At 32.1% G+C, this 144,179-nt stretch overlaps 6 protein-coding genes, 2 long non-coding RNA genes and 1 pseudogene across 10 annotated transcripts; 2 read left to right on the top strand and 7 right to left on the bottom strand.

Moving 5' to 3' along the window:
* Positions 1–21,948: 21,948 nt before the first annotated feature.
* On the bottom strand, positions 21,949–22,897 carry LOC105796136 (uncharacterized). The gene is made up of 2 exons (XM_012625745.2): positions 22,336–22,897; positions 21,949–22,234 (listed from the first exon to the last, which is right to left on the bottom strand). The coding sequence occupies exons 1-2, from the start codon at positions 22,746–22,748 to the stop codon at positions 22,147–22,149; spliced, it is 501 nt and encodes a 166-aa protein (XP_012481199.2). The 5' UTR covers positions 22,749–22,897; the 3' UTR covers positions 21,949–22,146.
* Positions 22,898–25,197: 2,300 nt separating this feature from the next.
* LOC105797349 (protein MIZU-KUSSEI 1) lies at positions 25,198–26,380 on the bottom strand. Its single transcript, XM_012627335.2, has one exon. The coding sequence runs from the start codon at positions 26,183–26,185 to the stop codon at positions 25,499–25,501; it is 687 nt and encodes a 228-aa protein (XP_012482789.1). The 5' UTR covers positions 26,186–26,380; the 3' UTR covers positions 25,198–25,498.
* Positions 26,381–36,078: 9,698 nt separating this feature from the next.
* Positions 36,079–43,103, top strand: LOC128039762 (uncharacterized). Of its 2 annotated transcripts, XR_008194319.1 has the most exons (4): positions 36,079–36,352; positions 37,927–39,601; positions 39,703–39,763; positions 42,640–43,103. It is a non-coding gene; the product is annotated as an uncharacterized LOC128039762 (long non-coding RNA). The 2 variants fall into 2 exon arrangements; XR_008194318.1 differs by having other exon boundaries at positions 37,927–39,763.
* Positions 43,104–81,265: 38,162 nt separating this feature from the next.
* LOC105797348 (uncharacterized) lies at positions 81,266–82,658 on the bottom strand. Its single transcript, XM_012627334.2, has one exon. It carries the CDS (start codon positions 82,444–82,446, stop codon positions 81,403–81,405), a length of 1,044 nt encoding a protein of 347 aa, XP_012482788.1. The 5' UTR covers positions 82,447–82,658; the 3' UTR covers positions 81,266–81,402.
* A 1,724-nt stretch (positions 82,659–84,382) lies between these two features.
* LOC128039674 (uncharacterized) lies at positions 84,383–84,916 on the bottom strand. Its single transcript, XR_008194129.1, has 2 exons — positions 84,872–84,916; positions 84,383–84,615 (listed from the first exon to the last, which is right to left on the bottom strand). It is a non-coding gene; the product is annotated as an uncharacterized LOC128039674 (long non-coding RNA).
* Positions 84,917–85,243: 327 nt separating this feature from the next.
* Positions 85,244–86,693, bottom strand: LOC128039918 (zinc finger BED domain-containing protein RICESLEEPER 1-like). Its single transcript, XM_052628851.1, has 3 exons — positions 85,933–86,693; positions 85,726–85,834; positions 85,244–85,564 (listed from the first exon to the last, which is right to left on the bottom strand). Exons 1-3 carry the CDS (start codon positions 86,691–86,693, stop codon positions 85,244–85,246), a joined length of 1,191 nt encoding a protein of 396 aa, XP_052484811.1.
* A 7,852-nt stretch (positions 86,694–94,545) lies between these two features.
* On the top strand, positions 94,546–95,184 carry LOC128039917 (secreted RxLR effector protein 161-like). The gene has a single exon (XM_052628850.1). The coding sequence runs from the start codon at positions 94,546–94,548 to the stop codon at positions 95,182–95,184; it is 639 nt and encodes a 212-aa protein (XP_052484810.1).
* Positions 95,185–99,945: 4,761 nt separating this feature from the next.
* Positions 99,946–103,373, bottom strand: LOC105797346 (serine carboxypeptidase 1). Of its 2 annotated transcripts, none has more exons than XM_012627333.2 (8): positions 102,904–103,373; positions 101,746–101,853; positions 101,386–101,660; positions 101,034–101,315; positions 100,794–100,900; positions 100,569–100,649; positions 100,358–100,463; positions 99,946–100,280 (listed from the first exon to the last, which is right to left on the bottom strand). In XM_012627333.2, the coding sequence occupies exons 1-8, from the start codon at positions 103,277–103,279 to the stop codon at positions 100,128–100,130; spliced, it is 1,488 nt and encodes a 495-aa protein (XP_012482787.1). In that variant the 5' UTR covers positions 103,280–103,373; the 3' UTR covers positions 99,946–100,127. The 2 variants fall into 2 exon arrangements, with proteins under 2 accessions (XP_012482787.1, XP_012482786.1); XM_012627332.2 differs by having other exon boundaries at positions 100,569–100,652; positions 102,904–103,366.
* Positions 103,374–103,511: 138 nt separating this feature from the next.
* Positions 103,512–132,844, bottom strand: LOC105795732 (serine carboxypeptidase 1-like; annotated as a pseudogene).
* Between the last annotated feature and the right edge of the window lie 11,335 nt (positions 132,845–144,179).

Genomic DNA, 144,179 nt, shown 5'->3' with positions numbered 1-144,179 from the left:
TACTAGGAATTAGATTATATTTTGGTCCATGTATTAAAAGTGGACAAATTAGTTCTTGGATATTAGATCAAAGAGAAATTGATCATTTTGTTAAAACTTTTATTCATTTCTATGGTTAAAAATTGGTCCTTGTACGTCAGCCTAAGATACATATGGCATACCACGTGTCATTGTCTAGTAATTTTGTCAGTCACTCCAGTTTTTAACAATAGAAAGAGATGAAATCTTAACTGAAATGATCACTTTGCTCTTTGATCTGATGTACAATAACTAATTTGCTCATTTTTTATTAGAGGGAACAAAATACAATCTAACTCTTAATACAACTATTTTTATCTAGGTTTTATTAACAGAAATAATTGGCATTGTGCTCAACTGCCTGTATTTGTTTAGTTTTGAATAATATAAGGACACAACTGCCTCATTTATTTTGAGAGGGACTAAATTGTATACCTTACAATTTATGAAAAAAATAGTTAACACCATCTTGAAATGTCCTTTTTTGCTAACTTTTAAATGCTTTAAAAACAATTTATTTTGAGAGAACTAGATATTTACTGGTATTGGCTGAGAATGAAATTGAATTTAGCCCATTGTATAGCATAGTCCACAGCCCAAAACACCATTGGAGCTGAAGGCAACAACCTGCTAACCAAGGTTCCAATTGATATAATCTTGCTAGGCCTTTTTAGTAGAAGCCAGGCCAGGATAAAGAGTGGGTCCTCCTAAATCCATACAACTCATGGAAACCACAGTTCAAGCTCTCAACTTTACTGTATCTGTAGTGTTGTGGGCTCTAAAAGCTCCATCGTGGCACCAGAGAAAACTGGTGATCCTTCCTTAAATCATGCCGAAACTGCTATTCAACTTGTTAATGATGGAGGTAATGAATAAAACTGCAGATTCTTTCTGCGTGTGCGTCTGAATCTTGCCATCTCACTAATGATTTTGAGCATGTGCTGGCTGCTCTGCTTCTTCATTTGTTTCTAAAATGATTTGATTCAGAATCTTCATCATCACTATTTTTTATTTAATTAGACCAAAAACAAATTTTCAATTTTAAATTTAAAAACTGCTCTTCAGCTCGGTACGCTGTTTTATTGGGTTATCATCTGTGGAGACCAATATGATCAACACATTACTTGTTTCAGCCATTAAAAGACATTAATCAAATGGCTGAGCACATCAAGAAAATATCAAATATATATATATATATATGATTATCTTGTCATATTGGTTAAATAAAGCATGTAACCACCAACAAGTGGATGGAAAAATGACGGATTTCTTCTCTAAATATTTGAATTAAGTTTAAATGATGAAATAGTTATTGTTAAAAATACTTTATTTAAATATATTAAAATTAATTTTAGGCCATAAAACTGAGAAGAACCATCTGTAATTATACCTAAAAATAAAAATAAAGCATGTACCTAATAATTATTTCTTTGGTCTTGTAAATTTTTTTATAATTTGTTTAGATGAATTGTTAAATGTAATGGTAAGATATATTACACTCTTAAGAAAAAAAACATATTTAAATATTAAAAATAATATTATTAAAATAGGCAAACACGAATCTTAAACAATAAACTATAAAATTTACCCAAAACATAAAAATAAAAAAAACTATATTCGAACCCTAGAGGGCAAAGGGAACTGATTTATTCGTATATTTACCTTGGCATAGATTCCTACCACCAGCTTTTGCGCTTACTATTTGTCCTTGTCATCATTTTTAGGATTCTTCAAGTAAATTTCTATATTTAATCCAATTCTGAAACTGCTCCCACGTCTTTCCCGTTGTTCACCAGTATGCAACAAGCAAATCTATAAAATTTCAATCACCCTGTTTATATACGAATAGAAAGAATAAATTAATACTAAAATTATATTTATATGGTCAACGAGTGTTAACTTGATTCGTATCACTATTATTGTTTGTGCAAAAAGACGTAAGTTTAAACGCGTTTATTCTCTTAGTTAAAAGTTGAAATGAAATTATAAAATTTATATTTTTTTGAATCAGAAATTTATATAACAATTGAATAGAGTAATAAAGTATAAATTTCATTAATTTATTATAAATCTGATTTTTAAGTAAATCTTTTGACCAAATTAATGTTAAACAAGTCAGTAATATCATTTCAATCAAATACCAAGTTTCTAATTTATGTGCACAAAAGCAAGAGGGTAGGGTGTGCCTATCCCTTATCTCAGAGCCTATTATAAGTTTGAAGTTTCCACTTGCCAGAACTTCACTCAACATTTGATAAAAGCAAAGTACTTCTAGTTTTAGACTCTACTCTCCTAAGTGTAAAATTAAAAATATAAAATAAGAATTATCTCTATGAGAATAAATATAATGATAAGAAACTAATCTAAAAAATTATTCAATATCCTACCCGTAGTTTGAGTTTAACTCGCACTAATCACATTACTATCGAAACTTTCACTACACCAGAATAGGCTTTTAGCGGCACTTTTAGCTGCATTTGGAACAAAAGCGCCACAAAAAATCGAGCATTAACGGTGATTTAGCCAAAGCGCCGCTAAAGGTAGAGCATCAGCGGCGATTTCCCAGAAGCACCGCTAAAAATAGGAATTAGCGGCGTTTTATATAAAGCGCCACAAAAAACCTAAGACCAACGACGTTGTTTTTGCGATTTTTTAAACCTTTAGCGGCGTTTTTATCTAAGCGCCGCTAATGCTCGGATATTTAGCGGCGTTTTTATCTGAGCGCCGCTAATTCTCTGGCCTTTAGTGGCGATTTTATCTAAGCGCCGCTAATGCTCAGATCTTTAGCGGCGTTTTTATCTGAGCGCCACTAATTCTCTGGCCTTTAGCTGTGTTTGTATCTAAGCGCCGCTAATGCATTTGCCTTTAGCGACGTTTTTGCCGAAGCGCCACTAATAGTAACAAAAATCTTATAAGTCGAAATAATTAATATTTTGTTCTATTTATTATATAGTGGTACAATTTACATTTAAATTATAATTAACAAATAATAATGATTAATACAAAAAGTTTTTATTAAAGAGAAGTCGTATATATATATAACAGCTAACTATTTATTACTAATTTTCAATCACAGTTGATTTAAACTACTTTACGAGAGAAAATATATTAAATTATGAATAAAATAAAATATAATAAAACTTAAATTTTTGTATTGTAAAGAATAAATTAAAAATAGAATTAACTTTTATAAGAGTAATAAATTTTGGTAGTACTGTTCGACTAAATAAATCAAAGGAACACTACACCAAAACAGGCTTTTAGCGGCGCTTTTTTAAGCCTTTAGCGGCGCTTATTAGCGCCGCAAATATTTTTGGCGGCGCTTTTAGAAGCGCCAGGAAAAACGCCGCTAAAGAAGGCGTCGCTAACTTTAGCGGCGTTTTTTATTAAAAACGCTGCTAAAGACGAGGAAAAAACGCCGCTAAAGACGAGGACCTTTAGCGGCGCTTTTCTCACAAACGCCGCTAAAGAGCAGGACCTTTAGCGGCACTTTTCTCACAAACGCCGCTAAAGAGCAGGACCTTTAGCGGCGCTTTCTCCACAAACGCCGCTAAAGAACCTAATCCTTAGCGGCGCTTTTCCACAAACGCCGCTAAAGAATCTGGTCTTTAGCGGCGCTTTCTCTACAAACGTCGCAAAAGACCCCTATCTTTAGCGGCGCTTTCTCCACAAACGCCGCAAAAGACCCTTATCTTTAGCGGCGCTTTCTACACAAACGCCGCTAAAGACCCTTCTCTTTAGTGGTATTTTTGTCGAAAACGCCGCTAAAGGCCGAGACCTTTAGTGGCGTTTTTTTTAAAAACGCCACTAATTTTGGCAGATTTGTAAAATAAATTTTTTTATATTTTCAGCCCTCCTGTAAAAACAAATCAGAAGAAATCATATCTAAACCAGCCCAAAGTAATAAATCTATATATTAAACAAATAATATAATAAATAACATTAAATAAAGAATAATTCGCATTATTCTTACAAAAATGTTAAAAGTTAAAATGATAATTAAAAGTCAAAATTGAAATATATTTACACGATAGTCTAAGACGGTAATTTATTGCGATTCTTTGAAACATCTTCATCATACTCTGAAGCTGCTGCTGGAGTTCATCGAACTTTTTACGCTGCTCTGCTTCCCTCGCTGCAGCCTCTACTTCCCTCGCTTTAGTCTCTGCTTCCCTCGTTGCAGCCTCTGCTTCTCTCGCTGCCGCATCTGCTTTAAGCTGCTGCTGGAGTTCTTCATACTTTTGTTGAACCTCGGCTTCTCTCGCTGCTGCATCCGCTTTAAGTTGTAGCTGGAGTTCTTCATATCTTTTTTGAACCTCAACTTCTCTCGATGTTGCCTCCGCTTTAAGTTGTGTAATTTGCTCAGTTGTTGTCGCTTGCATCTGAGCCATCTGGTCTCTTAACCTCTGAACTTCAGCTTCAACTCGACTCCCCAAAGGCATATATTGTTGCGAGCTAGATCCAAAATATTGGGATGGGTTAACAAAAGATCCTTGAAATCGAACCCGACCATACCTTTCAGGACCCAAAACTTCAGTGATAATTCGGTTATCAATGTCAATATGAACAGAACTATCACTGGAAGCAATCGCTTCGTACTCCGCCTTTTTATCCTTTAATTTTTCCTAAAAAATAAATCACATAGTTAGGGCAATATATATTAAAAAAACCCAATGCAACATAACTTAACAATATTTGCATTACAATAAATGAAATAAACCATTAGAAAATAAACACTATAAATAATTAAAACAAGTGAAATTGTATTAAGCAAACGTACCATAATTTCTGCAGCTTCAGGAGTCATAGGGTTTCCATCTTTCTTCCTATGTGTAATGTCAAAAAGTTGAAGACGTCCAACTTTTTGACCGGACGACAGTTCCTACAATACAATAGTAAAAATATTAATTGATAGAAAGCAATAAATATCTGTCAATATTAAAAAATTCAAAATACCTCTGCATGAGCTACACACGCAAAACTTTTCGACCTAGCTGTGTGAGTGAATTTTTGTTTCTGCCTACTATTTTTTCCAACTCGTTCACGATCCTACATTATGAAATTATTAGTACGTTAATTAGTAAATACTATATACACTAAAATAATTACAAAATTTTATAAGTTACACATACCTCTCCTTTCTTCGAAGTCCAAAATCTAACGACCTCTTCCCACTGGTACCTCAGCATTCCCGGTGGGACATTTTGTAATCTTTCGTCGAGTGTTGTTTTTGTCTTAAAATAGTCTTTCTTTAAAGTGCTCTTATGGTCTCTCCATCTATTTCCCAATGCCTTCTTTACATAAGCATCGGAGACCTCTAGAGCAAATCTCGCCTACAAAAAACACAACTTAAGAAAGTAAATGTAAACGAAACTTAAACCCAAGTATTATAAATGACATACACATTTTGTTACCTTAATGTTATCGAGAGCTTGGTTCTTGTTACTCTCGGGCACTTTATGCCATGACTCGAAGTTAATTGGCAACATATTTGCATTTCGTGCTAGAATGCCCATGTATCCTGCTAAAAGGTGAGCTTCTGATCCAACAGGCTGACCAAAGCTATTACTGGATACTTGGACACGCCGATTGGATCTAGCTCGTATAAATCACTCAAGATCTGCGTCGTCCGCGAACTCTCCGCGTCCCACCGGTTTCAAATTGAAAAATAAAAGTATTGTAATATACGAAATTTAAAAAAAATAAACAAGAAGTCAACACACATGTAAATTAAATGTTAAATTACTTTGAACTTCTATAGGTTCCTCAGGTGTAACCGGAACATTCGAAGATCCAATAGCAGTCTGTTATTCAGTGCTGTTTGTTTCCGCCGAGTTTGGAGTACCTTGAACAATGCGGTGCTCTCGCACTTTTCTTCTAGGCATTTTCTCTGCAATACAAATAAATTAGTTGAAAACTTAGTATACAATTACAACAATTGGGTCACATATAAAATAGTTGAAATATCTTCATCCGTAAATATAATTAGATAATCGTAAAAGCTTACTACATTTTATAATTCGTAAATATCTTCATCCGTATCCTGGCGGACCCATTGAAATTGTGTACTAGTACTAGGGATGTTTTCGTTTAAGTTCTGTTCTGGAAATGGCAAAGTTTGTGTTCTGTCGTCAATGCCATCTCTACTTCCACTGCCCATGTCAAACAAGTCTCTAGGGATGTTACGGAGTACAACGTACCAACCCTCATCAGTTGGATCTTTTGAGTAAAAAACTTGTTTGACTTGAGAAGAAAATACATACGGCTCATCAATCAATTGTTGTCCTGTGTGAATCAATCGAGCGAAGTTTACCATTAGGAAACCAAATTTATCTTGCTTAATTCCACGTGCAGTATTAACATCGGCCCAATCACCTCGAAATAAGACAACTTTCCATTTGCCGTAGTAATCCAACTCAATTATGTCGGTAAGAAGTCCAAAATATTCCACATTTCCCTCCACAGGATTATTGTCCCTAGCACTAGCATAACTTGTAATTGAGGAATTAACAACTATTCCACAATTTTGCGTTCTCGTCAATCTCTCACGATATTTTGTATGAAATCAAATCCGTTGATGAGAACGCACTATATCTTTTAACCACCCGATTTGGACCTTGGGAAAGCCATTTAACTTCATCGGTGACGTTCTTCCCACTCCAAACCTATTGAATGGAAAGTAAACTGAGTAATTAAAAATGTTTTGAGTAAATATTATTATTTGTCAGTGAAAGCTCCAATTACATACCGTTTGGCTTAACCATTCATGAAAAGATTCTGTAAACAACTTATTGATATCTCGATGTTGTGTTCTTCGGGAGCGCGAACGAGATCTCAATATTTGTTTGTACTCACTATGTGTAAAATATGTTCAGTTTGTTAGACTCTAAACAATTTTAAGTTGATAGAAAACGGGTTAAATTTCTAGAACTTACTTGCGTAAAGGTTCCATTGATTCGTGGTGAAACAGAACATATCGATGTGCTTGTACCCACGATAAATCATCTAATTCTGCAATTGCAACTTTACCGATTGGTTCTCCAAAACTTTGGAACAAATAATTATCGGCCAAGTTATGATCCGTGAGTCCAGCATTTCTATTTGGTCTGTTCAACCTTATTTCAACATCTTCCAAATATCTTGAACAGAAGGTCATACATTCCTCTGCCAAGTAGCCTTCAGCAATCGATCCTTCTGGATAACGCTTGTTGCGGCAATAAGACTTTAATTTGGATAGGAACCTAAACACGATATACAACATTATCAAAAGTTGTAACTAAAGGCATATAGGTGAATGAAGGAAAATTTTAAAAATTGTAATTAACACCTTTCTATGGGATACATCCATCGATAGAAAACAGGTCCGCCAAAAATTGCTTCATGCGGGAGATGGATTATCAAGTGAACCATAATAGTGAAGAAGGAAGGTGGGAAGATATTCTCCATGTTGCATAAAGTTAAAGCGGCTCGATCCTGTACCTTCTGAAGTTCTTGAACATCCAAAACTTTGCCACAAATGGCTTTCATTATATTAGATAGTTCAATTATACAAGACGTCACCTTCTTCAAATACAACATCGTGAGCAACTGGCAAGTAAATCTTGCATCAAGATGTGATAGTCATGTGATTTTAGCGAATATAGTCTTGATCTTTAACACTAACACATCGAGATATATTTGATGCATACGCATCTGGAACCTTTATATCCTTCAACACCATGCGTAACACTTCTTTCTCTCGCTTCGACATTGAGAAAATAGAAGGCGACAACCGATATTTACCATTCGAAGTGGATTCGGATGAAGATCGGGTTGAATTCCATCCGAACTAAATCAAGTCGACTCAAGATTGTCTTTTGATTTTCCGTCTACATTCAAAATTGTACAGACAATGTTCTCGCAGACATTTTTCTCAATATGCATAACATCAAGATTGTGTCGTAAAAGGTGGTGCTCCCAATAAGGCAACTCAAAAAAAATACTTCTTTTTTTCCACAAGTCCGCCTCTTTAGGATCATCCTCTTCATCGGAGTTATCATCAGCTTCATCATTTGATATTCTATTTCTTTGCGTGTTTGCCGGTTGATTCATCTTTCCATAACTGAAATTCATATCTTCCAACATTAACAAGATTTCAGATCCACTTGTTTGCGAAGGAGCTTCTCTGAACTCTTCAGTACCGTCAAATGCCGAACTTTGAAATCTAAATCTATGATTTTCTGATAACCACCGACGATGCCCCATGTAAGAGAACTTCTTCCCATTGTATAACCATTGCGAACATGTTTGTGCAGCACAACAAGGGCACGCATAGCGACCCTTGGTACTCCAACCGGATAAATTGGCATAAGCGGGGAAGTCATTAATGGTCCACATCAAAGCTGCACGTAAATTAAAGTTCTCCTTTCTCAGCACATCGTATGTCTCGACACCAGCCCATAATTGTTTTAACTCTTCAATAAGTGGTTGTAAATAAATGTCGATATCATTCCCGAGCCCTTTCTCTCCAGGGATAATCATAGATAAGATAAGGGAAGATTGCTTCATGCAAATCCACGGAGGCAGATTGTAAGGAACAAGCACTACTGGCCAAGTACTGTATGCAGTACTCATGATCTTGTAAGGATTAAATCCATCAGATGCTAGGCCAAGCCTCACACTCCTGGGATCGCTTGCAAAGCTTGGAAATTTATTGTCAAATGATTTCCAAGCTAAAGAATCTGCCGGATGCCTTAATAATCCATCATCGGTTCTTCCTTCATGGTGCCACGTCATTGACTCCGCTGTCTTCGACGACATGAAAAGCCTTTGAAGCCTTAGTATCAGCGAAAAATACCTTAAAATCTTGACCGGCTTCTTTCTTGGCTGTATATCATTTTTATCGCCGTTCCCATCTTTTGTGTTTCTATTTATCCAACGGGATTCGCCGCATACATGACAGCACTGTTGGTTTCTCTGATCGCCCCAATACAACATGCAATCATTCGGGCAACTATGGATTTTGTTGTACCCAAGACCTAAGTCTTTTATCATTTTCTTCATATCTTTGCATGACTGAGGGATTTTTGCAAACGGAAACATTTCTCTCAAAAACTCTAATAGCATTGTCAATGAGTTCCCGGTCCACCCTCCCAAACATTTTAACCGGAAAAGACGAATGTAGAAAGACATTTTTGAAAATTTCGATCCCTCATATAGTTCTTCGTTCATCTCATTAAGTAGCGCGTAGAACTTCGCCGCTTCTGCATTCGGCTCTTCATGAGGTACACTTGTTCCCGGTTCGGTAAAAGCATTTGCACCAACATTGCAATCATCAGATGCCATAAAGTCAGCTGGGAATGACGGCTGAAAACCATGATTGTGCATATTAAATGCATCTCACAACATACCTTCCATATCATCCCCTCCAACAGACTGATGGTAAGTAGTACCAGGATAAGATACATCAATCATTGAAGAGGAGGTACTAGGCGGGCATTCTCCATGAAAATGCCATTTTTTATAACCCCGAACAAACCCATCAACAATTAGATGCTCGTATACAACTTCGCGATAATGCCAGTTTATGTTGACACACTTCTTACACGGGCAAAGAATCATGTTCTCTTGGCTTGCATATTGAAATGCAAAATTGAAAAAAGTCTCAACTCCGTTTTGATAACCGTTGCTTACCCTTGACAAATTCATCCAAGATCGGTCCATATCTTAATTCTTGAAGTCTGACGTTGACAATAAATTGCACGGGTAAGTTATGTAAGTTGTGTATTATGTAAGTTATTATTATGTAAGTTATGTAAGTAATGTATTATGTAAGTTGTGTATAATGTTAGTTATCAAAGTTATATTATGTAAGTTATTTAAGTTATGTAAGTTGTGTATTATGTAAGTTATGTAGGTTATGTATAATGTAAGTTATTATGTTATTATGTAAGTTATGCAAGTTTATATATAAGTTTATATTATGTAAGTATTACACTTTTATGTATCTTATTTATAATTATTTTTAAAATTATAAAATTTATTGACAATAAAATTGACATATAGGTTATATATCCATACCATATATGGGGTGATATATTAAAATATAGGTTTTAATATTTAAAAATAACATTTACAATTATTTTAAAATTATAAAATTTATTGACAATAAAATTGAAATATAGGTTATATATCCATACCATATATATAAATAAAATTGAAATATAGGTTATATATCCATACCATATATATAAATTTTAAATATATATATATAAAATTTTGTAAGTAATGTAATAATTTTAAGTAATGTAATATATTTAAGTAATATATTTTAGTAAGTAATGTAAGTAATGTAATATATACTTTAATTTTAGTAAGTAATGTATTTAAGTAATATATTTAAGTAAATTTTAGTAATTAATATATTTACGTAATGTAAGTTATAAATTTTAAAATATATATATTAATAATTCATTGACATTCATTGACAATTCAACGACACCAATCAATTAATCGATCAACTTATTGAATAATCATAGATTATTAAACATTAACATTCAATCAATTAATCACATCTAACGTTGATAATTTATTCATTGACATAAAATCGAAAATCGATAATTTATTCACATTAAACCGAATAAACTAATCGCCATAATTTATTCAATTACTCAAATATAAAAGTGATTTAAGAATCATAATCAATTTTAATAATTTGCGAAATTTTTTTCTTGGGTAAATGATACGTACAAAATAACAAGAATAATTTAAAACTAGCATAACTTGTAATAAGCTGTAAAGTTACACGCAAATTGAGCTAGCAACATATAAAGCAAAGATGATCATTAAAACCGATACCCACAGCTTTAAAACCAAAAATCTTAATTAAAACTCCGTTTTAAAACTAAAAAAAATAACTAAACGATAAAGCTAAAATATAACCAAATCCAAAATTTAAACATTTGGAGGTGTTTTTTTTTAAGAAAACTATCTAGGGAAACATAGAAATAAATACCTCAAATTTCCTCAACTTCGAAGCAAACTTCTGCAAAAAAAAACACACACACACACACACAAGTAAATTAGTACCAACAAAACAGAAAAAAATAACAGAAGGAAACAAAAGAATATTTAACTACATTAAGATTCAAATCTAAAATTTGAATTTTAATTATCACAACAATCAGAACAATACATAAAGACCAATGCAGAACATGACTCTATATTTCTTCAGAATTACAGTATGAAATATTTTCATATCAAATTCACTTCATTATTCATACCAAATATTAATATCAAATATTTAACAACTTTGATTCAGATGAAATATCTAAAATCAAATTCACATCAAAGAACATTTAACAGTAGCCTAAATTTAGGATCTAACCAACCATTCTTTTACAAATTATGAACAGTTGATGATAGCTAAGTCATTGCCTACACTAATCTCTATCAAAATTTCAAAAAGCAAAGATTGAGTCTCATAACCCACAAGATAAAATTTGTTACATTTAACTAAATATAAACAAGATCTATTATTAAATAATATATTTTGCTATCGCAAAACTAGACAAATAAACAGAACAGGTATTTGCAAAACAGAAAACAGAAAATATCGCTAAACAGACTAGAAAACAAACTAGAAAACAAAACCCAAGAATTAATACAAGATATTATTCTTCAAATATATGGTTTCTTTTAAAAAAGGCATACACATTCCATTATCTCCACAATCGTGGATCACTCAAAATCCAAGTAAAATAAACATAGAAATTTAATCTGCAGCAGCATTCTAACACTTGTTGAGTTGAATACATAGAAATTTGGGTTTCAATAAACAAAATAATAACTTCATTATTATTTTGAGATTCAATTTAGCTAGATTTTCCTTTTCATCACGCACTTAAAAAGCCACTAACAAACCCATCATTTTGCAACATATGCTAAGAAACAGTTCTCAATAAACATGAAATGATGATATTTTCTGCTGCAGATTAGCTAGAGGAATGGTCAAAGACATTCAAACGAATAAAAATAATGGAAACCAAATTGGAAATTTGAGTATACCAAAATAGTTAGATACCAAAATAAGAATTATACCAAAATAATTAGATACCAAAATAAGAAAACAGTATACTTTAGAAGTTAAACCCTAATTAAACTAATAAACCGTGAAATAGAATCCCACAAATGGAGTACAAACCCTAACATGCATAACTTTTTCTACAAAATTATCGACCTAACATGCAAAAAGAAAAAAAAGAAGATTAACCATAGATTAAAAAAATCCCCAAATTGACTGAAAGAAAACCCTAAATGTAGATCGATTATTGAGGGAAAAAGGGTTACCTTTAAAACAAAAATTCCAGACTTTGATAACAGTGTAGATCGATTCAACTATTGCTTTGTTTCTTTTGATTTCTGAGTTCTCCTCTGATTTTTTTCTTTGTATTTTGGTCTTTCTATTTTTTTTCTTTTCCTTTCGATTCTCTACTCTGCCTTACTCTGTGTTTTTTTCTTTTCCTTCTTTCTCAGATACTAAATCGATAGACTGAAACTGATGTTTAACAACGTGTAAAGAAACGGCGCCGTTTTTGACAAAGTATACAGATTTGCTGCGTTTTAAGGAAACGACGCCGCTATTGCTTCCATAATTTCCAAAATTAAATTCTGAAACAACATCGTTTTAAGAACCTTAAATATATTACCTTACTGAATAGAAACGGTGCCGTTTTAAGAAATTTTAATCCATAGTTCTGGCGTATTCCCAAAAAACGCCACTAAAATTTCAAGTCCTGAAGAGAAACGGTGACGTTTTGAAAAACATTAATACATAATTGCAGCGTTTTTAGCATAAACGCCACTAATAGATTACACTCCTCTTCTGAAACGGTGCCGTTCTGAGAAATTATAATACATATTTACGGCGTTTTCCCAAAAAACGCCACAAATTAAATTAAATTTCTAAATGGGAACGACGTCGTTTTGAAAAAAATGGGTACATAGTTGCGGCGTTTCTATGAAAACGCCACTAATGTTTTTTTTCCTTATAATGTGGTCCTGCGTAATTGCCCCGTTTTAAGAACCTTAAATATATATTTGCGGCGTTTTTAGCAAAAACGCCACTAAAAATTACCTTACTGAATAGAAACAGTGCCATTTTAAGAAACTTTAATCCATAGTTCTGGCGTTTTCCCGAAAAACGCCACTAAAATTTCAAGTCCTGAAGAGAAACGGTGACGTTTTGAAAAACATTAAAACATAATTGCGGCGTTTTTAGCATAAACGCCACTAATAGATTACACTCCTCTTCTGAAACGGTGCCGTTCTGAGAAATTATAATACATATTTACGGCGTTTTCCCAAAAAACGCCAAAAATTAAATTAAATTTCTAAATGGGAACGACGTCGTTTTGAAAAAAATGGGTACATAGTTGCGGCGTTTCTATGCAAACGCCACTAATGTTTTTTTTTCCTTATAATGTGGTCCTGCGTAATTGCCAAAATTAAATTCTGAAACAGCACCGTTTTAAGAACCTTCAATGTATAGTTGCGGCGTTTTTATTAAAAATGCCACTAAAAATTAACTTACTGAAAAGAAACGGTGCCGTTTTAAGAAACTTTAATTCATATTTCCGGAAAAACGCCACTAAAATGTCAAGTCCTGAAGTGAAACGGTGACGTTTTGAAAAATCCTTGCGGCGTTTTTAGCATAAACGCCACTGATAGATTACAGTACTCTTCTGAAACGGGGCCGTTTTGATAAATTATAATACATATTTATGGCGTTTTCCCATAAAATGCCACAAATTAAATTAAATTTCTAAATGGATACGACGCCGTTTTGAAAAAAATGGGTACATAGTTGCGGCGTTTCTACCCAAACGCTGCTAATGTTTTTTATTTCTTATAATGTGGTCCTATATATCCAAAATAAATAATTATACCTAAATATTCGTATATATATATCAATCTATTACTTTTATAACTTATTTGTTAGTTCTATTTAAACTAATATTTAAATATATCAAATGGTTTAGATTAAATTTTTAAATATAAAAGTATTAATTAATTGTATAAAATTTTATCATTTAATAAATCTTAAGTCCCCAATCAATAATTAACCTTAAATCCTAATTTAACCATTCAATACATGTAAATTACAAAAGCTAATTAATCTAAACCTAAAACCCTAAATTGATCCTGAATCTCTAAACCCTAAATCATATAATTCTTAACCACTAACGTCTAACCCCTAACCCCTAACCCATAAACCTTAAATCCCAACCCTTAAACCATAATCCCTAGTCCTTAATCCCTAAATCTATACTCCATAAACCTTAAAATATTAACTCCTAAAATGGCCTTAAATATTAAATTAATACCCTAAACCCTAAACAAAGTCATAAATATCTCTTTTGTAATTATATAAGAAAATATTTAAAATATAAATTAAAAAACTAATTAATCTAAACCTAAAACCCTAACCCAACCCCTGAATTCGGCCTAAAACCTAAATCATATTCTTAACCCCTAACATCTATCCCTAAACCCCAAACCTTAAAATCCCAACCCTTAAACCATAATCCCTAAACCTTAAAATAATAACTCCTAACCCGGTCTTAAATCTTAAATTAACCATATACCCTAAACCAAAAACCTTAAACAAATTTATTATTATCCCTTTTACAATTATATAAAAACATATTTAAAATATAAATTAAAAAACTAATTAATCTAAACCCAAAACTCTAACTTGACCCCTGAATCCCTAAACCCTAAATCCTTAACTATTAACGCTTTACGTCTAACTCCTAACCCCTAAACATTAACCTTAAAATAATAACTCCTAAACCGCCTTAAATCTTAAATTAATAATCATATATATACCTAAATTAAACCAAAACCCTAAACTACAGTGATAATTAATTCAATATTTTAATATTAATACTATCTCTTTTATGATTATATAAGAAATTATTTAATATATAAATTAAAAAACAATTAGTAATCATGTACCCAAAAAACTTTAAAATTATTTTAAATAATAGTATTTTAATTTTTCATTTATTTTATTTCAAATTATTTCCACATGTTATTATTTTTTTTGAAGATTTTAAATATTCAATTACAACTAAATTGAATTTTATTTAATTAATATAAATAAACTAGTTAAGATAAAATGTCCTTAGCGGCGCTTTTCCATAAAACGCTGCTAAATACCCCAGCATTAGCGGCGCTTTTCCAGAAAACGCCGCTAAAGACCCAGCATTAGCGGCGCTTTTTCACAAAACGCCGCTAAAGGCCAAAGCATTAGCGGCGCTTTTACAAAAACGCCGCTAAAGCCCATAGAATTAGCGGCGTTTATTCAAAAACGCCGCTAAAGACCCGAAAGGTAGGAAAACGTCGTCGTTTTGCTTTGGTTTTTTGCGGCGTTTTTCTTAAAACCGCCGCTAATGCTCCTATTTTAGCGGCGTTTTGTTAAAAACGCCGCGAATGCTCGATTTTTTTCCGGCGTTTTTTTTAAAACGCCACTAAAAGTGCCGCTAAAAGCCTGTTTTGGTGTAGTGGAATTAATATAAAACACCAATTTATACAAAATATATTTTAACAAATAATTATTGTTTAATCGATTTTGACTATATTTTATGATTATATATATTAAAGATTTAGGAAATTTTTTTTATGGACGGTATTTTAAGGAGTACGGGGTATAGATTTAAGGTTTGGGATTTAAGGTTAATTTAGGGGTTAGAGGCTTAGGGGTTTGAGATTTAGGGTTTCAACGGTCATGTTAGGGTTTAATTTAGATTAATATTAGTTTTGATTATTTTTATGGTAAATATATATGTTCTTATATATTTGTAAAATAGATCCGAATAAATTTAATATATTGAATATTATAATAGGTAGATCATGATCACTTTATGCATGTCGATTGATTGGTTAATTTATAATTTGAGACTTGTTAAATGATACAATTAATTATCTTGTATATTTAAAACATTTAACCCTAACCATTTGATTTTTTGATATATATGGCTATAGCAATACCGGATGCAAAAATATCGATACTTAAGTTCAAAATGATAAAAACTTATATTTAGATCCATACGAAAATTTTTGTCATAAAGATAATATTGCTAGCATATTTCAACTTTGTACAACATTTTTAACTACATATAACTTGTTGTTTAATAGATTTTCACTATATTTTGTGATTATTAAAAATATTAATTTAGGGAATTTTTGGGTTTGGTCGGGGTTTAAACGGTCATGATAGGGTTTCTTAAGAGGTTAATATTAGATTGATTAATTTTTACGGTAAATATATATATGTTCTTATATATTTGTAAAATAAATCCAGATCAATAAATTTAATATATTGAAGTTTAGTATAGTTTATATTATAATTAATAGATAAATATATATATATATAATAGGTGTGTGGTACTTGATGATCATTTTATGGATGCATGTTAATTTATAATTTGAAGATTGTTAAATGATACAATTAACTAATAATAGTTGTATATTTAAAACATTTAACCCAAATTAACGGCCATTTGATATTTTTGATATATATGGATATATATATATATATATAGTTATTAATTATTTAATTTGTATATATAGGACCAAAATAATATTGGTATAAATAAATAAATAAACAAATAAATAAGTAGGTAATTATGTATTTGTTAAATAAATAGGTAATTAATTATTTAAATGTAAGACACAAAAAAAAGAAGAGAAATTTAACGGCGTTTCTATATAAAAACGCTGCAAAAGGTAGCCTTTACCGGTGTTTTAGTCAAAAACACCACAAATATTACAATATACGACGTCGTTACGTGTTAGGGAATCAGTTTATATTGTGGCGTTTTATAGGGAAGCGCTGCTAATATTCTTGAAACTCTGTCAGAACGGCGTCGTTTCAGTTGAATGATGTACTTTATTACTGGCGTTTTTCGGGAAAACGCCGCAAATATGTTTACAATTTTGTGAAAACGTCACCGTTTCTTTGTGTAATTGAAAATTTAGTGGTGTTTTTTCCCCTAGCGCCGCAAAAGGGCATGCAAATGTGACTAAAAATTAATTTAAACAGCGCCGTTTCTTTAAAGGCCATTTAACCCGTGTCCTCATCCTTTACGAATTTATTATCGGAAAAAAATGCATTTTCTATACCAAATTTTATAAAAAAATTGTTTTTTTATATAAAGAGACAAAATTTGTTGTACCAAGTTTATTATAACAAATTTCATCTATTTGTTAAGAGGACATTTGAAGCTTCATACGAAAATTTGTCATAAAGATAATATTGCTACCTTATTTCAACTTTATACAACATTTTTAACTATATATATATAACTTGTTGTTTAATATATTTTCACTATATTTTTTATTATTAAAGAATATTTAGGGAATATTTTGGTCGATGCATGGTATTTTAAGGAGTACGGGCCGGTATATATGAATTTAAGGTTTGGTATTTATGGTTTAGGAGTTAGGGGCTGGGTTATGCTTTAGGGGTTACAGACGTGAATTTAGGGGTTAGAGATAGGGTTAATTAGGGTTTAGGGGGATTTAAGGGTTAGAGAGGTTTTAGGGGTTTGGCCGGGGTTTAGGGTTTCTTAAGAGGTTAATATTAGATTGATTAATTTTGGAGGTAAATATATATGTTCTTATATATTTGTAAAATATAGATCCAGAATAAATTTAATATTAAGATAAGTTTTGAGTATAATAGGTAGATGATCACTTTATGCATGTAGCTACATAAATTGATTGGTTAATATGAAGATTACAAGGTTAATTTATAATTTGAGACTTGTTAAATGATACAATATAACTAATAATAGTTATATATTTAAAACATTTAACCCAAATTAACGGCCATTTGATATATTTTTTGATATATATGGATATATATATAGTTATTAATTATTTAATTTGTATATATAGGACCAAAATAATATTGGTATAAATAAATAAACAAATAAATAAGTAAGTAAGTAAGTAATTATTTGTTAAATAAATTGGTAATTAATTATTTAAATGTAAGACAAAAAAATGAGAGTTTTAGCGGCGTTTCTATATAAAAACGCCGCAAAAGGTATCCTTTACCGGCGTTTTAGTCAAAAACGCCACAAATATTGCAATATACGACGTCGTTACGTGTTAGGGAATCAGTAGCGGCATTTTTCCATAAAGCGCCGCAAAACTTACATAACTTTACTTAAACGGCGCCGTTTCTTCAGAGGACAAATTAACTTAGATCTGTGTCGTCCTCCAATTACAGCAAGAGGGAAATTGCAGAGAAATTAGGAGAGAAATTTTCTAAGTGTCGAAAGGGGAGAAAAATTTTCACGAAAAATACAAAGGAAAGAAAGGTGGTCGGAGTCGATCTTGAAACAAGGTGGGCATAGCTGCGAGATTTGTCGATTGAATAGGTAAGCCGTTTCTGTTCTTTTTCGATTAATTTTTTTAGGTTTTAGGTCAGTCTAAGTTATTTGGGGTTTTAGGGTTTCGATTAAACAACATCAGAAATATGGTGAATCATTAGATAAAAGCGAAAAAAAATTTAGGGTTTCTTTCCGTGTTGCCTTGATGCGTTGTTGTTGCTTCTTCATCTCCTTCCTTAAACCCCTATCCGACCCGATTTGTGGATTTCTGGTGTCAATCGTCAAAGTCTTTTACAAATTAGAAAGTGAGGTGAGAATCTTGATTTGTGGTATCAATGTAGTAATCCGTTTTAGATTTCTTATATCTGCATTAAGTTGTTTCGATTGGTGGTTGATAAATAACTGGTGTATAGCAGTGTTAATACGAAATTGTGGATTTTGTGAGTTCCTTTGTTACTGGAGAGTTTAAACAATAACCTTGGAACAACCTCCGATTTATTCACTGCAATTGATTGAATCGTACAATTGCTGGTGAAATTATGATACGTTTACTTAATACGATTTGACTTGTTTTAGTTATTTATAATGTTTATTTTTTAATGGTTTAATTTATTGCTTGTAATGCGACTATTGTTATATTGCATTTGTTTTTTTTTAATATATACTGCGTTCCTAACTATGTGATTTATTTATTAGGAAAAACTAAAGTATAAAAAGACGGAGTACGAAGCGATTGCTTCTAGTGATAGTTCTGTTCATCTTGAAGACATTGATAATCGGATTATTACTGAAGTTTTGGGTCCTGAAAGGTATGGTCGGGTTCAATTTCAAGGATCTTTTATCAGCCCAACCCAATATTTTGGATCTAGCTCGCACCAATACATGGCTTCGGGGAGTCAATCTCAAGCTGAAGTTCAGAGGTTAAAAGACCAAATGGCTCAGATGCAAGCGACCACATTTGAGGTTCAAAGGAAATATGAAGAACTTCAGCAACAACTTAAAACAGAGGCGGCAGCGAAGGAAGCAGAGGCCGCAGTGAGAGAAGCAGAGGCTGCAGCGAGAGAAGCAGCAAGAGAAGTAGAGGTTCAAAAGAAATATGAATAACTACAACTACGACTTCAAGCAGATGCGGCATCGAGAGAAGTAGAGCAGAGCAAAAAGTACAACGAACTTCAATAGCAGCTTCAGATTATGATGAAGATGTTTCAGCAGTCGCAACTTCCGCCGTCATAGTGTATATTGCATAAATATTTTTATCATTTTAACTTTTAACGTTTTTGTAAAGAAAAGTATGAATTCACTTTTATTTGTTGATATTAATATTATTTTAGTCATTTAATTTGAAATATTATATAAATTTATTGTTTTTGGTTAGTTTAGATCTGGTTGCTTTTGATTTGTTGTTGCAGGAGGGCTGAAAAAAACATAAATTTTTATTTTAAAAAAATCCCAAAATTAGTGGCGTTTTTTAAAAAAGCGCCGCTAAAAGTCATATCATATAGTGGCGTTTATGAAATAAGCGCCGCTAAAGAACACTACATTTAGCAGCGTTTGTAGATGAAGCGCCGCTAAAGAACATTACTTTTAGTGGCGTTTTTTACCAAGCGCCGCTATAGAACATTTACTTTTAGCGGCGTTTTTTTCCTAAACGCCGCTAAAGATCATGTTCTTTAGTGGCGTTTTTTCCAAAGCGCCGCTAAAGAACATGATCATTAGCGGCGTTTTTTCCTAAGCGCCGCTAAAGAACATGATCATTAGCGGCGTTTTTTTCCTAAGCGCTGCTAAAGAAGGCGTTTTTTTCTGTAAGCTCCACAAAAGTTAGCGACGTTATCCTTAGTGGCGTTTTTTGTGGCACTTCCTCAAGCGCCGCAAATGCCGTTAGTGGCGTTAAAAAACGCCACTAAAGGCCTAAAAAAACGCCGCTAAAAACCTGTTCTGGTGTAGTGTTTATCCTCCTCTTATAATTCACAAAAATTATTCAATATCAAGTTTATCCAATTCTTTTTCTAATTTATTTGTACAAAAGCAAAGAATACTTTTAGTTTCGTGCTTCACTTTTCCTACAATTAATATTATATAATCTTAAAAATGAAAGTTGTTAAGCACCAATCATTTCATTACTTTTGAATACACATATTCATATTTAATATCAAGTTTGGAAAAATTCGATGGATTTCTTTTTGTTTCCTTTATAAAATTTTAATTATTTGTTTATTAAATAATTTGTTTTAAATTAAAGAAAATTAGAGAAAATTTTGAATTTGGTTAAATGCATAATAATATTTACAATCTTTATTCAATTCTTTTAACCGACTCAATAATCCCAAAATCAAGCATTTATTCCAAATATAAGTTAAAATTTCAAAACTAAGCATTTAAAACCATGGAAAATTTACAAATTAGATAGAATTTATACAGCTTATCAAGGAAACGTATGAAATCTTATTATAATAATTTTCTAGCACTATGCCCAATTTTAAAAGAATAAAATTAATGAAAATATTAATAAAACATGAGCAGCTAAACAAGTGCAATGTTAAGATATATTGTATTTTTAGCGAGATAATTTAGTTTAAGATTACGTTTGTTTCAACTTAAAAACTTTTACGAAACATATTTCTAGCCTTTTTCGATATTTGTTTCATGTAAAATAGAATGGTCAACGTAAAATTATCCCTTTATTCCAATAAAATGTCTTACCAAAATTTTTTTCCATAAGACATTTTCCAAAATGATAAGACTCTGTTGATTGTAACACCTCATACCCGACTTGAATATTAGGTCAAAGCACCGGGATGTTACATTCTCTACTACATTCTTCACTTATCAAATATTTTTTTATAAACTTCATAACTTTTTTCAATTTAGTCCCTTTTGTCATAAAAGTTCAATATTAAATAATTAATCATATTAAATCAATTTTCTTTCTTGTTACACTTGAATCACATAATTTATCTTAATATTTTGTTTCACATATCAAATTTCTATGTATTTCACTTCTATTATTTCATCCATATTTTTTCAAATTTAACAATTTAGTCATTGCCATCATAAAATTCCATATTTCTCACAATTTTACTTTTACAATACTTTATGCATATTTCATCATCTCATAACACATTTATTAAACTTTTATCATAATTTCCTTTTTCACATATTAAATTGTTTAGCACTTAAGCTTTTGTATATTTTTAAATTTGGTCCCTATTGCCATATAATTGATTTTTCATCATATACGCACTTTAATCAAATAATTCATTATAATGTTTTATTTTGCATAAAAAATTTCAGGTATATCACTTCTCTTGTTTCAATTATAAATTTTACAAAGTTTATAATTTAATCCTTAACATGATGATGAAGATTCATTTTACTATAATTTCACCGTAACATCATTTTGTAATCAATTCAAGATTTCATTTAAACTCTTTATCATAAATCTCAAATGTATGTTTATTTTATTGAAAATAGCTTTTATGAAATATTTTCAGAAAATCTACTAAATAACAGAAAATGTTTTACACAAATTCATCTAAACACCATAAAATATTAACTTTTTTAGAAAAATAATTCTTTTTTCATAAATAGAAAATTAAACAAACGAAATATTATAAGAAGAGGCAGCCAAATACCTAAAAAAGATGACTCTCCAATCCAAAAGCACAGTCAGAACATACACGTAAAAACAAGCACCCTTGGAACACCCGTAAGCACCAAAACACCGCAGCATTAGACTCCATAAAAATTAAAAATCACCGAAGTTCTGCTCGAAGAAACTCCATTGCATTTGTTTTCTATGGATTGCACTTGCTTTTTCCATGGCAACAATTTCACTGCAAATCAAAGTTAAAATAAAAATAAATACCCATGCATCTTAATTAATCAAATGATAATAACTTGGATGAGATCATAAGAAAGATTTGCAGAAACACACCCAAGGAAGCGAGTAAGATTAGCAGCTTGAACCAAATGTCCACCCTCACGAGCTATTAAGATTCCCAACATGAGACCCAGCTTGATTCGAGTCAAGCCTGATTGCTTGGCAATCATCTCAGCTTCTTGTTTCAGCTCATCGTATTGCCTCTCAATCTCTCCAAACCTTGTTATTAAATTTCTCTGCTCAACTCTTAAGCATTCTTGATCTTCCCTTACCTTTCCCATCTCTACTTTTAGTCGTTTGGCTTCCACCCTCGCTTTCAAATGCTTCCACATTTCTGGTTTCGATGCCACATGATCAATTCTTCTCGGTGCCATGGGGATTACAACAGTTGTAGGCTTGTAGTAGCTCAAGTTCTGAACTGAAGAAAATTGAGTTATGATCTTCCAAACTAAATATGCCGCTAACATGGTTTAAATAAGGAAATTCAGTGAGCAGCTTCGCAGGTAATGGCTAGCAGGTTCGCAGGCCTTGGCTAGCAATGAGGGGGAAAGAGAAAATGTGGAAATATGAATATTTTAAATATAGATAAACCGAAAATGCTCTTGAGATATTTTTAATAGCCTTAACCTATGATTTTTATCCAAAAAGGTATTGATTTTATGACTAAAAGTACAATTATTTTAATTTTCAAGCTTTTATATTAATTTTTTATTATGCAATTCAAATTTTCAAAAAGTAATTAAGTGTGTTATAAATATAAGAAATTTTCAAGAATTTTCAAAATTTAAAAGAGTATTTATATTAATTTCTTGAAATTTTCAAAAAATTCAAAATATTATTTTGATTTACTTTCAAAAACTATTATGTTATTTTCTATTTAATAATTTATTCTCATCAAATTAGCAGCATTAAATGCAAATTAGTTTATAAACTAAAATTATTTTTATTTTAACATTAAAATGAAGAGAGTAAAAAAGACTATAAAAATAGTATAAAGGATTATGTAATCAATGTATAATATATTAAAGGCCTTTTTAGTAATTAGCCATAAATATATCTTTATAGTGTGAGTGAGTCAGTGGTCAGCATCGACTTGGGCTCCGAGGTTGGTATCGCACCGTCGTTCAACTGTAATCGCACGATTGAAGATATTCCAAGAAATGATTAAAAAAGGCTTTGATTCGATAAGGTCAAATTCTATTGGAAATCCTTGTATTATAAGTTTTTGGTGGATTTAGTCCTTTTACTATAGTTTGATATTTTTTTTTCCCTTATGAAACGTATATTTCCGTTCGTATTCAACTTTTTCCTGTTAGTTCTGTCAAGTAGTTTTATGTGACTCTTTGACATATGATGAAATGGAATATGTAATTTGAGATTCTTTTTACAAAACTTTATATTTCCTTTTTTAGATCTTAAAAAGATGTAAAATGAGAAAAAAATTTCTACCTTTGGCTTTGCCCTGTTGCCTGAAATAAAAGGGGAAAATTTTTGGTTGCAATGCTCCATTCTCATTCTCTATCAAACTCTAAACTAAATCCTCTCTAGTCTGCACTTGCCAACAATATAACCATTTCAAGACTTCAAGCATAGAGAAGGAGGAAAAGGTGTAGACTTGTGGGTAAGTTCCAAAATGGCAATGCCGTTAGTCCAGCAACCACCACCAGTGACTGAAACGCAGCAGCCATACAACTCTAGCACTAGCCATGCTTCTTTTGGTCCAGTTATAGCCGTACTTTTGGTGATCTTAATCTTAGGCATAGTGGCAGGCACCATGGCACGGCTGTGCATTGGGAGGAAATTCATTGGGGAGGGTGAGTATGAGAGTGAAGGTTGGATTGAAAGAAAATGCTCTTCTTGCGTTGACGGCCGGATATATTCTCCGCAACCAATGGCTAATTCTTCGGTTCCAACATCAAACCCCCACCACCTATAACGTTGAGTCTTGGATATGACATCTTTTTTTGTTTAGTATTAGCAGCAACTTTAGTTTGAGAAGAGGGAGAATCAAGTTTCAAAGGCATTAATGCTTTGTTTTTGAATTGAAATGTTTTGTCAATCTTGACTTGGTTTTAGCAGTAAGAATTGTCACTCTCATTCCACCACTTCTTAGCAAGGAATATAAAACTAGACGGTTCAAACAGTTAGATGATCTGAAACATATTGAAAAAAAATCCAAAATTTTGGTTAAAAATCAAGGCCAAACTTGAATAAAAATCCCAAAAATTCGACTTTATTGATTTTTAACTTTATTTTTTTTTTCGTTAGTTCTATTCGGTTCAACAACAATATGATTCAATGTCTATTGTTTATCTTTTTTTTTGAAAACTTTCACTAAATTCAATAAAATATAGGAACAAAAGATCACAAATGAGTTCAAAAGAAATTAAACCCCATATATCCGATTTTATTCTCTTCCTTTATTTTCATTAAATTTTGTAACTAATAATTATAAATTAATTAGTATTTATAATTATATCATATGCTTTTATAATCTATAGATTATAGAATATATATAGATTATACATAGTAAAAGGAAAACAATACATCATCTAAAAACAAATGATTTTATCACCAAGGACCATATTTTCCTAATATTTGCTTTTTCTACAAAAAAATACAAACTAAAACTAGTACCTGATCCCACAATACTTCAATGTGTGTCCCACAACAACACAATTATTTATTGTGAATGCAATCTCGACAAATTTTATATCAACATGTCACCTACTTAATTCAATTAGGCTGTACATTACTTTTTTGTTTTTCATCTCTAACATTTATTAGTAATTAGGTTATACATTAATTATTCATTTGAGATAAATTAGAGACTGCATTACCCTTTATTGCACTAATAGTGACCCATTAAACTATATCTTCTGAACTTGTGTGATGTTCCAGTAACTTTATCCCGAAGAAGATGAAGCTAGACATGTTCTTTTATTATTGGATTTGATTCCCCTATCATTGTGTAGCTATTGAATTAACTACAAGTTTTTTCTCAGTGATGTCATTGTCTATTTTTTGAGACAGGATACCTAGTTTGTCGGGATTCAAAAGTTAACCTCAAGGCAGAAACAGGAGATGATATTGCCTTTCAACAACATGAAAGTAACAGACCAACTAATGCAGTATGATGAGCTAGCTTGACTCACAATACGTAAACATGTAATGATCTTACATTAAATGAAAATTGTTAAGTAAATTTTGAAGCTTTCTAATAAGATCTTAGAAAGAAAATACTTAGTTCAGGACCAGGTGCACCATCTGGGTTAATCATGTGTAGAGCTTCCGAGTCCTTTGAACCCACCACCCTCTCAAACCTTGCTCTCATGTAGGTTAATTCTCCATCGCTACTTTCCTTGTGATTTAGGGTTGGAAGGACGCCTGCACCGGTTGACACCCCTCGCAAAAGCTGCGTAACATGAAGCTCGTCGTCACACAAATGTTTCTTCCTGATAGAGTAACCCATCTTTCTTCCATTACAGTACACTGCCCATACAAACTCCTCCAACAGTTTCTTTTTATGAGTCTTGGTCTCACTCTCTAGTGCTATCCTGACCATGTCAGATTCCATTTCCTTTTGCAGTACGCTGGTGAGCATCGGTAGCTCGATCACAATCATTGGCACACAATTGGGATCAGCTTGTATTGCTAAGAAAACTCGGCCTTTACGATACCCAAAAATTGTACATGTTGCAGCAGTATGGTTCAACAAAGGCTTCCGGCGGGGTTTTCCCATCTTGCAACCTGAGGTTAGCATAGGGAAAAGCTTAAACATACGCAGGAGACCGCCACCATTACTGGAACTTTTGTGCTTCTCTCCGGGAGTAGGGTGGAGTAAAGACAGTATTGTTGGATTGTCCATTGGGAAATATAGACTAGACTGAAGTGGTGGTGGCATTATTGGACTTTATTAGAGTATCCAATTCAAGAAGCTTGAGGAATACTATTTTGGGGGGCTATGGAGATTGGGAAATAAAAGGAGGGAGAGAGGCAGGTGGTTAATTAGTCACTTTGAGGTGAGAAAGGGAAAAGAGGAGAGACTAGAAACTTCTCAATATTTTCAAAATAATGTCGCATAATAATTTGCAAGTAAGAAGTGAAAGGTTATTGAACTCAATAATATATTCAATAATTACAAGGTTGTTTCTTTGTGTAGTAATTTATGATGAGCATTTTAGCATTGTTGTTGAGTAAAGTTAAATATTGTACCTATTTTTACAGATATTTTAGTATATTAATAAGTAATAAATTAATTTAATTAGTAATATTTAATCGCTTTATTATTTATTTTAGTAAACAACTTTTATTTTATATTTGACTATGGTAATGCATAGGTAATAAATAATTTATTTTCTCATATTATTATACTAGTAATCAAACCGATCCAATAGGAAAAAGTTAAAGAAAATATAGTTTTTTCTTCTAAAAGTTGGTTTTATGTGAAATAATTTTATTATTTCTACATATTTAAATTTAGGTTAAAATATGTGATAGGTCCTATACTCTTCACAAATTTGAGATTTAGTACTTATATTTGTATTTCTAGAAATTTAGTCTTTTACTTTTCAAAATTCAAAATTTAGTTCCAATTGTTGACACTGTTAAATTATTTTTGTTAAATTTATTAGTGTGATAGTTTGAAATAATTTTTTTACTTAGTAACAATGTAACTAAAAAATACGTTGTAATGAGCTTGAATTTAACAAAATAATTTTAATAATTAGACTTGAATTTTAAAATTTGAAAAATAGAGACTAAATTCTTAGAAATAAACGTACATAGACTAAATTCCAAATTTACAAAAAGTATAAAACTTGTAGCATATTTTATCTTAATTTATTATTATTATTTTAAACGTTTTTTTTCTCATTTCAAATGATCTTTAGGATAATTTTTATTTTGAAAGTAATGCCAAATAATATAAATTTTCGAAATTATATTTCTTCACCACACACATTTTTTACAGCCTAAACTTTTTCTAAACCAAGCTTTTTCCTCACTGCAATGCCATTTTAGCTTAAATCTGTGGCTATTCATGCTTGAACAATTATGCCTAAACAAATAATTGGGTCTAAAGTGGCATATCTATTTCAAACAAACATCCGTTTATCCTCTAGAGAAGTCGTCAGATTAGGACGTAGTAGTAAGTTATGTCAGAAGATTTCAAAGCCTTTTACAGTATTGTCTGATGATCTAAGTAAAGCCATAATGGAGAGTGAGAATTGGATTGGCAGGGTGGTAGCTGATTCATTTGGGTTGCCAGACAATGTGAACGACATCCATTATGGTGTTGCTTGTGGAAATGGAATTATTTTCATTTTTCAACAACCAACATTTCTAATAAATGATGAAAGAGACATTAATGACAAACTGGAATCACATACCAATAGCGAGGTGGTGGCAAATGAATCTACCATTTTATCAAAGAGAAGCTGTTTCTGGGCAAGATAACAGAGTAAATGAGACTGAAGGGCCTGGTACGCATATCTTAAATCAGATTGACGACGGACAAACTCGGCCCATATTAATAGGTAGGCATAATTGAATAGTAAGCTATAAACTATTGTTTTTGTTTGAGTTAGATATTTATGTTGTAAATACATTAAATGGATGTCTATAACCTTTAAACATTTATGAAAGTAATGAGTTAAAACCCCCATTCATTATTAAATATGCTTAATGTACTTGTTAATGAAGTAGTTAAATAAGCTTCATTTATTTATGTTGCATTGAATGTCAATGGCTTATATATAGAACTCTTTTATAAATAAAAAGAAGATAGGAGAAAATTATTTGTTTACTTTAAGTGTTCTTTTATTTGATTGTTTTATAACACGTTATCGACGAGCTTCTACGAGTTTATAGTGAAGTTCACGTCATTTCGACTTTATATAATTTACCCGTATAACTCCCATTAAACTATATATGGTATACGTATTTTCATATTTCTTTTATATTATTTTCTAGATGAAATATTTGCTTTGGGTAACATTTACACATTTATTTTTACAACTCAAATCTAATAATGATAATTATATATACATGGTTTTTTTATTAAAAGAAATTTCAATTAATGTAATTTGTGTTAAGTTATTATTATGACTATTCCTCTCTATGCCAATATTTGGCATACATATTATTATTTAGCAAATTTGGTATATATAATTGAATTATTTTACGATTGAGAATGCTTATTATTTTACTAATATTTTTTTTTTATATTTTGATTCATGTGATTATAATGTCAAATCTTGCCAAACTTGAATTTACAGCCTTAGACATCTTAGGCAAGAATTATTTGTCATGGGTGTTAGATGCTGAAATTACACCTAGATGCTAAAGGTCTAGGAAATACTATATTAGCAGATAAAGAAGCATCTAATCAAGATAAGGCAAAAGCAATGATTTTCATCCGTCATCATCTACATGTAGGATTAAAAGTGGAATATCTCATTGTGAAAGACCCTCTTGAGTTGTGGAAAAATTTGAAAGAACGATTTGACCATCAGAAAACGGTGATACTCCCTAAAGCTCGCTATGATTGGATGCACTTACGGTTGCAAGATTTTAAGATTGCAAGTGAATACAATTAAGAACTTTTTAAAATTAGTTCTCAACTAAAATTATGTGGAGAAAACATAACTGGTGAGGACTTGTTTGAGAAAACATTTTTAACCTTTCATGCTACTAATGTGCTCCTACAACAGCAATACCGTGAAAAAGTTTTTAAAAGGTATTCTGAATTGATTTCATGCTTTTTTGTGGCTGAACAAAATAATGAGTTGTTGATGAAAAATCATGGAATTCGTCCCACTGGTTCTGCACCATCCCTTGAAGTGAATGTAGCAGTACACAATAATTATAAAAATAGAAAATATAGAGGTCGTGGCTGTGGTTGTGGACGTAGTGGGGGACGTGGTCGAGGACATACTAGTAATCGTTATCATGGTGTTCATAACAATAATACTTCTAATCACCACAAAAAGAATAACAATGAAGACAAGAAAGAAGTGGTCAAAATAATCCTTCAAAGATTGTTGAGAATATATGCTACTGATGTGGTATGAAGAAGCATTAGTCACGTACTTGTTGCACGTTTGAGCATTTAGTGAAACTTTATCAAGCATCCATTAAAAAGAATGGAAAGCATATGAAGATAAATTTTATATCCCAAAATAATGAAATGGAGGCAAAAGATGAAGATATTCACTATACTATTAAAACTGACCATGCCTACGAGGGTGATAAATTTAATGACCTTAATAATATAACTCACCTAGATGTGGCAGATTTCTCATATTATATTTTGTTTTTTTTTATGAAGAATATGAATATTTAACAAAATTTCGATGGACCTAAAATCAATGGAGACATGCGTCTTGCAGATAGTGCTACAACAAATGCAATACTCAAAAATAAAAAAAATATTTTTCTCATTTGACAATAAGTAATGCCCATGTTAATACAATATCGAGTAGTTCAAAACTTATTGAAGGCTCCGGAAGAGCTATTATATTATTACCTAAAGGTACAAAATTTGTCATTGATGATGCTTTATATTCCACTAAGTATCAAAGAAATTTATTGAGTTTTAAAGATATTCGTCTTAATGGATATCATATTGAGACTATGAATGAGAAAAATATTGAATATCTATATATTAAAAATGTTGAATGTGGAAAGAAATATGTTTTGGAAAGGCTACCTGCTTTTTCATCAGGTTTATATTATACACATATTAATGCAATTGAGTCACATGTTACTACAAACTAGAAGTTTGTAGAACCACATACTTTTACTATTTGGCATGATCGATTAGGCAATCTCAAATCTATTATGATGTGAAGAATCATCAAGAATTCAATTAGACACCCATTAAAGAACCAAAAGATACTTGAATTCAAGGATTTATCTTATGTTGTTTGTTCTCAAGGAAAATTGATTATTAGATCATCACCAGCTAAAGTTGGGATTGAATCTCCCGCATTTCTAGAACTTATTCAATGCGATATATGTAGGCACATTCATCTACCATGTGGACCATTAAGATATTTTATGGTATTGATAGATGCATCTAGTAGGTGGTCACATGCGTGTTTATTATCGACTAGCAACCTGGCATTTGTGAGACTACTTGCTCAAATAATTCGATTAAGAGCACAATTTCCAGATTATGCAATCAAAATTATTCGTCTTGATAATGCTAGTGAGTTTACATCCCAAGCTTTTAATGATTATTGTATGTTAATTGGGATAAAAGTTGAACATCCTGTAGCTCATGTTCACACACAAAACGGTTTATCTGGATTGTTTATCAAACGCCTCCAATTAATAGCTCAACCATTGCTTATGAGAACAAAACTCCCTGTTACAGCTTAGGGATATGCTATTTTGCATGCAGCAGCACTTGTGCGCTTAAAGCCAACAAGTTATAATAAGTACTCCCCATTACAATTGGCTTTTGGTCAGGAGCCAAATATTTCTCATCTTAAAACTTTTGGATGTGTAGTATATGTTCCAATTGCTCCACCACAACGCACAAAGATGGGTCATCAAAGGAGGTTGGGAATATATGTTGGTTATGAATCTCCTTCTATAATTAAATATGTTGAACCATTAACTGAAGATTTATTTACTGCATGATTTATTGATTGTCATTTTGATGAAACAACATTCCCAACATTAGGGGGAGAGAAAATACAACTGGTAAAAGAAATTACATGGAATGGATCATCATTATCTTAATTAGATCCTTACACAAGTCAATGTGAACAAGAAGTTCAAAGGATTATACGTTTGCAAAACATAGCCAATCAACTGTCAGTTAAGAGAATTACAAAATCTTACATACCAGCTGAAAATGGTCCAATACGAATTTGTATCCCAATAGGGCAAATTGTTAGTGCAAAAGAAAGTAATCCATGCCTGAAGCGTGGAAGGCCAATCGGTTCCAAAGATAAAAATCCTCATAAAAGGAAATGAGCAATTCTTCAAAATGGTAATATTGTGGAGGCAAGTGCCCAAGAAGAGGCCAAATATATAACTAATCAAAAAACCCCAGAAGATGTTCAGGTGCCTAAAAATGGTGATAACAAAGAGATCTCAATAAGTTATGCTACTTCAAGAAAAAGATGGAACCGAAAAAATATAGTTGTCGACAACAAATTTTCTTATAATGTTGCTATTGAAATAGCAAAAGAAAATGAGGATCCTGAGCCTAAATCTATTAATGATGTAGAAATAGAAAAGATTGGTCAAAATGGAAAGACACAATTTAAGCAGAACTAAATTCACTTTCTAAACGTGAAGTTTTTAGACCTATAGTCAAAACACCTAAGTATGTAAAACCAATAGGATATAAATGGATATTTGTGCAAAAATGAAATGAGAAAATGACATATAAAACATGACTTGTAGCACAAGGATTTTCACAAAGGCCCGACATTGATTATGAAGAGACATATTATTCTGTGGTGGATGCAATCATGTTTAGATACCTTATTAGTCGGACAGTATGTGGAAAGCTTGACATGCAACTAATGGAACATGTTACAGCCTATTTGTATGGTATATTTGATAGTGAAATTTATATGAAAATCCCAGAAAGATTCAAAATCCCTGGAGGATATAGAGTTTCCTAGGAAAATTGCTCAATCAGATTAAAATTTTTTTATATGGATTAAAATAATTTGGATGTATGTGGTACAATCGTCTTAGTGAATATTTGTTAAAAGAAGGTTATAAAAATGATCCAATCTGCCCATGTATTTTTATAAAAAGGTATGGATCAAAATTTATGATAATTGCTATTTATGTTGATGATCTAAATATTATTGGAACTCCTGAGGAGCTTCAAAATGCAGTAAATTATTTAAAGAAAGAATTTGAGATGAAATATCTTGAAAAAATAAAGTTTTGTCTTGACCTGCAAGTCGAGCATTTAAAAGATGGAATTCATGTCCATCAGTCAACTTATATGAGAAAAGATCTTAAAGAAATTTTATATGGATAAAGCACATCCATTGAGTACCCCGATGGTTGTACGATCGTTAAATGTGAATAAAGATCAATTTCGCCCTTGCGAGAATGATGAAGAGTTTCTTGATCCTGAAGTACCATATCTAAGTGTCATAGAAGCATTGATGTATCTTGCAAACAACACAAGACCTGATATAGCTTTTGCTGTAAACTTCTTAGCAAGAATTAAGTTCTTCTCCAACACGTAGACATTGGAATAAAATTAAACATGTATTTAGATATCTCAGAGGGACCATTGATATGGGATTATTTTATTCAAATGATTCAAAATCTCTATTATTTGGTTATGCTGATGCTGAATATTTATTAGATCCACATAAAGGTCGATCTCAAACGGGATATTTATTTACATGTGGAGGTACTACCATATCATGGTGTTCGACAAAGCAGGCATTAGTTGCTGCCTCTTTAAATCATGCTGAAATAATTGCAATGCATAAGGCAGGTCAAGAGTGTGTTTGGCTAAAGTTATTAACCCAACATATCTAGAAGATATGTAATTTGCCTTTACAGGAAAATATGCCAACTATCTTATACGAAGATAATACAGCATGTATAGCTCAATTAAAGGGTGATTATTGTTGGAACGCCGGCACCCCTACGGCGCAGCGGAAAAATAAAACATTCGGTGATCCTAACCATGGATCTATGTGTGAGGAATGAATCAGGGTGAAATAAAGGTTTCGAAATTACCGAATCTTTATTATGAGTAGATAGCAACGCCTCAGCAATGAGTAATCTGATCTACTATCGAACCAAGCCGCAATCTATCGTGACTCCGGCCTCTACGTAATCCACCCAGTTGACAATGAACGGAAGGAATCCCCAAAACTATTTTGGAAAAGACTTTTTTTGACGGCTGCTAGACCCCAAGCAAAGAAAAAATAGGATTTTTATATCTATTTTTAGGGTTTCTAGAAATTAAATAAATATAACAATGTTTTAAACCGAAAATTATAATTACATTAATTATAATAATGATTTCGGTAAACTATATATTTATTTGAATTTATATACTAACCAAATTCATGTTCTCATTATGCGTACAACAACCTTGTACATAATGTGTTTGATATTTGATTACCCAATTAAATTAATTCTATAATTAATTTAATTCAAGCGACAACCAAATACAATACCAACTATGTTTTATTCCGTTCATTTCAACTATAGGGTGTGACCCTGTAGGTTCTTGTAACATTAGCAGTAATACTAGAACGATTCCAATGTTACAAACAATGAGTGGCACCTAGCAATGCATCATTGCTACCTTAGTCACAAAAAATCATGATTCGACATAACCTTTTTATGATTAACCTTTCATGCAATAATCCTTAAGTCCTTTACCTCTAGATTGGACACAAGTCATGGAATAGTCACACTTGCATAGTCCATTCCATGTTCCTTGATATCTTAAGTAGACTATGATATACAAATAAATATGACATCTCATATCAACTTATTTGAGCATGGCCATGCATTTCTAGTCTCACTCAATCAAGTGGCTTAAGATATTACTCCCATTATGTAGGAGAGACTTATCCTATATCGATCAACCATATCCCACTACATAGATCGTGGTATATCCAACATCAGCCTTTATAGAACAACCAGTTACGATATAAGTTTGACTGTATCAAAATATACAACTCACGATGTTGGGATTATGATGATCTCAAGTCTGAGGATCATATACATATTAATCACTATGAGTAATGTTGTGACAATTACATAATAATCCAAGAAACATACTCATAACGGGTCAGTCCAATATGTTGTTCTCTAACACACATATTCATGCATCAATTTTGACATTCCATATCAATGAAAACTCTTTATCATCAATCAACTACATGTTAGTCTTAATGCATTATTGTAGTCCTATCCAACAATAATACTTGACTAAGGACCTTTTAAGAATAATCATATTATTCTCAGAACATTATTATAAAATAGTTTATTTATACACACAGAAAAGAAACTGAAATAATAATGGTAACGCCTTATATTAACAAACATGATAAATCAAGTATGTTATTACAACCATCTCATGATTGATCTTTGGGCATACTCTAACAATTATATCAAAGGTGACAGAACGAAACATATTTCACCAAAATTATTTTCCACTCATGATCTTAAGAAGAAAGGTGATATAGAAGTTCAAATTCGTTTTAGTGATAATTTAACAGATCTTCTTACCAAGGCATTGCCAACTTCAACGTTTGAAAGAATACTACACAAGATTGGAATGCGTCAATTGAAAGATGTAATGCAATATTGCCATTAGGGGGAATCAAAAACACATTGCACTATTTTCCTTTAACCAAAGTTTTGTTCTACTGGGTTTTCCTAATAGGGGTTTTTAACGAGATAGGAGATTGTGTACTCTTTTTCCTTTATTAGGTGTTTATCCCATAGGATTTTTCCTAATAAAGGTTTTAATGAGACACATTTTTATTTAAAAGACATCTAAGGGGGAGTGTTGTAAATACATTAAATGGATGTATATAGCCTTTAAACATTTATGAAAGTAATGAGTTAAAACCCTCATTCATTATTAAAGATGCTTAATGTACGTGTTAATGAAGTAATTAAATAAACTTCATTTATTTATGTTGCATTGAATGTTAATGACTTATATATAGAACTATTTTGTAAATGAAAAGAAGATACGGAAAATTCTCTATTTGCTTTAAGTGTTCTTTTATTTGATTGTTTTATAACAATTTAAACTATTTTTTATATAATCTGTTACTAAAACTTAATAAAAAATAGTTAGAACCAATGAGATATTACCACATCAGCACATCATTAATTTATAATTAAAATTTATATTATATTAATATTAAATAAAATAATTAGATTAATATTTTTTTAAAAATTTGCCTCCCCACTGATAATTTCGGCGGTGGAATCCTTCCTTTGACACTTCAAGGGCGGTGCCCTCGACGGTAGAATCACATCTGTAATTGTCTATCAAAAAGCCCCCAATTGCATCGATAATTTTGCTTGCGTAGCTTCAGACGGGTACATTTCACTGAAGAAGCATAAATGAGCAAATTTACAACATATTAACCAAAAAAAAAAAACATTGAGACGGAAATGAGTGAGCAAGTAAAACAAATAGGCATATGTTTTCTCTAGAACTTTAAACTGAGAAGCGGTCTTCATTTTTTATTTGACTTTTGTTTCTCCTTCCTAAGGCTTCTTCTTCTCGCCCTCAGAACCACATTCGTCTTTGCCACTGATATCACCACCAGTCTTCAGTTTTCAAGGTGAGAATAAAAATACCAAGAAATTAAACAAAACAGAAACAAAATTTCACTTGTGACTGAGATCATAAAGGAGCTTCAACAGTTAGAAAATCAAAGAAGAGGAAGTACCTAAATTGAAAATAAGAAATTAGTTTCACAAGCAAGATGTTACAAATTTGGCTTAATATTACCTTGAGCAATTTTTGTTTTTATTTTCTTTTGTTTTATGGATGTGGAAAATATGAGAAATATGTTAACCCTATCGTAAACTAATATACTGTTTCACAATGAATGGAGATTAAAGGTTCATATTTGCATTTGGGTAATTTGAATAAAAAATTTTATTAATGGGTTATTTTGTAATTAATTAATAATTTTGAATCAATTTAAAAAAATGAAACGAAGTGCATTAAATGCGACGGCGGGACTTCTTTTTCAAGCAACCCATATTGTAGTAGAACAGGTGTGCGAGTTAATTTTTTAATTGAGGGAAAATATAAAATAAAATTATATAATACATCTACATGTACTGACCCTCCAAATTTCCTCATCCTAATCCCTACTGCTTCACCTTCTTCCTTTCTTGCTTCAAGATTGAGAACTCGAGTAGTCTCCCATTCCCTCTCTTTTTCATTCATTTTTACATGTTTGGTTGCTGGGAAAATTTGAATGAAACAATTACCGTAAATAATCATTCTGCTACATCTATTTTAACACCTGTCACTTGCTTCCACTGTTGCAGCAAGATTGAGAACCCAAGCCCAACTCAGGTAAGAAATATCCCTTTCCCTTTCATTTTCTGCTTGAAAAACTAAAATTTTTTGTTTCTTCTTCTTCGTCGTCGTCTACTGTGAGCTCTATCCTTTCCTTTCTTCTCTTGTTGTGTAAGTATGTTCTAATTCATTCTATTTTCTATTTCTTTGTTCATAATTTCATATGGATCTTGCAAATATATTTTTGTTGGTTTTCATCATTTCGATGTTTGTTTCTTTCTTTGCCTTGACATTTTATGCCATTATGTCACAACTAAGAAATGATGAATTTGTCAATCTGGTGTAGCTAGTCAACTTTGAATAGTTTGATCTTGAGTCTCAAACACAATTGAGAGTTATAGCCCCTCTGGAACCAAATGATGTACCTAGAGTGTTTCATAAATTTTTCTTTGAGTCAAAAGGCATAGTGTGTATCTATATATGATGTGGCTTTTTGCTTTTGGGATTATTTTTGTATTTAATATTATCTGCAATAAACTTGGGTGGTACCATATGATCTTATCATCAAGTTATGCAAGTTCCAATTGCATTTTCATTTTCATTTCCTAACATGTAATGTTGATCATATTAAATTTAGAATCTTCAGTTCACTTCCATTTTCATTCAATGAACACCAATTTGCTATTGAAATTAAGCTAGTCTTACAGGCCAATTGCGGACAATTGAACACAATTCCAGTTTATAACATTGACAACAATTGAACACAAAACAACTTGATACCTAAGCAATCAATTAAAGCAATTACAAAATTGCAAATTGTAGCCAAATAAAAGGATCAATTGTAAGTTTAGCATACCCTTCATTTCACGATAAACATTACTGTATTTAAATACCAAAATAAAATTGAAAGAAATAAAATAAGGCACAAAATAAGAAATTATTTTATTTGATAACTATTAAATACCAAAATTTTAAAAATTACTTTATCAACATGATAAATTTTATAATGATAAATTTTAAAAAAATAATAAAAGTGTTTTTAAACAACTTTTTAAAAATAAAAATATTGTGTTCAAATTGTAAAAGATAATGCCCCATTGGTTAATAAATAGGGAAATAAAACAAACAAAAACATCAACAGAATTAACTAAACATATAGATATGGTGCCCCACTGGTCTAATCTAAGTGATTTCTCGAGCAATGTAAAAACTGAATAATAAACAAACAAAACAAATAAAGAACAAAATCGAAAACAAAAAATTTCCTCTTCTTCCTTCCAAGAAACCGTTCATCAATAGAGAGAAATTGGAGGCATGAAAGCAGCTAACAATCAACAGATATCCTCTTAGATCTGAATCAATCGGGGTCCAAAGAACATCAATCCTTCAAATACCGATCTATAATCTTGCTCCAGAGTTGAGGGAACAATACAATTATTATTCTAGGGTATGTATTGATAACTTGTTGAGACCAAATGTTGAGCAATTATGGTTTGTATTCTAAGATATACATGATAAGCTACAAAAGTAACATATTTTAATCCCATTCTTAATGCATTTTTGGATGATTAATTATGCAAATTAGTGAATTAGATGCTCCTAATCCTTTAAATTTATGTTTCTATACTTAGGAGAGCATTTGGGAGCGAAAGGAGACAAAATTGAGCCAAAGTCAGACAAATAGAGTTATTTTTAGGAGCCACACAACCTGGGCATTTCCATACGGCCTGGGCACAAGCTCGTGTGTCAGCCCATGTCAATTTCGCACCCTGCTTCCCAAATACGCGGAAAAACTCAATTTTTAGGCTTTCTGAGAATTCTAAAGTCTATAAATACCCATTAGAAGAAGACTTAAAGGAGCAATCAGAGTAGATCGAAGAAAACACTCAAAGAACACCATCGGAATCAACACAAAAGTGGATCTCCATAAAGATCGAAGATCTCATTTTAATTTCTTTTGAAGTTTTATTGAGTTTCTTTATGTTTTATGGTTATTCTGACTTTGAGATGTTTCTATTCAAGATTACGAACCAATTCCCTAAATACCTAGGGAGGATGAAACCTATGATGAATCCTTTTATTTAATTTATGTTTTTACGTGATAAATACTTGATCCTTGTTCTCAATTATGTATACTTATTTCTTGTTTTAATATTTCTGTGATATTAATTCATGCTTAATGTGCTTAATTCAGTGGAGCAAAAGTCCCCGTTTAAGAGTAGGTCTAGCATAATTGAGTGGAGTTGCATGCAATCCTAGAAATAAGACGATATAAATCTACTAGATTAGAGTCAAATATAATAGGGGAATTCATAGATCGAGTTAATGCGACAATAGGGGTTTTAATTAGAAAGAGATTTCAATTAATCAACCTAGAGTCAGTTGTTCTTACTCTCGAAAAAGATATTAACATAATTTAGGGATCTCTACGGATTAAGACACAAGTGAATAAATCGTTTAATTCAGATTCATAATAATAGGTGAAGTCTGGGTGGATTTTTTCCTAGGTATTATCTATCTCATTAGTTATCTTTGATTATTTTCCTATTTTATTCTTTGTTGATTTCTTAGTTAAATTAGTTTTGTAATTTTAGATTAAAACACATTACTCCAAATTCTTGGCTAAATAATAAGAAGACGATAATTATTAGTACTTTTAGTGCTCGTGGATACGATATTCTCTACTCACCATAGCTATACTATTATTCGATAGGTGCGGATAGAACTATTAGATATCCTAGGGGTGTTACTGAGGATGTTCTTGTTAAAATAGATAAATTCATATTCCCTGTTGACTTTGTTGTTTTAGACAGGGATGAGGAAAGTGAGATACCTTTAATTTTAGGACGACCCTTTTTAGCAACTGCTAGAACTATAATTGATGTTGGTACGAGTGAATTAGTACTTCGTGTAGGTAACGAAATGATTTCTCTCCAAGCACGTGATTCTGTGAGAGTCTCTAGTAATCAAGATGATTTTAAATGTTCTGTTAACATAAGTAACCATGTGGCTCAACCTTCTTTGTAGGAAATCCCACGAGAGATAATAAAGGAGCCACGTTTCAATTAATGCGACAGAAACATAACGACTTTTGAAGAACGAATATTACAAATCGATGAACTAGATGAATGGCGAAAACATGTTAAGGAGAAACCGAGAGAGCACGATGAAAAGCCAAAGCGACGCCATGATGAGCACGTAATGAGAACAAACCAATTTACGGTTGGAAACAAAGTACTGCTAGAAAAAACGGATCCAAAAATCTCCTATTCGGAGCTCGAGTCAAATGGATTAACTCTATGTGCGGTACTAAATGTCTTTACCTACAGTACAGTCGATGTAACTCATTATGAATTTGGCATATTTAAGCTAAACAGTACTCGACTTAAACTTTATTTTGATAATAGAATTGATAATGAGAGAGAGGAGCTTCTGCTTCACGAACCACTGCGATCGCGCATGCATAAGGTAAGTCGAGCTTAGACTTTAAATAAGCATTTCTCGGGAGGCAACCTAAGTGTTAACACTCTACTAATTGTTTTATTTTATTTCATGTTATTTTTAAAACTAATTAATTTAAAAAATTTAATAAAAAAATGTTTTTTTGACCTGTGTGTCCCAAGCCATGTGCATAAAAGGGGTTCGACAGTGAGTTACACGGCCTGGCAACATGGCCATGTGACCCACACGGTCTGGACACACGGTTGTATCCTTGGCCGTGTGGATACTAGGACTGTAATTTTCAAAAATTTCGACGGTTACACAGCCAAAAATGGTCTGCACGACCTGGAGACATGGTCATGTGGCCCACACGGGCGTGTCCTAAGCCGTGTGAACCTTGGGGCTAATTTTTTCAATTTTAAATCAAGTTAGGAAGTTACACAAGCAAGAGAGACGGCTGTGTTTGAGACACTGTCGGGCCACACGGGCATGTGGGATTCCACAGGGGCGTGGGAGAAGTGAAGGAAATTACATACGACTTGGACACACAGCTTGGGCACACAGGCGTGTCCGAGGCCGTGTGAAAATTGGGGTTAATTTTTAATTACACACGGACTACAAACACCTCACACGGCTGTGTGGCCCAAACCTTAAAATTTCTTTCTCAATTTGTCTTTTTCTTCTTCCACAAACAAGCCACCCCCTTTTCCCCCATCCCCCAACTCCTTTCCCTTCTCCCCATAGTCAACTAACCCCGCCCCCACCATCACACCACACCCTCCGATTCACCCTCCTTCTTTCCTTCTCCCTTCCCTTCTATCGCATCTCACCTTACCCCTTTCCCTCCCCTTTTACCCTTGTTCTTTATTTTATTTTTTATTTATTTATCTAATTATTTATTTGTTTATTATTAATTATTATTATTTTTTATATTATTTTATTTTTTAGTTATAATTATTTATTGTTATTATTATTTAATTTTCTTATTATTCTTCGTTTCATTATCATCGTTAATTATTATTTATTTTATCGTTATTATTATTACTAGTATGAGTTTTAGTATTATTAGTATTATTATTCTTATTAGGATCCTTGATTTTATTTTTTCTTTTAGTTTTATTTTTATGTTTATTTTTATGTTTATTTTTTTAGTTGTGTTATTTTTATTTTTATTTTCTTAGACTTATTTCATTTATTATCTTTTGAACTATATTTTTATGGTTGTTTCTAATTGAGTTAGAAACCTTTTAATCTTCTTCACTATTTGTCTGTATTTTCTTATTAGTTTACTCAGAATCATGCACTACATTTAGATTTTTCTACAATTCCGCTTTTCACTATTCTGGCGATTACATCCAATATTTAGGGCAGTTTCAGTTTTCTCCCTCTCTTATGATATTTTGCTTATACTGTGATTGTATATGTTTGTACATTGAGGACAATGTACATCTTAAGTGTGGAGGTTATTTATGTAATTATTAGAAAATCTCTAAATTATGTCTTGTATTTAAGTTATTTTCTCATACTTCCATTAGAATGAATTTTTTATTTGAAATTTTTGTTGATGTGTTTTAGATTAATTTGTAGATATTTGTGTATTGGTTGATTTAAACTTGAAGATATGAGAGAATCAAGCATGATAAGTTATTTTCGAAATTAATAATTTTTAGGTTGATTCATTAAATTGAAGTATTATCTTGAAGGTTGAGATTTGCAAGATTGACATCAAAAACCATGATATTTTGTGAGATTTTGAGCCTGTAGAGCATACATTTTTCTTGCTCATTTTATTATTCTAGAACTTGCTTTGTGTCAATTTGATTTGTTATTCTAGAACTTGCTTCGATTATACATGTCAAGACCACACCTTTGATTTGATATATTGAGATGATAAAGGCACTTAGGTTTTAAACCACTTATCCCATAAAAAGCCTACCTACATAATTAACCCTTAGTGAACCCCGTTGATCCTAACACGCCGTTTCTTGATTTACCCATTAATGTTAACCAATAACTCATTTCTTGTTCGTTGACAATTTTTCCCGTTTTATTGACTCCCTTTTTGTCGAGATTTGATTTGGTTAGTTGCCTAACTATGCTCTTTTGTTTGATTTACTGAATTATTTCTTATTGTTTAAAAAAATAAAAATAATGATTATTATTTAGTTCTATGTTGATTGAGCTTGAACAGTTAAATTCATATTTTGAGAAGAAGCTCGTTTTTATTCTTGAATAGTACTTGATTGATGCACTTGTTTTTTTTAATTCAGCATTTGTTTTTTTTTTCTAGTTTGGTAATTTATCAATTCGATCTCGATTATAACCAACTTTTCTAACATTTATCCACACCCTTAACCTAAGCCCCATTACAGCCTCTTAAAAACCTTTTGATTTGTGTATCATCTCATTTTATAGTGGTGGAGATTTGATTTTCATGCAAGCCTATGGTAATGACCTTTCTTGTTTGACTATTGAATGCTTATTCGTCAAGCTTAAACACTTTGAGTGATTTGAGTAAATCTTTAGTGAGGATGTTGAATCTTATCGATTTTAAATTAAAGGTAATTACTTAGATAAAGGGAGACACCTATGTTTTCGTGTTTAAAAATGTTAGCTTGGATTGTTTGAGACTTTAGTGATCTTTTAGTTGAATTGCCAATGCATGATTATTTGTAAATTATTTTGAGACATTATTGATGGGAATTACAAGTTGAGAAATATTAATTTTAATGTGAGTTGAGGATTTTTCTTGAGGACAAGCAAACGCTTAAATGTGGAGATATTTGATAAGCTATAAAAGTAACATATTTTAATATCATTCTTAATGCATTTTTGGATGATTAATTATGCAAATTAGTGAATTTGATGCTCCTAATACTTTAAATTCACGTTTCTATACTTAGGAGAGCATTTGGGAGTCAAAGGAGAGAAAAATGAGCCAGCATCGGATAAATAGAGTTGTTTTCAGGAGCCACACGAACTAGGCATTTCCACACAGGCTGGGCACACGCCCATTTGCCAACCCGTGTCGATTTCGCACCTTGCTTCCCAAATACGCAGAAAAACCCAATTTTTAGGCTTTCTGAGCATTCTAAAGTCTATAAATACTCATTAGAAGAAGACTTAAGGGAGCAATCAGAGTAGATCGAAGAAAACACTCCTAGAACACCATTGGATTCAACTCGGAAGTAGATCTCCATCTAGATTGAAGATCTCCTTTTAATTCTTTTCGAAATTTTATTGAGTTTCTTAGTGTATTGTGGTTATTTTGACTTTGAGATGTTTCTATTCAGGATTATGAACTAATTCCCTAGATACCTAGGGAGGATGAAACCTATGATGAATCATTTTATTTAATTTATGTTTTTACGCGATAAATACTTGATTCTTGTTATCAATTATGTATGCTTATTTCTTGTTTTAATATTTTTGGGATATTAATTCATGCTTAATGTGCTTAATTTAGTGGAGCAAAAGTCCCTATTTAAGAGTAGATCTAGTATAATAGAGTGGAGTTGCATGCAATCCTAGAAATAGGACGACATAAATCTACTGGATTAGAGTCAAATCTAATAGGGGAATTCATAGATCAAGTTAATGCGACGATATGGTTTTAATTAGAAAGAGATTTCAATTAATCAACCTAGAGTCAGTTGTTCTTACTCTCGAAAGAGATATTAACATAATTTAGGGATCTCTAGGGATCAAGACACAAGTGAATAAATCGTTTAATTCAGATTCATAATAATAGGTGAAGTCTAGGTGGATTCTTTCCTGGGTATTGTCTATCTCGTTGGTTATCTTTGATTGTTTTCCTATTTCATTATCTATTGCGTTCTTAGTTAAATTAGTTTAGTAATTTTAGATTAAAACACATCACTCCAAATTGTCAGCTAAATATTAAAAAGACGATAATTACTAGTACTTTTAGCGCTCGTGGATACGATATTCTCTAGTCACCATAGCTATACTATTGTTCAATAGGTGTGCTTACCTTTGTCGTATTTATAGTTAGTTTAGTGACCATCAATACGTTACTCCACATTGATCATTATAAAATTCTGAAGTTCTTTTACTAGTTGTTCTTGCCCCAGAGTTGAGGGAAAAATACTTTAATTATCGCACAGTATGTATTGAAAACTTGTTGAGACCAAATGTTTAGTAATTGTGGTTTATCTTCTTCTTATGTTTTTTTTACCAGTTGTTCTTGCTTCAGAGTTGAGGGAAGAAAAGCATAATTACCCCAGGGTTGAGACCAAATCTAAAACATCAATGCTCCGAATCCAGACCTATAATCTTTCATCTTCTAGCTGTAGTCACTATCATTCCCAATTTACCACTCGATCCATTTTCAGAGCTTCCACTCTTTAACCATTCATGTTCACCCTATGACACCCCAAACCCGACCGGTACAGACCGACCCAAATCTGAAGCGACACATTAGCCACCGAAGTGACTCTCTAGTACAAAACCACCCCAACCTTATAACACCTCAATTCTAACTAATAACCATCTAATCTTATTGTAGAAGCGATTTGTGAACCATTTTAAAACTATTTTTAAAGATTTAACCCTAAGGGTATTTTAGTCATTTTACCACTTAAAACTAAATGATCCCAATTTTAATTCTAAATGATTACCAGCTTCCTTTTAATCAATTTTGGGAAACCCCTAAAATTCATTTTAACTAACCATTTCTCCTTAATTCATTTATTAAATAACGCTATATTAGCTAAGTTTTATTACTTTAATCATATATATACAATTTTAATTAATCTAATTACAACTAACAAACAACATATATTCATAATTTAAAATTCAAAATCATGCTTAACAAACAATAATTAAATCATACAATGGACTTACCTTAGCCACAAAGCTATCCACTCCTTGACAAGTTACAATTAAAATGTATTAGTGAAAATTCATGCTTCAATCACTATGTTTTCAATCACCATGATATCACTTAGCAACATACCATAATCTATACAACATTTAACCATAAAACCAATCATTAAAAAAACAAGTATAACACCTCAAAATTAAAATCCAAATAAAAGTCTCAAATGTCCATTACAAGCATATCAAATTATTCCAATTGAGTGCCACAATTCCCTCTAATGTTTCTAAAGAAGACTTCTTAGTTTATACTACCAAATAGCCTTAAACTTGAACTAGGCTTGCCCTTGCTCTTCAACTCCCCAAAGCTAGAAAAAAAACTTTGTACAAAGCTGTGAGGGTGTGAGTTGAAAAAGCTCAGTAAGTGGCCATAAATTCAATAAGTAAACCACACAAAAAACATACTTAAACCAAGGCAAATAATGTATCATGTAACACCCCTAACCCGTATCCGTCATCAGAATAGGGTTATAAGGTATTATCGTAAAAACGTAACTTAAAAAATTTATTTCCAAACATTTCATTAACCATGGTATAAATCATTCATACACATGCATATTGTCCCTTATTCGAGGCCTCGAGGCCTTAGAAACACATTAGAAATGATTCGAGACTAAATCAAAAACATTTGAAACATTAAGAAAAAAGATAGAAAAATTTACACTGCAGCGGTCACAGGGACATGTAACTCACACGGCTGAGACACATGCCCGTGTAACAATCAAAATAGGGACACACGACCGTGTCCCAGCCCATGTTTGTGCCCGTGTAACTCTCTGACTTGGGTCACATGGTCAAGCCACACGCCCATGTGTCAGGCCGTTTGCTAGGCCGTGTAACTTTCGTAAAGTAACCTTTAAAACTTACAAGGGACACACGGTCGTGTCGCATGGTCGTGTGTCACACACGCCCGTGCTTTAGGCCATGTGGACAAGAAATTGGCCAAGAACAAGCCATCCCTATCACCCATCTCAACCATACACCTAAACACATTTGCACTTATGATCAAGGCATCAAAAGCCTACCCAAAACATGCATAATAAAACCAATTCAAATAAGCCAGTTATCCATCCCTCCAATATGCCATATATGCACCTCAATTAAAACCAAGTAATTATACATAAACTTATTCCAAATTGGTCATATTTCATCCAAACACATTTAGTTCAATTCTATATCAAAGCATACCATTATTGACCACATTACAAACATACCAACACATACCACTTTGGTCATAAAAATATGTATCAAGTTGACCTATTCCATGACAATATAAACTTACCATTTGTACCATAATTATGACCTATAGAACTTCAACACAAACATACCAATTAGCCACTCAAACATGCACATAACTTGACCATGTTGAGGTCAATTCATCAGCTTCCACTTTGGCCATTCAAACATACATTAACACATTGTCAAAATAATACACATCAACAAGGCATCAAATGTACCAAAGTTACATAAACCAAAATGACATATACATGCCAAACTCATCAACTAACATTCAACTAAACATCAACCATAAGTCCACCTATACATGCCATTATAACCTTATCCAACATATCAAAGCTACCGATATAATCGCTGGATAGTGTGATAGATCTCTGATGAGCTTCTAAACCGATCGAGCTTTTGATAATCTATAAAGTAAGAGAAAGATGACTACGTAAGCAATGAATGCTAAGTAAGCTCAAACAAACTTAAATATAACATTTCATTTCAATAACAAACTTTATAAGTGAATATAAACCTATGTCAATGCTACAAGATTTATCAAACCATAATCATCAACTCACAAATAAGCAAGTCCATCAATGTCACATATATTTTCATTCCTAACATTATAGGATTTATAAGACCTATTACACAAACATTAACCTTTTCATAAACTATGTACCACTCTATTTACTTTCTTACCATTCCATTTACTTACTTTCCATTTCATTTACTTAAGATAAACTTAAATAACAACATCAATTCACTAATTATTATATTTGTTCATGAACTAGGTAAATTCATCCATAGCATACTTAAATTTCTCATATATAAGTACATTATTCAACTCATCAATCCCTTTTTCATCATATTACATCTCAACTTTGAACTTACCGTTTCATTACCTTTTCTTACCTGTTTCATTTTCATAATACAATATATAAGCATAAACATCAACCGCATGATAAACCATTTCATTAGAAAATACATACTTTGATTCTTACCACCCTTTCATGAACAAAAGCATATTTCCATTTGGACACTTACCATTCCAATGCATAACTTTAAAATTAAACATAATACAATCCAACCAATAGCTTGGCACAAGCCTAAGCATCATCAATAACACATGTTAGTGCATCAATTCACAAGATAAGTCATTAAACATGAATAACCTCACTTGAAATCGTCAATTTCATGAACATAGATATATTTTCATTTAACATTTCCTTTTCATTCATTTTCATAGTTTTAATGATATAAGTCATTTGAATACTTACCATTCCTTCCCTTTTCATGCTCGTTGAACCACTTAGAAATAATATCGGATAAGTGGGAAAGCTCACACAAAGTGTGTTAAACATATGGTCGAAACCACTCCTTTTCATCATTGCTCACTCGAGCCATATATGGGTCTGCTCACACAAGTAGACGGTAGGAATGTAGCTACACGATGCCGCTCACACAAGCAGACGAGTATCCACAACAAATGCCGAAACTCAGCCATCAGTAGGACATTTAGGACTAGCACCCGAAACATGGTAACCCTAATGACATGTCATTTTTATCCTATATATCCCTAAGGTTCAAACGGGTTTTAATAGTTGTCGAAACTTCGTTGGATTTTCATCGTTTCTTTACATGATAAATTGCATAATAATATATAGCATAAATATATATTGATTCATTTACATTAGAACAACACATTAAACATTCAATTTAATCAACACTTAAATGATTATAGTTCATAGGAACTTACCTGGCTAAATTACAGAAATTTCAAAGTATAGGGGCTATTTGGTAATTTTCACTTCTCGAGTTTCCACTCGTTCTTAATCCAAATTAATAAATTCATTAAATTAATAATTTCATTAAATTCATTAATTTAGACAGAAAAATCATTCCATTTTATACAATTTAGTCCTTTTTGACATTTTTACAAAATTGCCCTAAAATTTTCAGTTTTATTCAATTTAGTCTCTGAGCCTAAAACATGCAAATTAACCATTTTTATTGACAATTCATACCAGTTGTATGTTACTAGCATCCAATACAGACCACATTTGTAACAATTTCATATCTAGTCCTTAAACTATTATTATTTCAACAATTTAGTCCCTAATCGTTAAATTCATCAAAATCATTTAACAAAATACTTATAAATAACAAATAATATTTCAACTTCATCATTTAACATCTAAAATCACATAGATTCATCAATTTCAACATTCAAAATCTTTAATAGTTTCAAAAATGAAGGTATGGGCTAGTTGGACCTAGTTGTAACGATCTTAAAAACATAAAAATTAATAAAAATCGATAATAAACCACTTACACGCATCCATTTTTTTTTGCCGAACTTAGGTTATTTTCCATGGAAGAATCGGCTGAAAGAAAATAGGAAAGAAGATGACAACCATTCATCTTTTACTTGTGTTTTATTTAATTTGATTTAATTTATCAAATTACCATATTAACCTGGGTTAAAAATTAAATAAAACACCAAATTCATGTCCATTTTAGTCCACTAGTTCCTTAAATGGTTTATTTACCATTTAAGTCCATCCATATTTATTTCTATAGTCATTTAACCCTTTGAACTATTAGAATAAAACTTTTACACTTTTTACGATTTATTCCTTTTGCTTAATTATATATCTAAACATTAAAATTTCTTAACGAAACTTTAATACAACATTAATAACACTCGTAAATATTTATAAAAATATTTACGGTTCGGTTTATAGAAACTAGGTCCTGATACCTCAATTTCTAAAACCACTTGACTTTAGGGTCTTACCACTTGAACCTAATTAATCATTCGTATAACATAAAGTTCCATATCAAAAAACTTTTTAAAATCATATTTGATTCGTAAATATTAAATAATAATACTTACGAACTTACTAGTCAGATTTGTGACCCCGAAACTATTATTTTCGGCACTACTGAAAAACAGGTTATTACATATCAAACTTCGAGTATATGAATCACAGTTTCAATTATATTTCCATGCTCAATTATAGCATTCAATTGACTGAAATTTCCAGGAACAATGCAACATCATAACATCATAATTCCATATGTTATTCCACGAGTAAAAATCACATTTATTATGGCATATGGAAACATAATTTAATTAACAAACAAACACTTATATTGGCAAATGACATCCATGGAAAAATATAAACATGTGATCATGCATTTGGAAAACGGATCTTCGATCTCTCAAATATCGAATACAATACTTCGACTGAGTGGGCCGTAGCCACACACTCCCTTATATCGCCTCGAAATAACCAATAATTGAGTGGAGAAAAAGGCTCAACACTCCCTTATCCACTCCAACAAAATCAATACTCCTTGAGCCATGTGCTCACAAATAACACATATAGTGGTGAGTAATCACTAATCCTATGGCATGCCATCTGTATCCAATGGATCCACCATGTAATGTTGCCAATATAACCAATCATACAGGGCATAAAAATTGATATTTAAACACTTAATTCATTATATTAAAATTCAATTTAAATCATGTCACTTAGCAATTTTAGTAGCAACATAAATAAGCACAATAAGTGTCTTTCTCCATGGATCTAAAACCAATCATAAAACCATCATCAAGTGCTCAAATATACAGTAATCCATGCTCCAATTATTATTCAATACAATCCAAATCAATCATACCAAACACACAATTTACAATTTCCATAAATTATTTACAAATATGCTTATATAAAATTAAAATCATTTTTTTAATCTAAACCATTTGAGATATAATTGAATCATTAGAAACACAATTCAAAGCCTCAATTTAGAATGTAAATAGGCATGTTTACCAATTGCCTTTAAAAACCACCCACCTTCACACTTTGCTTCTCAAGCCAAAGTGTATCAAGTAGCTGTGTTTGGACCTTGATTCTGATTAACAATGGCCTCTCCTCGTTGTAGAGCTTAAACAGAGATAAAACACATGTTACAAGATATCATTAACAATAAGAAAATCAAAAAAATCGTGAACTACACATATCTAAAATGCCTCTCCAATCTACCTTATCAAAAACTCGCGGTATAGCCGATACACAAATTTCAGCCTCTAAATGACCTTCTCTGCACCAAAAACCATTTCTAATCTATCAACACAAAACCTTAGAATCAATTTCATCAAACAAACCATTTCATAATTTTCCAGAAAATCAACTCATGTTCTTAGTTAAAAATGGATTTGTCAAAATTGATCAATCAAATGAGTTTAATCTTTTGTTTTAAGATAAAAAAACCTCTTAATAAACATGATTTAAGCTTAGATATCCATTTCAACTTGGATTCCAACTCAAAACCATGAATTCACGATTGATGAATTTCATGTTCAAGAGACAAGAGATCAAGATTTGAAAAACCATTTTAATCAATTTAAATTGAAAATAATGATTAAAAACGACTTTAAAATGAATTTAGAGTTGAAAAATTACCTTTAATCGATCTAGAATCATCAGTATGAATATTGGATCAAGATCTTTGAAGAACTCAGATGAGTTTTTTTCCTAACTTTGAAAATCTTTTCTGGAGAATTTTGAGAGAATTTGGAGAAAATAAAAGATATGTAGACTTTGAAAATGAAAAAGAAAAGAAAGAGAAAATGCTTGGAAATCGGGTGATTTTTTTGTGTGAAGTGAGGAGGTTGCAATGTTTTTGAGCTAAAATTTGGGAAATTACCATCAAGCCACTCTCACAATTCCTTTATTTTACAAAGTAATCATTTCCCTCCAAAATTCCAAAAATATGGGTAATTTGCCATAAAACCACTCAAACATTTCCCTTGTTTTGCAAAATGGTCCTATGTAATTAATATTTTAAATTCTCTCAATTAAACCCCCATTTTAATTTATTTTTAAATTTATTTTGGCCCAAAATATTTATTTTACCCAAAAATTATTTAAAACTATAAAATTAAATTTTCTAAAAATATCTTTATTTTCCGGAATATTATTTCTCGATTTTTAAATGAAATTAAGCTAACTAAAAATTTACTAATTAACCTGATTAACTCCTAATTTTTACTCGGAACCCAATAAACTTACCCAAAACTACTAGACCTATTTTAGGGCCTTACACACCCAATCTACCACTCTTTCCACTCTCATCAGCACCATTTCCAGCTAAACGGACATTATTACAATAACTTTTTTTGTTTGTTTGTCAAACCATAGCCATATTAAATATATATTATTTTATAGAAATTTTGGCTATTTTCTATATCGTTTCATGTTTTTCGTTATTTCCTTTATTTATATCTTATGTAATTATAATGAGTTCTAAATTGTCAAACCTAATTAACTATATTTAAATAATTTTAAATTGGGTAAATTATACAAATGATTTTGATTTAAAAGAGTTTAAATCAATTTTAAAGACTAGAAAATGAGCCTTAATATTTCACTCAAATCCTACTATTTTTCGGACAAGCCTTCAGGCCAAATTGGGCCACCCAACCAATGGACAGGTCTCATCTCGTCAAAATTCAAACATTCAAAACATCTAGTGTTACTTCAAGTTTTATATAAGTTGTAACACTTGTGTTTGATTCATGGTATAAAAGATTAACTTACTGTTTCTTAGTTTGAAACTTAAACCCTTGATGCTTCTCGGTTTGAAACTTTCAAAACTTAAATAGATTAAGTTACAGAAACACATTTCAATTCATAATAAATAAATAAAAATAGATATAGTGCGGAATGATAACTAAAAAAATATGCACATTTTAAGACATTATAAAGTTGTCTGCTACTTAACAAAAAAATTGTTTATAAATAGAGAACACACATAACATATATACCACATATAAAGTTGTTTAAACATGACATATGCCACACAGTTGGAGCCTGAAGGGCTTCAGCAAAGGCCAAGCCTTTACTGAGGCCAAGCCAAAACCAATGTTTCCAACTTTTTGTGTCTACCAAATGATGCAAATGCATAAATCATCGTTATTCACCATAATAGTATCATAAAAAATTGACAGAACAAAAAGAGAACTAGTTGTGAAACTATCAGCATTCAACAAAGCAATGCATGCTCTTTGTGCTTTGACATGCAAGATGCATGCATAAAATAAAAAGCTACAATTTTTTGGATTTTGCTGCTTGTTCTTTCTATGATATTTTGTCTGCTACTTAATACAAAATTTGTTTATAAAGAGAGATCACACATGACATATGTACCACACAGTTGGAGCACGAAGGGCTTCAGCAAAGGCAAAGCCTTTACTTGGCCCAAGCCGAAACCAAAGTTTCCAACTTTTTGTATTAAAGCTTAATAATTGAATAGTAAGCTCTAAACTATTGTTTTTGTACTAAAACATAGACTCCCTTATTAAATTTGGTCCTTACTTTAAAAAAAATTGTTACAACCAATGAGATATTACCACATCAGCACATCATTAGAATATAATTAAAAAATGTTTTTATATTAATATTAAATAAAATAACTATATTAGTATTGTTTTTTTATTTTTATTACACTTACGCTTCAAAGGGCGGCACCCTCGATGACAGAACCACATCTGTAACTGTCTATAAAAAAACCCCCAATTGCAGTGATAATTCTGCCCACGTAGCTTTAGACAGGTACATTTCACTGAAAAAGCATAAATGAGCAAATTTACAACATATTAACCAAAAAAAAACATCTAGACAGAAATGAGTGAGCAAGTAAAACAAACATGCATATATTTTCTTTAGAACTTCAAGCTGAGAAACAGTCTTCATTTTCTATTTGACTCCTATTTCTCCTTCCTAAGGCTTCCTCTTCTCGCCTTCAAATCTACCAGTCTCCATTTTTGAAGGTGAGAATAAAAATACCAAGAAATTCAACAAGGCTGAAATAAAATTTCGCTCATGAATGAGATTATGAAGGAGCTTCACCAGCTAGAAAATCAAAGAAGAGGAAAAACACGGGGGATTTACTAAACTATTCAACAAAGTCTTTCCTTCAATCACTGAAATTATTAGTGGGGAGAGGTATTGTTTTAATATTACTGTAATTATTTTTATTTAATATTAAATTATTCTTAAATTATATTTTAATGGGGTGCTAACGTGGGACAATCCTAGGGGCTGGGTTTTCTTAATGGCATTAATGACAAGTATCAACTTCAATAATGAAATCAAAGTTTAGCTACCTCAATCAACCAAAAATATAATTTAGATACTTGATTCAAACGAAGCCAATAGTTTAAGGATATCATGTTCAATTAAGCCTAATAAGTAAGAAGTAAAGGAATTAAATCACTAACTGATGTTGACAATAATTATCGGTCCAAGACCTTTAAAGAAAATCACTAAAAATGAATAGGGAAAAGAAAGGCAAGCAAGCAGAGTTGGTAAAACAGGTTCGAGCTTGAAAGCCCATACATGTTGATCCTAGCCTATAATGATCCAAATTCTAAAAAATCCAAACTCGAGAAAATCTGAATCCAAGAAAAGTTCAAGCCTGAAAAAGCTCAAGCCCAATACCAAATCCCCGAAATAATCTGAGCATGAAATCAACCCGAGCCCGAGCCTAAGACTGATCCAAGCTCAAGCCCAAGTTAGATCCAATTAAAAACTTGAATAAGCCTGAATTTATGAAAATATATTTTAAATATTATAAATAACAATAAGTCTTTATACTAAATTATAAATAGATAATAAATTTTAACACATATGCATAATAAATATTCAAAGTTTGTAATTATTCATTTACAAAATTTAAATTTAATAACTATATAAAATTAATAAAGATTTAATATATTTATTAATTGATATGAAAATTAAATTAAACCTAAAAAACTCACTGTCGAGTTACGATATTTAATTGCAATTTTAATAGATTTTTAAATACACGCATCGGATGAGCCAACTAAATAACTTAACATGAGACAATTTAATGTCGATGACTTGCATATTGCATATAATTGTTTTACTCCCATATCTACATTCTATACTTGTCAAAATGCCAAGAGTGTAGTTTACATGCATTGCATACTAGGTGTTTTACTTGAGGACAAGAAAGAAGTTGGGATGCGATCAGGAATGCATTATTTTAAGCATAATTTGACCTTGTCCTTAGATAATTTTAGGTGTTTAGAGTCTTTCAATAAAGTGTTTAGTTTTGAAGAATCTCTTCTTCTTCTTTTTTGTGAAATAAAATAAAGATACAAAGCAAAGAAACTAGATCTTCAAAGGAGGATCCTCAAATAATCTTAATCCTAGTCTCTTGTTACGAATTGTCTTGGCAAGACTATCAACAATTAAGTTCTCTTCTCTAGGAATATGTTGAATTTCCCACTACTTTATCCTTCAAGGGTATGATGAATTCTTCTAACTAGCGCAGAATTAGAGTTCCCTGAAGAACCGTCCATAATGGTGTCATTAACTTCAATACTATCTGTTTGGATTAGAATCCTCTCAAAGCATCTATCCAAGATAAGATTCAACCCATCTAAGATCCCCAAAGCTCTGCCTCCATCATAGTACAATTACCTAAATATCTGGAGAACCTAATGATCCACTCACTATTATGATCCCGCACAAAACTTCCATTAGTTGCAAAACCCTCGTCAATCCTAATCAACCAATCTATTTTCAAACACACTCAGCTGCTAATTGTAGACAAATTATAGAGATAACTTTGTGATTTATGGAATTGGGTCATTGAAACTGAGGGACATTGTTTTGCCCAGCTATATGAGATTTTAATGATCTCCCCAATACTCTAAGAGATGCCTTGAAAAATAAACAAGTTGTTATTCTTCCAAATACGCCACGCGATAATTCCAAAGAGACACAGCCAGTCAACTCCACCTAAAACAGAAGTTGGATGATTCTGGTTTAGCTTATGATATTTCTTTCCATTCTTGTTTATCTTGTGGTAATGCTTTTAATGCTTTATATTCAATTTATTAGTTTCATTATGTGTCTTACTTGATATATTGTGTTAAATACTTTATCTGCAAGGTTGGCATGCGTGTGTGTGGATGATAATTGAAGTGAGGTTTGCTCCATCAAGGTGGATTGAAAACTCGTTTGATGTTATTCCAAAGTAAAGATCCGAGAAGACCACTTAGGTGTTACCTTTCATAATTCAAAAGAGCCAGAAAACCTAGTTGATCATGCTATAGCGGGGATTACGAGATGAATTTTTTGTCTAACTCAAATGTAACATAGACTCGAGGAAGCTTTAGGTGTTAGAACGAATTACCAATGTCATAGTGGTGTAGATTTAGTAATCAGTTATTCTCCTTAACTCAAGCAATTCTCTAATTGCCAAATTATTGCTCTTCATTTCATTTTACTTTCAAGTTATGTAATTTATTTTATGCATCTAACCTATTGTCTTTTCACTATTTACATATTACCTAATAGGCTCTTAGAATCTACAAAAATAAAACCTATTCAAATAAATGAAATTTTATAGTTAATGGTGAGCAAGGTCGAATCTATAGGATCGATAGTAATTTTATTCCTTTAAGTAAAACAAATTTAAATAAATAAAAGAGGGTTTATTTTTAAAGCAAATTTTAAAAAATTAAAACTAAGATTTGAAGAAAAATGAATTAATAAATTAATAAATAGATGATTAAAACTTGAGAGAAAATCAATATGATGAAACTCTGGTCAAAGCAAAATTTCTGTTTGATACAAAGATTATTTTCAATGTTCTTTCATAAATTGTTTATAATTGTTGACGATCGTCTAGCAACCTAGCCTCTTTTGACCTCCTGATAATCAAGACAATCTTCATTAATTACTTTCCTTATTGAAAAACAACCCTATAATGATCACTTAGAATTTAATCTACCAATAGCATTAAGAATGAAAAAGACTCAATTCTAACCAACAAACAACAATCAAGGTTTATTTAAGTTAGATTGCATGCCCACACTACATAACCATAAACTGCGACATAAACAATTATGCAGATCGTCATAAGTATTAGAATCAATTAATTGATTAAATTTCTAATTGACAAGGTAAATACTCTAAGTAATTGAATACGAGACTTGTATTCAACAAGTCTAAATATATGTGATTAGACCAAAAGGTATGCAAATACTAAATAACTAAGAAAAGATTAAGGACAATTAGTTCTCACAAACTTTATAGAATCAAACTTCAAAATTTATGTTGACTAGAAAAGAGGGTTCAAAAGCCCATAACATAAAGAGAACACAAAAACAAAATAAAACCAAGAGCGGCTATGCCTCGGTATCCTCAAGTCTATTCATAGGGAAAAGATAATATAATGGAGAAAATAAAAAAGAGTTCCTCTAAGTACATAAAGCAAAACTTTTTTTCTAGGATTTTTAGTAATTTTCGCATCAAACTTTCATGCCATTTTTGGACACCTTCCTGATACCTTTTAGGCTTAAGTCATAGAATAACTTTAGCTATATCTTTCAATTTATTTCAAATCAATATATTATGGACCCAAAGTATAGTCCTGTAGCTCAAGTTATGACCAGAATACTGAAGTCATATTGTGTTGAAAGTCCAATATGCAAAAAATCGTCAAAAATAAACTTTATACTCATTTTTTCTACTTATTCCTAAATCAATAATAAATAAAATATGAGTATAAAAATAAAAATAAAATATAAATATAATAATTCAAGTGAAAAAATATCACAAATAATTGAGAAATTACGCACTTATCAAGATTGATAAATATCAATTCATAGAATCAGTACTGGATTTAATCAGTTGATTCAAATAGGTTACAATACTTTTTTTCTTAACATTTTTACTCTTTCTTGATCTTCACAGCATCACAGTTCTCTTAAGTTCTATACTTGATAATAGACATACTATTTTATATTATTTTGACCTATGCATTTTCGAACATTCGCAAGTGTGTATTGGTTTCAAAAATCTAAAAAATCTTGTTTTATTTTATGTCATATCCAAGCGTGACCAAGAAGCTATCGACCAATGTTAACAATTCAAAATGACTGGATGATCGAAACAACAGTAAATTTTCAGTTTAGTTTTATTATTCTCCTAGTTTTATGGTATACACTTGTAGAGGGATCTTTTCGACATTGCATTTTATCTTTCCCCAATTATGAATAAAGATATGGTTGACTTATGGGGTGAGATTGTTAAACTAAAGGAGTTATCTTGTTGCCATCTTTATCTTGAAGATCTAAAAGATTATCTTATTGAATTTAATGAGTTGAGTATAGCATATAGAAAGGGCTACAATCTATCATAAAGTAAACAAACTTGAGAGAATTAAATCTACTCTATAAGAGTTGTTTCGCTTGATGCAAATTTATATTTATTTCTTCATTAGAAAAATTGTTGTAACCTTTGGTATGAAGGTGTTGAGAGTAAGAAGGTCATTTGTGAATTCACTTAGAAGTGTATGTCTCATGACTACAATAATTGTAGGATGATTAGACTTAAATCGATGACTGCCCGATTGACTTAATAGTGGATTATTATTTGAGTGAGGTATTATAAATATAGTTGTGTATAGGTAAACATTTTTTGTGTTTTTTGTTTTTATTCCTAGTTTATTATTTCATATTTTCTTACAACAAGAACTCGACCAAATAGTTTCAAATATAATTCTTTTTCTTAGGCTTTGTTTAGTTGTGCTTTTGAAAAGAATTTTTAGCTTAAAAAGCACTTTTGGCTTTAAATTTGTGCAAAACAAGCACCATCTGCTTGAAAATTTTTGCTTTTGAAAAGCTCTTTTGCTCAGATGGAAAAACTAAAATTTTTAGCTTTTTTGAGCCAAAAGCACTTTTGGCAGATAATTTACTTTTTCATCCTCCATTTTTCTTCTCCCAAACCATACAGTATACTTCCAAATTCTTTTTCATTTTCTCTTTCAAAGTTGATTCTCTGGTTCTCCTTCTCTTTTATTTTCTTTGATTCTTCTATTTTCTTCAAGGTTTTTCTACTCTCTCTCTCTCTTTCTTTTCTACTGCCATAATCTTATATTGATGAAATTAGAGGTGAATACACTAATGTATTGAGGAAAAAACTATCTCAAAGTATGCATTTCTTAAAAATATGTACAACTATATATACGTGTAGTATTGAATCAACTACATAAAGAAATTTATTAATTAAAATCTCTAAAAAAAATCAGCTGTAATCTCTAAAGATACTATTCAATTCTATCAAATAATCAAAGATTCTCAACACTCCTCCTCAATTTGGTACTAGATGTCTCGCATGCCTAACTTACAAATAAGATTATGATAAGTCTTACAGTTGAGCCCTTTAGTAAAAACATCAGCCAACTATTTTTCAAATGCTAGATAAAATAGACTTAAGGCACCACTGGCTACTTTTTCCTTGATAAAATGATGATCAATTTCGATGTGCTTGGTTCTATTGTGCTGTAATGGATTTTGAGCTACGCTGATGGCTGCCTTTGTTGTCACAGTACAAGGTTGATCCATTTTCGTTCAACAACTTTAGCTCTTTCAATACCTTTTTCAGCCATAAAAGCTCACAAACACCTTAAGTCATAGCCCTATATTTAGCCTATGCACTTGATCGAGCCACAACACTTTGTTTCTTGCTCCTCCAAGTGACTAAGTTTCCTCTCACAAGAGTACAATAACCCGTTGTAGACCTTCTATCATCAAAAGAGCTAGCCCAATCTGCATATGTAACTACTTCTATCTTGAGATGACTATTTTTTCAGAAGAGAATACCTTTTCCCGATGCAAACTTCAAATAACACAAAATTCACAATACTACTTACATATGAGCTTTACAAGGATCATGCATAAACTGGCTTACCAAACTAACCGCATAGGCTATATCAAGTTGAGTATGAGCGATATAAATCAAACATCTAACAAGTCTTTGATATCTCCCTTTGTCCACCATTTCAATGATCCCTGCTTGTAACTTGTGATTACATTCAATATGTGATTCTACTAGTTTGCAACCTAACATGCCAGTCTCTGTCAGAAGATTTAAAACATACTTTCTTTAGGAAATAAAAATTTCCTCTTTCGATCTAGCCACTTCTATTCCAAGGAAATATTGTAACTTTCCCAAGCCTTTGATTTCGAATTCCTGATCCAACTATTTCTTAACATGGGTTATTTCTTCCTTGTCATCTCTTATCGTAATTATGTCATCAACATAAACTATGAGAGTAATTTTACCCTTGTGATGTTTTATAAAGAGGGTTTGATCAGCATTACTTTGTCGATAGCCAAATGACACCATGGCCTTACTAAATCTGTTAAACTAGGCTATGGGAGATTGATTTAGTCCATATAGGGTCCTTTTCAGTCTACATACCTTCCCTTGAGTATTTTTATCCTCGAATCCTGTAGGAAATTTCATATACACTTCTTCTTCCAAGTCTCAATGTAATAAGACATTCTTTACATCAAACCGTTGTAAGTCCTAATTGAGATTTGTTGCACATGATAAAAGTATCCTAATCATGTTCAATTTAGCAAATCAAGCAAATGTTTCTTGATAATCCACTCCATTTGTCTGAGTGAATCCTTGCACTACTTATCTAGCTTTGAATCTTTCAATTGAACCATCAGCCTTATACTTGATAGTAAACACCAATTTGCAGCCAACCACTTTATGCCCCTCAGGAGGATTAACTAGTTTCCACATCTCATATTTTGCTAAAGCCCTCATTTCTTCAATCATAGCCTTCTTCCATCTTGGACCAGTGATAGCTTCTCTCCAATCTTGTGAAACAGACATAGAGAACAAAGACAAAGTAAAAGCACTATAGGATGGGGATAAGGAATCATAAGAGACAAACTTAGAGATAGGATGTAAAGTGCAAGTTCTAACACCTTTTCATTGGAGTATTGGTAATTCTAAATCAGTGATGAATGAAGGTAAAGAAGACTCACCTAATAGTAAAGAGTTAGGGCATAAAGTAGATTGTATGATGGCATCTTCTTTTTTGTCTTTTCTAGTGTATGTCCTTAAATCAGGCACATCCAACAACTGTCCACTAGTCTTCTCTTGAACTAAAGTCTCTACTAGAACTAAATTCTCCCTCGGAAGAGTAACAAAACAAGGTGTCATATCTTCATTTTTAATAACCTCCCCTTAAAGAGATAGTTGTGATGAAAAAAAAGTAGGGTTCATCCTCACAAAATGTTATTCCATACTTACATAATACTTTCTAGATGGTAGATGATAACATTTGTAACTCTTCTGTGTGGAATAGTATCCAATGAAAACACATTTGACTACTCGAAGATCTAGTTTGCTCCCACGTCAAAGATGAACGAAGCCAACACAACCAAAGCCTTCAATGAAATTGGGTAATCTGTCTTGCCCTGTAAGGTTTCTATGGGACTTTTAAAATCAAGGACCCAAAGAGGCATCCGATTAATATCATAAGCCGCAACCAAAATCTCATCCCCCCCTAAAAAGGCTTTGGAAGATTGATAATGAACATAAGAGATCTAGCAACCTCCAAAAGATGTTGATTTTTTCTTTCAGCAACACCATTCTGAGCACTTCTACCTGGACAACTGGTCTGATGCATAATCCCATATGATTCCAAATAATCATTAAAGTTATACTCGGTTCCATTATTAGTTCGCAAAATCTTAACCTTAGCATCAAACTGAGTAGTAATCAATTTATGAAAATAATAAAAACACGAGAAAACATTACTTTTGGACTTTAATAAAAATACTCATATCATCCGAGTGCAACAGTCAATAAAAGTAACAAACTAACGATTACCAGATAAAGAAGTAAGGCGAGTAAGGCCCCAAACATCCGAATAAAAAATCTCAAAAGGAACAGTACTTCTATTATTACGTAAAGGATAACTATTTCCTGTATGCTTAGCAAACTCACAGGCATCACAAACTAAAGAATTTAATTGAGTTCTTGAAAATAAATTAGGAAACATGTTGGCAAGAACAATAAATGATGGATGTCCTAACCGCCTATGCCACTGAATTATCTCCCGGTTGACATCTTTATTATCTCCAAATAATGTTTAAGACATACTGGACAATCGATCCAAAAGATATAAGCCATCACACAATCTACAACTACCAATCGTCTTCTCTGTCTAGAGGTCCTGAAAGACATAGTGATTGGGAAAGAATTCAATTTTACAATTTAAGGCCTTAGTGATAGTACTAACAAATAAAAAGGTTAACCAGGAATTTAGGGATATAGAGGAAAGAGGATAAAGTGATATTGGGAGTACAAACAATAGAACTGGTTCTAGAGGTGAAGGTAAGGGAGTCATCAACTAGTCACACACTATCTTTAGATGGACAAGTAGTATAGTTAAATAAGATTTTGTTTGACCTTGTCATATGTCTATTCGCACCGAAATTAATAATCCAAAAGTCAGAAGTAGATGAAGCATTTAAAACAGTACTTGATTTCACATTATTAGACTTGGAAATCGAGGTAGAGTCCAACTGAGACAAGAGGCGTCGAAAATGTTGACTTTCGTTTGAGGTAAAACTTCCAACAAAAGTGGACTTGTCCTTTATTGTCACAGAGTTTGACAAATTTTCTTGAGGCCGAGTTACCCCCTTATTTTCCACCACGACCTCGAGTGGGGCAACCATGCAACTTCCAACACGAATCTTTAGTGTGTCGAGGCTTACCACAGTAGTCACATGTCAAGTGATCCTTGGCAGACTTACCACCCAATGGACCATCCTAGTTAGCAATGAGGTCAGCTTTCTCTAAAGGTGGATTATAGAGCATAACAACACGATAACTCTCCTCCTGTTGTGCGTAGGAGTATGCCACATGGAGAGAACGGAACGGAGTCTTACCAAGAACTTGAACCCGAATCTAATCATACTCAGTATTCAACCTTATGCCAAGAAATCAAACACACGCTCATTTTCTACCATCTTTTGAAATTTTTCGGCATCCTTGGCATAGTTCACTTGAAAATCTTGATAATAATCAAGTTCCTGCCACAACCCACTTAATTCAACAAAATATTGAGAAATCTTTAGCTCATCCTATTTTGTACCATGGACCTTACTAAGAATCTCAAAAATTTGTGCATCATTCCCAACACAAGTGTAGGTGAGAGTAGCAACATTCCAAATCTTTTCCGCAGTATCAAGCAGCAAATAGGTTTTGGAAATATGGGGTTGCGTAGAGTTGGTAAGCCATTCCATAACAAGAGAGTTCGATGAATACCACTAACTAAAGTTTGAATCAGTGAGTTCAGGTTTCGACGATTTACCAGTGATTTATCCCTGCAAGCCACGAGCCTTGATAAATAACAAGCAGAACCTTGACCAATCAAGGTAATTATGTCCATCAAGCTTCACAGGGCTAATTTGCAACGATGGATTATCAGTTGGAATCACGAGCTTCTCATCGGTAGACATAATGCTGAAAAAAACAACTAAACCCCAAAAAAATTGCTTGCACAATTAGAACAAATAAACACCCAAAACAACACCAAATGGATTCCATACAAAAAACTTAGCCAAAACACACCACCACTTAGAGGAAAATAACCGGAAGAGAGTATAGAGCACAGTGACGGTGTCAAAAAAACACGGCAACAGCAGGTAAAGTCCACACATGGTGCGTGAAATAGAGCTGCAAAAGCTTGTGACGGCTTGGGGCCACGCGCATGTCTTTTGGTCATCAGAGTTTAGGGTTTCACTGGCGAGTGGATGCCGAATACAATGGTAGGGGCGGTGACAGAAAAATAAGGATAAGGTGGAAAGTACCAATTTTGTGTTTCTAGGTTTTGTGGGAAAAAATTTAATCAGAAAAAAAATACCAAAAATAGATAATAATAAAATGTGATACCATAATGAAATTAGAGATGAAAACTCTAATGTGTTGAGGAAAAAACCCTCTCAAAGTATGTAATTCTTATAAATATGTACAACTATATATACATGTAGTGTTGAATCAACTAAGAAAAGAATATTTATTAATTAAAATCTCTAAAAAAAATTAGTTGTAATCTCTAAAGATATTACTCAATGCTATCAAATAATCAAAGATTCTCAACACACCTTCTTATTTCAACTCCCCGTTTAAATTTTTGTTTTGTTTTTTTCCCCATTTTAGGTAAGCTATTTTTAGTTTCTGTTGAGTTTGGTTGCTCTCCATTTTCAGGTTAACTTTCTTGTTTCACATTTGATTTTCTTGGTTTTCTGTTTGGTTGCTGTGTTTGATTCTTCTGCTGGGTTTTTTTTTTTTTTGCATTTCATTGTTCTTCTGTTGTGTTTGATTTTCTTGGATTCTTCTGTTGGGTTGCTGAGTTTGGCTGTCGTTTCCTTTATATATAGAAATTCTAGGTCCAATGGCTTTATGTTTCACTAGGATTCAACCTTGTAGATAACTATTTGATAGATTGTGGATCCTTCAAAAATAGATCAGTAGGTGTTTGACAATCTGTAGCTGATAATACAAATACTTTGTTGGTCCACTGCTAATAATATACAATTTATTTCATTGGATGTAAATATTTGTATTGCAAGAACCAACAACAGTTAAGTTTGCAGGTTGCACCATCTTTTGAATGCTTAGCAGGTTTGTATACATGGTCGGTGGTTATGTAAGAAATACATTCGTTGTTTTCTTTTCTTAAAGGATGGTGATGGAGGAGCATTCCTTACAAGATAGCATCTTCATTGACTATGGGATACCTAGCAGCATAGAAAGATGGGTGGTATTGTCTTATATTTCTGATCTAGGACTAAACTGCCCTAAATGATCAAGAATAAACTGACTTTGGAGTGGTCAAAGAATATTGTTTGCAATTTTAAAGCCTTTATTAACGTAAACATCATTGCTTATAAGTAGTCAAATATCAGGCCTAAAATGTTAACAAATATCATCTCTATCAAATTTGCGGATATGTTCCCTGTTTCTATGTACGTAAGTTCTATAACATTAGGCATGACCACATGAACTTCAAAAATTTTTAAGGCATCTTATTTTCGTTTTTATATGGAAATAGTTTTAGACTGGTGAAGGTGATTTGAATCGTGAGGAACTTTGAGTAATACTTTTGAAATAAGGTTTTTGAAAGATATTTATGTGATGTCTGTTAGGCTGGTTTTTGTATGTGTTGAAGTCTATCCTGTGGTGATTGGAAATAAACATGTGTTTTGTTGATTGACATGCCTAGTGTCTACACGGAAATGGGTTTATAAGCTTTTTTCTCGGGGTTTTAATGGTCACATCCATTGAAATCATGAAATCATAGTTTAAGGTTTGAAGTTGCTCGAGTCATTGATGTTTTAAATGGTGATTTTAACTATTTGGCACATGTAATTAAAAGAGTTTGAATATTTTTATTTTTATTGTTGATTAAGGGTTGATTTATTAAGGGGACATTCATATTGTGTCAAGTGTTTTGTCGCATATACGCAGTGGGTTGATCCTCTATGGGGTACACCACCGTCTACCTGTTCGTATATGGTATAAGAAATTTTGAATTTGAATGTTTGGGAACCCATGAAGGGTTCCCACTGGAGGTGTACCCGTACGCATGGTGTGCATGTATTTAGCGGATGGTTATATTTGTATACGCATTTAGTGAGCAGTTGAAGTTCTCATAATGTATATATTGGGCTGCAGTATATCCAATCTTGATTTTTATACACATCTCCACCATTTGGAACAATCATGTTAGTTTCAATTCTTCCTTTCAATAGTTTCAAACATGTAAAAAATATACTTATGTCACATTTGTTAATTGTGCAATATTATGTAATAATTATCGTATTTATGTTCATTGTAACCGGTGCAAATTGGAAGAGGACTTATTTTTCTTCTTCAAAGATACATCTTTTGATATTTGTTCCTTTAATGTATGCTTTTTTATTTTCTTTTTCCTTTTCTACTTTCTTCTTGTGAGGTAAATGGCTTTGGTCTCCATCTATGATTTTCTTGTTTGCTTTATTAGCTGAAACAAATATGTCCATATACACAATAGATGAGTACTTCGGTAGTTGAATTTAGTGGTGAAAAAGTCAAAGCAATGTGGGATAAGAGATTGATAGAAATATTTTGTGATATTTGTATTAAAGAGATATTGAAAGGTAATAGATCTGGTACTCATTTCACAAAAGATGGGTGGTTGAAAATAATGACCAACTTCGAGAAAGAAACTGGCAAAGCTTATTCACAAAGACAACATAAAAATAGGTGGGATGCATTGAAAAAAGAATGGAAGGCTTGAAAGAAACTTAAAGGCAGAGATACTGGTCTAAGGTGGAATGTTATAAAAAGAACTGTTGATGGGTCGGATGATTGGTGGGAGAGTAAGCTAAAGGTATATTAATAATTTTGGATATTTTTGTTTTTTTTTTATTTATGAGGTTATTTATAATTTCTTATTAAACTACCAATTTATATGCTGGTTGTGCCTGAAGCTCAAAAATTTAGAACATCTAGCATTTATCCTGAATTCCAAGGGAAGTTGGACCAAATGTTCATGGGGGTAGTTGCATATAACAACAAAACCTGATTTTATTGAGCCAATTTTATTGATAGAAAATAGAGAGAAAAAAGATCGAGTGAATAAATGATGTAATTGCATTTAAAAATTTACAAAACAACATAAAATAAGATAAAATAACATATAACATATAAAAACAGAAAATATTAATAATAATTAATAAAAAAATTTTAAAAAATGAATTCTTTTTTTTTCATTGTATTTTTTGTAGTCTTTTTTATATTCTTTATTCCTTTTTCAACTCTCAACATTTATATTCAAAATTTACAATCATATTGACAACAGTGTATCGAACAAATATAATTTGATCATAGATAAATAGATCCCTTTATCCTCGCCCACAAGTTTGGCACTTCACTTCATTCAAATAATGGGTTCTGGTGATAAAGCATGGGCACCTTCTTCTGGTACACTTCATAATGAATTTTTTGAGGATATTGACAATGACATACCTGAAGAGAATGAGGAAGAAAATGTGAGAAATGATGTTCACATTGATGGAAACGGTCAAAGAAAGGAAAACACCTAAGATATCAACTTCACATTGTAAAACTAGAAGGAAGAAATCCTCAAAGCAAATTGGAGAGGCTGCAAGATTGTCCAATCAAATAGAAAAGCTATGCAATGCATCTGACAATATGAGTCAAGCCACATCTAATTTGACTCCTATTATGGATCCATATGATATTCCACAAGCAGTCAAAGTGCTTGATAGCATGTCGGAGGAAGTTCCAGAAGCTAGTCTGCTATACTTTTTCTCACTAAAATTATTACTCAATAAGGACAAGCGAATCTCAAGATTAGAAGTTTGTGGCTTAAGACGGAAATAGATGATAGTTGAAAATTTTCTAGTCCTCTAGGGTCTAGAGATATCTACTATGTGACTAAACAACAATGCTAAACTAGTTTTATCAATAGTTGTTTATGTTTGGTTTTTGGATATTGAATTTCTATTCTACTTATTTATGTGTAATCTAGTTTTATCAATAGTAGTTTATATTTGATTTTGGATATAAAATTTGTTCACAGGTTATGACTATGGTTGACAATTCCAGCGGTGATGAAAGTTATGATGAAAGGGAAAAGAAAGAGAATTCACAAGGCATGGAATGTTTGAATCGATTATTTGTTGTTGCATCTTCTTCCGTGCAATTATATTATGAGAAGTATATATTGAAGCAACCATGCATTGATTCAAAACAGTCAAGTGAGGCATGGATCTGAGAGATCCTTGATGGTAATAGATCACGTTGTATGATTAATTTTAGGATGTCTAAAATTGTATTCACAAGTTTGTTGAGAGTTTTGGAGACAAGATACAATTTTCAAATTTCAAGACACATATCTTCTAGTGAAATGCTGGGAATTTATTTTCTACATCTAGGGCACTGGTGCAAAGTTATCCCCATGTCGAGAAAGATTTCAAAGGTCTGGAGCAACAATAAGTCGATAATTTGTAATTGTGCTTAAGAAAGTTTCAAGGATGGCCATTGATCTAATTGCACCCGAAGATTATTTTTTTAGCTCAATACCCGAACAAATACGTAATGATTCTAGATATATGTCGCATTTTAAGGTTAAAACTTAATATTATATTATTATTTTTTAATATTTTTTGTCGATTAAAAATATGCACGAGACTAATATGATTATTTGTTCAAGATTGCATGGGTGCAATTGATGGTACTCATATTGCCGTTATTCTTCCACCAAATAAACAAATTCCCTACATTGGAAGAAAAGGTGTCCCGACTCAGAATGCTATGGCAATCTGTGATTTTAAAATGTGTTTCACATTTGTTATGGCTGGATGGGAAGAACCGACGCATAACACTAGAATATTTCCTGATGTAATTCAAGATCCAAAATACAAATTTTGGCACCAACCAAATGGTAAGGTATTTCATTTATTTATTTATTTTAAAATAATAAAGTATAAGTTCTTTAATTGATAATTTAAAAAATAAAAAATTCTTGAATTAATTGTTTATCATATTATGACATGTAAGAAAATATTATCTTGTTGATTCTGGATACCTTCAAATGAAAGGTTATCTTGGACCATATAGAGATCAACGATATCATTTACCTGAATTTCATAGAGGTAGATCGATATCTGGTAAAGAAAAGGTATTTAATCATTCACATTCATCATTACGTAGTGTGATTGAACTAGCTTTTGGTGTTTTGAAAAAAAATGGGTCATTTTAAGGGATATGTCAAGTTATAGTTTTGAAAAACAAACAATGATTGTTATTGCTACAATGGTGATACACAATTTTATCTGAAAACATGTCGGTCAAAATGATGCAAATTTTATGGAATACGAAAAGATTAACCGGACATATGAGAATATTATTGACCCATAAGATGTGCATGATGGATAAAGTGATGATGATAATGATGATGGTGAATCAAACAATTCAAGTGGTTTTGAAATGGAATTATCAAGAGATGTTATAGCTTCTAGTTTAATGAATTCACTTTAAATTTTAAATGCTAATGTAAAATTTTTAATATTTGTATTTGATATATAAATATTACCCTTTTTGAAACTTTATTCCAAATACATGTAATATTTTAATTTTTAGGTTTATGTTTTCTATGTTATATTAATATCTAATATGAGTTATATATTCAAATTACATTTTAAAATAAAATAATACAAATGTGTTAAAATCATTAATTAAAAATAAAAATATTTTCTTTAAAATAATACAACGTGTTAATATCTAATTACAAATGTTTAATGGTTATATTTAAATATTAAAATATAGTTTATATATTTTAATTAAATTTTATAAATAATTAATATTAATTACTTAGAAATATTTAAAATTTATATTTCATATATTAAAATATTAACAATAAGTTATAATAAATTTTTTATATTATTGCTAAAATATCATAATATTAACTAATTTGAACATTATTTAAATGCATATTTGTTACTTTAATACCATGTCTAAAATTGTCATTTTATTTCTAAAATTACTTTTGACAACAATACTAAACACTTAAATCTTAAACTAAACATTTTAAAAGTACTTCTCAAAAACACTTTTCCATATCATTTTTCAAATACAATGCTAAACTAGCACTTAATAATTGCTTAATAATGTTTAAGTTGGGGGCTAACGTTGGCCTAATTATGAGGTAGCCATCCAAGTGAAAATGTTGGAGCTTTTTTTTTTATAAAAATGACCCTAAAATTTTGATTGTTTATGTATATAAGTGATCTGTTTTGAACAGTAAACGTAGGTGATGTCATTGCCATTGGTGTTATCACTTCCAATTTTTAAAAAAAAATATCTTTTGTTTTAGTGTCACCGTTGCCATTGACGACACCGAATTGAAGTATAATTATATAAAACGTTCAGAAATTTGATGAAATAATTACTCTTAAATTCGGTGAAAAAGAATCATAAGTTGAAAAGAATTCTATACTTACTGAAAGATTCTTATTTTGTAAGCTTTTAGATGTTCTTATGCCAACCACCTCACTATTTTATAACAATGACCTGATTTCAATGGAATATTTTATATCTTATTCTAAAAGCATATAAACTAATTGAATTAATAACGTAGGGTTAATCTTCATCAATGTTAGAAATGCCCTTTTCGTTTCTGATTTAAATAAAGGTGAAAAATTGTCTAAGGTAAACTAAATTTTAGTTATTAAATTGTAGGTAAGTTTTTGTTTTGATCATTGCATTATTCAAAAAATTTTATTTAAAATATCGAACTATTCAAAAGTTTTTTTTTATTTAAGTCACTGAGATGTTAAATTTAAAAAAAAAAGTTCCACCAACGAGCTCCAAACGACGATTCAACGACCAGTATAGTGGATTAGTACTCATTGACGAGTAGAAAAACATATCTTAGATTTAAGTCAATAACGGTCAGTGTAAAAAATTAGAAAAAAAAACTATTTAAATTTTGATTCGCAAATTCATTACATCCAAATTTGTTTCATAAAGAAAAATTAAATTGTAGAGGAGAAGAGGAAAGAGAACTTTTGATTGGTGTAAACATGTGAACAAAGAAAACCATATAACATCAATTTTAATAATCTAGTGACTTAAAATGAGAACTTTTAAATTGTTCTTAATTTTATTCAAATAATGAGAACGAAAATTTACCGATAGAGAAAAATATTTGAAAGTGAAACTACTGCTCAGACGGCTTTGATGGTTTACAAAGGACAGCTTCGATCTTTGGGAATCTTTTAATTTGGTTCTTTGCTTTTGGAGTTGAATAACCGTCCTCTCTTTTGATGCTTCCATGTTGTTTCTTGGATTACATCCAAAGGAATGATTCATGGATAGTCAACTTTTGAGGCCCATGTCTATATTATGTGAAAAGCAAAGCCCAATTAAAGATGCAAGGAAAATGAAGTGTTCAACATAAATACACAACCAGTGTTTAGGCATACAGAAATCCTAATACTTTATGCTTGTGTTTAGGCATTATTCAGATATATTTTTAGGTGGCCATTAATCTAGTAGATTCTCTAGTGTTTTTAGGCCCACACAGATGTCTCTATACAGATACAGCAGCTACAACTCTCAAGTCAAACTCTAATAAATAGATGCCGGTCCTGCTGCTATTTATGTACCATCTAAATGAACAACCATTGCCAGCCACCCCCATGGATCGACCGACAAATGTGATGAAATTCAAGCTTGCTTAATGCTTTCATATTGTATGCATCATCTTTAGGACCCCACTTCTCACCGTCCCTCTAAAACTCAGACCCATTATCATGCAATTGTCTGTCCTCAATGTTGTACCAGGGCGACACACAGATCGTTTGTTTCTGCCTTTTTTTGAGGCGTGCAAGTCATGGGTAATTCCCCCCTATAAATTATTTTGGCCTTTTTTGTTTCTTTCCTAGTTTCCTTCCTGGTCCCGTCCCATTCGCACCTCTCTTTTTCTTTATACCTTCCATCCCTATATTCCTTGGGACTTCTGAATTTAATCCCTCCATTTTCCTTTCATTTAATTTAGTCCGCATACTTGTTTGATTTGAAAATTAAAAACCAGTTGATAACACTGTTAATCAATTTTCATTAAATTCAAATATGTAGCATTTTAATATTCAAATATTTGATTTAAAAATTAAAGTAAATTAATAACGAATATTCAAAATAATAAAACTATCAATTGGACTTTAATTTTTAAATCAAAACTAAAATTTTGAAACTGAAAGTAAAGGGATTAAATTGTATTGATACTGTCTACAAGGGAGGAGATATGGAGAAGATAAAGAGGAGTATGCGGTGATGTTAAGGAAGCTGATTCACCTAGGGAGGTGGAAAGCCAAAAATATATAAGAGGATAGGTTGATTGCTGGAACAGGAAGAAATTGCTCAAGGTAACTTAAGGGCTCAAAAGATCAATCTGTTCTTCTTCGTTAGGAAGGTATATATAGGAGAGGTCCTTTTGTCCTATAGTGTGACGTGGTAGGTTGTTATGGCAAACATGCTAACAGTGCACGTGGGGTGCGGGCATAATGGTCCCAAGCAATATGAGGTTGTTGTTACTCTCTGGTGGGGTACACTTGTCGTTAGAGGTGTGTTCATGCTTGAGAAGTGTTTGCACCTAAAAAATAGGTGTCTGATGAGGTTACTTGACAAGCGGGTTGCCTTGTCATAGGAGTGGGTGGACAAGGCCACCTTCAAGCGGGATCAAGTGGCTTGGCTTGGCTTGGGAGGATGTCCAAGCAAAGAGAGGCCAAGTGACGAGAGGTAGGGGTGAGTGTTCGATCAAATCGAATGAAAAAATTTCGAGTTAATCGAACTGACGAATCTTATTTAATCATCTTAACTCAATTTGAAATTTTCTCGAATCGAGTCGAGTGAGATAGAATTTGAATCAAATCAAATCGAATATATTTATTCGAGTTAAATTAAAAAAAATGACTTTGGGTCCTTATAACCATTGTCACCCACCGTCATGAAATTTGCCCACCGTCATCAAATTTGTTATTAACTTTCATCCCCTCATAATTTATTTATTAAACTTTTATATACAAGTTAGTTTATTTGCTTACTTAATTGCTTCAATTATCTTTTAATTCTTGTCACCATGTATTTTGAAATTAAAATTATATTAAATAGAAAAATGTGATTTTTTAATAAAATTTATTTTAAAGAAAAATGTGAAATTGATACCAACAAAAAATTTAATCAATATTTTATGTTATCATCAATAATTCAATTTTAACATAAATTGATAAAGATTCCACATGATTAAACAATTCAATAATATAAATAGTACAAAATATGAAATTTAATTCAATAACATAAATAGTAGACATAAATTCGAAAAAAAAAAGTTTTGAGAGTTTAGGAGGAAGTAAAAGTTTTGGGGGAAAGCAAAAGGAAAAACAAAGTTTTGGGAGGTTTGGGGTAGTAAAAGTTTTGGGGAAGGTAAAAGAAAAAAAAATTTTGGGGGAGGGGTTTTTGGGAGAAAGTAAAAGGGTTTGAATTCTAAGAGGGGGTTTGAGAGGAAATGAAAGTAAAAGGGTCTGATATTTAGTTTATTCGAATTATTCAAACTCAAAAATTCTCAATTCAAACTTGAAATTTGAAAAAAAAGATCAAGTTGATTTGATTAACTTGATTAATTTGATTTGAATAATTCGAAATTCGAACTTTTTTTTTACTTTTTTTATTCGAATCGAATTTTGCTCACCTCTAACAAGATGTAGAGAGGTTGATTCTAGTATTTGAGTGTACTAACACACATCCAAGTTATGGGGTATAACAAATTTCAAATTTTTAGAAAGTATAAGAATTAAATTTCAAAACTTCTAAAACTATAGGGTAGAGGGGAAATTAAACCTTTTTATTTTCCGTTAGGCAAAGGTTTAGCTATGTATTGACATATATTAGAAAAAAAAATAGGCCGTGTAGTGAGTTGGCATTAAGACATCTAACATTGATAACTTGTGACACATCTAGCTGACTATAGTTTATTAAGTGATTAAATCTAATCTCTCGAGCAAAAAAAAAAAAAACATAATATATTTTAATTTAGGCTGGTGTAAAAAGCAATTAAACACTTTTTTCACTCAATTTGGTACTTGAACTCTCAAAATACATAAAAAATTCCTCAAACTTAAAAAAATAATAATTAAACTCCCGCTTTTTTTGCACTTAATTGAATACTTGAACCACCCTTAATTTTTTAATTAAAGCCATCGCGTGTCACCAAAAAATAATAAATATTAAAATCAATAAAATTATAAAAATTTATTAAATTTTAATAAAAACTATAAAATATTAAAATTTATAAAATTTATAAAATTGTAAAATTTTATAAAATCGTTAAAAATTATAAAATATATAGAAATATAAAATTTTATAAAGTCGTAAGAAAATTATAAAAATTGTAAAGAAATATAAAATTCATAAAAAAAATTATAAAATTATCATACTAAAAGAAGCATTTTATAATTTTTCTATAACTTTTATTGATTTTTATTTCTTATCATTTTCCGCCACATGTCATTCTCTGTTGCGACACATGATGGTTTTAACTAAAAAAACTGGGGGTTCGTTAACTTTAACGGTTAACATTTAAAGTTAATGGTTAAAGGGCCTTTTTTATTCATTTTATGATTTTTTATGATTTTTATAAAATTTTACAACTTTTTATAGTTTTTTTTATGATTTTTATAGTTTTTTATAATTTTTAAATATATTTTTATATTTTTATTAGAATTTAATATTTTAATAACTTTTATTGATTTTTATTTTTTATAAATTTTTTTGTTGTGACACGAGGTGGCTTTAACTGGAAAAAAATTAGGGGTAGATAAATTTAATGGTCAACTGTTAAAGTTAATGGTTAAAAGACCTTTTTTGATGCATTTAACAGTTTAAGTACTTAATTGAGTGCAAAAAAAAAAAAATCAGGGGCTTAATTTTTTTTAAAGTTTGAGGGCCTTTTTGATGAATTTTGAAAGTTTAAGTACCCAATTGAGTGCAAAAAAAAGCAGGAGCTTAATTGCTTTTTTTTTTGAAAAAGTTTAAGGACTTTTTACACCATTAAGTCTATGGATGTCAATTGGGCAAGGCGGCTGCGGGGGTGCTCCCTCGCACCCATCCCCGCCAAGTAACTTGCACTTCTATTTTACAAATAAATTTTGTAACAGCTCGTTTTTCAGTGGTATCGAAAATGGTGGTTTTGGGGCCACAAATTCAACGAGTGAGTCCGTAAATATTATTATTTAATATTTACGATTCAAATATAATATTGTATTGAAATTTGGTTTAATGATTTTTATTAATTGAACGGATAATTAGGTTTAAGTGGTATGTTTATAAAGTCAACTGGTTTTAGAAATGAGGTATTGGGACCCTTGTTTTTATAAATCGAGCTCATAAATATTTTATTAAATATTTACGAATGATTGTATAGGTATATTAAAATTTGATTAAGAAATTTTAACGCTTAAATAGTTAATTAAGTAAAAGGACTAAATTGTAGAAGTTACAAAAATTTATTTTTATTAGTTAAAAGGATCAAACGGCTATGAAATTTTAAAATAATGGACTTAGAAGGTAATTGTATCATATACATTATAGTGGAAAATTATGGGCATGATTTTATTATTTTATAAGTTATTAACATAAGGGTAAAATGGTAATTAGGTAATAAATTAACTTAAACAAAAGATGAAGATAGTTGTCATATTCCGCATTCTCTAGCCAACCAATTCTCCATGGAAATAGAAACCTAACATTCGGCCAAGCTTTAAATTAATGCATGGTATTTAAGTTTTTGTTCATTTTTAGTGATTTTTCTATTTTTGAGCTCGTATTAGCTTAATCTAGCTAGTCTAGGGGTCAATTTGTAAAATTCTTAAATTTTTAGGGACTTTTCATGAATGAGTTTGAATGTGTTTTAAATTTGGTTGATAGAATATAAAGTTTGGTTGATAGATAAACTTATTTTGTTAAGTGATTTTGGATGATTTTTGTTTAAAGATTTGTTTGAATAAATAGTAAAATTCAATGTAAATTGTGTGAAACGAGGAAAAATATGGGCTTTTATAAGGCTAGGGGAAAATCAGCTAGTATGAATTTTAATTAAAATTGATTAAATTGCAAGTTTCGAGTTTAGGGACTAAATTACGTAAAAGATAAAACATTGGGTGTAATTTTGTAAAATTTCCATTGATAAGGGCTATAAGTTGTATTAATTATATTAAGTTATTTGAATGATTTAATTGAATAAAAATTATTATTTAGATCAAGAAACGAACCAAATGAATCTAAACCGAGGAAAAGCTAAAGTGTCAGATTAGTCGTCTACTTCGTTTTTACAACAGTTTTTGTCGAGGTAAGTTTGTATAATGGTGAACTGGTTAATTTATATTTTGAGTGAATGATTATTTAAGGTTATGATTTATTTAACTTCTAATTGAATATAAATTGTTAACTAGTAATTTGGAGTAAATCGTAAAGTTTATTCAATTGATGCATATTGATGAAAAATGTGGAAATTTATGGATTTTTATATATGAAATGGTGTGTTGAAAAGAAGTTAAAGAACTCTACATGGAATATGTCCCGTTTGAACCTCGAGAATTCTTAGGATAGAAATGACATGTCAGTAAGGATTATACGGTTTCGAGTGCTGGTCCTAGATGTCCTATCGATGGCTGAGGTCCTACATTTGTTGCAGATTCTCCACAGCTCGTGTGAGTAGCACTGTATAGCTAACATCTCAACCCATAGCTTGTGTGAGTAGGCCCATTTCACAGCTAGTGTGAGCATTATAGAGACGGTTACAGTTACATGTACAGACATACTTTGCTTGAGAATTTCCCGAGTATCTGATGATATTCTATTTGGTTCAACAGGTATATAAAGCTTTAAAAGGTATGTGATTACATGAAATGAACCATGAATTTTGAGTAATGATATGGATTGTTATGAAATGTGTAATTGAAAGGAAAATATGGTTTAGTAAATATGTATGAGTGATGAATTATGAAAGTGAAATGTTAGATATGTTTTTATGCCATGCTTTGATTGGATTTATATATGCAATGTTACACCAACTAACTTTATGAGGTGGTGTGTATAAGAAAGGAAAGTTGGCTTATGACATAATGAAATTATGTTTGGTTGTTTAACTTAAAATGTTCGATAAGCTTAAGTTTCCTTTATACGCTTACTGAGCACTAGTTGCTTATATAATTATTTTTTATTGTTTTGTAGATCATCAGAAGCTCGGTTGATTGGAATCTTGTCGGAGCTCTCTCACACTATCTGCCGACCATTTTGGTAGTTTTTGGTTATTTCAATTAATGGTTATAAACGACATGTATAGGGCTTATATGTAATCTTGGTTCCTTTGATGTTATGTAAATAGGTGAAATTTGAACTTGTGCATGTTCTATCTTATATTAGGTAAGTCATGGTTGAATGGTATATTTTTGAAATGGTTGTTGGTAAGTTTGATTTAAGTTTATTGAATAAACTTGTAATGTTGAATAGGATCATGTTTGATTTGTGGTTGTGGTACCTTTTGTTGGTATATTGGTTAGTCTTATAGGTTGATGGAATTGGTATGTTTCAAGTGTGCTTAAAGTGTGTTTTGGTCATTTGAATGTTTTTGGAAATGGTGTGTCTTAGTGTGCAAGAATTGGGATTGAAATGGCTTGATTTAGAGGCAACTTATGTTGCACACGGCCTGGGACATGGGCTGTCATACGGTCGTGTGCCACACATGGTCACCTCACATGGTCGTGTGCCATTATTGTTTTAGGAGCAGGTTTCACATAGTCTGGCACATAGCCTACAACATAGTCGTGTAACCCAACATCAAATGCACACATGGTTGGCACAAGGCTTGCGACACGATTGTTGAACCCTATTTCGAATACCTACACGAGAGGACACACGAGCTGGTACACGGCCATGTGTCCAGACTTCGATTTTCCACACAGCAGGGTTATGTCACACGGCCGTGTGACCCTTGTTTTCAAAATTTTCAAGTTTTTCCAAAATTTTTTGTTTTATTCCAAATTGATCACAGAATGTTCTCAAACTGTATTTAGGGCCCCGTAAGCTCAATTTAAAGCTCGTAAGTGTTTTATTGCTTGAATTAAATTTAGTTATTCAATGATAGTTCATGAATTGCATAATTATTTATATTTTGATGCTGAATGTTCTGTTTTGTATGGTAACACTTTGTAACCGTAATCCGACAACAGAGACGGGTTAGAGGTGTTACAAATTCAATATAAAAAAATTACATGATACTATTTTATAAATAAATTTTAAAAAATATCATAAACTACCTTTAAAATCAACCCAAATCCAATTTTGAGCACACATCAAAGCCTCGACAGTTTCTGGTAGAAGTTGACTATGATAAGAATCAAGTACTCGACCACTAGTACTGAAAGCAAACTCCGAAGGGACTGTAGAAATAGGAATGCTTAAAATATCCCTAGCTATTTGTTGAAGAATGGGATATGTGCTTCCATTTGTCTTCCACCAGGTGAGGATATCAAAATCATCACAAAGTGGTACATTAGAAACTTCCAAGTATTTTTTTCAAATCTAATTTTTCATAACTCTAACTATTATCTTACTCCATAAATTGTGCAAATTCTTGCATAAACGCATCTCCTCTAATGTTACCAATATCACTAGGTGCTCGAGAACTAGTAGCTTGAACCCTACCATTCTTAGACCCATATTCATCCACCAACTGGTGAAGAAAAGTACTAATTCTACTAACCTCCCTCTTAGCTTCATTATAATCAAATATTTTTAAAAAAAATAAAAGCGAATAAAGATCATTTTGTATCCTGGATCAAGTATCACCATACCCATTAGACCACTAACACCAATCCACTACTTGCATTTTTTTAGCATTGCTTGTGCCATTTTCCTTATATAATCATAAGGAGACGAAAGCCAATTAGATATAGCAAGTTTAAGGTACAAATTTTGGGAAAACAAATATTGGTAGTAGGAAATCTTGAAGCACAGAAGTCAAGGGTGGTAGTACTAAACACTTTCAATTTTTCACATATTTTCTCTACTTTTTCCCAATCTTCACTGTTTGGTGGATTCTTATAAAAATTATCTTGGCTACTTAAAACAACGAACACTTCCTTATATTTTATAGTAACTGTAAGCATTTCAAAAGTAAAATTCCACCAAGTCTTGTAATCAAGTGTCAATTTTTTTTTTTGTATTCAGGAACTAATTGCCTAGCTACTTGTTCAAACTTTTGGATCCTTTTATCAGAAGTAGTCCAAAACACAACACTATCCCTAATTCTTTGGACACCATCAGCTACAACAACACTTAACCCATATTGAACAATTAGATTTAATATATGAGCACAACAACGTATATAAAAAAAATTGACCATGCAAAAGAATGGAACCATAAATAAACTCTTCACCTAAAATATCTATCATTGCATCATTAGTCGTACAATTGTCCACAATGATAGCAAACAATCTAATATCAAGATTCCAAGATTGGATGCATTCTTTCAAAGTGTCAACAAGTATCTCAGCTGTGTGGGGGTTGGGACATAAGAAACCTACCATCTGCAATGAATAAAAAGGTTACTAAACCAGCTAAAAAATATCCATCCCTAAAAGATTTAAAAAGAATGCAATACTTTATGATTCGACTTTGTAGTCTCCAAGCATTATTAATAAAATGTGTAGTGACAGCCATATAGCATTTTCTTTGTTATTTGCACTCCACATGTCAGTGGTTAAGGCAATCTGACTCTTTTCTTTTCTCAACAATGTATGTATATTCTCATTTTCATAAATATATCTTTGCATGATTTCTTTCTTAGTTGTATTGCGACTCGGTAGAACCCCGATTGAAGTGTCTTAGAATACTTTCTAAAACCATAATGCTAAACCATGCTAATGGGGTACTCATGCAAAATTATCATTTCTACCAAGTCTTTTCTTCCATCCTCTTAGTGGAACTCATATGGTGCCAAGGTCAATGTGTCACTTTTATCAGTAGGATTAACCTTTACACCAAACAATTTAGTTTGTCATATATCTTGACATATTCTTTTTGGACAAATTTTTAGATGATCTTTCAAGTAGGTTGTTCCAGCCCTTCTTCCACTAGCAAAAAGCTTAGAAGAATGGTTGCACTCGGCTTTTATGGCATCACCAACTCACTTTCTTATGAAATCAATCCAAACTGATAATGTATGTCTACTAGTTAAAGGTAGAATAGAAGGATCCTTTGAACCACTATCTACTAGGCTTTTGTCATCATCCAATGAAATCGAAGTACAACTTGTCGAAGTCGATGGTTTTGAGGGGGTGGGAGCATTAGCATCTGGACCGAACATTTCCTTGAAACATTTGCAAAGCCATAATAGTATATTGTCAACTAAACTAAAGTGCTAGCAACAAAAGGCTTAGTATTCATTCTAGCATAAGTGTTGTATTCTCAAGTTCAAGGTCATTAAATAGAGCACATATTCACTTATTCTAGTTAATATTCTACTTCAAATTTAATGGAAACCAAATTACCCAAAAGCCAAAAACGATATCTAATTTTTTTCTTCCACTAATATTTATATATTTGGCGAGAACTTTTTTGGTGAGAAATAACCAGATAAAATAAATCTGGTTAGAAGTCTGATTTTGTTTATCTAATAAACCAACGTTTTTATTTGACATCAAATAAAACATGAACAAAACATCACCAATTGAACAAAACAAAAAATTTAATGTAATCAATCCACACAACAATTCAAAACTAATGTAATGACTCATATCGAAAAATATATAAAATAACAAACAAAAAAACTAATGTAATAACTCATTCCTTTTTCTTTTTTCTATATACTCATTACTTGACAAAACCACTTATAAGCTGTAAACTCGTTTGCTATTATTAATTGGAGTATGGATAATGAGTAACTTTTTCTATATTGCTGACAAAGTTTCATGTTTTGAACTCATCAAAGGCTCTGGTTTTGTTACAACACTAGCTTTTCATGTTCTGGGTAGAATTAAATATAGCTTGTAAATTTTGTTGGTAACCTATGAAAACGAGATTGTAATTTAATAAAATAAGAATAGAAAATCAGTAAAACTGAACAACTAACATTTAATTACTAAAGAAAGCATACCAGATTATGATGATTCTTGCAAAGAAAGTGTGAGAGAGAAAGTTGGAGGAGAATAGGAGTTTGCGGCGTGAAGTTAATTTTTTAATTTCTATAAAGTTGCAAGTAGTCAAAACAAAAAATCCTTCAATTGAACAAAACAAAACAAGTACAAAACAATATTGCAATTGAACAAAATAAGAACAAAAAAAAAACTCAACGACTAACATTCAATTACTGTAGAAAACATACTGGATAGATCTGCTAGAGATGAATCCCACAAAGAGAGAGAGAGAATGGGAGGAGAATAGGACCGTAAGAGATAAAGGAGATGATGAAGCAGGAGCTTCAAGTTTGCAAGTTGAGGCGTGGAGCGATGGTAAGTAATTTTAGGGTTTTCATGTAAAACAAAGAAAGTGAGAAATTGAAGGAGTGAGGTGTGTTAAAATTGGGTGAGAAACTATGAAGTGCTCTCTTTAAAAAAAAATAGTGAACGTGAATTGAGTACTATTATCAAAATTAATTTTTTTTATAAATGTTTATTTTTTAAATATACGAGGCAGGCAGGGATGGGACGAGACAAATACAAGGTCATACCCACGCCTACCCCACCACTCACAGTAGGTCTAATTTTTGTCCCCATCCCTACTCCACCACTCGCAAAACTTGTACCCATCCCACTCAATTGGGTGCGAAGTGGAGCGGGATCCCGCGAAACACGCCCTACTGATGCCCCTACTTAAGTCTTTAATTTATTTTATTTTAATAGATAATTAAGAGATAAATCAAAGTAAAAAATGATTTATGGTGAAAGAAGTAGGTATAATTTCAATTAAAAAAATATGTTCTAGAATAAACTTGTAATTTGTACTTAAATATAATAAAGTAGAAGAGATTACGAATTCAGGGTTTCCAATATTTTATTATTTACAATTTGATATGATAATGATATAATAATTTCTTGGAAGTTGGGGCTAATCTTGGTTAACCGTATCATACCAAAGAAAGAGCTACGGGATAAGATCTCTCTATATATATTATTATTATTTCTAAAATCTTCATTGGGGTTCCTTATTATTTTTTCAAGATGGATAAAATTTAAGAGCTAATAAGAGTGCCATCCTTCATCCACGCTTTACCTAAATTACACGTGAAATATGAATCATCAGCAAAACATGTAAAAAATGTTGACACAATTCTAACTTATACCTTTCAACTTAAAAAATATTTTAATTATTTATTTAATTTTAAAAAAAATTTAAATTTTCTTTATCAAATCAACCTAAAATTAATGAAAAATATTTTTAAATTTTGTTGATGTGACACATAAATATTTAATTAATTTTAAATTTTAAAATTAAAAAATATTTTAAAATTTAAAATTCATTAAAATTATTAAAATATAAATTATAAAAAGTAATTTTTATATTTTAAAATTTTAAAATTAATTAAATATAGACATGTCTTTCCACTATATTGTGTGTTAGTAAAGTTAGAAAATGTTAACATTTTATCTATTTTTAAGTGGTTTGATAAAAAATCTAAATTTAAGGGTTAAAAGAGAAAAAAATAAAAGTTAAAATAATTTTTAAAATTAAAGGATCAAATAAATTATTATGTCTAAAATTAAATTTTTGTATTTAATTAATTTAATTAATTTAATATTAGATAATAGTAGTATATGAGTATATAGGTTTTTAATAAATACAGATGCGAACTGAAACTCTAATTATTTTATGTGATATGAACACCATAATTTTACAGGCGAGGTCTCAACACTATGAGTAGCATGCATCAAACAGATTCTCATTTATTTCAGTCGTACTACGAATTATACATTTCTATAGGAAGAACCAAGCGAATAATCTTTACAACAACAACAAAAAAAATGAAACAACTTAATTATGAGATATGATGACTGATTATTTTCCGAACCCATTGGAAAGAGGACTGAAGGATAGTCTTCCCAAAATTCCTTGTTTGTATGGCAGGAAAGTTTTCTTCTTCATGTTCTCAGATGCTGCTTTGTTTGTTGTGTAATGTAGCTCGTGAGCCGATATTTTTCTTCTAGATCCTACTGAACCAGAGCTTTCCCTCGATCGCAAACTTGAATTCTTGTTCTCTTCTGGTTTCTTGGAAAAGCTCGATGAATAATACTTCCTGAGTGGATCTTTACCACTTGCACGTCCCTCCGATGCGCTTCTGAACAACAGGAAATCTCTCAATCTCCATTTTCTGGATGGCTTTGAGTTCAATGATGGTTGCTTTGTGGTGGTGGGTTCACGTTGCTGCTGTTTCCTCTCTTCTTTTCCTTCATCATCAACTTCCCATGGATAATCTTTGTCTGAGACTCTGTAAGGAGAGAGCGATCTTGTTGCTCGGCGGCTTGAATTCCTTAACTTCAAATCTTGAACCCTTTCTCTACCTCTTCCATGTTCTTTATTATTTTGACTGGTTTCAACAGCAGTTACCAAAGGGTTTCGATCCTTTTGCTTTCTTGGTGAAAATGCGTCACGGATGATCTTTTTGCCTTGGGAAAATGGCGATCTTGGCGACGACAAAAGCGGGCTTTTCTGGTTATAGTCGTAAACCTTTAACCCAGGTGGTGACTTCAATGGCTTGATTTTACCCCCATCAAAGAGTTCTTCAGCCGAGAGAAATGTTTTCTCCAAGTCCTCAGTAAAATCAAAAGCGAAATCATCTCCGGTTGAAAATGGGGACTTGGTTGTACCGGGTTTTACTTCCCAATCAAAAGGAACCGCCGAACCACTGCTTTCCCTATCGTTCAACAACGAGAATCTATCGAATTCGCGATAAAACTCAGACAACCGGGTGGGACTCGTGGGTGCACTAAAGAAACATTCACCAAATCGGCGAGGCGTAGAAGGAGCAGTCGACCGAGGAGATGATCGAGCACTGTTGAAATTAAAATCCATAATCGGCGAACTTGGTATCACCACTTCCATATTTTCGTTAAGATTAACGAGCAGTAGCAGATTGACGGGGCTTCAAATATAGAAAGGTTGAGATGAGAAGAGCCAAAGAGACAGCTGGGGGCAGTAAGTAGAGTTTATTGACCAAATCGCCGCCTTTTAATACCAAATTGCATATCAGATTTTCTAAACTCGGTCACGGAATATAGCTTCTTTTTCTATTTGATTCTTTAATCACATGGGGGAGAGGGCTTTGTATCTATCTATATTTATTTTGGTTCCAATTGTTTATCTATATTTCAGGTACGTGTGGTTGGGTTATATAAGCCTGAGCGGTGACCCACAATTGTCTGAAGTTGACGTGGGCACATATTAATCCTCTTTTTTTACATCATGAATGCCATCATTCGTGACTTTACGTCTAAGTTTATGATTTTAACAACAGTCAATGGGACACAAATTCACCCCGCAATTGCATCATAGATTACCTAACTTTTGGGTGTCTTGGAGAAAAAATCCAAACAAATTGGGAACAAACTCTTGAAAGAAACCCAAAACTAAAAATTTTGACATTTCTAGACAAATGAAATATTAACGTATGAAGGGATGTTGGCAGCTTATTGCCTACTCACTTAACTTCTTTAACAAATTTATTTCTTATTAATTTCAAAAATCAACAACTTGAAACAATTAATAAAAGTGTTAATATTTTTGTCAATTATACATAACATTTATTGATATAATAAAAAAATTAGTCCTTAATATTTATATCTTCTGTAAATATTGATATAATGTGCAAATGCTATAAGATAAATTTATTAAACTAAGACTAAATTCACATATACTACATAAATTTTGAAGGTTAAATATGTTTATACCAATAAATAAACATGTACAATTGATCACTAACATTAACATTGTGAATGATTATCCTTATTTGCTCATTTTAAATTTAACAATGATTAAATTGCACCGACTTTTTAAAGAAACAAATTTAGTCTATCAAAATTGAGGGACGAAACTGGTTTTCTAATCTTTTAAGTTTTAATAATAAAATGTGAACAGGATTGTACTATTATAATATGTGACGGCAAATAAATTATGTTGTTTAGATTGAATTAGTAAATCAATTATAATATTTATAAGAAATAACAACAAACATGTGCTACCAAATTACCATATGACTGATTCATGAAGTTCTAGATGGTTAGACTTTGTGGGTAGAAAACGAGAATTATTTACTATATCTATTGATTTTTATATATGACTTTGGGATGGGTTTTTTGGGTCTTTGGAAAGCCCATTGTTGGTCTCAAGCTGTTCATAACTATATATTTAACCATTTGTTTTATTATATGGTAATTGCATTTAATATTAATATGAATTTTGATAATAATCTACCGCTATTCATATGACAAAATCAAAGCTCAAATTGCGCCTTCTAATTGTTTGATTAAATTTCACTACAAAAATAATAATGACACATTTTCAATTAATTATCTGGTGTAGAACAAAATAAATGCTGATTTGAAAGAGAAAATCACATTAATACAGCCAGCCGCAACAAATTCAGGCCAGGGCTTTGTCTCGAGCCCGCCAACTGAAATTCAAAGCAGGGCAGGTTGCAGGTAGGTTAGCCTCTCATGTGTGAAGTTCAAAAATTCTTTTACGAGATTGGGAATAGGGGTGTTCAGTCGGCTAACCGACCGGTTAACCGACCCGAAATTCTTGAAACCGAATTAACCGACCTCTCAAATTTTTTAACCGTTAACCGAACCGAATTTTTTAAAAAAAAATTAACCGAACCGAAATTTTTTTCAGTTAATAAGGTCGGTTAACCGAAAAATATGTGTTGATCATTTTTGGTTAAAAATTACCCGACTTACCCGACTTACCCGAATTACCCGAATATTACCCGAATTACCCAAAAATTACCCAAATTACCCGAAAATTACCCAAATTACCCGAATTACCCGAATTAAATCACTACATAATTAAAAACATTACATAAATATTTGAATCACTACATAATTAAAAATATTACATAAGTCTTTGAATCACTACATAATTAAAAATATTACATAAGTCTTGAATTAACACATAATTGAAATGTATGTTTTTAACATTCTCCTTTTATATCCATTTCATCTTTCCAAAATATATCCATTTCATCTCTCCAAAATATCTCCATTTGCATTAAACCTAAAAAAAACATGAGCAAAAATTTAGCATATAATAGAAATATACGCATTTAAAAAAACTCAAATAATATAAACAAACGAATAGATTATAAATTAACAAGAATAAGATAGTAGTAAGCATACCCTTCAACTCACAGCTCATGAATCTAGGGTAGGCTCTAATGCATTCCAAGAAATGTCTAAACATTGAATCAATTAAATAAGTAAGAGTGATATGGTAAAAAATTGAAACTATTAAAATAAAACAATAAACATACCATTTTCAATCTTGTCAAGCTCTTGGATTTGTTCTTCAATCTTTTTATGTCTTCTTGTGATGATGATCTTGAATCCAATCTTGAGTACACACAAGAGCTTGTACAATTTTAGGAGTTAAAGAACTCCTATATTGATCAAGCACACGTCCTCCCAGACTAAATGCAAACTCAAGCAACAGTAGAAACCGGTATAGCTAACACATCTCGCAATTTTTGAAAGAGTGGGAAATCTAGAAACATTCACTTTCCACCACAATAAAATATCAAAATCTTCAACAAATTCTTCATTAGCCTCACTAGATATTTATCCAACTCAGATGTTTTATCCTCACCACAAATTTCCAACTCACGCTTTTTATACAAAGCTTGCATTCACCTTTTCATTTTTTGTTGTGGTTCACCAATAGAAACATGTGTTGACACACTCGATTGGCTACAAGTACCATGAAGTGGAGGCTTATACTCATCAAACAATTCATACAAAGATTCCTTCAACTTTTGCATCATTTCACAAGCTTTTTCAGAACTAGACATTTCACTAAGTGTAAATTCAAGATACTTTAGTTTTTGTCTAGGATCTAAAACACAAGCAACAAACATAAGCAAATTCATCTTATCAATATCACCCCAATACTTATCATACTTCTCTTTCATCTTGATGGCCATAACATTGAAATCAATATTACTATTTAACTGAGCATCTCGTAAAAGAATATCAATTTCAGAAAGCTCATCAAAAAAATTATTGGACGTGACATATGAAGTGCCATATATACGCAAAGTGACTTCATAAAAGTGTTCCAAGAAATCCCTCAAGTTTCTAACATTATCCCAATCATCCACACTAGGCCAACCCTCTCCCTTTCAAGTTCAAATTTAAAATTTGTATCTTGCTCCTCAAATCTCTCAAAAGCTCTCTCAAAGTTCTGAGCAGTGTCTAACATTAAGTAGGTCGAGTTCCACCTAGTACAAACATCAAGACACAACATCTTCTTGCACTCTATCTTTTCCACCACAACAAACTCCTTAAACTTTTGTAATCTAGCTGGAGATTGTCTCACATATCTAACAAACCCCTAACACGTTCAACAGATTTATTCATTTCCTTTAAGCCTTCAACAACAATCAAATTCACAATGTGTGCCATGCATCTCATATGAAGATATTTACCATTTTGAACTAAACCCCCTCGAGGGGTAAATTTCTTTCTCAAATAACCAATAGCAACATCATTTGAACTTGCATTATCAACAGTAACAGTAAACAACTTATCAATCCCCCAATTCAACAAGCATTTCTCAATTACCATCCCAATGGACTCACCCTTATGACTAGAAATTGGACAAAAGTTTAAAATCTTTTTATTCAATTTCCAATCGTTATCAATAAAGTGAGCAGTGATACACAAATAATTAACTCTTTGCAAAGATGTCCATGTGTCAGTAGTTAAGCAAACTCTAGAACAAGAACTTCTCAAAAGTTGTTTTATCTTGACCCTTTCATCTAGATACAATTGATAAGCATCCCTAGTCATAGTAGTTCGTGAAGGAATATGAAACCTAGGACATGCCACAAACATAAATTTCTTAAAACCTTCACTTTCAACAAACTTGAAAGGTAATTCATCAATCAGAATCATTTGTGCTAATCCTTTCCTACATGCTTCTTGATCAAATCTCCAAGTTGAAAGATTCCCTTCCCCCCCTTCAACTCCCTTTCTAGGTAAAACTAGTTGTCCTTGACTAGTGTCAACAACATTACTAGGATTTTTCTTACATGAACCAATATGATATTTCAATGACCCCGTACCATTTTTTTTCATATCACAACAAAATTCCTTTTCACAATAATTACATTTAGCCTTACTTACACCCTCACTATTAATAAATTTAGTGAAGTGAGACCAAACTTCGACCTTTGAGGAGGGCTTTTCTTTTCCGGTAGTCCCTTTGTTTGGATTGAAGCTCCAACTCCGAATTTTAGAATCTATCAAGTAGGAGGTGTAACACTACCCCAATAGATGTTGGTTCGGTTGACATTCTGCAAGAAAAAAAGTATATAATAAATTAAAAAAATACGACAAACTTGGGGTTAAGGACAATATTATTTACAAAATTCAGAAACTTAATTAAATTGATGCAATATGGAACTTAATCAACTTAATCAATTAAATTAGTTGATCATTATGGAACACATGCACTGCACCCTTCGGTATTCAACTTAATCAATTAAATTACTTGATAAAGCCCAAGCAAAGTCAGACTAATTAAATAAATATGCTTTTGCATCATTGGGTGGAGAAAATTGTAGTTAGCAATAAAATTATTGTTGTTTTGCCGTAAAGAAAAATGATCATCAATGTGAAGCGGTTCATGTAAGATTCAATTTGATAATTGAATGAAATTGAATTAAGGTATGAAAAATAATCTTATATGAAAAATAATCTTATACTGATGAATTAAAGTATTTAGTTTGAACGGTTCAATTTGATAATCTTATATGATATTTCAATTTATGTTCAATTTATGTAATGACAATGAACACGATATTCATTTGATAATTAAGATGTTTATTATTTCTTAATAATAACATATACAACTGAATCATAAATAATAACAATTTTAATTTTAAATATTTTAAGATTCAAATGTTCGCATTTAATTATTTAATTATTTAATTAACAATATAGGATTTTGTTATTTAATTAATGCAATATAAAATTATCATTAATTACAAATAAAAAAGTAATTAAACAACGACAAAGGTTAACTATAAAGATGAAAGAAAAAATTAAGACAATAGCATACAATGAAAAAATTAAGACAATAGTATACAATGAAAAATTAAGACAATAGTATACAACGACATAGTTTTTCAACTAATAAATATTTAACAATGAAAACATTAACTTAAAATAATAGTTAATAAATAAAGTAAGGCAACATTTTATTTTGTCGGTGAGAGATAGTTATAAGATAGTTATCAACAAGCTTTTGGAGTTCAAGCCTTCAAGGAAATCAACAGAGAAAATCAACATTTTTTGAAAATAATAATGAAAGAAAAGCACAAAAGTAAGAAGACATTATTACTAACATAAAAGTAAGCAAAACCGAAATAAAAAGAAAAACCCATAAAAGTAAGTGAAAGCACAAATGTCAAGCGATGAGGAGAAATGGACAGCAACATGGTGTAAAATTAGAAGACAACAAACACAGGTGCAGGTGTTGGTGTGGTGGAAGAGAAATGGACAGCAAAAGGTGTGAAAATGGTGGGTTTTCTCGATTCAACTGAGATTGAGAATATTAGGGATTTAGGGTGTTAGTGAAATTGTGAAAGTCGGTGGTCACTTCTTTGTGGTAGTGTCTTGAGTCTTTGAAAAAAGTTTGGTTCTTAGAGGAGAAAATAAATTGGGCCAAATTTAATTTGACTGGTTGAGGCCCATGGTAATAAGGGTCCAAATTTTTTTAAAGCTTACCTGCAATATTCGGTTAACCGACGGTTTGAACCGAATTAACTGTTACCAAAAAAAAAAAAATTACCCGACCCCGATCGAAAAATTAGGTTAACCGACCGCTAATCAATTCGATTGGTTAATCAATTTTTCGGTTTTAACCGAATTATGCACACCCCTAATTGGGAATTAAATTATAAAATTTTTAAAAGATTTGAATATAATTTTTCATATTTAAAAGAATTAAAGTATAATTTTACAATAAATTAATTTATAATTTTATTATTTTAGAGATAAATTAAAACTTTCATTTTAGTTGCTTACAATTTTTTAGTCTCTTTAATTGTTTTTATATATGCTTTGATTTATTTTAGTTGATATTATTACATTTTAGGATTGTATAGTACATATTTTGCATTTCAATGGTTTTAAAAATATTTTAGTATTTTTCACACATTTAATTTTAATAAGATATTTTGTATAATATTTAGGAAGGAGATTCCAATGCGTGATCCATGGAATTAAATGTCATATGCCTAAAGTTGATCTAAGACTATGAGTGATAATACAATACTAAAAGATCATAATTTGTAATGCGGGCCCATTTAGAACTTCTTACTTGAATATTATTTATTGTTTCGATTAGATCTCGGGTTCTGAAATTTCATTTTGGACGTACTTTATATAGTCAAAAAGGGAATTTACGCCCAAAATGAAATTTGAAGCACTATCCAAATATCATCAATGTCAAAATGTGTCAAGAAAAATACATAAATAAAAAGGACTACATGAGTTTTACATTGATGGATAGTTTTAAAACATATTTATCATATTTTGACTATATCTCTTAAAATACTTGGAGTTTGAAGTTGAAATTTCTATAATGAATGTACAAGAAACAAATATTTGATTAACACTTTCTCAATTGTAGCCATTATCTTAGTAAAAAGTGATCAAAATGATTGAGAAAATGACACAAATGACCCTAGTTATTGATTACTATCGGTATCTTTTATTTTCATTTAGCTTCTCCTAAACCTCTATAAATAATCTTTAGTTTTCGAATGTAAGACATCTTGAAGTTGAGATCAATATCATTTTTCTTTTGTATTTATTATACATTTTCTTCTTCACTTTGTAAAGATCTTAATTTCTTTATATTTACAATGTCTTTTTCATCTAAGTTTGTATTCTTTAAGTTTATTATGTTCTTCTCAACTCTTCATCTTTGAGGTGAAAGTGTAAAAATCTTAGTAAATACTAAGGTAAATTTAATACTCATCATTTAGGCTAAAAAGAATTATCGCCCACTTATTATAATCATACTTATAAAATAGAAAACTTGACGTATTATAGACAAAAAAATGACACAAAGAATGTTTGGATATATTTGTTGTGAGATAGCCAACCATGCGATGGCGAGTACATATGGTGGACAGTTCAAGCTCGAAGTCACATGGTGGACAGTCCAAGCATAAGTCATTCAGTGAATTATCTAAGCAAGAGAAGGCTGGAGGATTGTCAGTATGCGAACTATCATGCAAAGAGTTCTTACACGACAAGTTTGTCGAATTTTCTAAGCATATTGGCAAATTGTCTAAATGCAAGCATACTGCAAACAATCAAAGTGCGAGCTGTCTAGCGATGAAGTGAACTACAAGATGAAGTGCTAAATGTAACACCCTAGGTCTGGCGGGTCTAGGGTTTTGGCATATAGTAGTAAAATAGTCTATCTGGCGAAGTGTAATCCGTCCAATTTCTTATTGTGGCGTATAGTAATCGCCACATATGTAGGTAATGATTTTGTTTCATGCTGTTCTATTATATTAAAGAGAAATCTGTGTTAAGCGATGAAGGGTAAGTATGGTATGAGTTAGCGCCAAAGGTGTAATACGTCTTGTTTGCCTGGAGTACTGTGCTAGTTAGATTATAGATAATCTAGTTAAAAATCAACTGGATAGCATAGCTTGATAATTGTGAATGCAATGTACTTATTTATGTTTCCTTCGAAAACTGTAAACCATTAAGAAGGAAAATTCTGAAATGTGACACTTGTAAAGTTCCACTAAGTAAGTGGGTCATATTTATATGTGTGAGAAAGGTTCTAAAGGAGGTTTTTCTTCTTTATTAAAAGAAATACTACTTTCTAATTCTTTCTAAAAAAAAGTATAAATGTATCTCTTTCTCATAAAGTTGGAAACTACGATTATGGGTTTAATTAGTGATTATTCCATTTTTGGGTAAGTGTTTCAGCTATACATGTTAAGTTTTGAGAGTGTAAGACTGTAATAGTTGTATGAACAATAAACCTTTAAGTATAAGTTTTGCATGAGGTTGTCAACAATCAAAATGATAATTAAATTGTATGTATAAGAGTTGTAATAGTAAATTTATATTTGCAAGCAATTGTTACAACTGGTTCGAAAGAGATGTCTGAGTTTGGAGCTTAGAACTACAGTTGGTGAGTTAAGGTGAGTCTCTACCCTGACTCCTTTAAATGAACTGTTTAAATAAAAAGTATATATACACACATTCATAGATGGGATGATGATGTCTACGGAAGAAGGTAAAGGTATGGTATAGTAAAGATGGGAGATGTTCTGTAATAATATGCATAAAGTTCTATTAAAAGAATAATGTTTGATAAGCATGCATATAAAAGTCTGGTATATGAGGCATATGAATTTGTAAGAAACTGATTATTTGGGTAAGTAAATGTTGAGCTAATGTTCTATTGTGATACCTTTAGTAGGGCAATTGTATTGCTAACTAGATTCGTATATCATAGATTAAAATTGAGTGTAAGACCATGATGTAGAATCCCATGGCAGTTTGGTATGATTTGGAAACTTTCATGGTGTAGCCTCTTGTAAGATGAAGACTGGGTTGGTAGAACATGATACATGCATTAAGACCCATGACATGATATGTCTGTTTGAATATTCATGGTGTAGCTTTCAGAATATGTAAATCAAATTGGCTGATCACGATACATGAATTTAGGTGAAAGTCTACCGGAATAGTAAATAGTGACTCTGTATGACGTTTTTGTGGCATATTCTGTGTAAACCTATAACATCCCGCCTGGTGAAATCTTAGTATCCGAATACTGTTCAAATAATGGGTCGAATAAGGTGAGTTAAAAGTGAATGGTGTTTAAGCTAGTATAAAGATAAGAACCATTGTGAGTACGCCTATGACACCTTAATGTTGGCAGACACTGGGTAAGCACGTAGTAAGCCTGATAAGGAAGGATTCGCCCTAGGAGCCTCTGGTTGGCTGGCATAGTTTGGACAAAATCTGTTATAAGAAATAGAACCCTATGATGGAAAGCTTATGTTAGCAATAGAGAGTATTCAGTAACGATGACCTTGAATTGATTAAGATATAATGAAAAGATAGTTATGAGGTAACCAAATGAGAACTAAGATAGTTAAGAACCAAAGGAAATAACTTTATTAATATTCTTAAAATTCGTAAGATTTGGATAAGACCACCAAATGACTGATACGACGTTTGTTGAGTCCCAATAAAGTCAAGGAACAAGTCAAAGCGTATAGGACAAGAAAGATATCTTATCTCTCTCCTCAGGAGAGCATAATCAAGGAAAGATAGGAAAACTCCTCCAAGCAAATTAAAGGCAGGGTGACACCGGGCGTATGGGCGAACCCTGAGTAATAAGATGTTATCCGCCCCACTAAAGCTCTTAACGTATACGTAGATACATAACTGAGATAGAAGAGAATGCCTAGCGAGGCATTAAGGAGACTTAGACAATGGGGTTGCCGCCAATAAGGCGTGATGTACCAAAGCGTGAATTGTTACTCCGATAGATATACTCTAAAGAAATGTCTAAGGATAAGGGACATGCTGAGACCCAAGGGTGAGTCTCATATGTGTTTTTGTACGTAAGTATTTATAGCTTCCATGCATTTAACTAGTGATCACATGGATTATCACACATGTCAAACATATAATGGAACAAAGGAAAATATCTAGTTGATCGGATAAGTGCTGGCAACTGCACATTACTTCCTCAGGAAGTATTCTGGGAACTGCGCATTACTTCCTTAGGAAGTATTCTCTGCCTATATAAGGATGACCTGAAGAGAAAAATCCTCTCATCCTTTAGGATGAGTCTGGAACATGGGTTAAGCTCTGAGATGCTCTCGTTAAGGTAAGAATCGTGACTTTGCATGTTAAGCTGCTAAAGAGCAGATCTATTTAACTCGGTAGAGCAAAATTGGTAAAACTTTGTTACATGATTCTGGTGTTCAGGTGTTAAGGAAATGAGTTTCTGTGATTAATATTTAGGGGTTGCTGATCTACTCGATGGAAGCCCAGGTCTGAAGTTTAAGCTGCCTTTGAAGCTAATAGGTAAGTCTCTAAACTGACTCTTACTTGCATGATTGTATGATAGTCTTGTCTATTTCGAAAGGCCAATTTGTGAAATGAGAGCGTAATATATGCAAGTGTGATTCTTGATTAAGGATATACCTCTATTATGAAAAGAAGATCATATATGACGAATATGTGAAGAAAGCATGAGCTTGATGATTTTTTTTTTCTATTCTAAAAGAAAATGTGTGCATGCATGAGTACATGTTTAAAAATGTGAATATAGTTGCATGTTGAAGTCTATTGTAGTGAGTCAGTCAAGCATAAGTTTTCATATCGAGTCTGCTTGCGTGTGAGTCCCTTAGGATAATAAACACGAATTCTAATAAGAAAAGACCATGGCCATGGCAAGAAGACCATATAGTGTAAGACCTAGTCTGAGACTATGGCATCATATGGGGAAGTGAAAAACCATATAGTGTAAGACCTAGTCATGGTGGTTGTGGCATCATATGGGGATAAGAGAACCACATAGTATAAGACCTAGTTTGGGACTATGGCGTCATGTAGGGAAATAAAATAAAGAACGGTTGGGTGAGTACCAAGCGATGAGGGGAAAACCTCAAGACTTTGATTTTAGGCAAATCCCTATCGTTAAAAATGCCATTATCGAAATGTGAAAGCCTTTGTGGCTGTTATTAGATATGTGAAAGCCTTTGTGGCTGTTATTAGATATGAGAAAGCCTTTGTGGCTGTTTTTTGATAAGTGAAAGCCTTTGTGGCTCTTTGTTATACGTGAGCCTTTACGGCGATATCTATTATATGAAGCCTTAATGGTTGACTCTATGAATGCCTTTGTGGTTGCATTTGTTAAATATGCCTTCGTGGCAAAGTCTATTATATGTGGACGCCTTTGTGGCCATCTAACTATATGGATGCCTTCATGGCTATCTATAGTTATGATGACGCCTCTATGATCATCTGTAGTAATAGAGAGAATTATATAGTTATCTCAAAAGAAGAGCCCGTCTTTATAGTTATCTGGTAAATGAGATCTTTGTGGGAAACTATGTTAACGAAATACCAACACAGCGAAGTTTGGGTAAATGACTCTGAAGGAAAAGTAGAGATATGGCATCTAATGAACTATGTCAGAAAGGTTTTGAATGTTAAGGATGTGACAAACACTATATAAACAAAAAGGGAAAATGGTCAGTAATGTAAAAGAGGCTAGAATGAAATATGTGCCGAACATGAGAAGAGTAAGGACCCGATATGGATAAGATGATGTAGAAGTAATAAATGATGCATGTAGTACACTTTTAAGGAAGTCTTATTCAATTATGTACGACTATACCATAAGGAATGGTAGAGAAAAGTACTAGCTAAAAAATGACATAGGCCAAAGAATATGCAAAGTTTTTAGTACACTATGGTGTAATGAAATAGGTTATAGAGATCTAATAAGTTCTCGAGAACTTATATAAGTTATTTCCTATTTCAAGTTGCAAAGAATCTCGTACGGAGGGACGATGCCAAGACTACGCCAGCAAAGTGGTTGTTCGTGCTGATGTGCATATAAAAAAGAAAAGTTTACGGGAGAGAAGCCCACTATATGTGAAAGAAGTATCAGCAAGCCTACACTGTATGTGAAGAAAGCTGGAAATAAAATAGTTCTTATAGTATCTCTTTATGTTGATGATTTGTTTGTGATTGGAAGCAATGTTAAGTTGGTTGATAACTTCAAAGGGCAGATACAAGTGATGTTTGAGATGTCAAATTTGGGAGAAATGACTTACTTCCTTAGTCTGGAAGTGTTTCAAACTCAAGAAACAGCTTTATAAGCTAAAAGGCTTTTTCCATGAAGATTTTAAGAAGATATGACATGGAAACTTGCAAGCCTGCCAACACTTCCACTGCTAAAGGAAAGAAGCTCATTAGCGATGAAAATGTTGAAAGAGTTGATGAGACAAGCTATAGAAACTTGGTTGGATGCTTACTTTACTTAACTGTATCCAAGCTAGATATAATGTTCATTGTAAGCTTGTTGTTGAGGCACAGGCCTTGTAGCAACGTAATCCATTACAAAGCCGCCAAAAGAATTTTGAGATATGTAAAAGGAACATTGAACTATGGAGTGAAATTTATGAAGTCTAAAAATGTTAAGCTACTTGGTTACTTAGACAGTGATTGGGCGGGATCTATTGAGGACATGAAGAGTACCTCTGGTTACTTTGTTACTCTAGGGTCAAGTGTTTTTTGTTGGAGTTCAAGAAAACAAGAATCAATAGCACAATCCACAATTGAAACAAAGTATCTTGCAGCCGCTGCATTTGTCAACCAAATCATTTGGCTAAGAAAGTTGTTGAATGACTTGAACATATACCAAGAGGAAGCAACAAAGATCAAATATGACAATCAGTTTGCTGTTGCTATTGCAAAGAATCTAACATTCTATGGGAAAACAAAACACTTCAAAATTAGGTATCACTTTGTAAGGGAGTGGAACAAACAAAGGAAGTAACACTAGTTCATTGTAGTTCACAAGATCAATTAGCAAATATTCTAACTAAGCCTCTTGGGAAGATAAAGTTCGAGAAGTTGAGATATGACATTGAAGTTCGCAGCATGGACGCTAATGAGGAGTGTTGTGAAATGGCCAACCATGCAGTGGAGAGTACATATGACAGACAACATATGGCGAACAGTTTAGGCTCAAAGTCACATGGTGAATAGTCCAAGAATGAGAAGGTTGGCAGACTGTTAATATGCGAACTATCATGCGGAGAGTTCCTACACGACAAGCTTGGCTGATTGTTTAAGCATATTGGTGAATTGTCTAAGTGCAAGCATACTTGCAGTCAATAAAAGTGCGAGTTGTCCAGCAATGAAGCGAACTCGAAGATGAAGTGCAAACTGACTTCTTAGAGTGGAAAACAAAAGTTTTTGGTTTAGTTTTTTTTTGTTTAGTTCCTTTGTTAAAATACTTAGTTGAAAACAAACTAAGTTGGTATTGACTTAATGTGTTTAGGTGTTGATTTACTTAATCAGTTTGTGTACAAGATAAGTTTTTCTGTTTTTCAAGATGTTAGTTGAGTTAGTTGAGTTCTTGGAAAAATAAATTATATATATTGTATGTTTTGAAATGAAAATAGTGCTTCAGATTAGTTCATCTTGCTGGTTCTTTGTCTCATTTTTACTTTCTTAGTCTCAAAACACCAACAATATTAAACTTAATTTGTTACAGACATAACAATTAAAAAAACATAATAAATACTTAATTTTTTTTTTAAAATTTGATTTCAACCATCCTTCTTTTCAAGGTTCTTCAACAACTATACCAATATCAATTTATTCAACCATAATAACGACCAATTTTCTAGGTGGTCATCTGATGCGTCGATGCTAAAGTATATCCATTATCTATGTTTATGTAAGCACAATTATATGAATGTGCCTAACTAAACATGGTAAATTTTAAGAAGTTATATAAGTAGGTCTAGGATTTCAAGATTTAGTCCATTTAATTTATGTAGTAACAATTAAGATGTACTACCCAATTGATTTGGCATTATAAAAAACATTGAAGTCTAAAAGTGTGTTTGATAACTTATTTAGTAATTAAGTTAGAGTCTAATTTTTTGTAATTACGCATGTGTGATATGTTTGTTAATCATTATAATTAATAGGTTTCATTGAATTGAGCATAATTAGAGAATCCTAATTCCATTCTACAATTATTAAGGCGAGGGTGAAAGTTGGAGGTAATTACAAACAATTATACTTAATCCAATTACCTTACCAACAAGTATTTAGTGCAATGGTAAGACACATTGCACTATTAAGGAGAGAATGTGAGTTTGAATCTTGGAGACGACATTATTGGAAAGGGCAACTATGAACTGTTAAACAAACATGAGAGTTTTTAAAAAAATATATACAATTACCTTATAAATTTCCAAACATATACATACATGATTTAAGTTTAAGAAGTTATTTTTATAAATAATAATAACATTTTAACTTTAGGACATATTTCATTTTTAAAATATATGCTACTTTTCCTAATCTTGTTTAAATAATTTGAAAATTTTATTGAAAAAGATAATTTCTCATACACTACAGAAAAACATGTTTTTAGTTAAATTTATCTAATATGATTTTTCTTTACTAGAATCTTTCAAACAGTTATTTGCAACTTTTAATTGTTTTTAAGCCTCTAAAATACTGGTTTATGCTTCTAACCCCTCAAACAACTTATAAATGTTCCGAAGTGATTTATAAATGTTTAAAAGGCCTTGTATTCAACTCTAATATAATTCAAAGAGTTTATCTAATTGTCTTAAGGTTTATTTTTTAAAGTATTTCGAAAGTTTTCTCTCTATATACGTTCCTATAGCATCTCTTATCGGTATTTATCGTTGGGACGAGTGAAGGGTGTTGCATTTGTTACGAAGGCAACCAAAGTTGAGTACGCAAGAAAAAAATGTACTAGGAAAGGAAATGAGCCTTTTATTGCTAAGGTTCCTAAGAATAAAAAAAGTATAGAAGAAGAAAAAATAATAGATTTTGTTGTTGATGATGACTCTGATATTGAGGATTATGTACTGATAAGTTGGTTGCTCAAGCTAAAAGGTATTTCTCCATAAGACCTAGTGCACCATCCTCTACAAAGAAGAGAAACTAGAAGATGAAAGAGGCATTAGTATCTGAAATTATAAAAGAAGCTCAACTAAAATCAATTGAACCCGAAGTCAGGTTCATCACATATTCCTGTGCGAAACAAATGAAGATTGTAGCTTAAAAAGTCTTCATATATGAAAGGAACATCTAGAAGAGTGGGTTCTACAAGAACAACATTGATATCAACCTAGAAACATAAATCAACTCTTATTTGTGACGTGTACCTAATCTTTCATGAAGAATGTGATTTTGAAATTCTATAGAACCTTTAAAAGCATATCAAGGATACTAAAAATGAGCACCATATGCAAACCTTTGTAAGCAGTCACTACTTTTGATTCATTCCTAGTACTATTAGTCATTTTCTTCATTATTAAGGTTGAGATTATGCCAATTTTTTTGTTAAAGATGATTTCTTTGTTACTAAGTTAACCAACAATGTTTGAACAATCTGGCCTAAAGGTCAAGATTTTAGAGCCTCTAAACTTTAACCAACCTATGCTGCTCTTGAGGAATTAACAATCAGAAGTTGGCTCCTCAATAATCAATAGTTGGTAGTTAATAAGCGAATGGTTACCTAATTGTACAAGGTAGTACCATTCATCTCCTTTGATCTTGATCAATTGATTTTTAAGGAAATTGTAAAGCACGCAGAAACCAAGAACACCAGGCATTCATTGCCCTTTTCATTACTTATCTTTTATATTCTCTTAAAACAAAATCCAAACATAATGGAAAAGGGTGAGATCTATGAAGCTCAATTGAGAGAATTGAATTATTCTTATAAATGAAAAAAAAGAAAGCATGTTGTTGCTGAAACTGATTTGGATGCTCCAACTATGGATACTTATGAGGATGATAATATTAAATCAGTTGCTACCCTGGTTACAATTAGATGAACATTTGCCAGAGTATTGAATGTTGCATAGGCCAGACTTGTTGAGCATTTAAAGAGGAATTGACATATCTTGATAAGACTATTTAGTATCATGAGCTACAATTGAAACTTCTCCAACTTTAATGCCATTGCATTTTTTAGTAAAAAAATGGAAGGGTGAGTTCCTGAATTAATAGGAGGAAAAGTTTATTTCGTTGTTGGTTTGTGTTGAAGTTTTTTTTCTTCATATATGTTTATTTTCAATATTGATATTTTATACTTGATACTACTATATTTGGGACATGTAAGTGGTGAATTATCCTTACCTTACTATTGTTATGAGATTTTAATAACTATACATTTTGATTGTTAATGTTATTGTTGTCTTGCCTAAATGGTTAATTGTGGTTTTAAAATCATAGTTGATTGAATTAATTAGGATGAGTGTCAAAGGAGATTGTTAGTGTCAATTTCAAGGACCAAACAACTCCAATTGCTACTTAGCATACATCAGACAGACCATTGTAACTTGTCATATTTTGTTGGCATCTTTTAACCAAAACCTAAGAAGCACGAACATGACAATTTTCACCTCATATTAGTGTCAAACAAGTATATGATACGAACACATTTGGATACGCACATATGGTTAGACTTAAAACCACCAAGTTGGTTCATATATATAAACATATTCCACACTTAATATCTAAGCAATGTGGCATTTTGATTGTTTATATTGTTAATTTTATTCTACCCCATGAGACCTTTACAACGGTATATCATATGCTCAAAGTAAGCCATTTTCCTCAACATACTTCACAAGTGGCTTACTTTGAGCATCAATTTCTCATTCATCACTTAACCATTTTGAGCATATGATATACCGTTGTAAAGGTCTCATGGGATAGAATATAAAACCATAATTTTATGATTCGAATCTCCACCTTTACTAATCGAAAATATGCCTCAAAGCTTCCAAAAAATCTATTTTTTTTTTCAACAGAACATATTTAAAAACTTTTAGAAGCATTGTACCAAAGACAAAACATGGAAAATCACAAATCAAAGTAATTATATGTTGAAGACTTTCAATGTAATCTGGTTACCTTATTGAAAAGATTTGTTTTCTTTAGAGGACTATAGTTAAAAAAATCCAGGCAATTTCATTCCATATTGAAGACTTGTTTGAAAACTATTTTTGAGGAGATATACATCCACATTGATTGTAATTTTGTTAGTCACTAAAGCTCTATTTATGTTCAGGCTTGTTATAATTTATTATGAGTTGAAAAGAACACTTACTTTGTTCAAGTGAAGAACTTATTTAAGTGCATATTTGTTGCAAGTAAAATGCTTTTATTATTCAGTTTGCAACTACGTTTTCAAGGGAAAATTTTAGTGGGAGAGAGATTTAGATTTTGTATAAGAGTGAGGTTACAACTAGTTGACTGAGTTGGACTTAAATCAAGTTTTGTACTTATTGATTCATAGTGAGTTACTACCTAAATAAGACCACATAAGGTAGGATGTTTCTGAACTAATTAACAAACTTTTGTATCTCTTTCTATTTTATAACTGTTAGTAAGTTCATCTGGATGCAATTGAAAATGACATATTTGATTCCGTATTGATTGAGTTGAAAATGGACGGACTCTCATTGCGCCAACCCTACGGTATTAATTTGACTCTTTGGCCTTATTTGTAAATGGATGATGCACTTAAATAGAAGCATAATAATACTTTGTCAATACATTCCTTTCAGCTTTTAAAATAATTTTATCAGCAGAGAACTGGTTCAACTTCCCGTTGTATGAAAAGTTATATAGAGAAAGCATGTGAGGTCGACAATAAATTTATGGAGTTTGAGTATGAGATGATTACTAGGAGGGGGTTCTCAATGGGGTTTGTTAAAAGGGAGAAACGTCGGGAGGCAGTTTCCCATGAAGGAAAGATGTGATCATTGTAAGTGCTCGCTCCGGTTGGTAGCTTGGAACTGTGTGTCCTGCTCCCCGAACTGTGGTAAAAACCACTCCCTTGTAGCCAACGACATATCCTCCCACCTGCTACCATCGGTGTATTAAGTATACATAAAAGTTACAGCTTGGGATTTATCAAATTGCAGGATTGACCATATTACCTCACTATTAGAGTACCAAGGTCGCCATGCTGTCTCTACTGGAAGTTCTAGGGTCTTGATGGCATACCTAGAGGATGTCACAGGAACTCGACCATCTGTATCACCACTGACAGCAGATTTTATTTTCATAAAAATAATCAGCATAACTCTTATATGTAAATTAATAGATTGTTTATTGAGAAATCAAGTTAGGTAACTTTTTAATCTTTACCTGTATATCCAGACCCTAATCTCTCTTGATAAGTTTCGTATTTCAGGAAGAACTGACATCGGACTGTCTGTCCATCCAACGCTACTGAACATAGTACAGAAGCAGACTGGTAAGGAATTTTGGTTTCAATTCTTTGCAGATTGTAAAAAACCTTTCTTTCAATTTGGATGTATGTCTTGTTACTTCGTGAATATCTTTAAAGCAAGAAATTGATGGCATGCCTACCTGCAACCTGACCATTTTGTAGCTTTGGCATGAAAGGCTGCTTGTACCTTGGCAAGATTTAGGTACGATTTGACGTGAAAGCCAGAGCAGGGATCAAAGTTCATGATCTAACAATTCAAGATATCATATAAATTCAAGTTTGAATCAATAGGAGAAGTGTGTTATAAGTTTTAATTACTATTGTCTTAGTCAGTAAAACAGTATGAAGCATGCATGACCATTTAAGAGTATGATACTTACATTACCATTTGAGCCAGGTTTTATTGCCGATAAATTGCATTGAGGGGCATAAATATCATATAAATCAATGAATCCCATCTCTCTAAATCCCTGACTTAGATACTTTCCACATTGAATCGTATTGTCATCTCCATCTCCTTTCTTGCTAACTGAATCTTCACTAACAAAGTTGCAATACTTATTAATTCCTTCATTGGTTTCATCTGAGTTGAGAGCGTGTGTCCATAAATAATCGAACATTCCCTTCATACAAATGGCATCATCTATCCAAGCATTTCCAATCTACAATATCCATAACAATTCTCAGCTTTAAGCAGACGTACTAGAATGGTGGATTTTGCAGTGAACTTACAGCGATTCCTTTGAGATTTATGACGGTTTGGTTGGTGTTCTTGTTTCTTGAGAGAATATAATAGGCAAGTTGAGGAACATAATGGCCAGCATAGCTCTCACCAGTTATAAAAAAATCCCGTCTTTTGTACTGCGGAAATCTTTCAAGCCAATTGATGAGAAAAACATACGAGTCCTTTGTTGTTCTCTTGTCACCTACTTTGGTGTAATCAGAGGAATCGTTTGAATAAGAAAAACCAACTCCTGCTGGTGATTCCAAAAAGATCACATTTGCAACTGCAAAATTTTCCTAGCATGTGTCAATTGAAAATTCAAGAGAACAAGTTATGGTGTTGTCAAACTTAGAAGAGACTTCATGTACCCTTGTTCCATGCATATTCATTTCTGTAAAGCGTTTTTCCATCCTTGTTTACTCTGAAAGGTCCAAGTTCTAGCATGGCTCCATATCCTAACGATGAACACCCTGGACCTGTACATCATAGTCAATCAATCCTTTTTCTGTTTTTCTCCCCTCATGTCTATATATTAGGTTATAGATGGATTCTTCCCTAAAGTTACAATTCAGTATCTAGTTGCCTGAGCTGATGAATAAAGTATATGCTGTTCTGTTTTAATTTTTCCTTTACTGCTTGAACTGTTCTTGTTCAGTGATACAAACTAGGAAAAACAAGGGAAGGATAAATGACACGTGTTTGTACAGGTTCAAAAAGAAGTCTATATCAAGTGGAAAGAAATATCCAAGCAAAGGCAGTCCATGCCATGAAATCCGCTCAATTAGTTTAATTAGTGGTGGGATCCCACTGAATTATGTCTCAATGATGTCTGGTTCATGATTAAGCTTCGGGACAAAGACTATATCACTAGTCAACTTTTCTTGTGGAAAAGCAGTAGCTATTGTTTGAACATAAAAGAGTCCAATGGGATATTCTTAGTAAAGTGGGCTCCCTACCTGGCTGGACTCAGTCAACCAGCCTATCACACAACTTGCTGGTCCTTGCAAGTTGGAAAACTGAAGATTCTAGGTCCCTTATTTCTACCATGCGTGTGGACTGTTGTAACATGCAGGGCAGCGTGAATTTGAAGTGCTCTGGTTCGCAACAGTGAAATGGTCCTACACTAAGTTCTTTGTTTCTATGAAAAGCTGAAGGATGATATTGATTTCAGATGGAAAAACACTTTTCTAGTACTATTATTGTTTCAAAATGGATGCTTTTTCTACAGAAATGATTAATCAAGGTTTGATCTATGGATAGGTTAAACATGGGAGTTCTACATCGGTGTTGTACTGAAACTATCGTCAAGCTTCTTTATACAATCATATTTCCCAAAGGTTGAGTATGCAAATACTTCTCTTTTTTGCATATACTCAAGCTTATCATATGCAGACCATGTGATGCAGTAAATGGCAGATGTTATTGCTATGGCATATTCAGTTTTGATTTAATATGACATTTTCTATACCCATGCAAATAAACTCGATACCTATCTGTTGATTCAGAAGTATAGATAAATTTGATACCTCCATTTAACCATAAAACGAGAGGCTTGTCGGAAGAATTTTGTGGTGACTCCACAAAATAATAGAACAACGCTCGATCAGCTATAGGGTCTACCATTACATAGCCGGCATATTGGTCAAAATCCACTCCTTCAGGTTGTCCCGGCAGTGCGTTGATCTTATCACTTTGCATCATCCCTTTCTGGGATCCTACATACACTGGAGAGTTGTGACTATCTTCTTGATCATTTAGTAGAGCCCATGATTCAGGGTGAGGAGATTTGCGAGATTCGATCAACCTGTTGAGATTGGCAATCTGGTTTCCCTTGCATGAAATGAGGAAAGTTGTAAAGTAGCAAGACAACACAAGCAGCAAGTATTTAATAGTAACTTTCATGGTGGCCTCTGGACTCAAGAGCTTATGCAAGCTTCTAATAGTATTAAGTATGTATGCAAGCCAATATTGATGCTAATTTATACTGGCAGAGGATAATTTTCCATTTTGTAGCCAAGTCACAGCTTGATGCACTTGCTAACAAATCTACTGGGGCCTGGGGCCAGCTTGATATGTATTCCTATTGTTGTTTGGGAATGAAATTTAGCCCACGTTGAAATTTGGTGAGTGTGGTTTTCAACATTCAACCCTTGGTTACAAAGTTAACATTACATTTCCGGTTAATATGATATGTCAATTAGCAAAATACATTTATCATTCTCTCAACGGTCGAACCTTCGTGCAGATGGCGGAAGCTTTCCGTTTAGGAAGGACGAGAAGAGCACCAGGGCCCAGGCTTTCTGGTAACTGGGAACAGAATGTCCAGCTCCTCTTACTGTTACAAATGTTAAGTTCTGATATCCAACAGCATACCCTCCAACCTTGACAAAAACCAGCTAGATGATTAGCTTGATCACCTTTGATTCATTTTCTAATAGCAATAATTAGATTAGTGAAATTCAGTTCAAACTCTTACCTCCCCATGGATGTACCAAGGATACCAGGCAGTCTTAATGCGCATCCCCAGTTTGTTTATGGCATATTTGCTACATAATAGAGGCAGGGCACCATCTGTGTCACCACTGACATAATACCATTAAACTTGATTAGAAAGTTTTGAACTTTGATTCTTGTTTAATGAGCTATCAATGTTTTTATCCAAGGTTATGAAATTGGACTAAGTCAAATGACTAACTTGTAGATCCAAACCCGAATTCCACTGTCCATTACTTCCTTAATGATTGGCAAAACTGTTAATGGAATGAATATAATTTTTCGAGCAGGAATGGAAAGCCGAAACCTATTTCTTAATTCTCAGTAAGCAGAAGTGGAAAAAAAATACTAGGAACATTCTATTCACCAACTTGGTATATAAGGTAAGTGGAAGTTGAGGAGGAATTGCATAAGGGAGCATAGAGGCATACATGTTACCAGCAGCATCATTTGCTTTATCCACAAATCCTAAGCAAACTTTGGATGATAAATTTAGAGTAGAATAATCGCAGTTCAATGCAAGTCCAGTGTATATGTCATCAGACGTAAGGGCGTGCGTCCATTAGAAATCCACTGCTCCTCTCATAATTGTTTCAAAATCAATTGAAGCATTACCTATCTAATACATCAATAACACCCCCCCTGTTAACATTCATTTCATGACAACATAAATATATAAAAACATTCTTACAGGAACTTACTGCAATTCCTTTTAGATTGATTATAGTTTGATTGGTGTGTTGATTATTTTGGAGTTTAGTGTGAGCAACCTGGGGTACATAATGGCCTGCATAACTCTCTCCTGCCAGGAAAAATTCCCTGGTTTTGTATTCAGGAAATCTTTGGAGCCAGTAAACAAGAAAGGTAAGGAATCTTGGGCAGTTCTTAAATCTCCACTTGACTTATAGTCTGAGGTTCTATTTGAGTAAGAGAATCCGACACCGGCAGGCGATTCTAAAAAGATGATGTTAGCATATTAACACACAAAATGTTAGTCAATGATTCATTTTCAAGGAAACCCCTGATAATTTGGCGGTTATGTAATGCAAGAACTCACCCTTATTCCATGCGTATTCATTTCGATGCAAGGTTTTACCATCTTTTTCTACTCTAAATGGGCCAAGTTCCATCATAGCTCCATTTCCAATTGAAGAGCAACCAGGCCTTGCCCATCAAAACGCTATCATGCATGTATTATTGTTGATTATAGATTATAATAGCCCAAGGAAAGCCTGTTCTCAGATAAAACTTATTTACATACCTACCAACTCTTTTTTTTTTTTTCATTTTATAAAATGATTTATTTTTAATTTTGATATTTCTAATGCTTAAATGTAATATTTGATTTTTATATTTAATTTCTAACATAAGTTAGTGTTTATATATATATTTTTATAATTTTACTAATTAGTTCAAATAGTTAATATCATTAACTTTTCAATTAAAATACTACGTGGCTATATATAGTTTGAAAGCGGATTTTTAAATACATAAAGTAGAGAATAAATTCTTGAAAATAAAAGTTGAAGGACTGAATTCCAAACATATAATGCGTAAAGACTTAGAGTCATGGTTGTTTGAGTCAGACCAGACCGACTGGTCGAATTGAGAACTGCCCTGAATATCGGTCTGAAGAGAGGCATTAGACTAGTTGACTTGTGAACCGATACAGACCGGTTGAATCAGGGCACATAACTGATTGAATTGGTCATTTTTTATGTTTTTTAATGAGTCATTTAATCGAACCGTATGAACCTGCGGACTGACCAATTTGGTTATCGGTCAGATTCTAAAAGTTTTGCTTAGAGTATATTTAATCTTCAAATTTTTACTTTATAATTGGACACAAACAAATAATCAACCAAATCTATTGATTTACGTAATTGGAAGGAACCAATTAAGTTTACGACGAAACCTAAAAGTTGATCACTGATCCAATTTAAGTAGCTCTATAAGATAGACCTCAACAAACAACTGAAGAGTAACGGCAACAAGTGATTGAGTTCAATAGTTCTTCATATAAAATTATTGACTCTAGAGATATAGCAATATGGAGATGACAAAATTATTTCAGTACTAATTCATGTTATAAAAATGAAATCTAATAGAATCGATTAAATCATTAATTTTTTTAATATATTAAATCATTAATTTTAAATCAATTAGTTGAACCATAACTGAATTAAATAAATGCAGATGAACAATAATAGTAATCTATACAACTGTATATAAAAGGAACGCACTAAGGCCCTCTTTTTATGACAGCTGTCATTTTCATTTTCTTGGACATGAAAAGATTATGGTCAAATTTCATCTTTAATCCCTTTCCTTTTTAATTATATAAGAATGGTTAAATTTTAATTTTGATCTCTATATTTCAATCAAATTTGAAACTGAATCTCTATACTTTAATTTTGACATGATTTGGCACCTCGATTCTTATAACATAATTAGTTAATCTAAATATTTTATTCGATTAAAATGTGATGTGAATTTTAAGGATTTTAGTATCGTTAAAATTCTCTATTAAATTTAGGTCCATTACGGTGTTATTTTTTTGTTACGTGGATATCAAGTGAGTAGTTTTTTTTTTAACTTCAAAATGTCATGCTAACAAGTTTAACAAAAGAATTATAACAATGTTAACAAATTGACCTAAATTTTAAATTTAAAAACTAAAGAGACTAAATTCCTAAAAATAAAAATATGAAGATTAAATTTACAATGCAAAAACTTTACACATATTATAATCTTTAAATTTACTCTATAATTTAATTAAAAATAAAACGTAAACCCTGGGTGATACCATACTAGTTCATTTTATAACAAAAAGCGAATTAGTCAAACAAAAAAGTTAAAAAAATTGGATGGGTTGGACAATAAATGTAGTTTAAATTAAAAAAAATAAAAGGGGAAGCAAAACACACAAATGAAAACCCAAAGCATATGAAAAACTAGTACAAATAGTTTTTTAATACGTTTTTACGGGAGACTTTCGTCTTTGCCAACTTTACTAAAATTTCATTGGTATCGCGTGAATTTTTTTAATTTACACTTACACCACATTCAGTTCACTGGAATAGAATAGTGTTGTAATTGAATAGAGTTATAATAGAGATGTAATGAAATAGAGCAATAATCAATAATTCAATTATTTGGTTGAATGGAATGAAATAGAACTGTAATAGTATTCTAGTGTTTGGTTGAATGGAATAAAGATTATAATAACATATGAAAAAAGTGAAATGACCAAAGTACCCTTAACAAATTTTTTAAGTAGATAATTATTGTTATTGTTATTAAATTTTAAATAGATTATTATTACATATAATTTTAAAAAATAAAATAAATAATTTAATCATATTTTAATATAATTTTTATTAAATATAATTTAATAATTATGTTTTATTTTAAAATAACAATTTTAATATAATTACCTTTTTATTTTGTAAAAATAATTATATTTTACATCCAATAATTACATTACAAGCACACATCACAGTCATCAATTTGTGTTATACCACTCTAGAAATATTGTGATGACACTCGAAAAATAACTAATAATTCACATTGGAGACTTCTTAATTGATCAAGTCATTAGGCATCTGCTTGGCTAAATGAATGAATCGTATTGCCATTGTAATCGTGTTTGCTATTGTAACACCCCTTACCCGAGACCGTTGTCTGAGTCGAGCACGAGGCATTACTTGACTTAACTTACTAGATCGGAGCATAAAAATTTGCTTTTAAAAATTAATTCGTTTACGTTCAATTAATATGTCCCTAAAAAGGATCCTTAAAACCCTAAAACATGCAATGGAAACGGTTCTGGTCCAAACCGGGAACATTAAAAATTTTCCGAATACTTAAACAAATCAAAATAATTTATTTCACTACTCACAATAAAACTGTCCACTTGCGTGACAGTCACTAATTTAATTATAACTCGAGTTACGAAATTTGAAATTTAGATCCGTAAAATTTTCCTAAAACTAGACTCATATATCTTCTTATCATAAAATTTTCAGAATTTTTGGATCAGCCAAATAGTACAGTTTATTCGTTAAATCTCCCCTATTTCACTGTCCGATGGTTCTGACCTCTATTCACTAAAAATCAATTATCTCATTGTACAGAATTCGTATAATGTTCTCATTTATTTCTTTTGAAAATAGACTCACTAGGAATCTAGACGTAAATTATAACTCATAATTATTTCTATAAAATTTTTAATGATTTTCTAAAGTCAGAACAGGGGACTTCAAAAACCATTCTGACAATGTCTCACTAAAATTCAAATATCTCATAATATAAAACTCCTTTGCCTACACCGTTTCTTTCATGTGAAAATAGACTCGATAATATTTAATTATATATCTCATTCACTCTCTAATTCCATTTCTACTATTTTTGGTGATTTTTAAAAATCACGTCAATGTTGCTGTCCAAAAACTGTTCCATTGCAAATTTTTACTCTTTTATAATTTCTTTGTATTAACTATCATTTAGGCATACATAACATCAAAACACGTTCTTAATTAGCCATTTCAATAGCTATTCATTAACCATATCATAAGGACACACACAAAATGACTAAGTCCCTATACATGCCATAACTTAAAACGTTTCAATTCACATGATACCGAGATGGCCTGTTGATAGTGTGAAACGATCTCTGATGCCCTTACGATCCCCAAATTGGCTTGGCGATACTATAAAAAGAAGGAAAATAAAGGGAGTAAGCGTAAATCTTAGCAAGTTTACAAGCAAATAAATAACAACATTTATCATAAATAATTATACTCATAAATTATCATCAAGTATGATGATCTTTACTTTCTTCTTTACTTACTCTCTTACTTGTTTACTTACTTGCTTACTTAAATAACTCATGATTATAACTTACTCCTCCCTTGCTGAAATTTCTTTCTCAACTGATAACTGAGATATTCTTAACCCTTATAACTCACCTAAATATATTTATTATGCTTTTACCTGAACTTTCATGTAACATAGTCCATTTACCAGCCCGTTGAACCACTTTGAATACTAAGGATACTCGGGTCTCTTGTCTGATAATAACATGCCAAAGCCATGTCCTAGACATGGTCTTACATGGGATGTTTCCTGTACTGCCAATGCCATATCCCAGATATGGTCTTACATGGGAGTTCTCATATCGGTGCCCATGCCATGTCCCAGACATGGTCTTACTGAGGACCTCTCATCTCGGTGCCAACGCCATGTCCCAGACATGGTCTTATATGGGACCTCTCATAATCTCAATAATGCCAATGCCATGTCCCAGACATGGTCTTACATGGGATCTCATTCCCTTAATGTCATGACATTTGTATCCGATACATTCCTATTGTGTCAACGAGACTTTTTAACACTAATTCTCTATCATCTCATACTTGAGTCAACATTAAATAATTTCATGAAATAAGTACATAATTGCTGGAAAATAACAACATTAATAATAATTATTGAAATACGAAATATTACATTTATTTACCGTAAACTTACGTCGGTACAAAATACGATCAAATCTATCAACGTAGTCCTCAACCTTTTTCTTTCCCCGGTCTAACTCCAGATTTCGTTCTTCTTGATCTATAATAGCAAATTTAGCTTATTTAATACTCACATTCATCAAAACAGTCCTTGACTCAAACTTTGGTAAAATTATGATTTTGCCCCTAAACTTTTACATATTTACACTTTTGCCCCAAAGCTCGGAAATTAAACTTCATCTCTTATTCTTATGTTTTATAACATGCTAAACATCTTTTCATTCTATGGGAACATCAAATTCCCACTCTAACATTTACTTATGAACATTAGGTATTTTTATCGATTAAGTCGTTTTACTCGTTTTCACTTAAAATTACCTAGCAAAAGTTGTTTAACATAATTTCAAGCTTCATATTCTACCATAAAACATCAAAATAAACACATTTCACCTATGGGTATTTTTCCAAATATGAGCCCTAACATGAATTAATGGTAGAATAAGCTAAACCGAGCTACGAGGACTCAAAAACGTAAAAAAACATTAAAAACGGGGCTTGGATGCACTTACTATGAGCTTGAGAAAGTGAAGAAACCCTAGCTATGGTGTCTCTTGAAATTCGACCCTTATGGAAGAAGATGAGCACATTTTGCCATCTTTTTCCCTTTTAATTCTTTTTAGTACCAAATGACTAAAATGCCCTTCATTAATGCATGCTCATTTTTGTCCATGAAAATCTAATGGTCTAATTACCATTTAAGGACCTCTACTTCAATTATGTAATTCAATTAAATCCTTTATCATCTAAAACTCATAATTACCCACTTTTGCAATTAAATCCTAATGTGCAATTCAGACATGCAATGCTGAAATTTCTTATCGATATTCTAACACATGCATCCAATCAATTGGTAAATCATAAAAATTAATCACAATAAAATTTTCTATCTTGGATTCGTGGTTTCGTAACCACTATTCTGTTTAGGTTCTATTTTGGGATGTTACAATTATCTCCCTGTTGTTGCTTTATTGCGTAATCCATATTCACAATGATATAATTATTTAGACCAACATTGGAGATGTCTCCTTTAAAGTCCTCCAATTTTGCTTAATTTTCCTTGAAAGAATAAAGATCAAGAAGGTTAGTACTAAGCGATGATTGATTTCCAAATGCACCACTATGTTTCGTTTGTTGTGTGTTTGATTATAACAACAAAGGGTTGCCTCAGGAAACAGGTAGATTATTACACGAGCCACCAACCGCCACTCTGGCATCTTAGAAATTTGGATCATTAACGCGATTAAATTCTCCATAGTCGTTGGTGGGCTTGTTCTGCGATGGTTGATTGAGATCTATCGATGTTGGGACCCCTTGAAACAAAGTTCCATTTTGATTTTGGTTTGCAAGTACCATGGCTGGCTGGATCTTCCTAGAGCCATTAATCAGATTGTTTGATGTTTGAGAATGTCCTGGTTGAATTACGCTAGAAGAAAGCCCATGTAGGCTTAAAGCAGTTGAGGACTTCAGTCTCCCAAACATTCCACCTAGTTAATAAGATGGCAGAGAGGCACTTGAAATCCTTCTAGGTCCAGTCAATGTGTGAAAATATCCAAAGTCGTCTAGTGGACCCATGCGCAAGTAACACGAATTTTTATTGCCTAATGCAACAACATCGTTGAGTCCTAAGTAAAGCCTATATTTCTATAAAGACAACATCATATAGTAAGCTTAAATATTGTACACTTTTATAAAAGCTCATACTTCAAGTATATGCAATTCTTCCATGTGTATGGCCTGGCCTCTTACAAAAGCTTGAATTGAAGTTGCAATAACTTCATTAACAATGTGCTAATTCTAATAATGAGTAAAATGGTAACAAAACACTCTACTAAAATTAGCAGATCGCTTGTTACGTTTTCCCTTGTGAGCCTTCAACTTTCATAAGGTCAAGAACTTTCTTCGGAACAGTCTTTAAATCATTTAAATAAAGAGAAAATGAAAAGTTAAAACTAAAAATGAAGCTGGTATGTTGTTTCATAGTAAAAGACACTAATCTAAATAGCATAAAACTCACTATCAATACCCAATTGGTTGACAGTTGAAACAAACTTCCTATGCACCTTTACAGACTAAATAACTCGAGGCTTTTCCTAGATTGAGGGATCCTCATCTTCGTGTCTATTATCTTGATTCAGTGTATTAATGTGATCTCTGAAGTCAAATTTGTTTTTCCTTACAATGTGTTGCCATATGTTTTTTAGCTCTGCGATGCGAACTGGCTTAAATAAGTAGTCACAAGTGCCATGAGTAATCCCCTTCTTTACAAGCTTTATATCACCATGAACTGACAACATTGGAATTTTATCAAGAATAAGAAAATATGGTAAACCATTCTCAAACACTTCTAATCTACTAATCAAATTTAGATCCAGGATAATTATGGGTTTATAAAACCATCAAACTTTACCTAAAATTTTTTTCATTCATTCCACAAACAATTCCAAAGACAAAAGAGGGGAAAGAGCAAAATCAAATCAGAATAATTTAGTGCCATAAAATGAAAAAAAGGGTTAATACTTACTGATTACAAGTAGGCCCATTTCAAGCCCCACGAGTTCAAGAAGCTTAAAGACATCCATGTCTGGCATGTTAACACTAGTAATAACCGAGTCATATATGTTCATGTTTTCCCTAAACATTTTGAGGGCCGTATTTGCCTGGTTGGTTGTGGAAACTGTAGGAAAAAAAACATGATATGTCAAAAAGAAGCCCACTGTCTTAGCATTGTTACAAGTCAAACCTAGCATTCTACAATTACAAGGACCCTAATCTAAATGCTCATTTCAAAGCACACGACACAGGTCTTCCTGACAGAAGAGTTTTTTTAACATTTTAAGAACAATAAATAAAATTTTGAATTAATGATTGAGAATAAACAGAACAGTAAACACGTAACTTGTGAGCAGAATCTAAAAGTAAATTTTAACCTGAAACGCCTCTAACCTGTCTCCGTTGCCGAATTAAGGTTACGAAGCATTACCACACAATCAAAAAATTTAAACAACATAATATTCAATAATTTAAATGTATCATAAACCATTCATTCACATTCATTTTGTCCCTAAATCGAGCTTTCGAGACCCTAGAAATAGCTTAGAAGCAATTCAGGACTAATTAGAATCAATACGAAAAGTTTAGGAAAAAATAACAAAATTTGAAAATAGGGGTCGCACGGCCGTGAGGCCAGGCCGTGTGACATGGTCCTAAGTCGTGTAACTTTCGAAATAGGGACACATGGCCATGTTACATGCCCATGTGGTAGGCCGTGTGTTAGGCCATGCAACTTACTGACTTAAACCCTTAGAAATATTCAGATGACACACGACCGTGTCGCCAGGCCATGTGCCTCACACAGCTGAGTCACGCCTGTGTCCCAGGCCGTGTGAACCCAAAATTTATCTAAAATCAAACCATTTCATGCATAAACATTCAAACCAATTGTGCACGCCTTCAAGGGATCAAAACACCATCTAAAGCATGCATAAACATACCATTTCAAGCATCCTAGATCACCTAACCAATATGCCATTCAAAGGCACCACAATTATACCAAAACATTACATACCAAAACTAGTCAACAATTCCTTATGTCAAGCATTATAACTTAGTTTAATTGCCTACCAAACAATATCATAATTGACCATTTAATGACCATAAAAAACCAATTCCAAACCATCATTTACATACCAAAAGAGCCATATATACAAGTATTTAAGGATGGTTAAAATGACCTAACTTTAAAAAAGCACTAAAAGTTCATCAAGTTCAAACTTCAAATTCACAAGTATGATCATACCAATTCACCATTTTCACATTCACAAAACATCATAATACTAAATACTTCTCCTATTACATGCCACTTTAACCAACTTGAAACAAGTACAAAATGACTACCAAGGTATAGATGATAGTGTGTGAGCTTCCAAGCCGATCCAATCGATGGAACGATTCTAAGAGTCCTACAAAAATCAAATTAAACGAATAATCACGAAGAAGCTTAGTAAGTTCGATAACTCAATTCATTTACTATAAATTTCCAAGTTTCCAAGGGACATTAACATTTATTTCACTGACAATAAGTCTGGATAACACCGGCACTAAGCTTGCTAGGCACTAAGCCTGAATAACAGTACGGTTCAACATTTACATATCAATACATAACAGAATTTAAAGATTAATTCACTAACAAGCAATTGAATTCAATTATACATAAACACAAAATGAACTTACTGGACTAATTTACAGTAATCGCAAAAGAATAGGGGCTACTCCGAAATCTTTTCTTTTCCACGATCGTCAACACGTTCGTGATCTAAAATAATAGTTTCATTCAATTGAATACTTATAAACTTTAATTTAATCCAAAATTCATATTTATACAAAATTATGGAATTGAACCTAACATTTAAATTTTTTGTAATTTAGTCCTTAAGCTCATAACTTGCATTTTAACCATTTTAACTAAAATCTAATTTAACTAATGAAACAATCCATTATTACCAACATTTCACAACAAAACCATGGATTTACACTCTAAACAATTAAATCCCTATTTCTAAAATTCATAAAAGATCACTTAACAAAACATGCTTATCTTACAACAAAGATTAATAATCTACCAACTAACATCACAACACATTCAAGAATATCCATGGCAAGTCCCTCAACCTTTAACAGTTTTGCAAATTAACCTCCAGGCTAGCTAGCTTAAGGTAAAACATATTTAAAAACATAAAAATCACTAAAAATCAGACTCATAAACACTTACATGCAAGAAACAAGCTTGACTGAACCTTCAAAGCTCAAAACTGGCTATTTTTCTCTTCAAAAATTGGTGGGGAAGAAGACTAGAAAACATGAACCAATTTGTTTTATTTAGCTGATGTTTTAAATATTCAATTACCATTTTAAGCTTTAAAAACTATACAAATTTCATTTAAACCATGTCCATGACTATCCACTAACCCATTAAATGGTATATTTACCATTCAAGTCCATTTACTTTCCTTTCCATAGCCATTTAGCCCTTTTAACTAATAGAACTCAACTTATACACCTTTTACGATTTAGTCCTTTTACTTAATTAACTATGTAAACTTCATAATTTCATAACGAAATTTTAATAAAACCTTTATATAATCTTGTAGATGCTAAATAAATAATAAAATAATAATTCACTCGTCAAAATTATGGTCTCAAAACCACTATTTCTGACACTACTGAAAATGAGTTATTACACAACCTTTGAGAAAAGAATAAAGAAAATCTTTCAAGACTATACATTATGCATATATCGATTCAAAGAACTAAAAATGCAAGGTTGTCACCTTTTTCTTCTTGATTCTTCTTCTTTTCACTGGGAACAAAGCTTCTAAAATTTTTGGCGATACAATCTGACTTTGTCTTTGCATATTGTATCCATTACCCCAAATTAATCATATAGTTAATCAAACCTAAGAATCATTACAATTAAAACTGTATATAAATTAGGCTCAGAAAAAAGAAATAGAATAAAGCAAGTTTGGTACAAGTAGCCACCTGCAGAATAAAACAAGTTTGGTTTAAGCTGCAAATGGTGTTATTAATGAGTAGCAAAAGTCTTCCATGGTTGCAGAAGGAACAATAGCCCTAATTTATAAAGGAAAAAATAAAATGGCTCATAAAATTTCAAAAAAATGGGTTCTCGGTAAATAATAGAATAACTCCAACAACATTAGTACAAAACATATTTCAATCAGTTGGTATACAGTAACAGTGGAATCACAAAACAAATGCAACACAAACATCATTAAAAATCGAAATTAAACTTCAAATACTAAATCCATACCATGACTAAAAACTATACCCAATATAGAACAAATAAGCAAATTAAACTTACAATTCTAACAATATTGAGTGCCTTTTGTCCAGAGCCAACTGAATCTCTTTTCTTCCACAAGTGATGCTCGTTCTTTCCAGCCTTCTTCACTGGTTTCCTGCACACCTAGAAAATTTAGAAATTTTGGACTTCTAATTCAATATTTTGAATTCAATCTTAGACCCACTTCTCAATAACTTTGGAAATGCTCAGTGAGTGTTCACCTAGCTTTTGTGAACATTTAACATAAGGAGTTCTCCAAATTGAAAACCCATGACCAAATGAAAATGCTCTTCCTTTTTAACCTAGAAAAAAATTCAACCTTTTTCAATTACAAGTATTCAATAAAATAAGATGGCAACCTGAAAAAGGAAAATGAAACTTGAAAGTTTCAATTTATCAACCTTGTTTTTGGACCATGTAGATAATGGATAACTCCTTGAATGAGTACAACTATAAGTCATTGATTTACTTTTCTGTTCAAGAGAAAGAAAAAAAACTTACCATCAAAACAAGAAGGACTTTGGTGAGCACCAAGTGATTCCAGTGATGGGTTGGAATCGCTTAGGAGTGGTAAACAAAGTGTGAGTCTTTGGCCTTCTATTTGATTTGCTTCCTTTCAAATTGAGCGTGAGATTGTTGATGGCCAAAGAAAAAAAGGTGAAATTGTTAAGAAATTTTAGTCTAAAGGTGTTTTCGGAGGGAAAAGAGGTGACATTCGATGGAGAGGTTGGAATAGCCAAGTCGATACTTTATTCCTTGAATGACTATTTAGCGATTTGCGGAATGAAGCTGTAATCGCCATTCGAAATTTTAAGCATTCCAATGAACCAAACTTTTGCTTTACTGTAGAATCTAGAACCGTCCCGTAATGGCTTTGCCATTACATTGAACCAAACGAAGCATTAGAGGATAATATTTGCATAGTCCTTCCCCAACCTTTAAATAAGAGGATAATGCGCTTCAGCGTACTCGAATCCACATCCTCTTGAACTGGTAACAATGTTGATGCTAATCGAGCTAAGACTCAATGAGCGAGTGTATACTTAAATTAATGATACATGCACGGATAGGGTGAAATTTATTAAATTCCATTCACCAAAGCTGCCAATTTTCAAGTTTAGGAAATCAATAGACTTGCGACATCTTTTTGGATGGGATCCAGGAATTTCTAAGTTGATATGTTTTCATGTCGTTCGAAGATCTATCTCTTAGCTTCGAAACGTACTTTGAATCACTCAATTTTGAGTTCGGGAGCTCAATTTATGACTGTTTTGAAGACTACGTAAGCAGAATTTCTAGACGGGATTATGACGGAAGTTACGAGTTTCAGAATTTTAATTCGAGTTTAAATCATATTGGGTTCGGGTTTTGGGTTTAATTTTTATTATATATGAGTCTAATATTGTATTTATCAGCTCTTATTGTAACACCCTAACCCGTATCTGTCGCAAGAACAAGTTTACGGAGCATTACCGAACAAACGAAATAATAAACCATTCAAATCATACGTTAATACAAACATAATCAAATTTTATTCAAATACATTCATAATGTCCCTTAATCGAGCCCTTGAGACCCTAAAAATACTATAGAGATAATCTGAGACTAAATCAGAAACATTTGGAAATTTTAGGAAAAAGTGAAAAATTTGGACTGCAGGGGTCACACGGCCATGTAACTCACATGGCTGAGACGCACACCCGTGTCTCAAGCCGTTTAGACATTCAAAATAGGGACACACGACCATGTCCCAGCCCGTGCCCATACCCGTGTAACTCACTGACTTGGGTCACACGGCCAAGCCACACGCCTGTGTACCAGGCCGGATGTTATGCAGTGTAACTACCTGACTTGAATGCCTATAACCTACAAGGGACACACGGCTGTATCGCATGGCCGTGTGTGAGACACACGCCCGTCCCCGTGTCTCAGGCCATGTGGCCTTAAAATGAACCTTGAAACACAAGTTTACCATTTCAAGTTTGCTTGGACCTTAAGAAACTCAAATACCAACCAAAATACTAATTCAAAATGACATTAATCGAGCCAAAAACACGTCAAAATCAACCTAATAAGTGCCTAACAAATGTACCCTCATTGGTAGCACAAGTATATACAATTTAATGTCCAAACATATCATCAATTCAACCTATCAATTCAATCAAGTTATTGTCTATCAATACCATCTCAAACATACCATATCTTACCACATAATAACCCATTCATCACATACTCTTTTAACCATTCCAACAAATATCATTTGGCCTTTCTAACACATATTAATAAAGCACCAAAAGTACCAAAAAGGAGATCAACCAAAACAATTTATACAACTAAGTTAATAATTAAATTTTTACATATCCAAAAAATTAGTAACATCATTCAAACCTAGTACATGCTATATAATTTGAAATAAACATTTTAAAAACTACTGAATTTAGCTGGATAGTGTGACTTGAGTGCTGATCTAATCGTCCAACCTTCCAAGTATCTATAAGAACAAACTTTAACATGAATAAGCTCAATAAAGCTTAGTAAGTTCGACACATTAATATGATAAATCTTACCGAAGTAAATACAACAAATCAAACATTAACAATTCAACCACCAAGGTTCCTTGCCATCCACAATCTCATCCGATGAATCACATACTATCAATTCAATTCTCAATTGTATAGTAAATCCATTCAAATCATTGCACAAATTACCTTACTAAGATTTTCAACTCGAAAAATGACTTACGAATAGAAGAACATCGTCAATCCACTCAAAACACACCAGAAACTCACACGAGCCAATCCTTCATCCACACCAATGCTTAGAAGAACTAATCCAACCATCACACCAGTGCTCATAAGAGCTAGTCCAACCAACACACCAAACAGAAAGTATAACACGAGAGTTCACAACAACTACTGAACCTCAGTTTACTCGAGTAACATGAATGCACATCACTCCATAACCATCTACACTCCAATCCCTCTTAACACACCAAATCATGACCGTACTCTATCTCGCGTTCAAGCCAAACCGAACATCAATTTCAATTACATTACTCAAATAATCATTCAATTTCAACAAATACATTTACCTATTATGTCATGATATATATAATTTAACAATTCATATAGATATTAAAATTTTAAACCGTACGAACTTACCTGGACTGAATTATAGTCATTGCAGAAGTTTAGGGACTATTCTGCTATTTTTCTTTTTCCACGAGTATCTACAGGATTTTAATCTAAAATGTAAGATTCTTTATTTATTAGCATATATTTAATTTCCAAACTATTTTACAATTAATACCCTTTTTTCAAAATTACATATTTACCCCAAAAATTTACCATTTTTAATTTAGTCCCTAACTCAAATTCATCAAATTAACCAATTTTATCAATTAAATATTTTATCCAAATATACTAGGCCCTTAGAAATTCCTTAATAATCACTAAATTTACTATTAAACCCTAAAATTTTGTTATTTTCACAATTTAATCCTAAAATCAAAATCTAACAAAAATCACTTTACAAATTCATCAAATAGCATAATCAAAGCTCCAAATACATGGTATTCATCAAGAAACATTCAATATTCATCAATGGAAACTTCAAAAAATTTTAACAAAATAAAAAATGATGATACGGGCTAGTTCGACCTAGTTGCAACGATCTCAAAAACATAAAAATTACAAGAAACGAGATTAGAACGGACTTACATGCAAGCTTCCTATGCTAGCCGAAACTTATCCTCACTGTAACTATGGATTTCGGCAGTTGAAGAAGAAAATGAATAGGAAAACTTTAAGTTTTCAATTTGTTTTGTTTTACTATAAACTAATTTACAAGTTTGCCATTATAATTTCATTATTTTGTCATTTTCCATCAATTTGCCATCCCACTATATTGTTTAGGGCTTAATTATCACTTAAGTCATTCCTCAACTATTAATTAAACCATTTCATCACCTAATTGCTTTAATTAGTAAGTTTTGTATATTTTACAATTTAGTCCTTTTCTTTAATTAACTAACTAAACATTAATATTTCTTAACCAAATTTTAATATGACTCTAATGACTCTATAAATATTCTAAAAATAATATTTATGAGTTAATCTGACGAAATTTGTGGCCCAAAACCACCGATTCTGTCACCACTAAAAATTGAGCTATTACACTTATTATTTTATTATTTTATAATTACGGATTTTTAGTAATTATTGAGTAGTTTAAGTTATTTAGGAGTTTTATGTCAACAAGAAAGTTTAAAACTACTTCTTATTTAAATTAATTAGAGTTCTAGAATATTTAAGAGTTTTATTTAGATTTATGTAGCTAGCCTATATATAGGCCTTTGCATTTTACACAAATCAAACAATTGATTATTATTCAACTTCTCTTTTGAGTTAATAAATTCTCTTTGAGTTTTTCTTTCAAGAATTTCTCTTGAGTTTTCTTTTAGAAGAGTTTTAACAATCTTTTCAAATTGTGGGGATCGTCTTCAAACTTTTTCTTGCCAAGTTTTCTTTATTGGAGGGGAAATTAGAGCCGCATGAAGGGAGTTGTGATTCTCTGTGTTTCCAAGGCTTCTTAGGATTTCTAGATACCATGTTCTATATTTCCTATCTACCTTATTTATTGTCCAATCTTTTATTTTATTATTTTATTTTATTTATCTTAGTTATTTATTTTAATTATTTTATCTAACTCGGATTCGACCGTGTTTCAGGTGGTGTCAAAATTTAAGTTTCTTTCTGAACGTCTAGGCCCTAAGTCAAATTCACAATTTGAGCAAACTTTACGATCTTCTTTCACGTTCATCCACACTCAATTTTATCATTTGGTATCAGAGCAGATACCAAATGAGATAGAAACATGATCTGCTCTAATATCAAATGATACGAATGGGAGTGGATGAATGTGGAAGCAAATCGTAAAGTTTGTCAAAGTCGCGTGTAATACCCAATTTTAGCCCGGGCTCACATATGGAAACATAATTTTCGAGGATATACAATCTTAGATATTATATGCAATCTTAGATATGATATATGCAATCTTAGATATGATATATGTAATCTTAGATATGATATATACAATCTTAGAAGATATGATTTTGTAATCTTAGAGATTTAATTTGTAGATACCCTTTAATCTTAGCCGTTAATGTAATTGATCTGTACCGTTGGATTTGGGGAGGCTCAACTATAAATAGAGGTCTCTCCCTTCATTGTAGGAGAGGAGAGAATCAATAAAAAAAAAGGAGAGAATCAACAAAAGAAAAAGGAGGAATAAAAAATAGAACGATTGACAGTTTTTTAAAGGTGGCTTACTATTTTATTTCTTTTGATTATTTTTTACTTATTTACGATTTTAAAAAAAGGGAGAAGGTGATACCACTGCGAATTTTATTTATTTTATTTAGCCCCTCCACCTTTTAATGTTTTTGTAATTAAGTTTTTTTTAATTTACCCTTTTATTTATTTTTATTTCAATTTGGTCTAATTTGAATGGCGTCGTTTAGAGGAGAATGGAAAATTGCCCTTCCAGCCCCTCTATGTAATTCGAGCGTTCAATTAAGTCCTCCAGACTTTATTTATTTGCAATTCTGTTGGATTTTCTTGGCGATCCAATTTAGTCCATTTTCATATTTTCTTTAAAATCAATATTTTTATAATGCAATTGTATTCTTTTAATTTTTATTTTATAATTCTCATATGCAATTATTATTATTTTTTATATGTATATTTAAGCATGTATTTATGTTTTTTATACTAAAATTTTAGCATACTTATATTTTATATACACATGTTTAATTTATTTAATTAATTTTAATATTATATTAATTGTTTAAAACTTATGTATTTTTTATGTGTACAAGTATATTTTTTATTAACTTATTAATTTATGTTTGCATATTTTTATTATTATCTTACCTATTTATTTGATATTTTGCACGTCATTATTTTGTTTATTTATTTGTTCATATTATTTCTATGAAATTGTTGTATTTATTATTGATATTTGTTAACATTACCTATCTCTTATTTAATTTTAAAATAAAACGCTTCAAAATAGAGGTAATACTCGTATTTAGGATTTCTCAAGGAAATTGAGCCCTAACGTATTGGGTTCGATTTTTTGAAAATCTAACAATCGAGGATTTCTCTTTAATAAAAAAAATAAGAACTCATTATTGGGAATTCAACACGTTGTGTCCTAACGTATTGGATGTGACGCATTGATTTCTCGAAATGAATATTTTTTTTAAAAAATAATAAAGGAAATATTTCGAGTTTGAGATTTTAGAGGAATTGTGCCCTAACGTATTGGGCCGCGATTTCTTAAATCTTGAATAAATGAATATTCTTTTACATTTTTTATTGCACTAGTATTTTGCCCTAATTCATTTTTGGGGAAAATTAGAATGTCGTGCCCTAACGTATTGGGTGTGGTATTTTATTTGTCTGAAATGATAAGGGTCTTAATACGTAACGTTTTAAATTTTTGCTAAGGATTACGATTTTTAAATTTTCGACATTAAGACATTAATTAATTAACTAGGTACCAATTTTTGGGCGTAATGAGGGTGCTAATCCTTCCTCATACATAACCGACTCCCGGACCCGTTTTTCTAAATTTGTAGACCAAAGTCATTTTTAGGTGACCCAATCACACCTTAATAAAAGATTGGTGGCGACTCCCAATTTTTATTTTTTAAAGTCGACAACCTAAAAATTTTGTTTTTTTTCAAAAAATGGTTTCGACAGATTGGTGACTCCACTGGGGACATTTTAAAAAAGTAAGAGAGTCGAGCCACAAAGTTGATTAATTTTGTCTTATAGTCGAAAAATTCGTTTTAAAAAAAACCCTCTTGCATCCATGCTTAATTGATTTTAGTACTTTAAATTATTTTTCATTATACATTACATGTACTGAATAATTTTTACCCTCTAAGTGGGAGTGAGAAGCTATTCCTTCGTGAGGTTTTGACCTCCGTATAGGATAGTGGATCATTTTCGGGATACATCGGTACCTATGCCTTCGTGAGATTTTCATCTCCTATAGTCATAGGGAAAATGTGTCCCCCTGAATCGAACTTGATCTATATGAGCCTATAATGGGTGAGGATCAAGGAATCTGCTGGTTCGGGTACCTTTACTTTAGAGCCAAACCGCATATAATGAGCCTTAAAAGCTTGCCTTAGGTAGAACTACACTAAACCCTAGTAGATGTCCTAATAGACGTTTTACTCTTCCTTGATTATATGCTTGTATTGGATACTGATTCTCGTGTTTTATTTTGTTTGCATGACATGGCATTTCATTTCATCATAAAAGGCGTCAGTTCAAATTCAGTTACTAGATAGAAAGCTTAACATGGAAAAAAGGGTTTCTTGATAAAGTGGAGGACAATGTGGTTGTCCGAACTTGGTCTGAAATAACGCAGCAAGAAAAGGGTGATAGCCTGGCCGATGGGTATGTATCAGAACTATGAGATTTTACTCGCATCAGTGTAGCTCAAAACAATTTGCAGGAGTTGAAAGAAATTTGGGATCAGTGGAATAATGAGGTTAGACAGTTATTTTACAACAATTATGGGGACTTGCCTTATTTGCTTGATGTGAAGGTAGACAAACATTTGTTTCTAGCCTTCGCCCAGTTTTGGAATCCTGCTTACAGTTGCTTCACGTTTAGGAATGTCGATTTGGTACCTACGATAGAGGAGTATGTGGCTTTACTCCGATGTTCAAAGTTTCAAGTGGATAGAGTCTACTCGAGGCGGTAAATGTGCCAACCTTTTCAAAGAAGGCGATAGGTATAACGAGGATGAGTGAAGCGTTGGGTCGCATTTGCCGAGTTAAGCAAAAGGGGGACAGCAAGTGCATTCCTTAGAGGAGTTTGAAAGATGCAATCCTCACCCACCCAGACGTAAGAAAGAGGTTATATATCTTTGCTGTAAGTATATACGGCTTGGTTGTCTTCCCTAAAGCCTTGGGGCATGTGGATGAAGCAGTCACCGATTTATTTGATCAGCTTGATAAGAAGGTTACACTGATTCTGGAAATTTTGGCAGAAACCTTCAGGTCATTGAATGCATGCCGAAGGACGGGTGAGGGTAGATTTATTGGATGTGCGCAGCTTCTACTCGTATGGTTTCATAGTCACTTTTGGAAGGTGGATAAAGTTTCGTATCGGGTCTTTTTTGAAAATTATTCACCACTAAAAGAGATAGTTGCTACGCCGAGGAGGGATGACATCTCGGAGGAAAAATGGATGACAATTCTTCAAAATCTTCAAAAGGAAGATGTTGAGTGGAGAGCTCCTTGGTTGCTTCCAGATGAGATCCTATATAGGTGTGGTAATTTCGATTGGGTACCTTTGTTGGGTATTTGGGGAGCTGTCGGAATGCCCCATTATTGGTGCTAAGGCAATATAGGTCAAGGCAGTTTATACCTGCAACCCAAGGGATAGCTGATTGTGAATTTTCATACAAAGATAATGGTTATAGAAATAAGATTCAAGAAATGTCCAATGCGTGGAAACAGACTCGTCGAATGAAGAGGTTAGCCGTGGGGCTGATGACAACTCTTGAGTATTATGGATGGTGGGCTAGGAGGATTAATGATAACACACCTAAGTTAAATAATAAGGACGGCCAGTCAATAGAAGAGCATTTGTGAGTCATCCCTTCGGAATTGGAAATTGTAAGACAAGATTTTGAGAGGAAGAACACGGATTTGGAGAAAATGATAGAGCAAATGGAGGCGGAAAAGACGAACTTGAGTTTGGACATAGAAGTTCAGAAGCTTGAGAATGAGAGGTTGAAGAAAGAGAAAAACAAGGCTGATGAGGAACTGGGCAGTTTAAAGATGGATTATAAAAAGTTACGTTTGTCAATAAGAAGCTATTTGAAATTTGGGAAAGGCGTCGAAACGATGGCGGCGAAATCCAAGAAGAAAAGGACAAGGCCGATAGATGGGAACAGAGATTTCAAGAGATGCAAAGGCGAAATGAGGCTTTAGAAAAGAATTTGTCAGAAAGCCAGAAGGAAAAGGGCGAGTTAAAGGATAGGGTGATTGTGTTGGAAATATCTCTTCGTTAGTATCGAAGTCGAAACTCTACGATAGAATTGAAAACAAGCTTGAGCAAGATTGACGAAATGAAGAAAAGAATTGAAGAGCTAGAGACGGTGTTGCAAAATTGTGAGATTCAGATCAAGCACTTAAAAGTGAACGAAAGTCGTAATAATGGACAGTTTCACCACTTTCAGAGTCAAGTTAGGAGCAGAGATCATCTCATGAAGGAAGCTGTGGTCCAGATTCGAGAAGTAGCTGATTACGTTCAGACTTTAGCAGCACAGGCTGACATGCTGAGTGTGAAGTATGAATTAGAATCAGATTGGGGGCAAGAATTAGCTTTGTTACTTAGGAAGATTAGAGTTCTGGGTATTAGGGCAAAGTCTTACTTGTAATTCGCTTTATGTAAAGAAATTTGCTTTCTAGTAAGGTTTTCTTATATGGAATTGAATTAAGATTGACGTCTTTTTGCATTCATGCATTGCATTACTTCATATGCACTTAAAAACACTAAAAGATTCTAATTAATTTAAGTCACTCCCCAGTTAATCTGGAAACCAACCAATCAACCGAACACCGTTATAGTACCCGAGTAAAGTCAGGAGGCATGGACCAAAGATTGGAGAGAATAGAGCAAATGCAAATACAGATGCAAGAGCAATTGACTGAATTTCAATAAGAAATGAGGAATCAGATGCTAGAATTCCAAATAAATATGAGCCAGCTAACCCAGTTATTGGGTAAAAGGAAAAGCCTAGCGGCTCACTTTGGGGATGATAATGAGGACCCTATATATTCCCCAGATTTTACCTTGATAAGTGTCCAGGCCCAACCAGATGCATGTCCACAAGAGGCACTCTTTACTATCAGATCCCGATAATATCTGACTGGTACATCGACACCAGTATATCGCCTGACAGACTCAAAATCCAATCCTGTTGCTCTTGACAATTAATCAGAAATAAAATAGGTGAAGGTAGAGCACCCAGATACTATAAAAGCCTTAAGGAAGAAAGGGAATAAGGGGAAAAATGGAGGTAGATATAACAAGGGTCACTCAAGACCAATCACCGTGGGCCGGCTAAAGACAGAAACCACCAGCCATTAGGGTCCTTTAAAGCAAGAATCATATGTGAAGCCAGGTATTGAAAAGCTCCAATTCACGCCAATTCCGATGTCGTACAAGGAGCTGTATCAAAGCTTATTCAATGCGGATGTTGTTGCTCCTTTACATGTGAAACCTCCACAGCCCCCGTATCCCAAATGGTGCGACACAGGTGCATAATGCGATTATCATGCGGGAATTACGGGGCACTCAATAGAGAGTTGCATTACCTTCAAAAAGCTAGTTGAAAAATTCATCAACATGTGTATTGTCAAGTTGGATGACTCATCTAATGCAGGAAATTCACTGCCCAATCATGATTGATAATGGTATGAATGCAATATATGAAGAGGTGTTGAGAAGTGTTCACATACGGAGACCCAATTGAAAAGGGACCTTGTTAGATGTCTGCCCTTATAGACTTGGGAGTGTTCTAAATAATTAGACTGTAGAAGTCCTGTAGTATTTAGAGATTACTCAGAGTAATGTTCAAAACACACTTGTTGCCTTCAGCCTAGATGCAATAAGAATTCCTTTATGAAATAGGCTCATGTCTGAACGTCGTTATTCTAATAAAATACATCTTTCCATTCATTTTTTTAGCCAATATTCTTTCATTCTTTTCGAATAATTATACTTTCATTCTTTTGGATCTTCTTCCATATTTTTCTTTTATTCATTCATAATTGTACAAATGATTATTCATACATTCTTTTGTATATTCTTTGGTACCTACTATGGGTCCCCAAATATCAATGACATGAGTGATGCTGCTACGGACTCAGAAGTTCCTTTTAAGTGAGATCTGTGTTTAGAGGGATCTCATGACTTTGAAGAGGTCATAGATCATAGCCTATTTCTGGACCTGTTAAGGATGGTAGAACAAGTCGGAAAATGGATCTCACCCTACAAAGAATTATCAGGATACATGACTTCTCCTTATGTGGGGCATGGAGGTCATTTGGTCGATCTCGCCAAAAGAGTCTGACGGTCATCAATTCATCTTTGTGATCGTCAATTACTTTAGTAAATGAGTGGAAGCTACTTTGTATGTCAATTCTTGAAGAATCATATGGAACGCCAAAAGGATCATATCTGACAATGTACTAAATTTGAACAACAGCACAATATCAAAAGTTTGCAGTCTGTTCACGATTAATACCATATTGCCCAAAGAAAAGATGGCAAAAAAAAAACTACTCTGCTGGGGCAATGACTTTCTCTTGGGCCCATCGTGGTTTTGCCTATTGAATACAAGATTCTTTCACTCTGAGTTTTTAGATCTAATTGAAGAGGAATGTTCAAAGTTATCCATCATGGTCAAATGCGCCAAAAGAAAATGATGCGAGCTCACAAAAAAAAGGTTCGCCCTAGAGAACTCCTTGAGAGAGACCTGGTATTGAAGGGGATCTTTCCCATACAAAAAGAATTTCATCCAAGATGGGAAGGGCCTTATGTTGAAGGACTTATCTGGAAAAGTGTCGATTTTGATCAGAAGGGATAACAAGGACATGCCTAATCATATGAGTTCAGATTCAATCAAAATTATTTCGAAAAAAAAGAAAAAAGAAAAGAAGAAAGAAAATGGAGAGGCCAAGGTGAAAACCCGCAAAGGGCGCCTTGAGACCAAAGGGGATTTGAGTTGAAAACCCGAAAAGGGCGGCTCAAATATTGATTAGAATGGGGCAGAGGTGATCAGAGCAGTTCAAATTTTGACCAAATGGGGGCATGTGGTGATCTAGTTATACTCGAACCAACAGGAAAGAGTAGGCAACATCTTGTGGCATCGACAAAGTACTGTAGATCTCTCAAACACATGTCAAACTTAGAAGGTCTTCAGAAAGTTTGTACAGAGAAGTTCAAGCTGCGATATCTGGGGCACCCAATTTTCATACTATATTGAATACTTCATTCATTTCTAATATACATATTCCCAATTGATTTCTTTGTTATCCTTCTTAATTATTTTTGATAATTTATTCCTTTCGAGCTATGCTCAGAACCAACTTTATTCTTATCCATTTTTATGACCTTTTTGCAAGCATGTTGCGTTGGAATAATGATTAATGGACTAATAAAACTTTCACAATGGAAGTTTTGCATATTACTCTGGAAGTTTCTAGATAATACAAGAACCTGAAACAGGACTATTATTTAGAACGCACCATGTTTAAGGGTTGAAAATCTAAAAAGGAGGAGTCTAAATTAGGATTTTCTCTTTAGATTTTGTTGTCAAAAACATTGAACAAAATGACAAGATGTCGTGAGGATAAATAAGCAAATGATGATCACCAGACAATAGGAAAAGGTTTCCTCGAGGAAGAAAGCCTTCATTTGTGCATGAGCCTTTGGTACGATACCCTGGGAATGGTGTAAGAGACCAGAGAGATTTAGATCTTATATCCTTGAACTGTGATAGGAGAGAATTGAGGAAAAGCCATATATTTCTACCGTTGGGTTACAATGGGAGAACGATGGTATGAATTTTTGCGCCCCAATGGATTAAACTTGGAGGTTCACAGTGGGGGGCAGCCTGGCTAAATGTTTCTTCAGAAAAGCCAGTCAAGCAAGAAGGCGTCGTAGCACGCCAGTCACAAAACCTTAATAAACTTCGAGTAATGACAACCTAAGCAGGATCATTCTCGGAAAAATAAAATTTTGCATTCATGCAAACACCGTTCACACATGTTGAGTTAGGAGCATTTGATGCATTTGATCATGCCATCCTAATCATTAGGCATAATTAGGTTCATTATACAGGTCATGTTCCCCAGAGAGCAGATTAGTGAAAATAGCAGATCTTGCCTTCCTGCACCGACAAGCAAGGCATCAAGACATCACCTTGCCTCCACGTGTTGCGGTGAACAGGTTAAAAATAACAGATCTTGCCTTCCTGCACCGACGGCGAAGTAGATCGAAGACATCAGCCTTGCCTTCCTGTGTTGCAGTGGAGTAGGTTAAAAATAGCAGATCTTGCCTTCCTACACCGATAGTGAAGCAGATCAAAGACTCCAGCCTTATCTTCCTGAGCAGCAGTGGAGTAGGTTTAAAATTACAGATCTTATCTCCCTAAGCAGTAGTGAAGCAGATCAAAGAAGGCAAATCTTATCTTTCCAAGATAGTGGGAAGCAGATTTAAGCCACCAAGCATTATCTCCCTGAGCAGCAGCGGAGTTGGTTGAAGATTGTAGATCTTATCTCCCTAAGCAGTAGAGGAGCAGATCAAAGACGTCAAATCTTATCTTTCCAAGATAGTGGGAAGCAGATTTAAGCCAACAAGCCTTGTCTCTCGAGCGGCGAATGAGTAGGTTGAAGATTGTAGATCTTATCTCCTAAGCGATAGTGGAGAAGATCGAAGACGGCAAATCTTATCTTTCCAAGATAGTGGGAAGCGATTTAAGCCACCAAGCCTTGTCTCCATGAGCGGCGGAGTAGGTGAAGATTGTAGATCTTATCTCCTAAGTAGTAGTGGAGTAGATCAGCGATGGCAAATCTTATCTTTCAAGATAGTGGGAAGCGATTTAAGCCACCAAGCCTTGTCTCCTGAGCGTGGAGTAGGTTAAAGATTGTAGATCTTATCTCCTAAGCGATAGTGGAGCGGATCAAAGATGGGAAATCTTATCTTTTCAAGATAGTGGGAAGCGATTTAAGCCACCAAGCCTTGTCTCCACGAAAGGCGGAGTAGGTTGAAGATTGTAGATCTTATCTCCTAAGCGATGAGTGGAGCGGATCAAAGGCGGAAATCTTATCTTTCCAAGATAGTGGGAAGCGATTTAAGCCACCAAGCCTTGTCTCCTGAGCAGCAATGTGAGTAGGTTGAAGGTTGTAGATCTTATCTCCTAAGCGATGAGTGGAGCGGATCGAAGACGGCAAATCTTATCTTTCAAGATAGTGGGAAGCGATTTAAGCCGACAAGTCTTATCCTCCTGAAGTGGCAGTGGAGCAGATTAAAGCTATAAGTCTTATCTCCCTGAAGTTACAGTGGAGTAGATTGAAGCACGAATTCCTATACCTCTGAAAATGCAGTAGGATGGATGTGGCTGCTTGAAGAAGAAGAGCACCAAGATCCAGCGTGACCGGTCAAAAATTGGTCATTTCTAAAGTCTTTTCTCCATTCCTGTTACACGACAACGAGCAAAGAGGGGCAGCTGTAATACCCAATTTTAGCCCGGGCTCACATATGGAAACATAATTTTCGAGGATATACAATCTTAGATATTATATGCAATCTTAGATATGATATATGCAATCTTAGATATGATATATGTAATCTTAGATATGATATATACAATCTTAGAAGATATGATTTTGTAATCTTAGAGATTTAATTTGTAGATACCCTTTAATCTTAGCCGTTGATGTAATTGATCTGTACCGTTGGATTTGTGGAGGCTCAGCTATAAATAGAGGTCTCTCCCTTCATTGTAGGAGAGGAGAGAATCAATAAAAAAAGGAGAGAATCAATAAAAGAAAAAAGAGGAATAAAAAAGAGAACGATTTGTAGTTTTTTAAAGGTGGCTTACTATTTTATTTCTTTTGATTATTTTTTACTTATTTACGATTTTAAAAAAAGGGAGAAGGTGATACCACTGCGAATTTTATTTATTTTATTTAGCCCCTCCGCCTTTTAATGTTTTTGTAATTAAGTTTTTTTTATTTTTTTTAACTTACCCTTTTATTTATTTTTATTTCAACTTGGTCTAATTTGAATGGCGTCGTTTAGAGGAGAGGGGAAAATTGCCCTTCCACCCCCTCTATGTAATTCGAACGTTCAATTAAGTCCTCCAGACTTTATTTATTTACGAATATACCCCGGATCTTTACTGGCGATCCAATTTAGTCCATTTTCATATTTTCTTTAAAATCAATATTTTTGATAATGCAATTGTATTCTTTTAATTTTTATTTTATAATTCTCATATGCAATTATTATTATTTTTATATGTATATTTAAGCATGTATTTATGTTTTTTATACTAAAATTTTAGCATACTTATATTTTATATACACATGTTTAATTTATTTAATTAATTTTAATATTATATTAATTGTTTAAAACTTATGTATTTTTTATGTGTACATGTATATTTTTTATTAAGCTTATTAATTTATGTTTGCATATTTTTATTATTATCTTGCCTATTTATTTGATATTTTGCACGTCATTATTTTGTTTATTTATTTGTTCATATTATTTCTATGAAATCGTTGTATTTATTATTGATATTTGTTAACATTACCCTATCTCTTATTTAATTTTAAAATAAAACGCTTCAAAATAGAGGTAATACTCGTATTTAGGATTTCTCAAGGAAATTGAGCCCTAACGTATTGGGTTCCGATTTTTTTGAAAATCTAACAATCGAGGATTTCTCTTTAATCAAAAAAAATAAGAACTCATTATTGGGAATTCAACACGTTGTGTCCTAACGTATTGGATGTGACGCAATGATTTCTCGAAATGAATATTTTTTTAAAAAAAATAATAAAGGAAATATTCCGAGTTTGGGATTTTAGAGGAATTGTGCCCTAACGTATTGGGCCGCAATTTCTTAAATCTTGAATAAATGGATATTCTTTTACATTTTTTATTGCACTAGTATTTTGCCCTAATTCATTTTTGAGGAAAATTAGAATGTCGTGCCCTAACGTATTGGGTGTGGTATTTTATTTGTCTGAAATGATAAGGGTCTTAATACGTAACGTTTTAAGTTTTTGCTAAGGATTATGATTTTTAAATTTTCGACATTAAGACATTAATTAATTAACTAGGTACCAATTTTTGGGCGTAATGAGGGTGCTAATCCTTCCTCATACGTAACCGACTCCCGGACCCGTTTTTCTAAAATTTGTAGACCAAAGTCATTTTTAGGTGACCCAATCACACCTTAATAAAAGATTGGTGGCGACTCCCAATTTTTATTTTTTAAAGTTGACAACCTAAAAATTTTGTTTTTTTCAAAAAATGGTTTCGACATCGCGAATTTGACTTAAGGTTCTAGATGTTCAAAAAGAAATTTGGATTCTTACACAACCTGAAATGCAAACGAAATCCAAGTCAGATAAAAATAAAGAAAAACAATTAAAAATAAATTGCTAAGATAAATAAAATAGTATAATGAAACCTAATATTAGAATTAATAAAAATGAAAAATAAAGAAGATAGATGGAAAGATAGAACGTGGTATGTAGAAGTCCTAAGAAGCCTTGAAAACTCGAAGAATCCATAAATCCCTTCAAGCGGCTCTAATTTGCCCTCCAAGAAAGAAAATTTAGAAGAAAAAGTTTGAAGATGATCCCCACAATCTGAAAAGATTGTTAAAACTCTTCTAAAAGAAAACTCAAGAGAAATTCTTGAAAGAAAAACATATCGAGAATTTATTAACTCAAAAGAGAAGTTGAATAATAATCAATTGTCTTATTTGTGTACAATACAAAGGCTTATATTTAGGCTAGCTAAATAAATCTAAATAAAACTCTTAAGTATACTAGAACTCTAATTAATCTAAATAAGAAGTAGTTTTAAACTAAACTTTCTTGTTGACATAAAACTCATAAATAACTTAAACTACTTAAAAATTATTAAAAATTCGGAATAATAAAATAATAAGAGGTGATAAATACAATATTGAGTTCTCATATAATAAAAATTAAACCCAAAACCCGAACTCAATATGATTTAAACTCGAATTAAAAGCTCGAAACTCGTAATTTCCATCATAATCCCATCCAGAAATTCTTCTTACACAATCTTCACTAAAACAGTCATAACTTGAGCTCCCAAACTCGAAATCGAGTGATTCAAAGTGCATTTCGAAGATAAGAGATAGATATTCAAATGCCATAGAGCCATCTCAACCTAGAAATGTCTAGATCCTATCCAAAAAGACGTCACAAGTCTATTGACTTCCTAAACTTGAAAATTGGCATCTTCGGTTAATGAAATTTAATAAATTTCACCCCATTCATGCATGTATAAATTAAGATTAATTATGAGTTTGATGTTGGTTATGACTAATGGTATCAAATCCAACAATTTAGTTTACTACCTAACAACCAAGCTTTGCAATTGCCAGTGTTGATGAAACGTAGTGAAATTCATTATAAAAGAGAAATAGAAAGAACATGGAATATAAACATTCAATATACCTTCATTAAGCCATAATACTGGTGGGTTAGTTGAAGAATTGTGAGATGACTCAACGAAATAATAAAATAAAGCTCATCCAGCTTCTGGGTCAACAGTCACGTAACTTGAATTCTGATCAAAATCCACCTCTTCCTGCCAAACTTCCAATATTATCAACCTGTTTCAGGCCTTGTTGAGAGCCTATATAAACAAGTAATTCCCCTGCCATGTTGATGCCTCGGATAATTAATCTTTCCTTAAGAGTTCAAAAGGATTCAAGTCTCTGTCTTGGTAGCCCTGAGTGAGTCTCACCAGACACAAAAGACATCCCTAAATGATTCCCATTGTTTTTCTCATTGTTAGCTCACTTGACTCACTTTGAATAATCGGGGTCCTGATAATAGTGTTTAATTTCAAGGTGATGGGAAATTTGTTCAACCATAATTGACTTTAAAGTCTAAACTCTGCTGGAAGATTGCTTTATTATGAGATTATATATTGTTTTGACTTTGACTTTTAATCATATTAAAGTCTTGTTTAATGGAATTTTGGCATTATTGTACTCTATAGGGTGATGTGTATCACTCAGATTCAAGCTGAGTCCAGCTGTGGAACACTTTAATCAAGGCAGAAGGTAGTTTATAAATATAGAGCTTTCAAACTAGCATCATCCTAAAATTTTAATAAATTATGAAAATGACTTACTTTCTTGATTATGTACGTAAATGACCTGAAATAAATAGTAAAAGTTGGTGGAGCCAAAGAGATTGGCGCCACTAACATGCCACATCAGCAATTGGGATTAAAAAATCATTTTTTTATGGAACCATAGAGAATGGTGCCACCTATATAAATAACAAGGAAATACTGGTATTTCTCAATAATTGGGGTGTCAAAAAATAAATAATGGTGAATGGCGCCACCACTTTATGTCACATTATTATTATTTTTTAGTTTTTTTAATTTCTTTTAGTTTTTTAAATTTAAAATTATTATTTTATTTGGTGGAGTCATTCTAAATGGCACCACCGTTGTAATCTATCACCATTTTTCTTTTTTTTCTTTTTTAAATTTAAAATTAAAAGTGATATTTTATTTGGTGTAATTTATCACCCTTTCACTTGGATTCCCTCTTCCACTTTTGTTTTTTTCTCTCATTTTTCCTAAAATTTCTTTATTTTTGGTCCTCTATTTCTTAATTTCTATTAAAATGCCCTTATCAAATGATTAATTCACATTACATAAATGATTTACATAAAATTATTTTATATTGTTAACATTTCAAATAATTATCAATTTACATAAATAAATTTTTTTACAAAATATAATTTTACATTTACAACATTCCAAAATAGTTTCACTTAACTTACGATATATAATTTTACAACATGAGCAACTTTCTCAATATTAAAAAAATTAAACGATTTTGTTCAAGACCAACAACATTGTGTCTTACAAATTGAAAAATACAATGTTTAATTGCAACACGAGTAAGTTTCTCGGTGCTATTATCTTGTAGCTTGGATATTGTTGATATCGAAGATCTCACCCATGTAGTTCAATTCGGGATTTCATAAAACCTTCAAATATTCCGTTGACCCAGAGAATCCCAACTAATCCAATCGTTGGCTTGCATAACCAATTTGAACTCGTTACTGAATATATAACTGACAACAAAAAATAACCATTAAACATAAAATCATAAAAAACACTCCTCATCTCTCTCCCATTCATCCTTTAACATGATATAATTAAAAAAATTCTTCAACTAAGACCGATCGCCATTGGGCTTATATATAGCTATTTGATCACGCTAAAGAAAATAGATCCACCAAATAAAATATCATTTTAATTTTTTTAAAATATATTAAAAAGAAAAGAAAAATAGTGATAGATTACACTGGTGCGCTATTTAGAATGGCTCCACCAAATAAAATAATATTTTTTTAATTTAAAGAAAACCTAAAAAAACTAACATAAAGTGGTGGCGCCATTTAGAATGACTCCACCAAATAGAATAACATTTTTTTAAATTAAAAAAAAAACCTAACATAAAGTGGTGGCGCCATTTAGAATGGCTCCACCACCATTAATTATTTTTTGGACCCCTAATTATTGAGAAATACCAATATTTCCCTGGTATTTATATAGGTGGCGCCATTCACTATGGCTCCACCAGAAAATTGATTTTTTAATCCCATGACTGACGTGGCATGTTGGTGGCACCAATCTCTTTGGCTCCACCAACTTTTACTATTCATTTCAGGTGTACATAATCAAGAAAGTGAGTCATTTTCATAATTTATTAAAAATTTAGGGTCATTTTAATAAAAAAAAACCCTAACATCCTCTCCTGCACTAATTGTGATAGATAGGCTTTAATAAATTTTTTATTTTTTATTTAGTTTAACCAATAAATTGGTACTTAAATTATATTATTTTTCCCATTTTGATATCTTTTTTTTTCTTTTGTTAAAAATGACATCTAAACTGTAATATCATGTTTTTCAGTGGTGTTAAAAACGGTGGTTTCGAGACCACAATTCTGATATGTGAGGTCATGTTTTATCATTTAATTAATATTTATGGAGTTATATTAAAGTCGTATTAAATTTTGGTGTAACGCCGTGAATAATTTATTTCTGTTTCTATAAATCTTATCACAAATGTTTATCTGTTTTAGTAGCTAAGTGTTCTGGGTTTGTGTGAGAGGTCTTGGGTTCAAGTCTCATTTTTGGCAAATTCTGTTATTTTTTTATCCTAGCCTTATCCCTGCTGGGTAGGCTTTTGTTATATTGTTTGTAAACTCATATGAAAATGAGCTTGCTAGTTTGAGTGGTAAGGAGTTAGTTTGCTGAAAGTCTTGTGTTTGAATCCTCGTGTGGGTGTGGGTGTTATTTTTTTGGTGTCGGTTGTTGATAGTAGTTCGATGGTAGTGAAATTTTGAGTTGGTTGGGTTGTTAGTGGATGTAATGGGATTTTGCTTAAATCCTATTTTATTTTATTTTATTTTATTTTTTCTCTCTTCCTAAAAGTCTGACGTTAGTTTTCTCTTTTTTCTGCCACACTCTTCTTCCTCTTCGTTTTCCTACAATTCTGTCTATAGTTTGCTATTGTATCATTGTATTTCAAAATTTCGGTGTTCATCGTGCGATTCTGGTAAGTGGGGTTTCATTTGACTATAGGATTCGATTTCTGTAAATTGATTGAGATTATTCTTTATGTTGGAGTTTCAATAATAGGGTAAAGTAGGAGGAAAGTAACTCTTTGAGAACGTTTGGTGTAGGAATAGATGGGGAACCTGTGGTTAGCGCTCCAACGGCTTAGACCGTGAGAGTAGTGGTTTTTATCAGCGGTAAGTTCATTTGTGCGATTTGATTTTTCAGTATGGATTTTGCAAATGGTCTGTTAATCAGTTGTTGGAATGTTGTTTTTAGGTTCTGGTCGTCTCGAGAGTGGTTTTGCATCAAAAGCGAACCAGGTGTATACCTAAAACACGAGAAAATGAGGTTCGACGAAAGCCAAAATTGGGATTTTCGGCATCACACGGGCGTGTGGCTGGCCGTGTCCAACACACGGTAGTGTGACTGTCGTACACGACTATGTGCTAGAGAATGCGTGGCCGTGTGGACCACACGGTCTAGTCCAGGTTGAGCGCGTGGGCCCACATGGGCATGCCACACGAGCGTGTGGGTTTTGGGCTAGGCTATGTGGGCCACACGGACAAGGCCAATTTGGGCGTATGGGCCCAAAATTTTGAAATTTTCCCTAAGGTCGCACAGGTTGTTCCGATCGACTATGGGCCTACCGTAGGGTCGGTAAGGGCTAATCAAACCCTTTTTCATGTGATCTGATATTCTTATAGTCTGATCTGAGTAGGAAACTGATATGTATGTCTAACTATACTGTGTAAGCATGTATGTCAGCTGCAAATTATGTTTTGGCAAATGAATAAACTCAACGGTTTCGGTAATAAACAAGTAAATGAATATGTTTTGTAAAATATGGACACTTTATAAAAAGTAACTTTTTAAGGTTTTTGTCGAAATAAAAACAGTTTCAAACCACTTCTTTGCAACACTATTGGATTCAGCCATAACGTCTAGGTTGGGTTTGGGGTGTTAAATTAAAAAAAAATTTAATGTTTAGTTAGTTAATTTAATAAAAGGACTAAATTGTGAAAGGCACAAAACTTAATAATTATTGAATTGTATTGACTTGATAGCTTAGTTATCAAATGAACGAGGGCTTAGGAAGTAATTAGTCCATAAGGTATATAGATGGATAGTTAACGACCTTTTAAATGTTAAATTATAAGTTTATAATAAGGCTAAAGTTGTAATTTAATAAAGATAAACTAAAGGATAATAAAAAAGTAAAACATATCATCATCTTCTCAATAGGATACCACCAAAAATTAAAAGAAAATTTCACCATTGAAGAAGTTTGTAGGGTTCGATCAAATCTTCCTTGCATGTAAGTCCATTTTGAGCTTATTTCTTGTAATTTTTGTGTTTTTGAGATCGTTGCAAATAGGTCCAGCTAACCCGTAGCTTTGTTTTTGAAACTATTAAGAATTTTGGATTTCATCGTTAATGAATTCTTGTTGTTCATGATGTTAAATGATGGATCTGAAGTATTGGTTGTTGATTATAATTAATTTGTAAAATAATTTTGTAAGTTTTTGGTTAAATGACTAAACTGATTGAATTTTAAAATTGATAGGGAATTTTTGAGAATTTAGAATAATTGTGGGCTGTAATTGGATGGGTAAAAATTTAGTTAGCATGAGAAGTTGTAAAATTTTATTAAATTTGGAATTTTGAGTTTAGGGACTAAATTGTGAAAGATGTAAGAGTTTAAGGAAAATGTGTAAATAATGAAAACTTGAGGGTCTCATGCAATGAATTGAGTTTAAAATCTATGCAAATTTAAAAAATTGAATTTAATTATTATATAGATCAAGAACCGAGTCAAAAAGATAATAACTGAAGAAAGGGGAAATTACGGAGCAGACTCTGCATTTTAACTGGAAGTGGATTGTAGGTAAGTTCATAGTGTTTTGATATGTAAATGTAAATTTCTTGTGATTATGTTATTGTTTTGTAGTTAGTTGTATATATGTATGTGAAATTTTATTAACTACCTATATAATATTGAATATTGCAAATAAGTACATATGAACATGAATAATTGATGGTAGCAATTCTTGTGATTGCACATTATTGACATGAATATATTGGATTTATAGTATGTGTATGGAAATGATGAAGTGCTTCTGAATAATGAATATGTGTAAAAGTAACGAATTTACGTATAATTCCCGATTGAACATAGTAAATGCTTAGGATACAATTGGCATGCCAATAGGGTCAGTAAGTACACTTGTACGGGATTGCACTTCGGTGCCTCTATATACACTTCGGTGTCTCTATTTGCACTACGGTGCCTCTGATTGCACATTTTTGCCTCTGTTTGCACTTCAATGCCTCTGTTATGCATCTGTGATGCCTCTGGTGTGGTGTAGTTACCCGAGTATCCGAGTAAAGTTACTTAGTTCATCGGGCTATGTATTCATTGAATTACAAGTTATTTATATGCTTAAATGATATTGCATATTCTTGGTAGTAGTAAGTGAAAAATGTTTCAATGAATTTCATGTTTACATGCGTGCATAGCTAAATTAAAGAAATGTGGTTTATGATAATGGTAAGTCTTTTGAGAAGGGGTTGTTATAATATATTTAGATATGTGAACAAATGTTAATGTGGTGTGTGAACTTGTATTTGGTTATCAGGAATTATAAGTTATTTACTTGAATATCTAGTTTGTTTAAGGTAAGTTAATTAGTGTTTAAACTATGGACTTACTAAACTTTTTTAGCTTACTTGTTTGTTTACGGCTCTTTTGTAGTTACCAATTTGCGAACTGATCGGACGAATCGATTTGGAGCTCACACTATTCAGCCATCTTGGTAGTTTTCATTTTGGGATGTGACATGTATATAGGTGTTTTGTTGTGAATATGTAAATTGTTAAGCTATTTTGGTACACCTAGTATTATGTTTGGTTTTGGAGTGTACTTGTGTTGGCTATAAATTAAGTTGATCCTAAGTTATGTAAATATTTGATGGTGATGTTTAGAAATGGTTACTTGTTGAGTATGCCATACCTTGTTCATATAGATTGGTGATTTTAGACATGAATGGTGAGTTAATGATAAGGTTTATTCATGGTTTGCAACATTGTAATTGAGTTGAATTGGTGTGTGATTTGTGGTGCCTTTGAATGGCTTATTAGTTAGGTCTTATAGGTTGTTTGAAGTGGTACATTTTAAGTATATTGTTATGTGGTTTGGTCATGTTAAGGCTTGTGGAAATGGGGTGTTTTGATGTGTAAGAAGTAGGCTTATTTTTGGCTTGTTTTAGGGGTAACATATGCTGCACATAACCTGGGACACGGGTTGTCACATGGACGTGTGTCATTTTAAAGTTAGGTGCGAGATCCACACGGCCTGGCGTACAACTTATGACATGGCCGTGTGGCCCAAGTCAATGTCTAACACGGTCTGAGACATGGCCGTGTGTCTCAAAATAGTTTGTAACACGGTTTGGCACACAACTTGCAACACAACTGTGTGACCTATCTTTGAATACACACACGGTTTGGCACATGGCTTGTGACACAGCAGTGTGGCCCGATTTCAAATACTTACATGGGTAGATACACGGGCTACGACACGACCGTGTCTCCTGACTTCGAATGTTCACATGGTCTGGGTTATGTCATACAACCATGTGACTCTTGTTTTCCAAATTTTCAAGTTATTCTGAAATTTTCTAATTTGTTCCGATTTGATCCCAGATTGTTCTCAAACTATTTTTTAAGGCCCCGTAGGTTCGATTTAAGACCCATAGGTGTATTTTTTACATGAATTAATTTAATTGTTATATGTTAGCATTTTATTTGTTAAATTGTTTCTATTATGAATGAAATGTTCTGTTTTGCTCGGTAACACTCAGTAACCTTAATTGAGCAACGGAGGCGGAATACGGGTGTTACATAAACTCCTTTTTTTCTCTAGTTGGTACCTCCGTTCGTAAAACTGCTAGTCAAGCCATTAAGTTCATTAAAAAAAAGTCTTAACACACAAATTGGTACCTAAACTATGTTCATTTCTTTTGTCACAAGTTGTATCTAAACTATTTTTTTCCTTAAGCCAGTGCCTAAATTAGTTCAATCGTTAGTCAAACTGTTAAGTTTATTTAAAAAATCAATTAAAAATAGCCATGTAGTAAAACAAAGAAAAAAAGTATTTTTTATATATATTTAAAATTATTAAAAACTCATAAAAATAAATAAAAATTGAGAAAATTGATTCAACTAGTTCAATTGGTTTTTTAAAGCTTGATTTAACTAATATGTATTTGTTCACGAGTCAATCGATTCAGCTGATATGTATGCTGACATGTTTTACTTGGACCTTCACAATTGGTTCAATCCTATCTCTTGATAGCCCCTCCAAAGCACCCATTAACTTAGCATCTGCATGAGTATGTGAGGGCCCACTCATTAATCATCACTCTTGGTCTCAACTACTAAAGTGATTGAAAACACATTTTATCGCCACCCTACATAGTTTTATGGTCAAACCACTTACCCTTAACTCACGTATGAGGGCATGACATGTGGTGTCTTGGAATTGTTGCCTTGACAAAAATGGGACTTCAACTCTCTCTCCTCTACTCTTTCTCTTCCGCCATCTTCTTCATCATCTAAAACCCGATATAAGCACTGCCTTTGTCCAGACACCTGTTACGGTAACTCTCATTTTTACCCCATGCGAAGTGAACTACCTAACAATATTGCCATCTCCTTCTTGTCTAAACGCAACATTAAAAAATATATAATATTTTCTTATATTCATAGCTATCTAAACTTTTAAAAGTATATAATTAATCTATTTTGTATCATTTACTATTTTTTATTCATAAATGATTAAATGTCGGCTTATTGCAAAGTTAAAAATACAAACAAAATCTAAAACTTTAATACTTAATGATTTAATTGTGACACACTTATTTTAATTAAAGTAATGCACTTTATTTTATACATTTTGTTCATTTCAAATTCGATTAAATGAAAAAAGTACATATTTAAATAGAGAAAGTATATTATTTTTAATTTAAATAATTGAATAAAAATATAAATTTAAAGCTTTATTAATTTTAACACAGATCAATGCAATGTGAAATCTATTTTAAATATTTATTAATTTATTTTTAAATAAAATATTAAATATTAAATAATAGTTGAGTACGAGGATGAGTCTTAATGAGATTAAGTACTCTAATAATTATATTTTTAGTGAACCAATAATTATAATTTTAATATAATATTTTTATTAAGTAGTGTATGAGGATATTTTCTTGATATAATATTACGGGAAGTGAATGAGAGTAATACTGATTTAAATCCGTGTTAAACAAGTGTATGAGGATACTTTTAAAAGTATATATAAATAAATAAATTAGAAAAATCATTTGATACATTGAATTTTTAGACTTTACAAGTGGGTTAAGAGTTTGGCAAAAGTATTATAAGGTCTAGTAAAATAAAAAATAACTTTATAAATAAATGTGATACTTGTTATACCCTCCCGATTGTGGTGTGTAAAAAATTTCACAAGTGATGTATAAAATAATTACTCAAAAATTAAATATTTTAGAAAGTTATTTTAGACTATCTTTTTACTATGGAGTTCATAAGATTATATAAATAATAGGGTCAATCTACTATTTTCCCCAAAATTCCACCAAATTATTATTTTGGTACTTAAATTTTTTTTATCTATTTGGTACTTAAAATTTTCAATATGTTATTAATTTGCCCGGTCGTTAATGGAATTTAAAAAAGGGTGACATGGCTTGCTGAGAGCACGTCACCTAAATTTTATTTTTCAAAAACAATTTAAAAAAAAGAAAATTCAGAAAAAAAAGAAAAATTCTCAATTTTTTAAAAATCAGAAACATATATAAAATTATATAAAATCCCAGGATTTTAAAATGTTTATTATATTTAAAAAAACATAAAACACACACAAAAAGATAAAATATAAAAATTGTCAAACAAATTCAAAAACAATCTCAAAAATTAAAAAATCATAAAAAATAGTAAGTTACGTAAAATTTCTAGAAATTAAAAAATATATGTTTACAAAAACTAAAGTTAAAAAGTGATAAAAAAAAGTCTCAAGAAAATCACAAAAAATTAAAAAATCAGAAAGAAAATATGGAAACTTTAAAACATTGAAAACAATTTTTTTTGTTCATGGGCCGGACCGGACCGGGTCTTGTCAAAATTTTAGGCCCGGATTCGGCCCAAAAAATAGGTCTAAAATATTATCCAAGCCTGCTTCGACTAAATTAAATTTTTTATTAAAAATTAAAAATATAATACATCAAAAATACTAAAAACACTAAAATAAATGTTTCCCAATAAATTGAAAATAAATTTTAAAAATATTTATACTTAAATAACACTAAGATATGTGTAACTTAACAAGCAAATACCTCTAAAATAGTAACAAAATTAAAAATAAAATAAGAGTTATACAATATTCAAATAATAGCAACAAAATAATAGTAATATAATAACAAAATTACAGCAAAACAATGAGAAAGCAACAAGAAAACAATGAAAAAACAACAAGAAAACATTAGTTTCTTTTTCTTTTTCTTTTTTGCAAATTCAGGTTAGATTAAGCCCGAGCCAAAAAAGTTTTACCCGAGGCTCAATCCGTTTTCTAAATGAGCATTTTTTTTGCCCAAACCTATTTTTCAGGCCTATATTTTTTTTAAACCCTCCCACTTTTTAAACGGGCTGACTCGGCCCATGGATAGGTCTAGCCCATAATATAATATATTTTTAAATATTTTGAATCTAATAATCAAATTTAAAACTATCCATATAAAATAAAACAAAACAACCAATATCACACTTTTTAAAATTTTATATTTTCATTCCATATTTTAAAGCTTTTCATATTATTCTGATTTTTTTAGAAAAAAGAGTTTTCTGAATTTTTTGATAATTTTGTAATTTGGCTCTTTTTATCTTTATGTATTTTTGAACGGATTTTTTTATTTCTGGAAATTTTATATAACTTTCATATTTTTTTTTCTGATTTGTTAATATTTTTGAGATTTTTCTAAATTTGTTAGAAAATTTTGTATTTATCTCTTTTGTGTTTTATGTATTTTTAAAAATAAAATAAATATTTTTAAACATTGGGATTTTATATAATTAAATATATACCTTTTTGTTTTTTAAGAATTTTTTTTTATTTTTTTGCTTTTACTTTTTTAAATTTATCTCTGAAAAATAAAGTTTAGGTGACATGGTGTAGAGGTGTTTATGGGCCGGGCGGCCCGGCCTGGCCCGGCCCGACGGTCCGCTCAAAATATGGGAGGGTTCGAGTAAAAATATAGGCCCGAAATATGGGTTTGGTCAAAAAAACAAGGCCCGTTTAGAAAACAGGCCAAGCCTCGGGCACCACTTATTTGGCCCGGGCTCGGCCCGGCCTGGCCCGAATATAATAAATATATATTTTTTATTTTTTTATTTTAAAATATTTTTAAAATACTTTTTTTAAATTTTTTTATTTTTAAAATAAATTTTTGGTGTTTATTAAAAAATAGGCTCAGGCTTAGGAATTTTTTTTCGATCTGGGCCTGGACAAAATTTTAGGCCCATATTTCGGGCCGGGCCTGGGCCTAGGATGCGGGCCAAAATTTTTTCCTGGGCCCGGCCCGGCCCATGGACATCTCTAACTTGGTGCGCTCTCAATGTGTCATGTTGCGAAGCCAAAAAATTTTTTAGGGAGGGGCTAAAGTTAAATTGTAATTTTTAGAATAGTAAAAATACAATTTCACCATTTGAATAGCCTATATTTTTTTTATAATTTTTAAAAGATTAAATCAAATTTGCATCATTTTTAGGGAGACAAACTGTAATTTTACCTTTACTAGTTTAAAATTTCAAAAATTTTAAAGGGCTTAAATATAAAATTTTTCATTTTAGGGGATCGGACCTGCAGCCCTCCAGATTCGCCCTTGCAAGTCACCCTTTTTTTTCTTTTAACGCCATTAACGGCCAGGGAAAACTGATAATGGATTGGAAACTTCAAATAACAAATTGATAAAAAAAATTATTTAGGTACCAAAGTGATAAATGGGTGCAAATTTAGTATATTAACCCTAGATGATATATATATAAAAGAAGAAGCACTTTGATTCATGATGACACAGAGAAGAGTGCTATTCATAATGGAGTTTATGTGCAGCTCTATCTGTACCTTGCATCTAAGATGTCCATTTTTGCATTTTGCAAACATCCGTTGTGCTCCTCTTCTTTCACTTCACCTTTCATTTTCTTTCTATTGTTTTAATAAAAATGATCTTCCAAAGAAGACACTGCTGCAAACCTAGTAACCTTATTCCTTGTTCATGTTATAATTGGCATCGGTATTGTTGTTTCCTTCCTCCTATTGTAAAATATTATCAT

This window comes from Gossypium raimondii, chromosome 3 (genome assembly GCF_025698545.1).
Source record: "Gossypium raimondii isolate GPD5lz chromosome 3, ASM2569854v1, whole genome shotgun sequence".
In the NCBI taxonomy this organism is placed as follows: Eukaryota; Viridiplantae; Streptophyta; class Magnoliopsida; order Malvales; family Malvaceae; genus Gossypium; species Gossypium raimondii.
Note: the sequence above shows the minus strand (reverse complement) of the source record. Positions and strands in the feature narration are given on the sequence as shown.

Bases quoted from the DNA above. Each gene is read 5' to 3' on its own strand.
- LOC105796136 (XM_012625745.2), bottom strand. From the start codon at position 22,748: ATGTTAGCGGCATATTTAGTTTGGAAGATCATAACTCAATTTTCTTCA. The intron at 22,235-22,335 runs GTGTGTTTCTGC...TTTGATTTGCAG, and splicing joins AATCTTACTCGCTTCCTTGG to TGAAATTGTTGCCATGGAAA.
- LOC105797349 (XM_012627335.2), bottom strand. From the start codon at position 26,185: ATGCCACCACCACTTCAGTCTAGTCTATATTTCCCAATGGACAATCCA.
- LOC105797348 (XM_012627334.2), bottom strand. From the start codon at position 82,446: ATGGAAGTGGTGATACCAAGTTCGCCGATTATGGATTTTAATTTCAAC.
- LOC128039918 (XM_052628851.1), bottom strand. From the start codon at position 86,693: ATGAAAAAAAATGGTACGGGGTCATTGAAATATCATATTGGTTCATGT. The intron at 85,835-85,932 runs GTGAGACAATCT...TGTTTGTACTAG, and splicing joins GTTAGGGGTTTGTTAGATAT to GTGGAACTCGACCTACTTAA. The intron at 85,565-85,725 runs GTTGGCCTAGTG...CGAGATGCTCAG, and splicing joins TTGAACTTGAAAGGGAGAGG to TTAAATAGTAATATTGATTT.
- LOC128039917 (XM_052628850.1), top strand. From the start codon at position 94,546: ATGGAAACTTGCAAGCCTGCCAACACTTCCACTGCTAAAGGAAAGAAG.
- LOC105797346 (XM_012627332.2), bottom strand. From the start codon at position 103,279: ATGAAAGTTACTATTAAATACTTGCTGCTTGTGTTGTCTTGCTACTTT. The intron at 101,316-101,385 runs GTAAGTTCACTG...TGGATATTGTAG, and splicing joins TAAATCTCAAAGGAATCGCT to ATTGGAAATGCTTGGATAGA. The intron at 100,281-100,357 runs GTAATATGGTCA...CGATGGTAGCAG, and splicing joins CTTGGTACTCTAATAGTGAG to GTGGGAGGATATGTCGTTGG.